This window comes from Amblyomma americanum, chromosome 1 (assembly GCF_052857255.1).
Source record: "Amblyomma americanum isolate KBUSLIRL-KWMA chromosome 1, ASM5285725v1, whole genome shotgun sequence".
Classification (NCBI taxonomy): domain Eukaryota; kingdom Metazoa; phylum Arthropoda; class Arachnida; order Ixodida; family Ixodidae; genus Amblyomma; species Amblyomma americanum.
In genome coordinates, this window is record NC_135497.1 from 523,016,173 (window position 1) to 523,129,197 (window position 113,025).

A 113,025-nucleotide genomic window follows, 5' to 3' on the forward strand; every position below is an offset into this window, starting at 1 on the left:
ATTTTGTGCAGTAGCCCTCGAAGGTCTTCTACAACCAACTGGCATAAGTTCAAGCCATAGCTTTCCAAAATTTCTTCTAGCCCTTGAACTATCACGCTGCCTACAGAATGCAGCTTTCTTCTATCGGTGCTTTTCGAACCTTCCCCGACCCTTTTTCCGCAGTTGTTGAGCAAGCGGCAGTTTTTTGCCTGTGATGACAGGCTTTTGTTTTCTTTTTGCAGCTGAAGGCATTTTGCCTCAAAATCCTGAATGGACTTACGCAGTTCAGAAAGAGACCGTTCTGATACACCCTCCATTCGCTTCACTTCTTCTTGTAAAGCTTGAATAATGATGTCCTTGATACTGTTATTTGAATTTTGAACAGAACTTTCCTTATCGAAGGGAATTTTTACATGGCGCTCTTTTTTAAGAAACCCCTCTTTTGCTCGGCCATTAATTTTTCTGTACTGAGTATCTACCGAGGAGCAGAGGCTTCTAAATCTTGTCTCTACTGCAACCTTTAAACTCTCTGGGATGGACATGCCAAGTGGAATAAAAGATGTTATTGTCTCAAAATAAGATTTCTCCAAAACCGTTTTGTTGCTAAAGATTTCCAGAACTGTCTTATTTGTCAATGTAAATGAAATTGCACATTCAGAAATCTCTAAGCGCAAAGCTCCCGAACTCATTTTTAAGAAATTCTAAACAACACAAAGTGAAATGCAAGAATCAATACTATATCGAAAAAAAACTAAGTTCAAAAACGTTTGCTGGCAACATATATGTGAAAGGCGGAAGGCTCACTATTTCTGTGGGTTAGGTTCTGCATGCAACAACCTTCGACACAAGGAACATTTGCAGACTTTCCACAGGATAGCCGTTTGGAAAGAGCTTGCAAGCTTTCTGTCGTGTCACAGCAGCCTTCACACGCACTGGGAACTCAATTGCCTCTACACTACCAAGTTTCGTTTCTCGAGTTTGCCACCCAAAGGGAAGATTCAGCTTTGAAAAGTCTGACTCATTGCAAACAATCCAACCCCTTTCGAGCGGCCTTCCTTTCCTACTGAAAACCCATCTAAATATGTCCAGGTTTATGTTCACCTTGACAAGCCCGCTGGATCGACGGCTGTTGGAAAGTTTCTTTTGCACAGCGTAAATTAATTCCTCAGCAGCAGCTTTCTGTTTATTGTGGCCATGTCGGTGGTGCCGGCCTCCCTCCCCACGAGCGGGCGACACCATGTGTACATGTCCATATATGCAGACGACATAGCTCTGTGGTGCCGGGGACCACCGGGCGAGGCGTTCCGCGTGCGGGGGTGCCTTAGGGGACCGCAATCGATGCCAGCTTGCGCGGCCTTGGTCTGTCGCTGAGCGCGGACAAATCGGTGGCCATGGCCTGCGTTTCGCGCTCGCGCGCGCACCTTGCGCCACTGTCACTGGACGGGACTCTGATTCCTTGGCGTAAATCGGTGCGGTACCTTGGCCTGGACATCGACTGGCGCCTTTCCTTCCGCCCCGCGGCGACCAAGGCCTGTCTGCAGATGAAGAGGATCACCGCCGCCGTGCACAAGCTCACCGCTCGAGGCCAGGGCATCTCCCAGCAAGCCGCGCTGCGTCTATACAATGCCGCAGCTTTGGGGGCGGTGCTCTATGCGCTGCCGCTCGTCACGGTGCGCAAGCCGTGCTGGAAGAAGCTCGAGCTTCAGCACCGCAAGTCCCTGCGCGTGTGCCTAGGCCTGCCCAAAAACTCGCAGTGCGCCGCAACGTTGGCCGAGGCAGGAGCGTGGCCCCTTGAGCTCCAAGCAGCGCGCAGGGCACTGAATCACATCGACCGGCTTCACCGCGCACCGGACGGCGGCTCGCTGCTGCAGCGTATGCGCTCGCACCCGCGCTCACGAATGGGCGCGGCGCTGCTCGAGTATGAGCAATTGACGCAAGGCCCACCCCCCTACGGCTCCTGCGCGCCCTGGCCTGCTGCCTCGGAGGTACAGCGAGAGATCGTCGGCATCGCGGGAAAGCGGAGCACACCCCTCTGCGCTGTGCAGCAGCTGGCCAGAGCCGTCATACACGAGGAGCTCCAGGACCATCTCCTCGTGTACACCGCCGGCTCAGTGGCCCGCGACAGCTGCTCCCTTGCTGCGGCGGCCACCATCCCCGCCCTGCGACTGCACAGCCAGCAACACGCAACCTTCCTGGGCTCCTCCACCACGGCGGAGTTGATGGGGATCCGGCTCGGGCTGGACCTGCTGCTCACCCTCGGCCCTCCGCCGCCCAGGAGTGCTCTGCTGTGCGACTCCCGCGCCGCGCTCAGCCGCCTGCAATCTAACGGCCGCGGTACCCCACTAGTGCGGGAAATTCGCTCGCGCATCGAGCGCCTCGCGCAGAGAGGTTGGGCCGTGCGTGCACAGTGGGTGCCCGGTCACTGCGGCATCGCCGGCAACGAAGAAGCTGACGACCTCGCGACCGCTGCACACCAACTACCTGCCAGCGATCTGCCCCTTGCGCTGGAGGACGTGCGTGCGGCCATTCACGACCATCTCCGAAAGCAGCACCCCGACCCACGCATCGCGGGAGGTGAGCGCATCGACAGTGTCACCGGCTGTCGCGCACTTACACGGTCGCAACGTGCAATGATCCTCCGCGCGCGCATTCGCTGCGTGTGGCCCGGGGAACGACGGGTGCGTCACGGAATCGCGACGAGTGATGTGTGTGACGGATGCGGTGCAGTGGAAACACTAGACCATCTGCTCCTTCGCTGCTCCGCGTTCGCCGATGCTCGTCGCGATATGCTCGCGGCCTATAGGGCGCAGGGCATACTACCAGACTCCATCAGGACGCTATTGTGGCCGCAGGGCAGTGTGCACACTCGTGAGCGAACTTTGGTGAGCCTCTGTGCATTCCTCGAACACACGGCCTTGACGTCCCGTCTGTTCTCCGTCAGGTAGTTACACGCAGTGACCGAACGCTCCGCGAGTTCTACCTTGAACGATTAATAACTGGACGCCCCACTCCAGTTGTAACCTGCACAGTGCTGTGCGCGTGTGTGATTTATTTCTTCTAAAATGAACTAATCTCGCGCACAACCTGGACACATTACTTATTGTGTAAATAGTTTGTACATATTACTTCTCCCCCTGTCCTCTATTCCTGTCCCCTCACCTCTTTCATTTCATTTCTCCATTCTACCTGCTGTCCTTTATTTCCGCTGCCCCAGCTCAGGTGCTTCAGTATCGATGGCAGATGCCGGGGCAAGCAAAAATCTTTTCCTTCCTTTTTACTATTGTTTTTAATAAAACCACTACCACCACCACCAGCAGCAGCTTCCAGTCGTTGTGGCGATGGCTTGCTTGGGTGCTTAAATTCCCGGAGACAGGTGCCGTTCAGATTTTTTCTTGGTTCAACGGAGCAATGCCACTTGGAATATCCTTTCCATTTTATAAGGTATCCCTTGCTCTGTAAAAAAAAGATGGCATGGTGAAACATTTAGCGCAAGAAAACTCACACACGCCGAGGAACGACAAAACGAAGCACAAATGAACCAAAGAAAAGACAAAGGAAAGATATGTCACTACGAAATGAAGAGCCAATGAACTTGAATGGTAATTTATGAAATGTTAACATATCCATTTGTGACGAAATGAGTGCCTTAGAGGACATAAGTTACTGGGGATTGAAGGGTTTGCTCAAAATCTTGACCGCGTTATCTACCTTACTGGACTCAGGCTGCCCGCTTAGCGCGAAAAAATATATTTATGAAAAATGCTTTGTCTCTGGCATCATCACTAAGTTTGGAAGTCGAGTGTTCAAAACTGGCGGTAGTAGTAGTAGTAGTAGTAGAAAACATTTATTTATTGAAAGGTAGGATAAAGAGGCGGGAAAAAACAGATTTTGGGTGGAGTCCTTATTTCAGGACCCCAATGTCCACCGCAGTTGCTCTTGCTTGGGATATCAGGCTACGCTGGGTCACCAAATCGGAGCTGAGCAGGGCAGACACCCACTGTTCCTCGGATTGATGTTTGTCTAGTTCGGGGGGCTTGCTACCGGAGCAGCCCCATGTTACATGGTATGTTGTTGGAATTCCGCCACACCAGGGGCAGATTCCGTCGTATCTATCGGGAAACATGATATGGTATTTGTGTAGGTTTGGGAAGGTGTTCGTCTGTAGTTGTCGCCAGCCCCTCGCCTCTGCCGCCGTTAGCTTCGAGTGTGGTGGGGGATAGACTTGCCTTTGCGTTCGGAGAAGGAGGAGGCGTTCGCCGTACATAGAGGGAAGAGGGGTGACGTCGGGGAGGTTAGTCGCTCGGTTGGTGTATCTCGAGCTAGACTGTCCGCGGCCTCGTTTCCCTCGAGCCCCTCGTGCCCAGGAGCCCAAGTGATTTGGTGCTTGCATGTGGAATTTTTAACATGTGGGGTAGTCAGAATGGGAGCGATGGAGTGTGGAAATCTGCCAGTGAGGAAGAGCCGACACGCCGACTGGGAGTCTGTAACAATTTTTAGTCCGTTTCGCGTGGTATCGCCGTGCTGGATGGCGAGACCGATGGCGGCCGTTTCTGCTACTGTGGGAGAGCAGTTGCGTAGAGAGGCGCTGGCGATTTCCTTGAAGTTGGTGTCCAAAACTACCGCCACCGCGTTCGTGGAATTGGGGTACATGGCTGCGTCGACGTATACAGCATTTCGTGCCTGTCGGTGTGTGCGGCGCAGGTAGTCCACTCGCGCCTTTCGTCGTCCCTTTTGTGAGTCCGAGTGAAAACTGGCGGTATACCAATTGCGGAGACATTTTGTTATAGGAAGTCTCCCTGACTGCCGCGCTTTGGGGCCTCCTACTGTGCAATTTTACCAATTTCTCTAACACATTTTAGTCAATGAAAACCTAAAAACCTAAAGAAAACGTGATCAAGACACCTCTTAAGTTTATATTCCTCGCAGCTTATTTATATGCAAGCTAACAACATTTTTTCAAACATCAATAAACAAATGCAAAAGAAAAAGGTTTGAATTTTTCTGGGCTCTCTTATACAGACAACAGCAGTAACACATACCAGGTGTTACAGAGAAGACTAAGTCATCATCAAAATTAAGCTTTCTCGGATTAGCTCAGCTAACAAAGCGAAAGTCGTCGGCGTTCATTGGTGTTGGCGTTGACAACTTTCTTGGTGATTTTGTGGAAAGGAAGGGCGCATATAACTGGCCACCTGTGTAAGTGGGCGCCTCAATAGCGCTTTGAGGTACGTGATGGTGGTGAGATAAAGATGTGGGCTGCATGCATTAGCGCTGACAACGTTGTGGCAGACACGCGGCACTGCAGCAATAGGCCGCAGCCTGACCAACCTCTCGCGATCAGCCATTAATTCAAATGCCACCTGCCAGGGTGGCAGGTTGGGCGCACTGCTCATCCAGTGTGCGGAACGCACTCAACGCTACAGACGCTAAGCCGCGTCTGCTTGCACGATACATCACAGCTCTCGCTCTCTAACAAGGTTCAGCAGTAGTTGAGCAACAGGTAATATTTTTTTATCCAGCTGATACTCGGCTAGATAACGTGGTCACGCAGCAGCCGCTGCACGGCTGTGGAGCCCCTGCGCAGAGACGGCGAAGACTAGGCTTGGCGGCGCGGCGAAGTCACTTGCTGGGTTGCTATGGCAGCGGCGCAGCAAGGACGTTCAAGATCAAACGTGAGGTGACGGCGAAATCGCTCCGACGAAAGCAGGAAAAGCTTTCGCTTTTAAAATATGGATTTTGCGGCATAGTATACCAGTGCGCGCAAACTGTAGCTAACCGGTAGTTACCCAGAAGTTAACAGGCAGTAAACCGGGAGGAAGCTGGTTTACTTATTCTGATATTAACTTTTAACAATTTGTTAGGCGCCTAGTTGCAGTTAGAGGTAGGTTACTAATATCCGTATCAGTTTTAAAATTTCGAAAACGCGATTACCCTCATCGCAGTGGCTCGACAAAATTTGGCTACATCATGCGATGGCTCAGTGGTTAAGGTGCTCATCTGCTGAGCCGGAGTACCCGGGTTGGCACTCAACCGCAGCGGCTGCGCTTCTATGGAGGCGAAACGCAAAAGGCACCCATGCGCTGTGCAATATCACGGCACTTTGAAGATCAATAGTCGGTCGAAATTATTCTGGAGCCCTCCACAACGGCACCTATTTGTTCCTTTCTTCTTTAACTCCCTCCTTCATCTCTTCCCTTACGGTGCAATTCGCGTGCCCGCCGAGATAGGCGGGACAGTTACTGTGTCATTTCCTCTCCTCAAAAGCCAATTTTCAAGAACCAGTTAGCGCCAAAATACATGCGCTTTCGAAAGCATGCAAGCAAAGAAATCTTTCCAGTGCGCGCAACTAGTCGAAACAGCCAAATTTTGTCGATCCATATGGCCAAAGGTAACCATGTTTTGGAAATTCCAAAAACTTATATGGCTATTACTAACTACCGGCTACAAATCTAAAATTACGACTAAGCGCCTAACTGCAATTGTTAAAAGTTAATTATTAAAATCTAGTTGACCAGCTGAATAGTTAAAACGATTCACCGGAAACAATTCACACTGGTAATACTGTGCCGTAAAAGCCATATTTTAAAGCCAAAACGCATATTTTTGAACCGTCTTCCAGGTAACACCTGGTATTCAGAATCGCTCAGCTAATGCTAAGGAAAGCTTGAAGGAACAAATGCGCGCGCTGCAAATATTCTGCACTTGCAAGGTTTAGGTTGTCATCTGTTCTATCCAAACATATTGTTGTGCGCTTATTTTTATTCCTCAAGATGGGAATGCGAACCAGCTGCAGGTATTTTTTTATGTGTCAAATCTTGCCGCTTCACTCCCCTGTCAGTAGGTATGCTATACCGTTTTACATCGCCCACGAGCGATTCCTCTTTAATTGGCTCGCCTTGCATGCTTTGCATCATGTCTACTTGTGAATGACAACTATCCGGTAACACTGGCATGCGTACATTAGTAAATAAAGTCCTCACTTGGTCTACATTTATGTTGAAAATGTTGAGCTAAAGTTATGAATAACAAGAGAGATAGCGCTACTTGTTAATTACGTACTTCAGAAATATTATGTCCAGCAGAAGGCGCCTGCTGTATTTCTGCATTATTCGGACCTTTGCATGTTATCTCTTTAAACTTCGTTAAATTATCTGCAGTGCCTTGCATATCCTTTGGAATAATAATACATTTGCTCCGGCGTCTCCCTGTACTGCTTTTTTCTGGCCAAATGTTGTAATTTTACCTAATAAAATATGAGAGCACTACGTAAACCGCAATTAGCACCATGTAAGCAAGGGCCTTAAGCTGTTTGCATGCTCTAAACATGAACGACCGGTCGTTGTGTACATTTTTTATGGTCGTTGTTTTATGAGGGTTTAACGCCCCAAACCAACTCAGGCTATGAGAGACGCCGTAGTGAAGGGCTTGGGAAATTTCGACCACCTGGGGTTCTTTAACATGCATCGACAACGCATAGTACACGGGGCTCTCGAATTTCACCTGCATCGAAATTCGACCGCCGAGGCCGGGATCGAACCCGCATCTTTCGGGCCAGCAGCCGAGCGCCATAACCACTCAGCCACCGCGGCGGCGTGTCACGTGTTGCATGTGCAATGTTGAATGCTCACTGTGATGGGTGGCAATTCTATGTAGTAGTAGTAGCGGTGATTTTATCCAAATAATAAAAAGAAAAGAAGGGAAAGATTTTTCCTGCTGCGAGCACCTGAGCTGGGGCAGCGCAAATAAAGGGATATCAGGCAGATTAGAGAAATGAAATAACTATAGCCATAAACTATAGGAGGGAGAGTGGTCAGGAACTATGTACAAGTATTATCTTTACAAATTCGCAGTTATATGTCCGAAAAAAACGAAGAAATTTTGAGGACACTGAAGACTGCTTGTGAAATCATGGAATGCGAAAGAATTAATGTTTAATCGTGGCCCTCGTGGATAGCTCCAAACGAAGACGCGTCCTTTGTTTGTTCTTGTTCCCAAATCATTAGCCGCCGCGGTGGCTCAGTGGTTAGGGCGCTCGACTACTGAGCCGGAGTTCCCGGGTTCGAACCCGACCTCGGCGGCTGCGTTTTTATGGAGGAAAAACGCTAAGGCGCCCGTGTGCTGTGCGATGTCAGCGCACGTTAAAGATCCCCAGGTGGTCGAAATTATTCCGGAGTCCTCCACTACGGCACCTCTTTCTTCCTTTCTTCTTTCACTCCTCCCTTTATCCCTTCCCTTACGGCGCGGTTCAGGTGTTCGCCGATATGCGAGACAGATACTGCGCCATTTCCTTTCCCCAAAACACCAAAGCGTGCTTGTGGCCTCGAGCGCGTTTTGTTCGCAACCTAGTGGTTGTGTCGAATTCTGCCTAAGCCTCTTATCTTCTTTAATCGAAACGATGACCCCACACTGAATTTCCGTGACAATCCTTCCACTCAAACCAAATCCACAGTGATTGCACAAGCATGTAAGCTCTATGCTTGTCATGCTGTAGGAATTAAAAAAAAATTACCAACAAGCTCTACAGACCGCCCTGAATTGTGTAATCAGGACATGCAAACAAACACAAAACGTAACATGGACCGAGGTGCTTAAAGAAATGGCTTGTGAAGGTTGTTACTTACCGTTTTGGCAATGACTCTCTCGACCAGGTGGTACGTCAAAACTTCAGCAGAAGAAAGTCAATGGACGCAGGGAACTGGCTAACCAGATGCAGCTGATGACAGACAGTAGCGAGACAGCCAGGTCCTGAGGAGCTTAAAGGATGCGGGAGACGAGGGCAAGGTGTATGGGGGGCGATGGCGGTTACATGGAACTGGCTAAGGGAAAATCTTCCTTCATTGGCACCGCCGAAGATGCAAGGGATCTAAATCTAGCTCAGAACGATCTCCCATGGCTCCGGACCCTGGTTTTAAAGACCTAGAAACCCGGCCCACCTCTTGCATCGCCCAATCAACAGCAAACTAACCCATCATTGGTTTACAAACTTCATGGCACGCCCTCCAATTTAGGGAAGGTTCAAACCCTCTCCCTGAAATACACAGCACATCTAAATTGCTATAAGAAAATGTAATTCCGGGAATGAACCCTCGAAATGCTTGGGCCAACAGGTTTACGTGCCACGCCCCATTCTTCCACAGTATTACTCAAACTCTCTCCCTTAAAAAGTAAAAAGAGAAACATATGAAAATACATCAAAACATTCCCATGCGGCTCCCAGCTTTACGCCAATTACCGATATTCAACCGATCGCTACCGCTGCGAGTAGTAGACTACTCGTCTTCGGGACGACTGTTGACAGGCGTCCCCGCAAAATCTGGAAAGAGGCGCCAGCCTGTCGTTGCTGCCTCTGAACACGCTTCAGCGTTTCGTTAAGCAGGCCCGCTTCTCGGGACCCGTTGGTATGCCCCTTCCTCTGACTTCGACGCCGTCGCGGCTTAGACGCGGCGTCTGCTTGACGCGTCCGCGCTGACCATGCGCTATGCTACGCTATCACTGCGGTGGTTTCCTTAGACGGGCGAAGGGGGGCGGGCGGTTTCGGGAAAACGTCTTGGCTCCTTTCCTCTAGCTCGGTCTTTGCCTTCGCCGGTCTACGCCCGCTTGCCTCGCCATGCACGCTTCCTGCTGACGGGGATTAACAGGGAAATCGCCGCATCTCGGCGCCGGGCTGTCGACAAACCCTCGGATGGTTCGAACCTCGGCTTTTTAAGCCCTCGTGTTGAAGACATCCGGGTCAGTGGCTGCAAACCATGGATGTAAGAAGCGGGAAGTGTCCCCAGGGAGCGATTAACATTCTTCCCTGTCTGTTGGATGTGCCACGACTCAAGTAGAAGCCTCCTGTGCGGGTTAGCTTCGGTTACCAGTACATTAGTGCCGTCAACGTCCATTCGGTGGTCGCATGCCTCGCAGTGTTCGGCCGCAGCGCTGCGGTCACGGTTCATTTGTCGGACGTTCGCTTTGTGTTGCCTCGTCGCGGCGCGGGGCTGGGCGCGCAGGCGCTCTGCCGTACGCCTAGGATGTGCCCACCGAGTTGGGGCTTAAGGAAAACATTTCCAACGCGCTGCCTTTTTCAGTGAGTGAGCAGATGAGAGCCACGGCCACTCGGTGATGCGGTTCCATCGAGTGGCCGCATTGGTACCAACCGTTGCCTCCACAAGCTGGTAGAACAGCGGGCTAACGGGGTCGCATTTTTCATTGCAGCACTGAGGCTTCAATTTTGGATTTCGACGTGGCCTCTTTGTATGTCTGAAATTTACTTGACCTGAAATAAAATAATCGAAAATGTTTTACGGCCGCGAGTGAGTTTCGAACCCGAGGCGGCGAGAACGCATACGTTTTGCTGGTTACTGCGTTAAGCGTGGCCCGCATGGAGCGTTTTTCCGGGCGATTCGCCGGCGTCAGTGGCAGCGGAGCGCTTTTTTGCCGCCGTCGACTGCCACACCGCCGCAGCCGAACATTCTGCGTCATAAAATACCAGTCTCTTGCGCTGTATTTTGGATATCGTCGTCTTCATCAGCTGCATCTATGCGCAACGGAACCGAACACTGAAACAGCACTGAAAACCGAAGTGCTAGCACTCCTAGTTGCAACTGGCGTAACCACGCTAACTCGTCCGAAATTGATTTTGGTGGCACTGTCTACCTGTGCCATGCGCTGTGCTTTTAACAAGGCTGGTGGAATTCCTTACTTTGGCGGAAGGCAGTAAAGAATATTCTGCAGAAATTTTGATGTCTTTTTTGGGAGATTTTTGTCTGCGTGTGGAGAAACCCTTTGCCAGGACTGACACATTAGCGGTTGTAAGTTTTTTTTTGTGACAGCCTGGAGGCAAGAGTGTGTCCATGACCTTTCCGGGCCGTTTTCGCAGAGGCGCCGACTATGTCGTGCAGCTCGTGCTTCGCACCATAGGGAACAGAAACATAGCGCATCCAAAAAGCAACCATGGACTGCGCTCCACGATTCGAGGAAAAGTAAAAGGAGAAAAAACAAGAAAGGCAGGCAAAGGGACAGCAGGAGACCCCTCCCCACTGTCCTTTTCTTCCTCCCTCTTACCACCCTGCTACCGGCTGCCCGTGTAGCTCTTGAAAACGAATTTCTCCGTACCTATGCACCTGCTCAAATCATCCTTGGCACTTTCCGTTACCGCCTCTCCACGTTCTTCATCCGTTTGATGCTGCGTGTTGTGCGTCTTGTTCCCGTAGCCTTTTTGGGAGGAACAGTGCTGAAAATTGTGCCCTAAGGGTAGGGTGGAATTCAATCAAGTTTTGGTTAAGACGATTCCCAATTCTTGCATATTTGTTTTAAAATCAGCGACAACAGCAATGACACACTGCTTTGAGCATGCGGCTCGAGGACGGTTTGTGATTCTTTCCGCAGTGTCGCCGTGTACCCACTGATTTCCAATGGGTAGAAAATTTCTCGAAGCCTGGCGCTTGGTTTCTTTGAGTTGAAGTGCTCGGAAAATGGTCTTCCACCTAACATTGTGTTGAAGAAAACACTTCAACCCGTTGCGCTTGGTGCGAGGTTGCCAGTGCGCCATTAAAACTCATCATAAGCAAAAGAAAGCATTTCTAGGCAATGGATACCCAAGATTCTTCACTCGATGTATCATCTAAAACTGAAAAGGTTGCAACGAAAACAACTCGATATGCTTATGCTAAGGACACGCTGGTGGCAAAAACGCGTATGCAGTTAGTACGTAAAGGGTGTCTGCGAAACCTTGGCAAGTGTTCTCAGAAAGGAAGGGATGCAAACTACACACAAGCCGGACATCATTATCGGAGGCCTCCTGTGCCACTTCAAAGACAGTCATCTCACCCGAAAAAAGGCCTAGAGGCGCCAACTCGAATGGCCCTTCCTGGGCGTACGCGCTCAGCGTCCGCGCTCTTAAGCCCCAACTCGATGCACACATCCTAGGCGTACGGCAGAGCGCCTACGCGCCCAGCGCCGCGCCGTGCCAAGCGTCGAAAAAAGTCATACACCTCCATGCTCCCTGTGCTGGGGCGTTCTCCCTCTCGAGCCGACCGAAGGAATTTCAAGCGTGAAATAAGGGGATTTGGGGGACGCTGAAAGGACAACTTAAACCGCGAAGAAACGTTCCAGGAACCTGGGATAGGTTCAAGCCATAAAGAAAAGAGTCCCCGAGAGCCCCCGCCGTCCTCCCATTGTTGTAAACCGGACCCCGCTTCCGACGCGCGCGCAAGCGCGCGCGCTCAGGCGCGGATATCTGACATGGACAGATATCTGCCCCTGCTCGCTCCTGCGCGCGCGTCGCGCTTTGCGCATGCGCAGACAGGATCCAGCGTACGCCCGTGCGCGTAGGCGCTCCGCTGGTACGCGTATGATGTGTCCATCGAGTTGGGGCTTTAGCGTAAGCCGAAACCGGTCTGTGCATGCGCACTGCAGGAGACGCCAGCAAGCCTAGGTGAGGCGTCCGTGCTAGATGGCATCAGCGCGCGGGCGCTCGTGTACGCGTTGGAAGGGGGGTCCGGTTTATAACAATGGAAGGATCGCCGGGCTCTCGGTGGCTCTTTTCTTCATGGCTTGAAGCTATTTCAGGTTCCCCGAACTTTTCTTCGCGGTTTAAGTTGTTCTTTCATCGCCCCCCAACCCCTTCTCTCCACGGCTTGAAATTATCTCCGTCCGCTCGACAGGGGAAGGGAGCCAGCACCAGGAACATGGAGATGCATGGCACATTTAAAAGTCGCTGGATCGTTCCGTGGAAACGGCTCCCTCTTCTGACTCCCGCGGCTTGTGCGCTTAAAAAGCCGCGCTAACTCCCCGGGAGTCACACATCCAAGAAGTAGTAGTTTGCCAACAGATTCAGAGGCAACAACAACTGACGAGAATACAAAAAGGAAGCTAAATATGTTGCCGGCCCAGCGATTGCTATCTAATCCCTCAAGCACTGGAACTGCAACCGGTGGAATTAAAAGGAAAGAGAGAGGATAGCGAAAAGTAGATAGGAGAGCGGCAGAAAAAAAAACGAGGGTAGGTTGGAACTTATGCAAAAAAATATGTTCGCGCCACTCGTGCGAAAGTGCTTATGGGTATTGTTGCACATATTCGCAACACGGTAAATTCACTGCATATTCAGGGCCGCGAGCATGTAGCGTCCTGTCGCTAATGAATCGCGCTAGCGGCGCATTGCACAAACGGGTTGGGTGGAGCGCCGAGTCACCGTACTGGAGAAAACCAGTAATCTTTTAAACATCGTGTTATCCGACAATAACTTCTGTTCATTTCTTAGCAGATTTAAATTATAATCAAGAACATTTAACTAGAGTTTGACTCTTGATTGCTGCTCTGGGTAACGGCGTAGTTACTGGCTTGCCGAACTGATGGCACACTCTTCAGAATAGTTCCCAGCATGCCACTCTATGAAGTCTTCGTTAGCGGTTCATCCTTCACGTACATCTTTGATAGAATTGCCGAAACTAGCATCGATTACAGCAATGGTAAACCCCTTCTCGACGGCGAACGATCGAATCGTGAGAAGCACTTTACCAACCTAGACAAAAATGTGAACTACCACACTACTAATTGTTACATTGGACAAGTAACCTACTGGCATAAAACGCAGCATCAGGTTTGCCGCCTCTTGTGTGCAACACATGCAACATTCACTTCAACGCATCCTTGCTGCACTTGCACCACATCGACAAAAGATTGGAAGAGCTTTCTGCTATTGAGGCTAATAACATGAGTGTTGAAATGTAGACATTAAGACACGATTTTACAATTTTGAATGCACAGTGCAAGAACCATATACAAGTATCGGTGAGTCAGCTCTAAGTATGAGCGTCCGGGAATTACAAATTTTACTGCTTGAACGAAAGTACCTAGAAGCTTCATTGCTTTGCACTGTTATTGCGTACGCAATTCCACTATCACCTATGCCGGTGTGGTCACTGTACGCGCTTAATGAAAAATGTACCTGTCAAGCAAAAGTCTTCTTATAATTTCCTCTATATACCTCATAGAAGGCACACGCTTTCTTGTAGCATTTTATGTAGCAGCCCATGGCCATAGCCTCCCTCCGATGGGGGCACTTTTGATAAAACTGCGCATTCGTACGGCAGGCTCAACCTCCCAAAGCAACCTACCAAAGCAGGGACACTGTAGCAGGGCACGGCCGGAATCGAGCCGCCTCCGCTACTCGAGCCCGGCCGCGAGCAGGGACGTGTGCCTTTCCAACGCACCGAGAGAGGGCGCTACACGTTTCATGAAAAAGCTGATGATGCATGATCAATAGTGAAATAGCGCAGGAAGACTTTCACGCCATTGAAATGTAAAATACCTTATACTTCCTTAAAGGTAGGACATTACCCTACGTGAACCTGCTAGAGCTTGTCGATATATTTTAAAATAGGGCTGTAGTGAGCGATAAATTGAAGTCAAGTGGGGTATTTTTCAGGACCTCGCCATAGGCTCCATGCTGTCATAGATCATTGCTCATGGCAAACGCAATATGTAAGCTACATAGATGAAACTCGACTAAATGAAACTTTAAGATGCATTTAACATCTAGGCGAGAGAGCTAATTTCTAACTGGCATGCGCGACGAAATATCAATTTTTATTTTTCGTCGCCATTGAGTTACGCGCCGCCGCGCCGCCGGCTGTCGCGAGATGGCGCGACCGGTTTTTCGAGGCGCATGGTCCAGAATCCTGGGGATGAGAAGAATGAAATGATCAGTCGAATTTGCAAACTCGCCTCTTGAATAAGCATGAGACATCTGCTAAATTTCTTGCTCTGTCTTCTGCTTTGTGCGTCGCGAAACAAAATTAACCAGAAAGCTTATTCCCTTGTACTGATCAGGTTTAAGCTGGTGTGAGACTGTTTTTGTAAAACAAAATCGGTTTTGAGATTCTGCGACAATCTAATAGATAATTTCTTTTATTTATAGTGTAATACAAATTGGTGTTTGCGATTTCAAAAGTCAATTTTTGATCCTTTTCTTCATCACAATGACGAGAAAATGAGTGCATCTTGGCTTCGTCTCTTCTTTTTGCATATTTGCAAAAATTCATTGTTCTGAACTTTTCAACAGAAACGCAAGTTTTTGTCTCATTTAGAATTTGGCCTCATTGGCCATACATTTTGCAGCCACTAGGGCTCCTCCTGTAGCTATTTTGACTAGTTTTGACAATTGAAATGATCTTGAGTCTTTATTGGCGTTTTTATCAAAACATCTTTGAGGTTAACCTTTTTCTCAGGGTCCATAATGCATAAGCAAGCAAATCTTTGGACAGATATTAATAAGTGCCATTTTCATGACAGCTAGCAAAATCAATAGCGTAAGTTAATTTACATTTTTCTGACTCAACAAAACCATTCATGGGTGGCAATTTATTGAATGAACAAAGAAAAGAAAACATAATAAACTTAGTCTTTGTTTCAAGCGCATAGTTTTGGTACCGTTTTTGTAAAGTATCGGTTGCTACTCTCATAAAGAAATTTCCACACTCTGAAAACAGAAGATTTCAAGAAAGAGCTAAATTAGCAGGTAAAGTAAAAATAATAAAAATCCTAGAAAGCACTTCAATTTGGTTTTGAGCTTAATGCAAGCTGTAGCTTTCTTTAAGGTTGCGTGCAAATTTTATAGCCACAGCTTTTACTACAACTGTTGTACAGCCAACTTTCCAAAGCTAATTTTGAAGCCTCAACCCATCTTAACTCATTTTTTTCATGCATTGTGTTCAAAATGAAAGTATCAGGTAAAATCTGGTTTTACTCAAAAATGAAGGGCTCTAAATACATGGTATGTTGACCAGTGTCGAAGGGGGACATGGAAATTAGAAACGTTTTCTGTATTTATACATGAAATGCAACTAAATTCGATACAGGTATGTAACTGTTATGAAGATTTCAGAACATCATTAAATTTTAAGCTAACTGTTATATTTTATGGCTTATCACAATTCAATAAGTCCTCCCTGGGTTATCAAATTGTGTAGGAGAAAGCACAGAAGGTTGTGGTGCAGGGGCGGATTTATGGAGTGGCGCGGTTGTGTATTCCTGCCTGGGCAAGAAATTTTTCACGTGAGAACCTTGCTGAGCTCAATTCTTTGGCGAAAAAAGTCCTAAGAATGAATGGTTCAAATCCAATCCCCTCCCCCACCAGCTGCCACCGACAAACCTCTGAATACTTCCCTATTTCAGTGCCAGCATGTTCACAAATCCCTGCTGTGCAATAAAGCAGTTAGTTTTTTTCTTTACATTCGTAGCAATTAATCAAATAGAGGTTAATAAATTAATAAAATAAACAAATCTTCAGCACATCTAACTAAATAAAAACTTTTCCTGCAGAAATAACTTTCAAAAACTTATAATCATGTAGACAGAAGAAGAGAGCTTTATTGCACTCTTCAACATCACAGGACTCATGCGCTAAAAACAGAATTTACTCTCAATGGTTACCAAGCGCGGTAGGGATGGATGATAGCAATTGAAAAAATGAACTAAAATAGAATTTACGCTCATTCGTTATCATATGCTGCAGGGATGGATGATAGCAGTTGAAAAATAACTGAAAGCTGAGGAAATTGACCTCAAAGTTTATTTTGCGACATTTGAGGCAAAAACACTCTCAAATGCCCAAACCACTCCTGGGGAATGCGCTACACTAACGATCGGCTCGATAGCGACGATGGCAGGGCTTACTCCTACGCCGCACACATGCTGCCGTGATATGTCTGCGCGGGACTGAAAGTTCAGCGCAGCGACGCGGTCCATTCGTGCGGCGACATTCGTAACTTCATGTTTGGGCGATGCAGCAAAGCTCAGACAAGTTTAGCAAAGCGCGCCTTGGAGCTCAGTCTCTGTAGCCGTGGCTCTCTCCTATCCCTGGACCTGCTCATCTAGAGAGATTTGGCGGTCGTGTATTCGCCGTCGTCGCCAATCGAAAAATGTAATTTCCATACCAGCTGGTATTTCAGGGAAGACTAAGTAATGTTCAAAAATATGCTTTTAGGGGTAAAAAAAAGAAGACCCCTTCGGCGTAGTATTGCCAGTGTTGGCGGACACCAGAAAACCGGTGAATCGTTATAAGTAGTAATCTGGCGAACTAATTTTTAATAATTAACTTTTTAACTATTAGGGGTAAGTGCCTAGTTGCAATTGGAGATATGTAGCCGGTCTTTAGTAATAGCCACATCAGTTTTTAGAATTCCGAAAACTTGATTATCCTCGGCGCTGTGGCTGGGCAAAATCTGGCTAAATCGTGCCGAAATACATTCGCGTTCGAAAAGCATGCAGGCAAAGCAACATTTCCAGTGCGCGGAACTAGTCAAAAAAAGCAAAATTTTTTCAAACCACAGCGCCAACCGTAATACCATTTTATATATTCTAAATAGTGATATGGCTATTAACGTCCGGCTACACATCTCTAATTGTAACTAGGCTCCTAAATTAAACAGGTAGAAAGGTAATAATTAAAATTATTTAACCAGCCTACTACTTAAAACGATTCACCAATTTTGTGGTGTCCGCCAACACTGGTCATACTTGCTGAAAAAGGCATATTTTTACCACGAAAAACATATTTTTGAGAATTATTTAAATTCTTCCCTGTTACACCCTGTATAGTATGTACGACACGACGGTCGCAAAGCTTAAGCATTGCCTTTGTACTACGTACCCCTTAGCAGTGTTGCGTCTTCCGACAGGTATAGCTATAATGACGTAAATATACCGCCACACCGCATCACCGCTGGTTTCCGCGGAGTTGTTTCAAACGGCTATTGTTTTGTACCAATATTCGCTCAAGTAACAAATATTCGCTTTTACATCTTCCTCTATCAGCTCGCTTTTTTTTTTCAGTCTAATCCTGGGGATAATTCTGAGCGTCGGCTGCGGAGTTATTCCAGCACTGCCTTTGATTCACTGCCAGAAGCGTGTCTCTCCCGGAAGGTGTTATCGACTTCTTAATGTTCGCGTAACCAGCGGTAATTGAAAAGAATGGAACCCTACTTAGTTGTGTCGTTTAACTTGTGGTTTATTGCCTCTTTTCTTTATTTAACTGCTTGCTGGCTTATTTTTTCCTTGTATGCATGGTGCATTTTTCTCCATATTTAGCAGACGCTTCGTGCTTCGTTTACAGGCCTTTGTTCACGCCTTTGTTATTACCACGTTGTGTGCGGCAGCGACTTATGGAGCCCTAATTCCTGTACTTCGTGGCCCAATGGTGGGCCACCTTTAAATTTTTTGGGTGCGGCGTGACCTACCAGAGTGCTAACGGCGAAGCCAACTTCTCGGTACTGTTAATGCATGGCAGTACTGACCTGGCATGTGTGCTCGAACACACTACCGTATGAATACACCACGTGACCTACCACTGACCCACGACGCTCTGAACGTGTTAAGGTTAAAGTAAGCATCCTCGAAATGACCAAAAAAACAGCGCCACCGCTTCCTACTTGGGTCTATATAGTATCCGGAGCGCAGAACAGGTGTGTGCTTGGCCGGGAAGTTTGATTTATGTAGATTCTGACTGCACAAATTTTAGGTGATGTGTAAATCGGCTAAACATTGTAGTTCATTAAAAATGCACCGACAATCCTTACGTGCAACGTATGATTGTTAGGAAAAGAAAACAGGATAACCATGTCATCTCATGTTCCGACCGCTTTTCATTTGCATAATGGGAAATGCTTTCCTTTCTTTTCACGAAGAGCACCCTTTTTTGGGAATGCGGTACATACAGCTTGCTCAAGGAGATCAAAAAAAGACTTTTTTTTGCGTCACCCACACAATAGTTGTAAGCCAAAGCTGCTGTCACTGCAAGCCATATTTTTAAGCAGCGAACACCGCCGATGATTGTTATGACTCGCAGCTTTTCAATTCAACGTGATTTTTAGGAATAATAAAATAACGCAAAGATTCAATATGAATGAATAAACGCTACGGAACGCTAAGAATTGTAGCAAGGGCAAAAGGAAAGTTTATTTGGAGCCTAAAAAGGAATGCACGCACGCACGCTGTTTCGGCCTTTTCGGGAGAGTGTCCACACTGTGGGGAAGTGTTTGAGGACACATACCACATGGTGTGGGCATGCCCTGCCAATCCTGCTTTCCCACCCCACCTTGACCCCACCCGTGAGGACTGGGAGGTTGCCTTGCTCAGCTGCTCAACTCTCCAGACCCAAAGAGCCGAGGTGACAAGAGCCCAGGCCGCCACGGACGCCACAGGGGTCCCGGCCTAGACATCCCTCCTACAGATTGTGAGGGCCGGGTCCGTTAGCCCCAGTTAAAAGCAATATCTCTCTGTAAATAGTCCTAATAAGTGTTTTACACCACCGCCTCGCACGCTGTCTGTTTCCGACCTATATGAAACACAGTTAAATATCGGGGGACACTTAAGCTCAGAGTAAAGAGTGTGACGCAAAGGAAATAAACCGTAGCAATGAAGCGCTAAGTGAACAATGGGAATCTTGACTTTTTTGTGTACTTCTGAAGTTCCATGGACTTTAAAGTGGCTTCATTGCTTTTTCTTGTCCCTAAGCAACAGGGCCCCTCAACGCTGACTGTCTGCGTCAATAATCTCCCAGTCGCAATCATAAGAGTGGTCATGGATCTTCTCTTCTATCATTTAGGCTGTTGCATTCTGGCAAAGAGATGATAAACCGGTTACTGAGGACGGCATCAAGATAGCCCTTACCGGGAAATTGGGACTCCTGGTTTTTGTGCCCCTGGCTTCCACCGCGTGGCGCATGGCTTCGAACCTTCAAAAATAGCGCGTTGACATGAACTCCGACATAAGAAGGAAAAAGGCTCACTGAGTGGCTGCAAAACAGAATGCCTGATAGGACGCTATAAGCTTAGCGGTACTGGCGCTCTTCCGAACTTCTGGTAATGGATGCCGCGCTGGCTAGCGCAGTTCCTACTGAGTGGAGGTATAAATTGTAGCGAACATTGCTTAGAAATCAGTCAGGAGACGACATGAAGTGGTATGCCGCAGACAGACGTAGGATGCCGGAGTAGCTGTTCATTAAGCGGTACACTATATTTGTCCCGGGTTAGAAATAATCTGTCCAAAATATGGGAAGGATAAGAACACAAATAAAAGAGAACAAACTAGAGGTAGCGTTGGGATTTCTTTTATGCTTGTTCTACACTGTGCTCGCAGTGCTGCGGGATCGAAACTCTTCCTCAAGAGCAAACGGGAACTTGTCACCGTTTTCCCGTCTGTAACCCGCTACACGTGTTCTATACTGTCCTCTGCGTTTTCTCTCAGTACTGCCGGCGCCGCGCGTGTTGCCTAAGGTGTGGTGACACTTATTTCGCCCTGATACGGAAAGGTTCAGATGTAGACGAGCGATAAGCGCCCCTAGAGCGTATCAATACGATTGCATCTGGCTATAGCTCTTCACACAGTTGCCCACGGGTTTGACGGCTGTACTCCTTTTCTAAGCGCATTGCTCTCCGCTAACATCAGTTTTTCTGTAGGCTGTTCGAGTGTTGCAAGGAGAAACAATAAGCATCTTTACAATGGTCCCCGCAGACGAAAGAGTATGCTGAAAAAACAATGAAAACAGATTTTCCTTCCAAGTCTTTTGTTACCCCATTCAGTATTATTCTGTGATAGCTCATGACCAGCGGGAAATGCGGGTATTTAAATAACTTGCATCGTCCGAGCCATTTACATAATCGACCATTCGTCGCATCGTGCAGTTTCTTTGCCGGAAATATGCCAGTTGAGTGTTATTCGTAGCCAGTCAGTCCTTTTGATTTTGCCGACCTTTAATGCTTGCGTACTCTCGTATCATTTGGCTTCAGCCTGTCAAATTTGTTTTTGCAAAAACTTATGCCCAATATTGTTGTGATCGCTTTCGACTGCCTGCCACTCGTGTTAGTCGTCGGGTTCCACTGCCGTGTTGCGTGACTTTGCATTGGGGCCTTGAAGTCTAAAAGCGTTGCGGCCCGCGTTCATCAGGTGTCATAATTCTCCGTCATGGCGTCGGGTTGGATGCGCCTGCTGCTACAGCTGGCAGCCGTAGTAACGCTGCCAGCAACGGCCACCGCTGTCTCTATGTGAGCATCTGCTCTCGTTGCTTACGTTCTGTCAGCCCTAAACGCCAGCTCCCATAAGCGCTAGGAAGGCGGAATAGTTTTTGCCTCTCTGTACAAACACCGTTTTCTGATGACCGCCGTTGCCATAGGAGACGCTTCTCCGCCCAATCCCGTCCCTCTTCTAGCCTGTACTAATCTGCGCCACTGCATTCACCAGGTTCACGTCATTCTCAAGCAGTAAGTACCTCGTGACTGCACCTGGCTCCTCGACTACAAATTCCGACAATAATATCACGGCTGTGGTGACAAACGCTTCGTCCGCGTGATAATACAAGGTATGTCTGTGGGGCACCTACTGGGAACCGACCAAAACAGCACAGTCCTGGAAAGTCGGACGTATGCAGTTGGCGCAGACGGTGAGCACTCCATTCCCTTCCATTTTTACTTAAACCTAAAGCCTTAAGCATTAAGACTGAAGCCTTGTATGGCCTATTGCTAACGAAATTTGGCGTCGTTATTGGAGTCCAGGAAGAGTGGTCCACAAAGCCCCCAGTGACGTCATTGGGGAAGACAATTTCTTCCGCAAGTGCGGGGCATTGAACCAAGGACCTTCAGAATGCGAGGCGAGCTCAGCATAGACCACAAAGCCGCTTTCGAAGCGTAAGCTACACTGGCCGAGGTTGACCAGTTTTGCGTGGCTCCTGGAGAGCAGTGCTGCGCATGCGCAAGGAGCGGTGACGTCACACATCGCACAGCTGGCGCGCCGCCGCGCGCTCCTCACCGGTCTCCGCGCTCTCCGGAAACCGCAACACGTGACCAACCACGTGACTGGTCGCGTGACCAACTATGGCGCCGCGCCGCCGGCAGCTGCTCCCCACCACGTGACCGATCACGTGGTGAACCCCTCCCCCCCACACCGCATACTCTGAATAAAAAAAGCTCTGTGTGTCGGGTCTAGGAATCGAAAAAGGGCGCTTGGCGTTTGGGCTGAGAAGCTACCACTCCGCCACGACAGCTTAAGGTTTTACCGTGAGTAAAGGCGCAAAATAAATAAGCTCAATCTATCCGACATAAGGAAGTTTAATGTGGAGAGAACCGAGCATTCTCTAAAGAACGAATGTAGCTTAAAAGCGGTTCGGAGGAAACTAGGCATAGGAAAAAACCAGATGTATGCGTTAAGAGACAAGACGGGCAATGTCAATAGCAATAGGAATAAGTTAGTTAAAGTAGCCGGAGAGTTCTACACAAATCTATACAGTAACCAACGTAATCAGAACGTTAATGATACAGATAGTAGCGCACAGCAATGCGTCATCCCGCAAGTAAATAAAGAGGAAATAAAGAAAGCCTTAGGGTAAATGCAAAGAAGAAAAGCAGCTGCTGAGGATAAGGCAAAAGCAGATCTGTTGAAAGACGGAGGGGAGATTCTGCTAGAAAAACTAGCCACCCTGCATACAAAAAGCCTTATGACCTTGACCCTACGAGACGCTCGAAAGAACCCAAATAACACCTAATTCATTAGAAAAGAGACACCAAGGACTTGAGAAATTACAGGCCGATCAGCTTGCAGTCCGTTGCCTACAACATATTTACGAAGGTAATCGCTAATCAGGGCAACCTTAGACTTTAGTCAGGGTAACGTTAGACTTTAATAAACAAAATTATCAGGCAGGCTTTCGCAAACGATATTCCACATTAGATAATAATCACACTATCAATCAAATGATAGATAAATGCGCAGAATATAAAGAACCCCTATGTATAACCTCCATTGATTATGATAAAGCATTTGACTCAGTGGAAACCTCAGCAATCATACAGGCATCAAGAAATCTTGGTGTCGATGAGCCTTATGTCAAAATGCTGGAAGATATATACAGGAACTGTACAGCTACCATAGTCCTCCATGAAGTCTGCAATAAAATTAGAATAAGGAACGGCGTCAGGGAAGGAGACACGATCTCGCAAATGCTATTATCGCCTGTTTAAAGCAAGTATTCCGAGGTCTGAATTGCGAACAGTTGGGGATAAGAGTTAATGGAGAATACCCAAATATTCTTCGATTCCCTGATGATACTGTCTTGCGGAGCCACTGAGGAGATGAACTGCAAATCATGATCAATGATTTAAACAGACAGAGGAGTAAGGTAGGTCTAAAAATAACGTGCAGAACACAAAAGTAATCTTTGTCAGTGTAGCAAGAGAACAGCAGTTCAGAATTGGCAACGTGGGGCTGGAAGTGCTGAAGGAATACGTCTGCTTAGGGCAGGTAGTGACAGCTGATCCGAATCATGAGAGCGAAATAACTAGAAGGATGAGAAGGGGTGGAGCGCATATGGCAAGTTCTCTCAGATCATGAGTAACAGGTTACCAATATCCCTCAAGAGAAAAGTGTACAACAGCTGTATCTTACCGGTACTCCCTACGGGGCAGAAACGTGAACGCTAACGAAAAGGTGAAAAACGTAGCGCAAAGAAACGAGGACACAGAAAGACAGACAACACACGGCGCTTACTTCCAACAATGGTTTACTTCAGAAAGAAAAAGTGGTTTTATAACGAAATCACGACCAACACGCCGTCACACCATGAGCTAGCAAACCACTTTTTCTTTCTGAAATAAACCATTGTTGGAAGTAAGCGCCGTGTGTTGTCTGTCTTTCTGTGTCCTCGTTTCTTTGCGCTACGTTTTTCACCTTGAAGTTATGAACCAACAAGCCCAAGCATATACCCTTCTAACGAAAAGGGTTCAGCTTAACTTAAGGACAGCACAGCGAGCCATGGAACGGAAAATGATAAGTGCAGCGATAAGGGACCGGGAGCGGGCGGAGTGGGTGAGGGAACAAACGCGTCTTAATTGCATCCTAATAGAAATCAAGAAGAAGACATGGGCTTGGGCAGGGCATTTACTGCGAAGGCAAGATAACCACTGGTCGTTAAGGGTAACGGAGTGGATTCCATGAGAAGGCAAACGTAGCAGAGGTCTGCAGAAGGTTACGTGTGTAGATGAGATATGTTTGCAGGCATAGGATGGGCGCAGCTGGAAAAGGACACGGTTAATTGGGGAGACATGGGAGAGGCCTTTGCCCTGAAGTGGGTGTAGTCAGGCTGATGATGATCAGTGAATCTGGGTCTGCTATATATTAACTCCTGCGAACCAGATGTCGCCAGGCTTACGCTACGTATATATTGGCCTAGCAGGGCTAGGCCATTATGATTTCTTTGTCTTTATTGCCAGTTAACCGCGTTGCTTATTGGCTGATAAGGGTTAACCTAGCGTATGCGTTGCCTTAGGACTGTATGCTAATGAATGAATTTCGTCAGAGTAGAGGGGAAGATAATTTAACAATTAATAATTTCGCCTTCAAAACACGCAATTGTCTTCACAGTCCCAAGGGAGCGTCCATTTCTTTTTGTTTTTCAGTTGCGCTCGTTTCCCAACACTCAGCTGTGCTGAGGCACAACGCATGTCGTATGGCCTTGATAGTTGGGTTGGATACAGCATGCAATGCTTCCAGATGAGTCTCTGTGCCGGCACAAGATGCGTCGCTGTGCCGGTACACTCGCTATACTTGAATTGCCCTGTTCTCAGCGTTGCTGATAAACGTTTTGCCCCATCTCTGCCTAGAGAAGTGTTTTCTTTGCGTGAACTCCTAAGTTCTCTTCACACATCCTCTCGCTACCTTTGCTCCCTTCATCCCCTCTTCCCTCTCATTTACTACAGGTATTGACGCCGAACTGCACTTCCACGTTCTCAAACTGAGCCCCAAGACTTCTAACTCGATGTGACTGGACAGTCCGGCACTGAGCAGTTCTACAACACGTCCTATGTTCAACTGTAATACAACACTTATGTGAGCATCGTTGTTCAATGGATAAGCCCATCTACCGTCAGGGCAGCACAAGTATTTTATCTCGGCCAAGCTTGCTATCACTGCAGGATCTTTAGCCTGCTGACAAACTATTGCTCATCGAAGCCGCTCCTTTTCATCGAGCTTATATTGCTCCGTTCAAAAACTGCGTACATTCCTTTCATTCTTGATTAAATTTTTTCTTGTTTTCTTGGCGTCGTATCGGATCTTAGCCTGTTCCTTCTCGGCACGTTGTCCTTTCTGAACACCGGCACATTAGAATGTTTCGACACTGCAGTTACAACGTGCAGTCATGGACAAAAGTTTGCGGAACGTGCATTCGCGGAAAATTTTTTTATTGTGGAGCGGTTAGGCACAACAGGTCAATAAAAAGCATAAAAGCATGAGAAGGCATGCGCGTTCCATCTAGTAGAAGAATACCGTCTGAATGGCTAGCAGGGGAACGCGAAAATCATTTTTACGCAAATCTGCCGCCGGCTAACTTCTGTTCATGACTGTATATCTAATGGCGCCCGACGTTAAGCATATGATATAGCTTCTTGTTCCCTTTACATTAATCTCCCATTCTACTTGCACTCACTACTCGTTTACGGGTCTTACACATTGTCCGATTTTGGCTCCGCGATGCCTGCTTGAAGTTCATTTCCCAGATGCCGCTCTTCCTGGCTGTAAGAAGCCCGAGTGGTGCGGAAAGCACGAATGGTTAATATGCCCAAGTTTGACCACTATTTCGCTTGAGTAAACGTACAGCGCTTTTCCTGGGTTACAGAGTGAATCCTCGCACTTCGTGAAGCGCAAGCCTGCTCGTCTTGTCCGTTAAGTAATGAAGCCTTTAAACAGAGGAAATTTATGAGGTTCATTTGCCACGTGCTGGATTTAGGCGTCTAATACCTCTCTACTGGTCCTTACACATTACTATATTTTTTTTTCGCTAAAGCCAGGACGCGGATTTCACTAATACTGTAACCCGTTCATTGCAGTCAACTACCGAATAGTACTGCTTGACAACAACATTTTGCCTGTGACTCATCAGCCGGTAAGTTTACTGTACACGCTTTACAAAGCGATCCTGCATTGCCACCAGCAGAATTCACGCTTCTGTTGTCCGCCAAGCATGGGCGTTATTTTGCTCGTATTTATGAAAACCCAATGTGCATCGTAAATAACCTTATCGGCCGTGCACACCGAGCTACACTAGTGCCTTACAATCGGAACCTTCCTTTCGCAATCCGAAACGTTTTCTCCTCCCATAGGCCAATATTACCATCACGAACCCGTATGGCCAGCAGCAGTTTGGCAATTTCACTGACGGTACGCAAATTTCTTGCTCTGTCTCGCCAACTCTAGAGCGCATTGTGCCCGTCATGGTAATTCCTGTCTGCATTCCGAAGACCTCATGCAAGGATCCTACGACCTGCTTGCCATTACGGACGAAGGCACGTAGGCGATCACCGTGTCGGCAGGTATGGGTCGAAAACTTTCGATGTCGTGGTTTACGGTAAGCCCCCTTGTCGGCTAGATGCGTATGGATAAAAAGACTACAATAATGTAACCTCGGGTTACTTTAACAAGTTTTGCACAGCACCGTCGTCCGCTTTCTATACGCTGCCTTTCTTAGCGGCTTATCCAATTTGAAAATCGATGCAACCTGCATAATAACAAGTGGATAAAGCTATCATTTATTTGATCCCTTATAATTCTAGGCTACTTTGGGGTATTATTAAACACTCTATCAATAGTTCCCACAATCAGTTGTAAGTCAACTCTCTCTGGCCCTCATGTTCCAGCCGTGCCGGTAAACTCAGTTGGTAGGGCCACAGCTCCGGTAAGGTGGTGGTCCCGGGTTCGAACTCCGGTCCAGAAGGATTACCTTGGAGATGACATGACTTAAATACTGTATGGCTAGGGAAAGGTCGTGCGGTTGACAACAAATTGTCTTGGAGGACAGGTGACAGCAGTGTTAAGGCAAGAAGCGAGCAAATCCGACACCAAGTGCTTTCGCTTGTCATACTCCGTTTCACGGCGTTTCTTCAACTACAGATTCTCTGCAAGCTGTAGAGCTTTCCTTTGCAGTTGTGTGGCTGCTCTTGGGTGGATGCTAATGTTTAATTATTTCCTTATTATAAAGTGCATACGTGTTCGAGCAACTCGCTCCATGTCTGATAATGTTCCCTTGCCTCCTTGTTTTTAAAGCGAAAGCTTTGTTGGCCGCAAAATCGCGATTTCGCCGCGGCGGTACTCAATCAAGACACGTGACGTGACAACGCGCGCCTCGCCGCGGAAGGTTACTGTGCTTCGCGCGCTCGCCGCGCCATCTGGCATGACGTCACACCGCGCCGCTCGCCGCCGTTTGGCAGGACGTGACACCGCATTCCTCGTCGTTGCGCTCGCTCCCGCTCGCTTCGACAGCTGCGTCGCATGCGAGATAAGATGTCACATGATTGAAAAAGAAGAGCTGGCGTGCTCCGCTACCGCAGTTCAAGCGACAGTATGAACGGCGACAATTCTGATAAGACGGAGGTGGCCTGCAATCGAAAGCGGAAAGAGATGAAGAGGGAACAAATCCGCCAGAAAAGGCCGCCTTGGAAAAGGGACGAACAGCGTGCCAAACGACTCGCTAAACGCCGCCGTGAATATGCCGCCGCGAGACAGGCACGTTTAACGTCCGGTGTCTCGACCGCTAGCAGCAGCGACAGCAGGCGGAAGAGAGACCTTAGTCCTGCTTCACTGAAGACGGCCCATGAAGAGCGATGGAATGCGACCAAGAGACTTCAGAGGCGGGCTCAAGAAATCGAAGAACAACGTGCCGTTAGCCTAGAGAATAGGCGTAAGAGTGACGAGATCCCTTCAGTCCTTGGATAACCTCGGTGCTGAAATCAAACATGGACCTACAGTTAATACCGAACGTTTATGCCTGTACTTCATGCGTTGTGGAATATGGAATATTTGAACAAGGCCAGCCGGAGAGTTATTTTTGTCTGTGTCTGCTTGTTCCTGCTCTGGGGTGATTGGGTGCGGGACGAGAACTTATTGTCTACTTCTTCTCCTGGCCAGGGGTTTTTTCCTTGGTCGGCATCTCTTCCTCAAGGCCTGCTCCCAATTGATCTTTTTTTGCGCAGTGGAGTTTCGAGCATTCCGGTCGCTTTAGTGCCTTCCGATGAAGACGCTATCCGACTGCACAACCCGGAGGCAGTACAGGTGGCTCTTCAATCCACATCCAAGCACTTCATGCGCATTACGAATGTCCGGCAGTTCAGCAGGTGTGGTATTTTGTGCAGGTCACCGGATAAAGACTGCATTGAAGACCTGCTATAGTGTGCGACCTTAGCCAACCACCCGGTGAGCGCATTCATTCCGCCTCATCTAGCATGTTCCAAGGGCTTGGTCCGAGGGGTCGACTCTCGATTGAGCCCTGTGGAAATGCTTGAGGACCTCCCGCCTGCAGGAGTGATTGCTGTCCATCGATGCAGCAGGATGGTTGATGAGTCAATATTCCTACGGAGTCCATCATTGCCACATTTGCAGGGATATTTTGCCCGTCAGAGATTAAGGTGTGGTCATTGGTTTTTCGAGTAGATGCCTTTAACTCTCGGCCCCTTCAGTGTCAAAACTGTTGGCGATTTGGCCACAGCGACAAAACCTGCAAATCGGCCTTATGCTCCTGTGCCTGTGGGGAACGTCATTGCAGAGAGGAATGTCCTGAACAGCAAGCGAAATGTCGTTTGTGTAGTGGTGCTCACCATGCTAATTCGCCTGACTGTCCTGCACGAGCACAAGATGTTCAGGTGCTTGAGCTTATAGACAAGCGCAGATGCACGCGGAGAGAGGCTTTTGCCGCAGTCAAGGAGAGAGCCTCTAGCTACTCCAGTGTGGCCGCCAAATGCCCACCGATCATGGATTCTAGTTGGTCCCAGGCTATTACAGCGGCAGTTGAGAAAGCTGTCGCAAATGTAAAGGATCGCATTATAGAAACCGTATCCACATGCATTTCGCAGGTCATAGCTGCTCAGATGACCAACCTTCTGCAGGTGTCCACGGCTCCGCACTTGCCTTCTTTGGCTTCGGAAGCTAGTCCTCCTTCTGTATTAATCGATTCCGCTCCGCAGGGGGGAAAACAATGTGAGCAACAAAAGACCTCTCAGGCCTCTCCTTCGAACAGTGTTATGGACGCATCCTCTATGGACTGTATGGATATGAAGTCTGATTTCCGCGCCCAGAAACGAAGTGGGTCTCCTCTGAATATTACAGGTCCATCTTGCCCCCAGTCAAAGACAAAAAAAAGTAACGCAAGTCAAAATGCTAAGACCAGGATTCTAGAAAAGGAAGTCGTGGCTGCGGCTCTCCCGCAAAGATAGGGTTCTTAAGTGTACTCCAGTGGAATAGTCGATCTATATTCTCAGCTTCAACAGATTTAAATTGCCTATGCAATCAGCTTCTACCAGATTTAGTTGCTTTATAGGAAACATGGCTAACTACAGATTTCAATTATCATCTCAAGGATTACCATCCGTTCCGGCTTGACCGGTCATCACGAGGGGGAGGGGTGTTAGTGCTCATCTCTACAACGTTTTGCGCAGGGCATGCATTTCTTTCCAATATGCGGACAATGAATGTGAAATCCTTGCGGCTCACCTCAGTGTCCGAGGTCAACAGCCCTTTACGGAAGCTAATGCATATTTCCCGTCTTTTGTGCGTGGCCCTCGGCCCCTTGACTCACTCATGTCTAGTAGCCGATCTCAGGTTCTATTACTTGGAGGCTTCAATTCGCACCATGTGACGTGGGGGTTTAAAACAGAGAGCTTTGGTTCCAGAATATTTGATTTGGTTTCTGACAACTTGATCTGCAACAATTCCGTATTGCCTACGTTTGTTCGGACTCAATGCCGCTCTGCCTTGAATTTAACTTTTTCCTCCCAAGCAGTCCGTTATGTCTTGGGCGCCTGTTGACTGTGCAACAAACAGTGATCATCTACCGATTTGTTTCAAGTTTGCGCGGAAATTAACTCTTCCTGAGCGACATCAGCGCACGTTAATAAATTACACTTGCTTTAAAGACACGCTAAAATCAGCCCTCCAAATTAAATCAGACTCTTGCGCTCAGACAAGTGCCGAAAGCAAGGCTGGACATAAATGTTCAGTACTGGACCATGGAAGGCAAAAGTCTGAATTTTTGATTAAGGGAACCAAGAGTGCAATCGCGAACAAATGGTGGAATGTTGAGTGCACGCGTGCATGTAGACGACGGAAAGGAGCTTGGAAGAAACTTCTCATCAATGAATGCCCGAAAAATTGGTTCGATTATCAGTATCTTGCAGCAACATTTAGGCGCACTGTAGCCCGTGCAAAGGAGGAGTATAATACAAATCATTATAATTTTCTTTCTCAATTAGCAAATAAACGAGCTTTATTTAATTTCATGAGGCGCAACAAGGTGATTCTACCGGCTGTCAACATTGAATCTCTCGTTCAGTCCCCTGCTGACATCGCAAAGGCCTTAGAGGATATTGCGTGTGGCCTAGAGCTTCGCTTTACATCTGCTCTACCTTCTCCCGCTATATTCACATGCACCTCAAGTGATTTCATTGAGGTCATTATGCCTGAGCTGTCGCAAAATCTTCTGAGCTTATCCCCAGCGGCTCCTGGTCCCGATAAGGTCACTTCATCTATGATCAAAATTTTGTTCAATGAATCTCCTGCAGACCTGTTGGCTCTAGTTAACTATTCTATTAAAGGTCCTTGGATACCTCATCAGTGGCGTCTTGCTGAAATAGTTCCATTGCTTAAAAAGCAAGGCGAGGGCTTAACTTTAGACAACATACGCCCCATTTCATTTACATGGAACCTAGTGAAATTGGTGGAAAGGGCCTTCTCAGCTGTGTCATGTCATTCATTTCGGAAAATGCCTTCTTGAATCCATGTCAAATTGGTTTCAGGCCGGGTTGTTCAATTTGGTGTACTCTTACTGACGTACAGAGTCGTATCAAATCAGCTCGCAATAGAAAACAGTTTGCTGCGCTTGTCACCTGGGATGTGTGGGGTTGGCTTGGGGAGATAAATACGTTCTCCCCACTTAGTCGCGGCTGACACGGCTCAAAGCCTCCCGGACCCCCCCCCCCCCCCCCCCCCCGTGATCGCGTATGCTACCGAGCGCTCGCCGACCACGGCGGGCCTTGCTCTGAGGGAACAAAGGAACGACACACTGGCTGACACAAACAGGCATATATTGCTACGGCAACAATAACGCCAGCTAGTAACAAGGTACACTAATGAATCGAGGTCGTCCGACTCACCAGCAAGGTATCGAGCTAATGTTCGCCCGCGCTAGTGCAAGGGATATATACTCCGAAGGACAGATGGACGATATAGGGGAGCGAGTCTCCCCGTTGCTTCCTCGCCCCGCCGGCTAGGAGCGGAGCCGCGAGCGACACGTCTGCTCGCGCAGACGATCCCAGCCGAAGAACCCCATGCCCCCTCTCCCGCGCGTGGCTTTGGCAGTGTCCCGCGCAGCGATGCTAGCGCCCTCTCTTGCCAGTTAATGTAACTGACAAGAGAATGGGTTCATCCTCGAGGTGAGACTGCCGCTGCACGGTGCCTCGCGGGAAAGCAAAAACATGGGGCTGCAGGGCAAGTCCCCACATCCCCCCAACCTTAGATAGACTCACGTGCCTGAAAGTACATGATATCGAGAAGTCTGCTGGTCTTCATGTCCTTGAGGCACGTGTTGCATCGGAGGTCACTCCGACACCGTCCACGCAGACTTCCGCGGTGTTCCCAGGGCGGCGTGAAGGTCTCTGCTCTGACGACTCGCATGGGCCGCGGACTACCGTGTCCGGAGGCCCGCGAATAGAAGGCCGGTGGGAAAACTGCAGGCCAGGATTCTGCAGTGGTCGCCAGGGCAGCAGCAGCCGAAGGTGACTGCTGACTGGTCTCGCCACACCTGCCCCGGATGGATAAGGCGAACAGGATACAGGCCGCTCCGTCGCAGCAGGTGGCAGCGAGACGATGTGCACCGGACAGCAAGCCTGGGTCGCTCCACCGGATCTGCAAAATTGCCGAAACGCTCTCGGAGTGCCTTTAACGTTGGTTACGGGAGGGGAAACGGCATCCGCAAGGGCCTCGTGGCACAATGCATAACTCGCTAGCAAACCTTGTCGGCGACTGTGCAAACGTAAAGTTTGAGCGAACAAAGCCCTTTCTTGAGTTGAACGAGACTGCTCAGTTCGTGCGAGGTTACAAAAAAAAACGGGCGGGCAGCAAAGTGCGCCCCCTCTGAACACCACGGTCCGGTGGTCGTGCCTCTTCTGACGTGGTGCCGGCAGCTCCCACATGCATTAGGCCTAACTACCACTCCGACAACGACCGTGAACGCAATAAAGAATTAAAAGACTAGCGCATATAACAGAGACACAGACAAAGAAGTAGACAGGAGAGGCGAAGAATGAGCACATGCTGTCCCACGTCTACATGGTTTAAACTTTAAAACTCCACATTTAATTCGCGGGCTCCTCAGAGTCATGGCAGTATGGGAAAATAGAGAATACAATTCTCACCGCATTTTCCCTACCACATATCTTCGTACCTTGTTTTCGTTGAAGGAGATGCTACTGGAAATGCAGAAGCCGCACTGGGACAGTGCTTCAGCTGTGCTCAAAGCGGTTCCTGCTCACATTACCTCTTTCATTTCATTTCTCCATTCTGCCTGCTATACTTTATTTCCGCGGCCCCAGCTCAGGTGCTTCAGTATCGTTGGCAGATGCCGGGGCTAGGAAAAAATCTTTTCCTTCCTTTTTACTAGAATTTTAATAAAAACCAATACCACCACCACCACCACCACCACATTTTAGATTACGGGACCGAAGCTCTTACAGCTTTTTCGATACTCGAAGCTCCTCTGTCGCTTTGAAACGCAAAAGGCGTCCGTGTGCTGTTCTATATCAGTGCACATTAAAGACCCCCAGGCGGTCGAAATTACTCAGGAGACCTCCACTACGGCATCTCTTTCTTCCTTTCTTGTTTCACTCCCTCCTTTATCTCTTTCCGTACGGCGGGTTTGGGTGTCCACCGAGATATATGAGCCAGTTACTGCGTCATTCCCTTTCCTGAAAAGCAATTTTTTCTAGTATATTTCTATTAACAGCAGTGTATAGAAAGTAGAAAGAAAATTTTATCAAATTCCTATAACAAATATTAATAGAGTACGCTCGGCTAAGAGACTGTGACTGCTAATATTTCTTTGGTGTCCAAGGTTGCTTTAGTTGCTTGTCCTGTTAAGCAGCAGTACTTAATTTAGGCATTTGTTCGCAAGATTAATACTTTCTCTCGGTTTCTAGTATATTTGTGCTGACAACAGTACATAGAAAGCAGGAAGAAAATTGTACCAACTTCCTATCAACAAATGCTAATAGAATAAGCTAAGCTAACAGAATGTGACTGCTAATCTTTATTTCGTGTTCAAGGTTGCTTTAATAGCTTTGAAGTGGTCGACTTTAGTACATGAATAGGATTTTATGCGCATGACCAAACGTGTTTATTCGGTTTGTATTATATTTTTTTCTCACAACAGTGCCTAGAAAGCAACAAGAAAAATTTATTAAAATAGAATGTCTTCAGTTTTGAAAACACGTTTCTATACCTTGACTTGATTCCGAATGAATTTGCTGCCAAAAAACCCTGGACGCTCTTCGATATAGGGAAATTGTTAACTAGCTGCAACAGATTTCACTGGCCACTCAAGTGAGATGTCACGGTTACGCGAATAAGAGTTTTAATCACCTTGAACTCCATGCAGTTTGTCCCTAATTTCTCTCGATGTGTCGAACTGCACCAGTATTTTATAGTAACTTTCTATTGACAGGTGTACATACAGGGAACTGACATTCTGCTACCTTTCTATTGACAAAGGTGCATAGAATGTAAAAATTATTTCCTATAGTCGGGTACAACTTAAGAAGGCAGCGGCATCTGCCCCTCAAAGGCGGATGCACACGAGCCTCCGCCAATAGGCGCGCACTTCAGGTGACGTCATGAGCCGGACTGCCGGTGACCCCGCCGACGGAGAACATGCCTAACATGGCTGCCCTCTCTTCGAACTGTGCCGGGCCGCGTCAGCTGTGTGCGTCTCCCTTCGTCAGAGTGAATTCGAATTGTTTGTGGGCGTCTGTCATGCCGGAAATATTATTGCAAGCTTACGATTCACAACTTGTGCCACGTGCGTTTGTTCTGAGCCGTGAGGCGAAAAAAAGCTTACAGCGAACATCGGTGATTGCGCTGCGCTGCACTTCGTCTGGAAACAGGATCCCGCAGCGGCACACCGCTGCAAACAAATATCGTGCGTGTTTGTTCTATGGTGTTTTGTTTTGCTCCTAAGTGAAGTTAAGACGAGGAGAATTTGCCAAAGTCTGGTAAATACTGTGAGCGGCGGTTGTGTTTGTGTACTGTGCCCCTGGGTTTCTCGTCGGACGTGGCGAAGTGATGGAGCAAAACCATTCTCAGGATAAATGAGAAAATCGTGCGCGGATGAAACCAACCTACGAGTTCCTCAACCGAAAATGTTTGCGGAAGCAACCTCCAACGCAAAGATTTGTTGCTCCCAGCTCAGCGCGCAAACGATCGATCGTTGGCAGCAGTATGATAAGGTAGCCGAGCGTCTAGCAGGGCGTCGTTCGAGTGTAGTGTAGCACCGTCGATTGATCACTTTCCACCAGTGCTAAGAATCAGTGACTAACACGGGCTGCTTGAGCGAGTGTCATTGGATTATTAACGGCCAGGCGTGCGGGAGCAGTGTTTGTTTCCTTAATGTCAGCCTTAGTACTAATATAAAATTATGACCGATACACTGGTGCCTTTACAAGAGAGCTTGGCATGAATTCGCGTCTCTGTATGGCTTAGAATTCTTCGCTCACTGCACGCGCCAGGTGTAGAATGCCTGCTGTGACACAATCGCACATCTGTTGTGCTGCCAGCCCTCGACTTGCTTTCCCACAACATAGCTTTGCGCTGCTTTTCGATTGTTATAATATGTTGCTACGAAAAAAATTCCAAGACGGTGAAGGCAACTGAGCTAATATGTACATCAAATAAAAGTACGACAAAGCAGGAACAGCTGCTTGTCAACTGACTCCTAATACCTCTACTCGCGTCGGCGTTAAATGTGTGTGCATGGTTTCTTGCGTGTTAGTTTATATTTGTTATTTTCACCTTTTTTGCATTTTAGATCTTTGTTTTCGCGCTCGCGTTTGTGTGCATGTGTGTAAATATGTGAGTGCTTCTGTGCGTGTATGTGTTTATTATCCCTATTTCTGCCCTTTCATTTTTGTGTTTGTTCTTGTAAGCATGCTGCATCCATCTCTTCCTTTACAATTTTATTAACTCGTCTCATTCAAAGCACCAAGTCCTGTGAATAGGAGGGCTGGCCTCTTCGGTGTCATTAAATCCTTACACTCTTGTCTACCTTGCATCCTGCGATTTTCAGTGCATACTGCTTACAGAGCCATAAAGCGTGCTCTGACTACTGTTATTTCAACATGGGGCCCGTCAAACTCGACGATGGCTGCCTGAATGAGCATTTTGGGCCTCAATAAGCTAATTATGCTTTATATTTACACTCTTATTCTCATTACTTGTGTGGCTCAGATAACCAAAATAAACAATGCGACCACATGAATGTGCTTTGGCGTGCAAGCTGCTAACAGTGGCTGTCAGTTTCGTGTTGACTACTGGTATCGTAGCTTCATTGGCTATGAGATGACCGCGATTTTCAATGCATACTGCTTACAGAGCCATAAAGCGTGCTCTGACTACGGTTATTTCAACGTGGGGCCTATCAAACTCGGTGGTGGCTGCCTGAATGAGCATTTTGAGCCGCCCAAAGATAATCAGAGTTAACAGTTGTGTTTCAATTCAGATATACCAGCATTTAAACATGTTTCTATGCCACTTCTTAAATCGAGCACAATGTGTGCAGGACGTTGTTAATCAGAATTGAGCTTCTATTTTAAGGAATACACCATAAATGGAACAGTTTATTTATTTCAGAGGTCACTGAATGGATGGTTGTCTGTTGCAAACCAACCGGAAAAATTTTGGTAGCCTTAATAAAGGCTGTTCTTTCGTTAAAAGAAGCCGTTATGCTTCGTCGAGTGGCTCAATGCCAGACAGCTAGCAGTCGGAGTCGCTTTCTTCAGTGTCATCTTCACCCAGCTGGATGAGGATGGGTTGAATGTGCTCACTCCCAGACATGTCAAGTCTGAACTTTGCCTCTAAGTCCATCACGTGCTGAATGCTCTTTGCACAGTCTTCCTCCGCTACGTGCTTGATTTTCTCCCTCCAGATGGCGTCGACCGTGGACAGCTTGAAGTCTCTGTTGTCCGCAGCGATGCCATTTTTGATCTTGGCCCACACACGCTCAATGGGATTAAATTCGCAGTGGTACGGCAGGAGCCTGAGTACAATGCAACCGGCGCTCACAGCTTCATTGTCTACGATGTAGCTCAGAAAACGTGACTTTACAGATGCCACCAGCTCAAGCAGCTGCTTCTTTATCATCCTTCCAGCGTAGGTGATGTTCTTGCTTGTGAGCCACTCCTGTATCTTCTCTTTCTTCCAGGCTGTCGTTGGCAATTTCTCTTCTCGCCGGCTATGGTAAGGTGCATTGTCTAAAACAATGACGCTACCAGCTGGCAACTTCTGCAGAACGCCATTAAACCAGCCCTCAAAGCGATTGCCGTCCATTTCCTCCTGGTAGTCGCCTGTCCTTTGGCCTCGGAATGCATCCAAGCAGCCTTCGACAAAGCCATCCTCGCTGCCGATGTGCGTGACGATCAGGCGCTGACCTTTCCCAGAAGGTTGTTTTAGACCCGTCGTTAGGCCATTTGCTCGAGCGAACAGGCGTCCGCGCTTCTGCACCACGGTGTCTATCCACACGATCCACCGAGTGTGTCCCGCCGTCAACCATGTCTCGTCCAGGTAGATATTTCGGCCTTCCGCTCGGTAGCGCTCCACGTCACGGAGGTAGCGATTCCGTCAATCGGTGATGTGCTCCCGGTCGGTAAGCAGCGAGTTGCGGCTTCTCTTTTCGTGCTTGAAGCCGATCTCGGCAAGCAGGCGACGCACAGTACACCACCTTAGTGATGGGAGTTCCATACGCTCCGAGAACACGTAGTGATCTTCTCGACCGTCGGTATCTCGTTGCGGCGAAAGAAATCGTGCACACATGACCTCAGCGCGCACAACGTGAAGCTGTCAAACTTCGCGCTGCATCTTCGCTTCTCCGCATTGCGTGGGCGCTTTCGCGACGGCATCGTCAGTTTGCCACCCGAAAAATGCGAAGCTTTAACTTCCTCCCTCAGCCTGAACACAGTCCTTTCGCTGACACCGAGCATGTCAGCGACAAGCTTGCTCGTCTCCTCTACGCTGCGTTCAGGCTCCCTGTTACGCCAAAACGTGTAGCAGTGGAAGATCATGTTGCGTGAATCGCTGTTCAGGATGCGGCCGCTCTTGCTCTTGCCGAGGCTCCTTGGTGGTGTGATCATCGATGCGAAACAAGGCTCGTTCGGCAACAAAGGCTCGCGTTCCCATGTCACCTCGCTGGGCTTCATGGCGGAAAAGAGGTACGGAATGCCGTGCGCGAACGTGCGTGAACTCACGAGATTGTAGCTTCGCAACCGCAAAAAAAGAAACAAGTAGCAATAAAAATAAGGCTCAAACATTAAAAAGTAAGGCTGTGAAAACACACAAAAAGTACATATGAATCCTATGCTATTGAGCCAGACTGTTTTGTAATTACACGCCCGGTGCCGTCGATCTCGCTCCGTAGCAGACGACGCACAGCGTTGTAGAAGGCACGGAGTTACTTTTCTCTCGCGATCCGGCATGTGCTGCAGCATTTGCATCATGATAGTTTTACTAAACCACTCATCAAGATACACAAATCCTATTTATACCGAAAAATAAGCGTTTTAGAAGCTGTCACAATTTTTTGAGCGGGACTATTTCTTTAGTCGCGGAGGCAATTGGCTGCTGCGCTTCGGTCATCTGGGCGGGGCCTTTCCTGTCTTCTAAAGTTGTACCCGACTATAGTAACTCTCTACAGACAGGAATACATAAAAAGAAGTAACTTTCTACCAACTTTCTATCAACAATTGATGACAGTATATAAAAGTGACTACAAGGTTACTAGAGTACATAGAAAGCTATTACAAATTCTAAAGAAAGTTGATAGCCATTTTTGTAAGGGGATGCGTTTGATGTCAGTAGAGGGCGATGATGTGTCTGACACTGCTGTTTGAAATTATCATGCAGGTGTATCAATCTTCTGTGGTTGATATTGGCACTTTATGCATACTTTTCATTTTATTACTCTTACTCACGGAAAAACATGAACATTCTTTATCAATGCTAGCTCATTGTAATGATGCTATGGTTAAGGCAGAAGAACACTGCTGTAAAAATTGAAGGTTGAAATATAACATTGATGTTTGCGTAAGTGAACGCTCAAGGCATGAATCCCAGGTCTGCTGACAGTGCAAAGACTGTGTGGGTACATACCAGCCAGCAGGTGTAGTAATTACCTTGTCTGAGCATCAAGGCATGAATGTTAAAACTTCTCTGCATAAGGGTGATTCATGTGGACACGCACGAAATCTAGAAGGAGCTGCTCCATGCCGGCGTGGCACCTCTTTGTGAGCGAGCAACGCCTACCTCTCAGCTCGCCCCTTTACCCAGGCAGCACAAACAGTGGTCCAGTAATGGGAAGTCACTGGCTCAGGATGGCCCTACATAGGTCCATGACTCCCCATAATCGCCCAAAAATGACGAGGCCATATAAGAAGGCTCTCTCTACATTGGCCCACGTTCTCCTCCGTTTACCCAATGTAGGCCTAGCCGATTAAACATTAGCCACACTGGTCCACGTCCTCCTCTATTTCCCCAACGTAGGATTAGCCGACTTTAAACCCTGGCTATTTTGGCCAAATTTTACCTCTGTTCTTCCAACGTAGGCCTCGCCGACCATAAAATCTGGTTACTTTGGCCCAACTGACCTGTGTTCATCCAACGTAGGTCTCGGCGACATTAAAATCTGGCTACTTTGACCCAAGTTGACCTCTTTTCATCTCAAGTAGGCCTCGCCAATTTTAAAAGCTAGCTACAATAGACCACCGAATGAATTTTGTTGACCCGATACAAATTTGGTCATGCTGTTCTAAGAAAAGAGTTATGACGCACCAATTTAGTTATCCCATATTTCATTGCCTATACCCTATGGAGAGGGATTAAATGGAGATGTGGTCGTCGCGATGCGTTTATGGCTCTCGGCTGCTGACCCAAAAAGTCCGGGTTCGATGCCGGCCACGCCAGTTGCATTTCGACAAAGGCGAAATGCTATAGAGGCCTGTACGTGTGCTGTCCGATGTCAGCGCACGTTAAAGAACCTCGCATAATCCTTATCGCAGATCACGCGATAAGTGAAGAATGCGTCAACGCACTTTCAAGACTTTGCTGAGAGCGGCGCCGCCACTTCGAGATGGTGAGCGCGCACGCATCGTTCATTCAGAACGCACTTGAATAGTGCTACAATAAGCTAGCCTGAGTGGGCAATCACGTGTTTTTTTCATGTTTTGCGGGCTTTCTTTAAATTCTGAAAAAAAGGACCACGTCGAAGATACCTTGCTACAAAAAAAAAAAACGGATCGGTTCTTTCGTGCCCCCTCTACAACTTAATGAAACGCATCTGTCCCTTAAGTGAAAATATTAAGTTTTTCATATTTATTCTGAGCTAATTATTTAAGTGGAATATAAAAAGTTCTGTGTTGAGTGCCACACGACTAAACAAATTGTGTCGTTGGTTTCACCTGGCTACGCCACTACACATTTTTATTCATCTGTTAATGTAATCTGAAACACCGTTTTGGACAGAATAGACGGTGTGATTGAGGTTTTATCGCAAATAACGAGAGCGGACGGGATTACTTGGTGTACATAAACTGCGTGAAGAGACAGGCGACGAGAAAGAAAAGAGGTATAGCTTAGATTTTAAAAAGCAAAAAAAATAGAAAGCACATTACCTTCTGAAGCCGTGAAGCTAACGTGACTAGCTTTTTATGGTTGTAAATTGTTTTGTCGTTTTACTGTGCTTTCGAGTTTTTTGCACCTAAGGCTCCTGCGTACGTTTTTGCATATAAACATCGCCTTCATTCAATAAAAGTATCGGAAGTTGTTACCAGTCGCAATTACACTTGTTTCTCTTTGCTTTTCCTTCGCTACCTCAAACACGCGTTGGCAGGCCGCATGACCATTCCTGAGGCCGGCATGTCTACCTTACTGTGGATAAAACGTACAGGATTTTTCGGTCTCTCACGAATCATTGTATTGATAAACTGTGTTGCTTGGACCTGTGTTATCCTACTTTGTTTGCCTCATGAGTCATACATGAAACACTCGAGGAACACATATTTCGCATGTATTTTCAGTCATTGTTCCACATTTTTTTATCTTTATAGGAACACTTTTATCCCATCTTGAACCAAAGAGGCTACAGAACACGAGCGTAAAGATCACGCTAGTATTTTAGAGGTTTTTTTGGTGAAATGTATGACCGAGCTCCAAGTTTTTGCTTCAAAAGTTTCCGGCTCCAAACATGAGGCTCGTTCTTGGCTCTTGATTTTCCTTTTGCACTGAGGCAGAAGTCTGACACCTTCGCGTCGTCCTTTACTTCCCTCTTATCGTCCTGTCATCTTCCTCTGACGCATCCACCAAGCATTCTGGAATCGTGGCGCTCGTTTCGCCCCTCCCTGTTCCTTCAAGTCTCACAAAGACGCCTTTTCTCCCAACCGAGCCGGTTTCTTGGAAGAGCGCTCGTCCCTCCCGCGCAATGCGCTGTTTTCCTCACGCCAGCTACGCGCGGTAGCGCGCTTTTACCCTCTATGTATTTCCCTCTCGCCACTTTCAGCTGCCGTTTCTTTTGCTACAACAGAATTCTCCCGCTCCCCCCCCCCATCCTTTCCAAGAAACAAAAAAAGAGAATGAGCCGATCCCCTCGTTGTGTGCTCGTCTCCACGGCTTAGCGCGATCCACTGCAATGCCGCAGCTTCGACGTACTTGGCCTCTGGCTGGCACGATGGAGAATAACCACACAACCAGTGCGCCGGAAAGCATATGCAGTACACTCGAGTTGACGCCGTTCGTACTCTGCGCAAGCGAAAATCCACACCTGAAGCGTTATGACAACTCCGACGTAATAAGAAGCCTCGCCTGCAAGATCATGTTTGTAGGTACCGCCTTTCTTTTCATCGTTAAATGCATTCAGAAATTAATATTTCTGGTTGTAATTGTTTATTTGTGAACGCGCCTTTTTTTCGGGCAGGAAAAGAAAAAGCCTCAAAGCCCTAGTACGACTTGTGTGCGCTAACTATCATTGCGAAATTTCCAGCTTGAAGCGTGCACCAAGGAATGCAACCCCAATGGTGAGAACTATTTTTCATCTTTTAGGGAATGCATTGACCGAACGTTGAGCACCTTTTAGCGCCGTGGGGTGTCATTGTGGCCCGACACATGCTGTGTTCGTGAAGATGTTGGTTGTCTATCGTTGGTTGTCTATCGTAATCAGACATGCTCCTTCTTTCACTGCAGCAGGCCAGTCAGAAAATGTGTAACAGTTCCACACCATATCTCATTCGCTTGCCCACTTGCAGGGGTACCAGAAAATGTGGAATTCCTGGTTCCAACTGATTTTGCCCAAGTTGCCTCTGAATTAAAAATCCATGCACTCTCAAAGGAGTGTTGTGTAGTTTTGAAGTAAGAGTTCCCTCTCCCATGTTACATGCACGAGAGTGACATAAACTGCTTGTTTTTTCGAAACAAGAACGCCCTCAGTCCCCGGCATTCAGCCCATTTCGCTAAACTATGCAAGCCGTCTTTGCATGGAATATTTTAAACCATATAGAGATAAAGCTTCGTTCAAACTTGTTTAGACGTTAATTGAGGGGAGATGCTAACACCTGTAGCATAACACTGCTCAAATAAAAAGGCAAAAAAACGGCTGGTTATTCATACATACGTAAAACGGCTCGTTATTTATACATACGTAACTGTGATAATAAAGCTAAATATACATTCATTTGTCTTCTGTACTAAATTTAACATCTTCTTTGTGAATTTTAATATGTTTATTTCGGGTTGTGAAACGGCGCATAAAGATTAGAAATCGGCCATTCACTGCATGACAAACATGATGAATTTCATCACACATATTGCAATTAATGTGGCGATAGTTCTTAAGCATCATTTACAAATCATTTTATAGAAAGGTTTGCGAGTATCTTCCCGCGCACTGTGCGCCGCAAATGCTAATAATTTTTACCTTTTCCTGCTATGGTCATACATATGCTGATAGCCCCAATGTCTATCTCTTTACAGCTTCGACGTATTGCGAGGTCATCGTGCAAAAGCTGGACGAGGAATTTGTTTCAAGGGTCTGCAAAAGTTATCTTTCAATACATGCGCCCTGAGTAGTTCCGATACGATTCGTGATTTCACTAGAGGACAGCCCCACGAATCACTTTGTGGGTGTCTTAGCTATGCAACGTCAGCTTCCCAAGCTGCGTAGCTCGAGCGGAATACTCAGAACGTTATCAAACATGATAATAAATGGTGCTTCAAAAAAATGTGTCCGGTATAAATTTTTGAATCACTTAATTATTTTCAAGTGATACACTTTATCAATACAGATTCGAGTATTATTTGAAAGTTTCATTACTTACAACAAATCGCACATTACAATACAAAAAGGTCCCACGGTATTAAAAAACACAAACGGGACCTCAAATTGCATGCGATAATTCTTCACTTGTGTTGTTGGGAAAGCCAATGGTTTGCCATGTTGAAAATGCCTATAAGCAGCCACCCGATGCCAATAACTGAAAAGCCACCATTCCTGCATACTGGGCAGTGCACAGGCCCGTTGTTGGCAGTCAGAGTGGCTGAACGTCGGCCCATTACAGGCGCGAATGATAAGCCATACTTGGAAAATGTAGTAATGTGCCCAAAGTCCAATGAAGGACCAATTTTGGAGCTAATTTTCGCTAATCTTATGCCATCATCATCATCATCATCATCATCAGCCTTACTACACCCACTGCAGGGCAAAGGCCTCTCCCATGTCTCTCCAATTAACCCTGTCCTTTGCCAGCTGCATCCACCCTTTGCCTGCAAACTTCTTAATCTCATCCGCCCACCTAACCTTCTGCCGCCCCCTTACTTTCTCTTGAAATCCACTCCGTTACCCTTAAGGACCAGCGGCTATCTTGCCTTCGCATTACATGCCCTGCCCAAGCCCATTTTTTTCTCTTGATTTCGACTAGGATGTCATTACCCGTGTTTGTTCCCTCACCCACTCTGCCCGCTTCCGATCTCTTAACGTTACACCTATCATTTTTCTTTCCATGGCTCGCTGCGTTGTCCTTAACTTAAGCTGAACTCTTTTCGTTAGCCTCCACGTTTCTGCCCCGTAGGTGAGTACCGTAGGTGAGTTTGCCATATGCGCTCCACCCCATTCTTATCCTTCTAGTTATCTCCCTCTCATGATCCGGATCAGCTGCCACTACCTGCCCTAAGTAGACGTATTCCGTCACAATTTCTAGGCTCTCGCTGCCAATTGTGAACTGTTGTTCCCTTGCTAGGCTGTTGAACATTACCTTGGTTTTCTGCATGTTAATTTTTAGACCCATCGATCTGCTCTGCCTGTCTAACTCATTGATCATGATTTGCAGTTCACCTCCTGAGTGACTCAGCAAGGCAATGTCATCAGCAAATCGCAGATTATTTAGGTATTCTCCATTTATTCTTATTCCCAACTGTTCCCAATTCAGGCCTCGAAATACCTCCTGTAAACATGCGGTGAACAGCATTGGCGAGATCGTGTCTTCTTAGTCTGACGCCCTTCCTTATTGGAATTTTATTGCTCACTTTATGGAGGACTATAGTAGCTGTGCAGTTGCTATATATATCTTCCAGTATTTTGACTGAAGGCTCTTCTACCCCCTGATTACGCAATGCCTGTATGACTGCTGAGGTTTCCACTGAGTCGAATGCTTTCTCGTAATCAATGAAAGCTATATATAGAGGTGCGTTATATTCTGCGCATTTCTCTATCACCTGATTGATAGTGTGAATATGATCTATTGTGGAATATCCTTTACGAAAGCCTGCCTGATCATTTGGTTGATTAAAGTCTAATGTTGCCCTGACTCTATTATCGATTACCTTAGAAAATAATTTGTAGGCAATGGATAGTAAGCTGATCGGCCTGTAATTTTTCAAGTCCTTGGCGTCTCCCTTCTTATGAATTAAGATAATGTTTGCATTCTTCCAAGCTTCTGGTACAGTCGAGGTCATAAGGCATTGCGTATACAGGGTGGCTAGTTTTTCTAGCACGATGTCCCCTCCATCCTTCAACTGATCAACTGTTACCTGATCCTCCCCAGCTGCTTTTCCCCTTTTCATTGCTTCTAAGGCTTTCATTACTTCATCTTTCGTTAGTGGTGGGATGACGCATTGCTGTGCACTGCTGTCTTTCTCATTAACGCTCTGATTACATTGGCTACTGTACAGGTCTGTGTAGAACTCTTCGGCTACGCTAACTATCTTATCCATATTGCTAATGACATTGCCCTGCTTGTCTCTTAATGCATAGATCTGGTTTTTACCTATGCCTAGTTTCCTCTTCACTGTTTTTAGGCTACCTCCATTCTTTATAGCATGCTCTATTCTCTCCATATTAAACTTCCTTATATCGGCTACCTTGCGCTTATTTATTAACTTTGATAGCTCCGTTAGTTCTATTCTATCGGTAGGGTTAGATGCCCTCATGTTTTGGCGCTTCTTAATCAGATCTTTCGTCACCTGAGATAGCTTCCCGGTATCCTTTCGAACTGTCCTACCGCCTACTTCTACTGCGCACTCCGTAATTATTGATGTCAGATTATCGTGCATTGAATGAAAATCAAGATCAGCTTCCTCAGTTAAAGCCGAATATCTGTTTTGCAGCGCTATCCTAAACTCCTGTGCTTTCCCTCTTACGGCTAACTCGTTAATGGTCTTCTTCTTCACTAGCTTCTTCCGTTCCTTCTTCAAGTCTAAGCTAATTCTAGACCTTACCATTCTGTGGTCGCTGCAACGCACCTTTCCGAGGACGGCCACATCCTGAATGATGCCAGGTTTAGCGCATAGTATGAAGTCTATTTCAGTTTTAATCTCACCTTTGGGGCCACTTCCTGTTTTCTCGTTTGCTGAAGAAGGTATTCATGATCCGTAAATTATTTATATCCGCGAATTCGACTAATAACTCTCCCAAGCTATTTCTAGAGCCTATCCCATAGTCACCTACCGCGTGGTCGTCAGCCTGCTTCTTGCCCACCTTCGCATTGAAGTCGCCCATCAGTACAGTGTACTGCGATTTTACTTTATTCATTGCCGATTCTACGTCCTCATAGAAACTTTCAACGGTCTGGTCATCATGGCTGATTGTGGGTGCGTAGGCCTGCACCACTTTCAGCTTGTACCTCCTATTCAGCCTAATTACTATAGCTGCTACCCTCTCGTTAATACTGTAGAACTCCTCTACGTTGCCAGCTATATCCTTAATAATGAGGAATCCCCCACCTAGTTCTCGTCTATCCTCTAACCCACGATAGCACAGTATGTGTCCGTCCTTTAGTACTGTATACGCCTCACCTGTCCTCCTAACTTCGCTAAGCCCTATCACATCCGATTTAATTACCGCTAGTTCCTCAAACAGCACTGCTAGGCTAGCCTCACTAGCTAAAGTTCTAGCGTTAAACGTTGCCAGGTTCAGATTCCAATGGCGGCCTGTCTGGACGCAGCGATGGCGTAGAGGTAGAACATCCGCCTCGCGTGCAAGAGGACCGGGGTTCAAATCCTGGTGCCGCGCAATTCTCCACCGGGTTAAAAAAAAAATCCGCGTGTCGATGGAATTGCATAACCAGGCCTGGAGTGCGGCCTGATCTCGGTAACAAGAACCGACAACGCACTCTCTCACCAGAGCAGTATTTGGCCAACCTGGTGTAGTACTTGGCCACAACCTTCTATGATCATACCAATTAATCCATAAGCCATAGCAAATATTTGACAAAAGCACTTCAGCTGACAAGAACTGAATCGACAGCAAAACAGAATGTGTACCTTGGCCAAGGTTGTGAAGCAATATTAACTGCAGACTATTAGAGAGAGCACAACGCGCCGCTTGTGCCAATTTTAGCGCAGCAGCGAAGGCGCAGTCTACTTTGCTAGCAGGCAACGACAGCTCGAATGGTACTGCCACGTGCTTTGAAACCCTTGCAGCTTCAATGCAGTGCATATGAAAGGTTTGAAAAGACATGAAAATCACAAAATATTAGAAACATTGTATGGTGTCACGTCGAAAACCGATACATCGGCAATGAAGGACGCCGTAGTGAAAGGCTTCGGATTAGTTCAGACGGGTTCTATCGCATAGCACACGGGCGCCTTTCGCGCTCAGCCGCCATCGAAACGCGGCCGCCGCGTCCCGGATTAAACCGGGTCCTCCGACTCGGTAGCTGAGTGCCGTAACGACTACGCCCCCGCAGCTGGTGTAGAAGTGCTGCAAGTCCTCCGAGGATTTGCATGAATCAAGCTCTTCGCTGTCGCAGCCAATCTGCTACAATGAGCGCAGCACTGCGTCCGTTTACGTAATACTAGGCTACGATTGCTGGTGGTCCATATATTCAGCGCCTGGTAGCGTGAAACCTCTCGAAAATCTGTACCGTAACATATGTTAGGGATAATTTTTGCACCCGAGTAACAACAGGAGAGCTTTTCAACGAGTGAATCAAGCGTCCTAAACTTCTGCGCGAACCGATGACGCACGCCGAAACGTTCACATTTGCAACACTTTTTCGCCTTTATTCAAATACGAAACGTCGAGCATGAACATAATAATGTTCGTACAGCATGCTCACCTTTTTACGGTTCTATTCGCGCGTAATAACACATGAAGGGTCGAATTCAAGCTTGTAAATTCCGAATTTCAAGCCGTTAAATCAAAGCGCTGCACACACGCATCTCGTCGAACGAGTCGGAAGTTGGAATACCCAGCATGCGTTGCGCCCGGTTAAGATTGGACACCACCTATTTTTACGCTCTTCACGCAAATATTTTTAACATAATGAAATAAAAATAATTGAACAGCTAACTTTATGTCAAAACATAAAAATAATATCATTCGTGTGGCCACTTTTTTTTTTCAGTCTATGCTCCCACTCCACCCGTTATTCCCATGGTCAGCGCCAGTAAAATATGGCAGCTTCCATAAATTTTCTCTTTTTTCAGTAGCATGCACAGGTAGTGTGTAAGTGGTTGAAGTTCTGTGTTCTTACGACTAGCTATTCGCCTGTGTGTTCGTGACCAAGATCTGCAAGGATGTCTTAGTTCGCAAAAGCAGTGAAGGCCAGCGAGAGTTCCCAAAGAGCGGAAGCAGGTAACCGAACGCGTACTATAAATTCTCTCCGCAAGCCGGGAAGCACGACTACGTCAAACATATGCGATTGTTGATGCTGTTAACGACTTGCGTGGGTTTTGTGCGTTTCAGCCTGAGGCCAGGTGCCACTTTGGTGTTACAGAAAAGAAGAAAGATGACAACCTCGGAGCCAGGTGAAGTCTTGTGATATCGTTTCCGGCCTGTTTATGTTGACGTCCTGAAGCTGTTCTTTCTTTATCTGTGTGTTTCCTTATTCTTTTCTGACAGAGAATATCAGAACAAGCAATTGAGGTTAAAGCGATTGCGCCAGCGAGCGCTTACAAGAAACCCAGATGAATTGTACATGCACATGGTCAACTCTCAGCTCGATGTAAGTCCCTAGACCTCAAAGCTTTTTGAAAACAGTGTTCACGGTGCGCTTGTCTTGATTCTCTGGTAAATCTTCAGGGAGGTGAACACCACGACAAAGTTAAGGGCGAGGAGTTCACGCCTGCCCAGCTTAAGCTCATGGTGAGCAGGATCTGAACTACGTCACCACAAAGCGTCTGTCAGAAGCCAAGGTATATCTCAAACTTGTCATATCTTGTACACTCTGGGTCATTCCACTCATCGCTGCTCATTGCAGCGTTATTTGACAAATGGTCATTGGTGTTTTGTCTTCTTTTTATTGTAAAAAATTGCGAGACTAAAAGCAAATATGCACCTTCTCGATGATGACAGCGGGCCCGTGAACACCCACACGTTCAGTGTTGACTCCAAAAATTAAGGTATTTCAAAAATTTTCTCTCCTTCTCTTCTGATTCTCAACACACGTTGACAGGGCCCTTGCCCATCGGTTAAAACTGCAGCATATTTGCAGAAAGTGATTTGCTACCTTTGATGGCATACTGCATGGCCTTCAGAAAAGGAAAACCTTGTGAATGCATGCTATTTAAGATCCACTACAATGACTCATTTCACCGATTATAATCAGTACATTGCCAGACCAGTCATTGTGTAGGTGTTATTGTGCACCAGATGAAAAAAAATATGCATTCTGAAGAACTGCGCCCTCAATCTCAAAACACTCGAACGAAGGGCACGAGCCTTTCACGTAACATGAAATGTTTCAATTCAGCTTTGATCAACATGTATACGCTACTACTTACATAAACTTCACAAGCTTCCGCGTGCTACTCATTCATTCTCTGCTTTCTAGCTCGCAACTTTGATTTTGCTGAAAAGCTTAGAAACCACTCTTCCCTGTTGGGTCGAGAGTTCAAGCGATCGAAACTGGTGACTCTCCACAAGGAATGCAAAGCCGATATTCCAGAGGATGTGATTAAGGCAAGTATTAAGTGCTGTAAATCTACAGCCATGAGTAAAGTGACAAAAAATGAGTTGGCTATTGTACATGCTCATACTGCATTCTGACAAGAAGGAGGTTTCAGTATAGTTGTGCTGCATGCAACAATATGTGGCTCTTCTATAGATTTATAGGTGGAATACAGACAGCTGGCAAAGTTCTGAGAGAGATTTTATTACTGATTCGGAGAGGACTCCAAACACTGTTTTCGCCCGTCCCGGAGTCCTTTTTTATACTTCTCGCTATCTTTTGAGGCTTTCGTATTTTACGGGCAGTTTTTGATACATCACTGAAACTGAAACGCCACTTCTGGGTGGTTTTGTTGCTCAAGAGATGAGGAATCTGCATTTGAAGCCCTTCACAGAAAGTAAAGCCCTGAATCAGAATGTTTTATTGGGCAAGCATTGACAATTTTGCATGTTCCATGACAGGCTTTCTTTTATACTTTCCAGTTTTCTGGCATTGGGAGGGGGGGGGGGGGATGAGGAAGGAAAAGTCGCAGACAAAAGGAAATGAGAGAAGCTTTGTAGAATGGATCCCTTATATATCGTAGCATGCTTGATTCGACTCATGCCTGAATATCTGTCTTGTAAATTCATATGCATTGTTGAATGAACCAAACAACTAAACAACATGAACTAAACAACACAGAAGCCGATATAACAGATCACTACCCTATTTTCATACAGTTGGATAACTTTGTTAACTATGTTAGGCATACTCAGTTCATTAAAAAAAACATTGGACTCTGCATTATTCCTTGAACGGGTTGCTATTATTGACTAGTCAGTGGTTAAGGCTCTTGATGCCGATGTTGCATTCAATCAGTTCTTTCTTATTATCTCTAATATTATCGCCGAGTGTTCTTCTATATATAATTGCAATAAGAAGTTTTCAACTCCGAATAATCCCTGGATGACTTCTGGCCTTTTAAGCAGTTTGAGAAAGAAAGATAACCTATAGAGAAAATGCAAAAAGCAACCATTCAACTTAAGGCTTTTAGCGCGTTATAAGAAATATTCTAATGTATTAAGTTTGCTCCTTAGAACAGCGAAGAGAAATTACTATGAAAGAGAAAAAAAAAACGCTGGAAATAACTTTCATAAGCAATGGAAAGGTATTAATTCCTTCCTAAACAGAAACAACTCGAAAACTCCCGTATCAACAATTACTTCCGGTAAGGTAACATGTACCAATCCCTCAGACATTGCTGAAGCCTTTAGTGATTCATTTGCTGTAGCCTCAGGAGTAATAAATACTGCCGCTAATCAAACATTACAACGATAACCCCCATAGAATTTTCCTTTTCCTTGTCTCCCCTGATGAAATCGGCAAAATAATACGCAACCTAAAAGACGCCAGTCCAGGTGTCGATAATATACAATCATCCCATATTAATTTAATTTCGCATCCTATTTGCGATGTCTTCGCCCTTATTGTCTCTCTGGTCTTGAAATCGGGCACTTTTCCTACTGCATTTAAAAAGGCAAAGCTAATTCCAGTCTTCAAAAAGGGAGATAAACAAATCATTTCTAATTACCGCCCAATCGCTATTTTCACGTTTTTCAGGTAAATTATTGAAAAAGATATTGTTATCTGAATAAACAATTACTTAACAAAATTTGACATTCTCTAACCTAACCAGTTCGGTTTCCGAATGGAATTTTCCACCGAATTAACTGTGATCGCTCTCACCGATAAAATTAAATCCTACATCGACGCAGGTAACTTTGCAGGTGCATTATTTATTAACCTTTCCAATGCTTTTGATTCCCTCTACCATGCTATTTTATACAATAAGCTTGATGCTGTCGGCATTACTGGGCTTGCACTTTCGCTAATCATAAGCTATTTATTCAATAGAAAATAAGCCCTGTTCATCTCTGGAACATACTCAAAATTCAATACTACAAATGTTGGAGTTCTGCAAGGTTCCCTTCTTGGCCCTCTTCTATTTTTATTATATATCAATGACATCCCTAGGTGTCTTTATAATTCCAACTGTTTTCTTTATGCTGACGACACAACAATCTTAACCTCAAATTCACATATAAATAAAGTGGTCGATAAACTTAACATTGATGCACAGAATGTATTCGATTGGTGCAGAAATAATATGCTGTTCATTATGCATCCAAATCCAGCTTTATAGTGCTTAGGTAACCTCAAAAAAGTCTTTGCTAAAATCCGTCTGTTAGCATAGGCTCAAACTCAATCCTTTCAGCTGATCACGTATCCTTTTTAGGCGTAGTACTGGGCAAACATCTTAAATTTCATCCCCACATCTCATCTATTTCTCGAAAAATGGCGTATGGTATTAGAGTATTAATTAAAGTTCACCTGTATTTCCATGTTCCCATTATTGTTTCCCTCTATTACTCGTTCATCCACTCCTATATTCAGTATTTCATTTCATCTTGGGGAAACACGTATCATTCGCATTTATCTTCTCTGCAAACTACTCAAAATCAAGCAATTCGAATTATCACTTATAGTTACAAGTCTGCAAATGCCCCTCGTCTGCTTCTATCATGCAATATTTTATCAGTGCCCAAAATAATCGACTACAATTTATGTACCCTTATGTACAAATCTGTTAGAAATCTACTTCCTTTTTCGTTAACTAGCAGTGATCAAAATCCGCGTCGCAACGACACGCGTTTTGCTAATAAAATTAACGTTTTACTCCCTAATCCTAACACTAATTATGGAGAGCAAACAGTTCGTTTCACTGCCACCACATTATGGAACTCATTACCAGTTTGCATTAAGCAATCACCTAATATATGTGCCTTTAAATCCGCTCTCCGTCAGTTTTTACAATCCCCCTAATAGTATTTTACTTGGTATATGTACTAGTTTTGTCATTTATATTATTCAATGAATTGTATCCTGTATTGGTCTGTATGATATTAGGTGTGTAATCATTTTTCATTCAAATAAGCGTTTGCATTATTTCTCGTATTTCACTCACTGCTCATTTATGATGCCAAACACTAATTTTTTTTTTTGCATTTGCTGTCTGTAATTCACTTTTACATTTGTTCTTACAGGAGGTGCCGTCCACAGTCTCTGACTTTGGGACCTCCTTCAGTATTCCAATGTTTTTCTCTAACTTTGTACCATGAACATGTAATAAACGAACCTTGAACCTTGAACTGCCGGCTGCTATTTTTCTCCAGATTTTTGGTGCACTTGCCAGATTCATTACATGCAGCACAAGACACATGTCCAGTGTGGATAGGTAGCATCCCGTTTCGTTATCTGTCGAGCTACATTATCATTATCTGTCGAGCTACATTTGTGTTGTCTTCGTTCTGAAGGAAGTTATTGTCACATATGCTTGTCATGTAGTTGTAGAGGGGAAATCACTGCTAAAGAACTGAGCATGCTTGACCCTGTTGTTTTTTCAGCTTCTCGTGTATATTCCTGCCACTCACGACTCGCAGGTAGTTAGCAAGTTTTAATAGAGTTTGGATGAAAACCACACATGACCTAAAGCTTTGCATGAATTTTCAGTACCCCTGAATAATTCAGGTGGAGTTTTGCGCAATCTGCGAGAGGTAATTATGCAAAATATATGCATGTATGATAACTTACACATTCTCTTCCTGAATGGTACTTACTCTGTTACAATGAGCTCTTATTTTTAATGTTGCACCCAGTTAAAGACCTTGTTCCTCTCACCACATAAATTTTGTGTGTGCTAATTTGTAGCGAAGCCCCTCCATGGCATCTCCCACCGATCAACTTAGGTAATGCCATTCCTCGCCACTCCTAAACGCTTCGTTTTCTTGAGATTCTAGTGCAGGGTAAAAGAGTTGCCATGTTCTTCCATCTCAACTTTGTTGCTTTTTCTCATAGAACAATAGGATGTAGACAGACGAAATAATTTGCATCAGAAAAGTAAACTCTGGTAAAGCAGCCATTGCAAGTGGCAAACTAGAGGGAAGGTATTGCATATCAAAGAATCTGGCTACTTAACAAAGCACATTGCAGTGTATCTAGCATAGCTGCGCGGTGTGGCACCTTGTGCTGTGTGGTGTCATAGCACATTAAAGAGTGCCAGATGGCCGAAATGAGCCCCGTTTCCTCCACTACAACAACTCTTGTAGCCAATGTGCAGCTTTTGCGCATTAAACTCTACGTATCACTGGTTTTTTATCCCATATTTACCTTAAGACAAATGTTTCTCCTTTTTTTGCCGAAAGTCTTGTGTTTATAGTTACTGGATTTCTGCACCTTAATGACCTTCTCTGTACTCTCGTTCAAAGTTGTTCACTATGGCTGGCTTACTTGCAAAAGGAATTTCAGATCAGCTGTACAAGCAATACTTCAGTGATTGGTTTCTTAGGGACCTACATCGTTTTTGACCTTTGCTTACGTGTGCTGGTACCTTTCTTTCTAGGACGCAACCCACGAGATGAAGAAAAGCTACCGAGAGCTGGCCAAGCGATTTCAGAGACAGAAGGAACTGGAAGTGCTTGAGCAAAAGATGATCATTAAAAATAATCTTCTTGTAAGTTCATCTGCATCTCATTGTCGTCATGCAGGCTTGAAAAGTCTCTCGTGACTTTTTGCAGTAATTCAATCAGTCATAGCCAACTGCCAGTGTTACTTATTTGCAGTGGTACAGCAGAAGTTTGTGTACAAATTTAAGCACGCACAGCCTACATGTTGACATGTGTTCTTTTCAGTTCGTGTTTGCGAGCTCCATCTCTTATACTTAGCAGAGAGGAGAGAAATGACCATAAAAACTGGCATATGGTACAGACTCACACACAATACGGCGTGTAATTCAGGGATAGCAAAAACCGAAAATATATTTTCATTCATAGACAATGCGAGTAAGGAAAGGCAGTCAGCTTAAAGGCCTTCTGGAAGTCACACAAACCGAACACCGTGCGATTATTTGCGTACACCGGCGTGCCGCATACGATACGTGTAGCCTGAGAAGCAGATACAAAGGCACTACGCCGCGAGCATGATAGACCGGTTCCAGCGTACACGCTGGTGCGCGCGCCTTAGGACTGTGTATCTGAGCTTTCGTGATCGTCAACGTCGGGTGGGCTGTCCTAACAGATACGCTTGTCAGAGATATCTTTCTATGGAAACACACCTTCGGTACCATGACACACTTTCGATATATCCCGCATTTCTTTAGATAACAACCGGTAAGCTCCTCAGGGATGCTGGCCCTGGCGTCCGCGATCCACCTGCACAGCTTGGCTGGCGATGCCCGTGTCCATCGGCCGTAATGCAGGCGCTACCTACCTCATCCAAGCCACGTAGCAGCTCTTGATACGGTGGCGATGCTTTCAGCAGCTGGGATTACTCTCGTTTTGAAAGCAACCGAGTGCAAATATAGCGAAAAAAATCTCGTTATATAAGCGGCTTTTTATGGTATAAATGATATAATCTAGACACATCTACATTTGACTAAGCTGTATAAAATAGTTGCCGCGGTGACTCCTTGGTTATGGCGCTCGGCTGCTGACCCGAAAGATGCGGGTTCGATCTCGGCCGCGGCTGTCGAATTTCGATGGAGGCGAAATTTTAGAGGCCCGCGTACTGTGCAATGTCAGTGCCCGTTTAAAAACCGCAGGTGGTCGCAATTTCCAGAGCCCTTGAATACGGAATTCTTCATAGCCTGAGTCGCTTTGGGGCGTTAAACCCTCATAAAGCCAAAGAAACTGTGCAAAAAAAGAAGGTCGCAGTCCTATGTTCTGTATTAAAGAAATTTGCAACTTTTTTTTGTCACCAGGACAAGAAGCCTCCTGTCAAAAATGTAAAAGAAGGAACAGAGGATGCTGCACCAGTCTACCTGTGGAAAAATGAAAGAAAGCGTTAAAGGCACGTGACAGCAGTCACGCTCTGATATATTTGTTATGTATAATCTCCCACAAAGTGCAACAGAGGCAGAAAAAAAAAGGAGAGAATATGCATGGGTGCATTCTTCTTGAACAAGCTATATGTCTACTTTTGCAGCCATTTCTACTCTCATCAGGAAACCCGCATATTGTTACCTGTCTTCTTCACTCATAACCATGAGAAGAGAAAATGAGGACTGAGCCTTTTTCTAAAGATTTCTTATTTTGTGACAGGGCATTATTTAACGGAAATTTCCGAATCCTAGTACACGTCGCCGGCATCTCATACCCTTACTTTCCATTACAGCCTGTCGTTTTCTGCTTGAAAAACGTGAATATGTTGTGCATTGCTCGCGAGGTTCGAGGTCTTGGTTCACATCATGAAATCCCGTCATTGTTACTATGAATCTTAAGTAGGTGTGCTGGTTGGACCATCTTGATCCATCTGCCACTGTTGTCATCTTTTGCCTGTAACCTTTGCTTCGCCCATTAACTGACACAAAGCTGAAAGGTGTGTTGTAGCGAACGAGTCTTCAAATATGAGTAGACTGACAACTAAATGAAAGGCTTACTTGATAGAAAGCGCCATCATATGCACCAGATTTAAATGTGCACTTCCTTGACTGCACCTGATACAGTAAATGTAGTTCGTTTGTTTTCGAGTTTTGTTTTTCCGGAATTCAAGGTAGTTTTAAAATAGGGCAATAGTTTTCCAGCTAGAATTTCGGCACAAATCGAGGTATTCAGAACGAGTTTTAACAATTCAGGTTTTATTGAGTCACACTTTACAGCCGGAACCAAATTAATAAAGTAAGCACTCTTTCTTTGTGCGGGACATAAATTTTCTTCTTGTGCATTGTTTTGCCAACCATTTATATTGAACTTATTTCGCTGCATACAGTATCATCTACCGCACACCACTAGCGCCTCCGTGCAAGCCGTGGTTATCTTTGTCTCTACACTGCGAAAACATTTGTTCAACATAACAGCAATATTTTCGAATGCAGGAGAGCTTGGGACCAGGACGTTGTTAGCGTGGGTAGTACTTTATACTGTGATGCCAATAAGAAGCCCTGTCAAGACCCTTGTTTTGGCATCTCGTTTTCAAAACTTACTTTTCAAACGTACCCTCTAATAAGCACCGTCACAAATAAAAAGAACTAAAAGAAGAATGAAATGATCAGTGGAATTTGCAAACAGTCCTCTGGAAGAAGCATAGGACATCTGCTAAATTTCTTGCTCTGTCTTCTGCTTCGTGCATCGCGAAACAAAATTAACCAGGAAATTTATTATCGTGTAGAGATTGGGTTTAAGGTGGTGTGAGACTATTTTAGTAAAAAAAATTCAGTTTTGAGATTCTGCGACAATCTGATAGATAATTTATTTTTTATAGCGAAATACACTTGGGTGTTAGAGATTTCAAGAATCAGTTTTTGATCCTTTTTTTCATCACAATGACCAGAAAAGTGAGTGCATCTTGGCTCGGTCTCTTTGTCTTGCATACTTGCAAAAATTCATTGGTCTGAACTTTTAAACAGAAACGCTTGTTTTGGTCTCGTTTAGAATTTGGCCTCATTGGCAGTACATTTTGCAGCCACTAGGGCTCCTCTTGAAGCTATTTTTACTAGTTTTGAAAATTAAAATGATTTCCTGTCTTTATTAGCGTTTTTCTCAAACATTTTTGGAGGTTTGTTTACCTTTTTCTCAGGGACTATAATTCATAAGCAAGCAAATGTTTGGACAGATGTTAATAAGTGCCATTTTCCTGACTGCTAGCAGAACCAATAGCGTAAGTTAATTTATATTTTTCTGACTCAACAGAACCATTCACGGGTGTTCAATTTATTGCACCAACAAAGAAAAGAAAACATAATAAGAAAACTCAGTCTTTGGTTCAAGCGCATACCGTTTTTGTAAATTATCGGCTGCTACTCTCATAAAAAATTCAACACTCTGCAGATAGAAGATTCAAGAAAGAGCTAAAGTAGAAGGTAAAATAAAAATTTAAAATATCCTAGAAAGCTCTTCAATCTGGTTTTGAGCTTACTTCGAGCTGCAGCTCTCTTTAAGGTTTCTTGCAATTTTTATAGCCACAGCTTTTACTACAACTGTATTACAGCCAACTTTTGAAAACTAATTTTAAAGTCTCACCTCATCTTAGCCCATTTTTTTCAGGCAATCTGTTCAATATACAAGGATCAGGTAAAATCTGGTTTTACCCAAAAATGAAGGGCTCTAATTATATGGTATGTTGAGCAGTGTCGAAGGGGGGACATGGGTATTAGAAATTTTTTTCAGTATTTATGCATGAAATGTAACTAAATTTGATACATGTATGTAACTGTTATGCAGATTTCAGAACATCCTTCAATTTTAAGCTAACTGTTTTATTTTCTAGACTATCACAATTCAGTAGGTCATCCCAGGGTTATCCAATTGTTGTGGGGAAAGCACAGAAGTTTTTGGTGCAGGGGGGATTTATGGAGGGGGGTGGTTGTGTACTCCTGCCTGGGCAAGAAATATTTTACGTGAAAACCTTGCTGAGCACAATTCTTTGGCGAAAAAAGTTCTAGAAATGAATGGATCAAATCGAATCCCCTCCCCCACAAGCTGTCACCGCCAAACCTATGAATACTTCTCTATTTTGGTGTCAGCTTATTCACAAAGCCGTGCTGTGCACTAAAGCAGTTAGCTCTTTATTTAGATTTCTTGCAATAACATAAAAGGTAAAAAAATTTATAGAATAAATAAAAATATAGAATAATAAAACACACCTATCTAAATAAAAACTTTTCCTGCAGAAATAACTTTCAAAAACTATAAAACATGTAGACAGAAAAAGTGAGAGCTTTAGTGCACTCTTCAACGTCTAAGGACTCAAGCGCTAAATACAGAATTTACTCTCATTGGTTACCAAGCGCGGTAGGGATGTATGATAGCAATTGAAAAAAATGAACTAAAACAGGATTTACTCTCATTCGTTACCATATGCTGCAGGGATGGATGATAGCAATTGCAAAAATTAACTGAAAGCTGGGGAAATTGACCTCAAAGTTTATTTTGCGAGATTTGAGGCAAAAAACACTCTCAAATGCCGAAAACCCTCCTGGGGAATGCCCGCCACTAACGATCGGCACGATAGCGGCGATGGCAGGGCTTACTCCTACGCCGCACACATGCTGCCGTGACATATCTGCGAGAGACTGTAAGGTCAGCTCAGCGTCGCGGTCCATTCGTGCGGCGACATTCGTAACTTCATGTTTGGGCGATGCAGCAAAGCTCAGACCGGTTTAGCAAAGCGTGCCTTAGACCTCAGTCTCCGTAGCCATGGCTCACACCTATCCCTGGACCTGCTCATCTAGTGAGATGTTGCGCTCGTGTATTCGCCGTCGTCACCAATAGAAAAATGTTATTTCCATACCAGCTGGTGTTTCATTGAAGACTAAGCAATTTCCAGAAATAAGCTTTTTGGGGTAAAAAAATATAGCCTCAACGGCGTAATATTGCCAGTGTTGGCGTACGCCAGAAAACCGGTGAATCGATATAAGTACTAAGCTGGTGAACAAATTTTTTATAATTACCTTTTTACCTATTAGGGGTAGGCGCCTAGTTGCAATTGGAGATTTGTAGCTGGTCGTTAGTAATAACCATATAAGATTTTAGAAATTCAAAAACTTGATTATTCTCGGCGGTGTGGCTCGACAAAATCTGACTACATTGGCCAAATACAATCGCGTTCGAAAATCATGCTGGCAAAGCAACCTTTCCAATGCACGTAACTCGTCAAAAAAACTTAGGAGAGCTTGTTGTTCCGCGCCAACTTCTTCAGCATGCATCGTCAAAAAAAGCCAAATATTTTCGACCCAGAGCGCCAACCGTAGTCCTGTTTCCTATATTCTAAATACTGACATGGCTATTATTACCGTCCGGCTGCAAATCTCTAATTGTAACTAGCCTCCTAACTTCAAAAGTTAGAAAGGTAATATTTAAATTTCTTTAACATGCTGACTACTTAAAACGATTCAACAATTTTGTGGTGTCCGCCAACACTGGTAATACTTGCTGAAAAAGGGATATTTTTACCTCGAAAAACATATTTTAGAGAATTACCTAAATTGTTCCCTGCCATATCTTGTATATTATGTGCGACACAACGGTCGCAAACCTTAAGTATTGCCTTCGTACTTGGTTCCTCTTATCAGTGTTGCGTCTTCCGACAGGTATAGCTATTATGACGTAAATTATACCGCCACACCGCATCACCGCTGGCTTGCGCTGAGCTGTTTCACACGGCTACTGTTTTGTACGAATATTGGCTCAAGTAACAATTATTCCCTTTAACATCTTCCTCTATCACTTAACTTTTTTTTTAATCCAATCTCGGGGCTAATTCTGAGCGTCAGCTGCGGACTTATTCCAACACTGCCTTTGATTCACTGCCAGGAGCGTGTCTCTCCCAGAAAGTGTAATCGACTTCTTATTGTTCGAGTAACGAGCGGTAATTGCAAAGAATAGAGCTCTACTTAGTTGTGTTGTTTAACGTGCGGGTTATCGTCTCCTCTCTTTAACTGTGCGATAAGTTATTTTTTTTCTTAATATGCAGGGTGCATTTTTCTGCATAATTACAGCAGGCGCTTTCTGCTTCCTTTACAGGCCTTTGTTCACGCCTTCCTTATTTACCACGTTGAGTGCGGCAATGACTTATGGAGCCCTAATTCCAGTACGTCGTGGCCCACTGGTGGGCCAACTTGAAATTTTTTGGGTGCCGCGTGACCTACCTGAGTGCTACCGGCGAAGCTAACTTCTCGGAACTGCCAATGCATGGCAGTACTGACCTGGCATGTGTGCTCGAATACACTACAGCATGAATACACCGCGTGACCTACCGCTGACGCGCGACGCTCTGAACGTGTTAAGGTTAAAGCAAGCATCCTCGAAATAACCAAAAAACAGCGCCACCGCTTCCCATTCGGGTCTATATAGTATCCGGAGCGCACAACAGGTGTGTGCTTGGCTGGGAGTTTGATTTTTTTAGATTCTGCCTGCACAAATTCTAGCCGATGTGTATGTCGGCTAAATATTGTAGTTCATTAAAAATGCACCACCAATCCTTATGTGCAATGTATGATTGTTAGAAAAAGGAAACAGGATTACCATATCATCGCTTGTTCCGACCGCTTTTTAATTACATAATGGAAAATGGTTTCCTTCCTTTTCATGAAGACATAGCACCCCTGTTTGTGAATGCGATTCATACAGCTTACTCAAGGGGATCAAAAAAGAGCGAGACTATTTATGCGTCACCCACACAACAATTGTAAGCCAAAGCTGTTGTCACCGCAAGCTATATTTTTAAGCAGGGAACACCGCCGTTGATTGGTGAATCGCAGATTTTCAATTCATCGTGATTTTTAGGAAAACCAAAATTAGGCAAAGATTCAATATGAAGGAATAAACTCTATGCAACGCTAAGAATTGTAGCAAGCGCGAAGCGAAAGTTTATTTGGAGCCTCTAAGAGAATGCGCGATCGAAACTGTTTCGGCGTTTTCGGGCGAGTGTCCACACTGTGGGGAAGTGTTTGAGTACGCATATCACATGGTGTGGGCTTCCCCTGCCAATCCTGCTTTTGCACCCCCCCCTCCCCCAAGAGGACTGGGAGGCTGCCCTGCTCGGCTGCTGAACTCACCAGACCCAAAGAGCCCTAGTCACAAGAGCGCAGGCCGCCACGGACACCACAGGGGTCCCGGCCTCTGGATTCCTCCTACAGATTGCGAGGCCCGGGTCCTTCAGGCCCGGTTCAAGCAATACCTCTCTGTAAATAGTTCTCGCACGCTAACTATTTTCGCACCAGCTCGCACGCTGACTATTTCCGACCTGTATGAAACACAGTTAAAAATCGGAGGACACTTAACCTCAGCCTAAAGGGTGTGACGCAAAGGCAATAAACCGTAGCAATGAAGCGGTACGTGAACAATGGGAATCTTACCTTTTTGTGTAGTTCTGTATTTCTATGGACTTTGAAGTGGCTTCATTGCTTTTTTCTTGTCGCTAAGCACCAGGGACCCTCAACGCTGACTGTCTGCGTCAATAATCTCTCAGTCGCAATCATAAGAGTGGTCACGGTTTTTCCCTTCTAAAAATCGATCTTTTGCATTCTGGCAACGAGTTGATGAAGCGGTTACCGAGGATGACATCAAGGTAGCCCTTACCAGGAAATTGGGACTCCTGGTTTTTGTGCCCCTAGCTTCCACCGCGTGGCGCATGGCTCCGAACGTTCAAAAATAGCGAGTTGACATTAACCCCGACATAAGAAGGAAAAAGGCTCACTGAGTGGCTGCAAAACAGAATGCCTGATAGGCCGCTATAAGCTTTGCGTACTGGCGCTCTTCCGAACTTCTGGTAATGGATGCCGCGGTGGCTGGTGCAGTTCCTATTGAGGGGAGGTAGAAATGGGAGCCAGTCCTGCATACGGATTAGTTAGGAGATCACATGAAGTGGTATGCCGCAGACAGGCGTAGGAAGCCGGGGTAGCTGTTCCTTAAGCGATATACTATATTTGTGCCGGGTTAGAAATAATCTGCAAAATATGGGAAGGATAAGGACAGAAACAAAAGAGAACTAACTAGAGGTAGTGTTGGGTTTTCTTTTATGCCTGTTCTACACTGTGCCCACAGTGCTGCGGGCTCGAAACACTAGCTCAGGAGGAAACGGGCACGTGCCACCGTTTTCCCGTCTGTTGCCCGCTACACGTGTTTTTTCTTCCGGCGCCGCGAGTGTTGCCTAAGGTGTGATGACACTTATTTTGCCCTGATACTGAAAGGTTCAGATGTATACGAGCGATAGGCGCCCCTAGAGCCTATCAATACGAGAGCATCTGGCTATACCCCTTCACGCTGTGGCCGGCTGGTTTGACGGCTGTACTGCGGTTCTAAGCGCATTGCTCTCCGCTAACATCAGTTTTTCTGTAGGCCGTTGGCGGTGCTATGGGGATCGACTTGTTGCAAGGGGAACGGTAAGCATCTTTACAATGGTCCCCGCAGAGGGAAGAGTATGCTGAAAAAACGGTGAAAACAGATTTCCTTTCGAAGGCTTTTGTTACCCCATGCAGTTTTTTCTGTGATCGCTCATGACCAGCGTCAAGTGCTGGTATTTAAATATCTTACATCGTCCGAGCCATTTACATATTCGACCATTCGTGGCATCGTGAAGTTTTTTTTTCGGAAATATGCCAGTTGAGAGTTATTCGTAGTGGGACAGTCCTTTTGATTTTGTCCACCTTTAATGTTTGCGTACTCTCGTAACATTTGGCTTCAGCCCGTGAATTTCGTTTCGGCAACATCTTATTCCCAGTTATTTCTGTGATCGCTTTCGACTGCCTGCCACTCGTGTTATTCATCGGGTTCCGCTGCCGTGTTGCGTGAGTTTTGCATAGGGGCCTTGAATTCGAACAGCGTTGCGTTCCGGCGTTCATCAGGTGTCATAAGTCCCCGTCATGGCGTCGGGATGGATGTGCCGGCTGCTACTTCTGGCAGCCATGGTCAAGCTAGAAGCAACGACCACCGCTGCCTCTATGTGAGCATCTGCTCTCCTTGCTTACGTTCTGCCAGCCCTAAACGCCAGCTCCCATAAGCGCTAGGAAGGCGGAATAGCTTTTCCCTCTCTGTACAAACTCCATTTTCCGATGACCGCAGTTGCCATAGGAGACGCTTCTCTGCCAAATCCCGTCGCTCTTCTAGCCTGTTCTACTCTGCGCCATTGCATTCACATGTCATTCACAAGGTTAACGTCATTCTCTCAAGCAGTGAGTGCCTCGTGGCCATCTGCTCCGTTTCATGACTACCTGGCTTCATGACTCCAAATTCCGATATTAATATCACGGCTGTGGTGACAAGCGCTTCGTCCGAGGGCACCACAAGGTAGACCTGTGGGGCAGCCACTCGGGAATCGACCAAAACAGCACAGTCCTGGCATGTCGGACGTATGCCGTTGGCGCAGACGGCGAGCGCTCTATTCTCTTCCATTTTTACTTTAGCCTAAATCCTTAAGCATGAAGACTGAAGCCTTCTATGGCTTACTGCTAACGCAACTTGGCGCCGTTATTGGCGTCCAGGAAGAGTGGTCCACAAAGCATCCAGTGAGGTCATTGGGGAAGACCATTTCTTCAGCAAGTGCGGGACATTGAACCGAGGACCTTCACTGCTCCTCGCATGCGCGAAGAGCAGTGACGTCACAAAGCGCACAGCTGACGCACCACCGCGCGCGCCTCACCGGTCTGCGGGCTCTCCGGAAACCGGACCACGTGACTGTTCACGTGACCAACCGTGTGACGAACCACGTGACCAGCCATGGCGCCACACCGGCAGCTGTTGCTCTCCACCACGTGAACAGTCACGTGGTCCGGTTTCCGGAGAGCCCGCAGACCGGTCAGGCGCGCGCGGTGGCGCGTAAGCTGTGCAAGGACTGTGCTGTTTTGGTTGATTCCCGAGTGGCTGCCCCACAGGTCTACCTTCTGTTGCCCTCGGACGAAGCGCTTGTCACCACAGCCGTGATACTAATATCGGAATTTGGAGTCATGAAGCCAGGTAGTCATGAAACGGAGCAGATGCCCACGAGGCACTCACTGCTTGAGAGAATGACGTTAACCTTGTGATTGACATGTGAATGCAATGTCGCAGAGTAGAACAGGCTAGAAGAGCGACGGGATTTGGCAGAGAAACGTCTCCTATGGCAACTGCGGTCATCGGAAAAAGGTGTTTGTACAGAGAGGGAAAAGCTATTCCGCCTTCCTAGCGCTTATGGGAGCTGGCGTTTAGGGCTGGCAGAACGTAAGACAAGAGAGCAGATGCTCACATAGAGGCAGCGGTGGTCGTTGCTTCTAGCTTGACCATGGCTGCCAGAAGTAGCAGCCGGCACATCCATCCCGACGCCATGACGGGGACTTATGACACCTGATGAACGACGGAACGCAACGCTGTTCGAATTCAAGGCCCCTATGCAAAACTCACGCAACACGGCAGCGGAACCTGATGAATAACACGAGTGGCAGGCAGTCGAAAACGATCAAAGCAATAACTGGGAATAAGATGCTGCCGAAACGAAATTCACGGGCTGAAGCCAAATGTTACGAGAGTACGCAAACATTAAAGTTGGACAAAATCAAAAGGACTGTCCCACTACGAATAACTCTCAACTGGCATATTTCCGACAAAAAACTTCACGATGCCACGAATGGTCGATTATGTAAATGGCTCGGACGATGTAAGATATTTAAATACCAGCACTTGGCGCTGGTCATGAGCGATCACAGAAAAAACTGCATGGGGTAGCAAAAGCCTTCGAAAGGAAATCTGTTTTCACCGTTTTTTCAGCATCCTCTTCCCTCTGCGGGGACCATTGTAAAGATGCTTACCGTTTCCCCTTGCAACAGTCGATCCCCATAGCACCGCCAACGGCCTACAGAAAAACTGATGTTAGCGGAGAGCAATGCGCTTAGAACCGCAGTACAGCCGTCAAACCAGCCGGCCACAGCGTGAAGGGGTATAGCCAGATGCTCTCGTATTGATAGGCTCTAGGGGCGCGTATCGCTCGTATACATCTGAACCTTTCAGTATCAGGGCAAAATAAGTGTCATCACACCTTAAGCAACACTCGCGGCGCCGGAAGAACCGAGAAAAAACGCAGAGGACAGTATAAAACTCGTGTAGCGGGTAACAGCCGGGAAAACGGTGACACGTGCCCGTTTCCTCCTGAGCTAGTGTTTCGAGCCCGCAGCACTGCGGGCACAGTGTAGAACAGGCATAAAAGAAACCCCAACACTACCTCTAGTTAGTTCTCTTTTGTTTCTGTCCTTATCCTTCCCATATTTTGCAGATTATTTCAAACCCGGCACAAATATAGTATATCGCTTAAGGAACAGCTACCCCGGCTTCCTACGCCTGTCTGCGGCATACCACTTCATGTGATCTCCTAACTATTCCGTAAGCAGGACTGGCTCCCATTTCTACCTCCCCTCAATAGGAACTGCACCAGCCACCGCGGCATCCATTACCAGAAGTTCGGAAGAGCGCCAGTACCGCAAAGCTTATAGCGGCCTATCAGGCATTCTGTTTTGCAGCCACTCAGTGAGCCTTTTTCCTTCTTATGTCGGGGTTAATGTCAACTCGCTATTTTTGAACGTTCGGAGCCATGCGCCACGAGGTGAAAGCCAGGGGCACAAAAACCAGGAGTCCCAATTTCCTGGTAAGGGCTACCTCGATGCCATCCTCGGTAACCGCTTTATCAACTCGTTGCCAGAATGCAAAAGCTCGATTTATAGAAGGGAAAAACCGTGACCACTCTTATGATTGCGACTGAGAGATTATTGACGCAGACAGTCAGCGTTGAGGGTCCCTGGTGCTTAGCGACAAGAAAAAAGCAATGAAGCCACTTCAAAGTCCATAGAAATACAGAACTACACAAAAAGGTAAGATTCCCATTGTTCACGTACCGCTTCATTGCTACGGTTTTTTGCCTTTGCGTCACACCCTTTAGGCTGAGGTTAAGTGTCCCCCGATTTTTAACTGTGTTTCATACAGGTCGGAAAAAGTCAGCGTGCGAGCTGGTGCGAAAATAGTTAGCGTGCGAGAACTATTTACAGAGAGGTATTGCTTGAACCGGGCCTGAAAGACCCGGGCGTCGCAATCTGTAGGAGGAATCCAGAGGCCGGGACCCCTGTGGTGTCCGTGGCGGCCTGCGCTCTTGTGACTAGGGCTCTTTGGGTCTGGTGAGTTCAGCAGCCGAGCAGGGCAGCCTCCCAGTCCTCTTGGGGGGGGGGGGGGGGGGTGCAAAAGCAGGATTGGCAGGGCAAGCCCACACCATGTGATATGCGTACTCAAACACTTCCCCACAGTGTGGACACTCGCCCGAAAACGCCGAAACAGTATCGTTCGCGCATTCTCTTAGAGGCTCCAAATAAACTTTCGCTTCGCGCTTGCTACAATTCTTAGCGTTGCATAGAGTTTATTCCTTCATATTGAATCTTTGCCTAATTTTGGTTTTCCTAAAAATCACGATGAATTGAAAATCTGCGATTCACCAATCAACGGCGGTGTTCCCTGCTTAAAAATATAGCTTGCGGTGACAACAGCTTTGGCTTACAATTGTTGTGTGGGTGACGCACAAATAGTCTCGCTCTTTTTTGATCCCCTTGAGTAAGCTGTATGAACCGCATTCACAAACAGGGGTGCTATGTCTTCATGAAAAGGAAGGAAACCATTTTCCATTATGTAATTAAAAAGCGGTCGGAACAAGCGATGATATGGTAATCCTGTTTTCTTTTTCTAACAATCATACATTGCACATAAAGATTGGTGGTGCATTTTTAATGAACTACAATATTTAGCCGACATACACATCGGCTAGAATTTGTGCAGGCAGAATCTAAAAAAATCAAACTCCCAGCCAAGCACACACCTGTTGTGCGCTCCGGATACTATATAGACCCGAATGGGAAGCGGTGGCGCTGTTTTTTGGTTATTTCGAGGATGCTTGCTTTAACCTTAACACGTTCAGAGCGTCGCGCGTCAGCGGTAGGTCACGCGGTGTATTCATGCTGTAGTGTATTCGAGCACACATGCCAGGTCAGTACTGCCATGCAATGGCAGTTCCGAGAAGTTAGCTTCGCCGGTAGCACTCAGGTAGGTCACGCGGCACCCAAAAAATTTCAAGTTGGCCCACCAGTGGGCCACGACGTACTGGAATTAGGGCTCCATAAGTCATTGCCGCACTCAACGTGGTAAATAAGGAAGGCGTGAACAAAGGCCTGTAAAGGAAGCAGGAAGCGCCTGCTGTAATTATGCAGAAAAATGCACCCTGCATATTAAGAAAAAAAACAACTTATCGCACAGTTAAAGAGAGGAGACGATAACCCGCACGTTAAACAACACAACTAAGTAGAGCTCTATTCTTTGCAATTACCGCTCGTTACTCGAACAATAAGAAGTCGATTACACTTTCTGGGAGAGACACGCTCCTGGCAGTGAATCAAAGGCAGTGTTGGAATAAGTCCGCAGCTGACGCTCAGAATTAGCCCCGAGATTGGATTAAAAAAAAAGTTAAGTGATAGAGGAAGATGTTAAAGGGAATAATTGTTACTTGAGCCAATATTCGTACAAAACAGTAGCCGTGTGAAACAGCTCAGCGCAAGCCAGCGGTGATGCGGTGTGGCGGTATAATTTACGTCATAATAGCTATACCTGTCGGAAGACGCAACACTGATAAGAGGAACCAAGTACGAAGGCAATACTTAAGGTTTGCGACCGTTGTGTCGCACATAATATACAAGATATGGCAGGGAACAATTTAGGCAATTCTCTAAAATATGTTTTTCGAGGTAAAAATATCCCTTTTTCAGCAAGTATTACCAGTGTTGGCGGACACCACAAAATTGTTGAATCGTTTTAAGTAGTCAGCATGTTAAAGAAATTTAAATATTACCTTTCTAACTTTTGAAGTTAGGAGGCTAGTTACAATTAGAGATTTGCAGCCGGACGGTAATAATAGCCATGTCAGTATTTAGAATATAGGAAACAGGACTACGGTTGGCGCTCTGGGTCGAAAATATTTGGCTTTTTTTGACGATGCATGCTGAAGAAGTTGGCGCGGAACAACAAGCTCTCCTAAGTTTTTTTAACGAGTTACGTGCATTGGAAAGGTTGCTTTGCCAGCATGATTTTCGAACGCGATTGTATTTGGCCAATGTAGTCAGATTTTGTCGAGCCACACCGCCGAGATTAATCAAGTTTTTGAATTTCTAAAATCTTATATGGTTATTACTAACGACCAGCTACAAATCTCCAATTGCAACTAGGCGCCTACCCCTAATAGGTAAAAAGGTAATTATAAAAAATTTGTTCACCAGCTTAGTACTTATATCGATTCACCGGTTTTCTGGCGTACGCCAACACTGGCAATATTACGCCGTTGAGGCTATATTTTTTTACCCCAAAAAGCCTATTTCTGGAAATTGCTTAGTCTTCAATGAAACACCAGCTGGTATGGAAATAACATTTTTCTATTGGTGACGACGGCGAATACACGAGCGCAACATCTCACTAGATGAGCAGGTCCAGGGATAGGTGTGAGCCATGGCTACGGAGACTGAGGTCTAAGGCACGCTTTGCTAAACCGGTCTGAGCTTTGCTGCATCGCCCAAACATGAAGTTACGAATGTCGCCGCACGAATGGACCGCGACGCTGAGTTGACCTTACAGTCTCTCGCAGATATGTCACGGCAGCATGTGTGCGGCGTAGGAGTAAGCCCTGCCATCGCCGCTATCGTGCCGATCGTTAGTGGCGGGCATTCCCCAGGAGGGTTTTCGGCATTTGAGAGTGTTTTTTGCCTCAAATCTCGCCAAATAAACTTTGAGGTCAATTTCCCCAGCTTTCAGTTAATTTTTGCAATTGCTATCATCCATCCCTGCAGCATATGGTAACGAATGAGAGTAAATTCTGTTTTAGTTCATTTTTTCAATTGCTATCATACATCCCTACCGCGCTTGGTAACCAATGAGAGTAAATTCTGTATTTAGCGCTTGAGTCCTTAGACGTTGAAGAGTGCACTAAAGCTCTCACTTTTTCTGTCTACATGTTTAATAGTTTTTGAAAGTTATTCCTGCAGGAAAAGTTTTTATTTAGATAGGTGTGTTGAAGTTTTATTTATTCTATAAATTTTTTACATTTTATATTATTGCAAGAAATCTAAATAAAGAGCTAACTGCTTTAGTGCAAAGCACGGCTTTGTGAATCAGCTGACACCAAAATAGAGAAGTATTCATAGGTTTGGCGGTGACAGCTTGTGGGGGAGGGGATTCGATTTGATCCATTCATTTCTAGAACATTTTTCGCCAAAGAATTGTGCTCAGCAAGGTTTTCACGTAAAATATTTCTTGCCCAGGCAGGAGTACACAACCACCCCCCTCCATAAATCCCCCCTGCACCAAAAACGTCTGTGCTTTCTCCACAACAATTGGATAACCCTGGGATGACCTACTGAATTGTGATAGTCTAGAAAATATAACAGTTAGCTTAAAATTGAAGGTTGTTCTGAAATCTGCATAACAGTTACATACATGTATCAAATTTAGTTACATTTCATGCATAAATACTGAAAAAAATTTCTAATACCCATGTCCCCTCTTCGACACTGCTCAACATACCATATAATTAGAGCCCTTCATTTTTGGGTAAAACCAGATTTAACTGATCCTTGTATATTGAACAGATTGCCTGAAAAAAAATGGGCTAAGATGAGGTGAGACTTTAAAATTAGTTTTCAAAAGTTGGCTGGAATACAGTTGTAGTAAAAGCTGTGGCTATAAAAATTGCAAGAAACCAAAGAGGGCTGCAGCTCGCATTAAGCTCAAAACCAGATTGAAGAGCTTTCTAGGATTTTTTAAATTTTTATTTTACCTGCTACTTTAGCTCTTTCTTGAATCTTCTATCTGCAGAGTGTTGAATTTTTTATGAGAGTAGCAGCCGATAATTTACAAAAACGGTACCAAAATTATGCGCTTGAAGCAAAGACTGAGTTTTCTTATTATGTTTTCTTTTCTTTGTTGATGCAATAAATTGAACACCCGTGTATGGTTCTGTTGAGTCAGAAAAATATAAATTACCTTACGCTATTGGTTCTGCTAGCAGTCAGGAAAATGGCACGTATTAACATCTGTCCAAACATTTGCTTGCTTATGAATTATAGTCCCAGAGAAAAAGGTAAATAAACCTCCAAAAATGTTTGAGAAAAACGCTAATAAAGACAGAAAATCATTTTAATTTTTAAAACTAGTAAAAATAGCTTCAAGAGGAGCCCTAGTGGCTGCAAAATGTACTGCCAATGAGGCCAAATTCTAAACGATACCAAAACACGCGTTTCTGTTTAAAAGTTCAGACAAATGAATTTTTGCAAGTATGCAAGACAAAGAGACCGAGCCAAGATGCACTCACTTTTCTGGTCATTGTGATGAAAAAAAGGATCAAAAACTGATTCTTGAAATCTCTAACACCCAAGTGTATTTCGCTATAAAAAATAAATTATCTATCAGATTGTCGCAGAATCTCAAAACTGAATTTTTTTTACTAAAATAGTCTCACACCGCCTTAAACCCAAACTCTACACGATAATTATTTTCCTGGTTAATTTTGTTTCGCGATGCACAAAGCAGAAGACAGAGCAAGAAATTTAGCAGATGTCTTATGCTTCTTCCAGAGGACTGTTTGCAAATTCCACTGATCATTTCATTCTTCTTTTAGTTCTTTTTATTTGTGACGGTGCTTATTGGAGGGTACGCTTGAAAAGTAAGTTCTGAAAACGAGAAGCCAAAATAAGGGACTTGACAGGGCTTCTTATTGGCATCACAGTACAAAGTACTACCCACGCTAACAACGTCCTGGTCCCAAGCTCTCCTGCATTCGAAAATATAGGTGTTATGTTGAACAAATGTTTTCGCAGTGAAGAGACAAAGATAACCACGGCTTGCACGGAGGCGCTAGTGGTGCGCGGTAGATGATACTGTATGCAGCGAAATAAGTTCAATATAAATGGTTGGCAAAACAATGCACAAGAAGAACATTTATGTCCCACACAAAGAAAGAGTGCTTACTTTATTAATTTGGTTCCGGCTGTAAAGTGTGACTCAATAAAACCTGAATTATTAAAACTTGTTCTAAATACCTCGATTTGTGCCGAAATGCTAGCTGGAAAACTATTGCCCTATTTTAAAACTACCCTGAATTCCAGAAAAATTAAACTCGAAAACAAACGAACTACTTGTACTATATCAGGTGCAGTCAAGGAAGTGCACATTTAAATCTGGTGCATATGATGGCGCTTTCTATCAAGTAAGCCTTTCATTTAGTTGTCAGTCTACTCATATTTGAAGACTCGTTCGCTACAACACACCTTTCAGCTTTGTGTCAGTTAATGGGCGAAGCAAAGGTTACAGGCAAAAGATGACAACAGTGGCAGATGGATCAAGATGGTCCAACCAGCACACCTACTTAAGATTCATAGTAACAATGACGGGATTTCATGATGTGAACCAAGACCTCGAACCTCGCGAGCAATGCACAACATATTCACGTTTTTCAAGCAGAAAACGACAGGCTGTAATGGAAAGTAAGGGTATGAGATGCCGGCGACGTGTACTAGGATTCGGAAATTTCCGTTAAATATAGCCCTGTCACAAAATAAGAAATCTTTAGAAAAAGGCTCAGTCCTCATTTTCTCTTCTCTTGGTTATGAGTGAAGAAGACAGGTAACAATATGCGGATTTCCTGATGAGAGTAGAAATGGCTGCAAAAGTAGACATATAGCTTGTTCAATAAGAATGCACCCATGCATATTCTCTCCTTTTTCTTATTTCTGCCTCTGATGCACTTTGTGGGAGATTATACATAACAAATATATCAGAGCGTGACTGCTGTCACGTGCCTTTAACGCTTTCTTTCATTTTTCCACAGGTAGACTGGTGCAGCATCCTTTGTTCCTTCTTTTACATTTTTGACAGGAGGCTTCTTGTCCTGGTGACAAAAAAAAGTTGCAAATTTCTTTAATACAGAACATAGGACTGCGACCTTCTTTTTTTGCACAGTTTCTTTGGCTTTATGAGGGTTTAACGCCCCAAAGCGACTCAGGCTATGAAGAATTCCGTATTCAAGGGCTCTGGAAATTGCGACCACCTGCGGTTTTTAAACGGGCACTGACATTGCACAGTACACGGGCCTCTAAAATTTCGCCTCCATCGAAATTCGACAGCCGCGGCCGAGATCGAACCCGCATCTTTCGGGTCAGCAGCCGAGCGCCATAACCAAGGAGTCACCGCGGCAACTATTTTATACAGCTTAGTCAAATGTAGATGTGTCTAGATTATATCATTTATACCATAAAAATCCGCTTATATAACGAGATTTTTTTCGCTATATTTGCACTCGGTTGCTTTCAAAACGAGAGTAATCCCAGCTGCTGAAAGCATCGCCACCGTATCAAGAGCTGCTACGTGGCTTGGATGAGGTAGGTAGCGCCTGCATTACGGCCGATGGACACGGGCCTCGCCAGCCAAGCTGTGCAGGCGGATCGCGGACGCCAGGGCCAGCATCCCTGAGGAGCTGTCCGGTTGTTATCTAAAGAAATGCGGGATATATCGAAAGTGTTTCATGGTACCGAAGGTGTGTTTCCATAGAAAGATATCTCTGACAAGCGTACCTGTTAGGACAGCCCACCCGACGTTGACGATCACGAAAGCTCAGATACACAGTCCTAAGGCGCGCGCACCAGCGTGTACGCTGGAACCGGTCTATCATGCTCGCGGCGTAGTGCCTTTGTATCTGCTTCTCAGGCTACACGTATCGTATGCGGCACGCCGGTGTACGCAAATAATCGCACGGTGTTCGGTTTGTGTTACTTCCAGAAGGCCTTTATGCTGACTGCCTTTCCTTACTCGCATTGTCTATGAATGAAAATATATTTTCGGTTCTTGCTATCCCTAAATTACACGCCGTATTGTGTGTGAGTCTGTACCATATGCCAGTTTTTATGGTCATTTCTCTCCTCTCTGCTAAGTATAAGAGATGGAGCTCGCAAACACGAACTGAAAAGAACACATGTCAACATGTAGGCTGTGCGTGCTTAAATTTGTACACAAAATCCTGCTGTACCACTGCAAATAAGTAACACTGGCAGTTTGCTATGACTGATTGAATTACTGCAAAAAGTCACGAGAGATTTTTCAAGCCTGCATGACGACAATGAGATGCAGATGAACTTACAAGAAGATTCTTTTTCATTATCATCTTTTGCTCAAGCACTTCCAGTTCCTTCTGTCTCTGAAATCGCTTGGTCAGCTCTCGGTAGCTTTTCTTCATCTCGTGGGTTGCGTCTTAGAAATAAAGGTACCAGCACACGTAAGCAAAGGTGAAAAACGATGTAGGTCCCTAAGAAACAAATCACTGAAGTATTGCTTGTACAGCTGATCTGAAATTCCTTTTGCAAGTAAGCCCGCCATAGTGAACAACTTTGAACGAGAGTACAGAGAAGGTCATTAAGGTGCAGAAATCCAGTAACTATAAACACAAGACTTTCGGCAAAAAAAGGAGAAAAATTAGTCTTAAGGCAAATATGGGATAAAAGACCAGTGATACGTAGAGTTTAATGCGCAAAAGCTGCACATTGGCTACAAGAGTTGTTGTAGTGGAGGAAACGGGGCTCATTTCGGCCATCTGGCACTCTTTAATGTGCTATGACACCACACAGCACAAGGTGCCACACCGCGCAGCTATGCTAGATACACTGCAATGTGCTTTGTTAAGTAGCCAGATTCTTTGATATGCAATACCTTCCCTCTGCTTTGCCACTTGCAATGGCTGCTTTACCAGAGTGTACTTTTCTGATGCAAATTATTTCGTCTGTCTACATCCTATTATGCTATGAGAAAAAGCAACAAAGTTGAGATGGAAGAACATGGCAACTCTTTTACCCTGCACTAGAATCTGCAAGAAAACGAAGCGTTTAGGAGTGGCGAGGAATGGCATTACCTAAGTTGATCGGTGGGAGATGCCATGGAGGGGCTTCGCTACAAATTAGCACACAGAAAATTTATGTGGTGAGAGGAACAAGGTCTTTAACTGGGTGCAACATCAAAAATAAGAGCTCATTGTAACAGAGTAAGTACCATTCAGGAAGAGAATGTGTAAGTTATCATACATGCATATATTTTGCATAATTACGTCTCGCAGATTGTGCAAAACTCCACCTGAATTATTCAGGGGTACTGAAAATTCATGCAAGGCTTTAGGTCATGTGTGGGTTTCATCCAAACTCTAATAAAACTTGCTAACTACCTGCGAGTCATGAGTGGCATGAATATACACGAGAAGCTGAAAAAACAACAGGGTCAAGCATGCTCAGTTCTTTAGCAGTGATTTCCCCTCTACAACTACATGACAAGCATATGTGACAATAACTTCCTTCAGAACGAAGACAACACAAATGTAGCTCGACAGATAATGATAATGTAGCTCGACAGATAACGAAACGGGATGCTACCTATCCACACTGGACATGTGTCTTGTGCTGCATGTAATGAATCTGGCAAGTGCACCAAAAATCTGGAGAAAAATAGCAGCCGGCAGTTCAAGGTTCAAGGTTCGTTGATTACATGTTCATGGTACAAAGTTAGAGAAAAACATTGGAATACTGAAGGAGGTCCCAAAGTCAGAGACTGTGGACGGCACCTCCTGTAAGAACAAATGTAAAAGTGAATTACAGACAGCAAATGCAAAAAAATTTAGTGTTTGGCATCATAAATGAGCAGTGAGTGAAATACGAGAAATAATGCAAACGCTTACTTGAATGAAAAATGATTACACACCTAATATCATACAGACCAATACAGAATACAATTCATTGAATAATATATATGACAAAACTAGTACATATACCAAGTAAAATACTATTAGGGGGATTGTAAAAACTGACGGAGAGCGGATTTAAAGGCACATATATTAGGTGATTGCTTAATGCAAACTGGTAATGAGTTCCATAAAGTGGTGGCAGTGAAACGAACTGTTTGCTCTCCATAATTAGTGTTAGGATTAGGGAGTAAAACGTTAATTTTATTAGCAAAACGCGTGTCGTTGCGACGCGGATTTTGATCACTGCTAGTTAACGAAAAAGGAAGTAGATTTCTAACAGATTTGTACATAAGGGTACATAAATTGTAGTCGATTATTTTGGGCACTGATAAAATATTGTATGATAGAAGCAGACGAGGGGCATTTGCAGACTTGTAACTATAAGTGATAATTCGAATTGCTTGATTTTGAGTAGTTTGCAGAGAAGATAAATGCGAATGATACGTGTTTCCCCAAGATGAAATGAAATACTGAATATAGGAGTGGATGAACGAGTAATAGAGGGAAACAAGAATGGGAACATGGAAATACAGGTGAACTTTATTAATACTCTAATACCATACGCCATTTTTCGAGAAATAGATGAGATGTGGGGATGAAATTTAAGATGTTTGTCCAGTACTACGCCTAAAAAGGATACGTGATCAGCTGAAAGGATTGAGTTTGAGCCTATGCTAACAGACGGATTTTAGCAAAGACTTTTTTGAGGTTACCTAAGCACTATAAAGCTGGATTTGGATGCATAATGAACAGCATATTATTTCTGCACCAATCGATTACATTCTGTGCATCAATGTTAAGTTTATCGACCACTTTATTTATATGTGAATTTGAGGTTAAGATTATTGTGTCGTCAGCATAAAGAAAACAGTTCGAATTATAAAGACACCTAGGGATGTCATTGATATATAATAAAAATAGAAGAGGGCCAAGAAGGGAACCTTGCGGAACTCCAACATTAGTAGTATTGAATTTTGAGTATGTTCCAGAGATGAACAGTGCTTGTTTTCTATTGAATAAATAGCTTATGATTAGCGAAAGTGCAAGCCCAGTAATGCCGACAGCGTCAAGCTTATTGTATAAAATAGCATGGTAGAGGGAATCAAAAGCATTGGAAAGGTTAATAAATAATGCAATTGCAAAGTTACCTGCGTCGATGTAGGATTTAATTTTATCGGTTAGAGCGATCACAGTTAATTCGGTGGAAAATCCCATTCTTAAACCGAACTGGTTAGGTTAGAAAATGTCAAATTTTGTTAAGTAATTGTTTATTCGGATAACAATGGCTTTTTTAATAATTTAACTGAAAAATGATAAAATAGCGTTTGGGCGGTAATCAGAAATGATTTGTTTATCTGCCTTTTTGAAGACTGGAATTAGCTTTGCCTTTTTCAATGCAGTAGGAAAAGTGCCCGATTTCAAGACCAGACAGACAATAAGGGCGAAGACATCGCAAATAAGATGCGCATATAAATTAATATGGGATGATTGTATATTATCGAGACCTGAACTGGCGTCTTTTAGGTTGCGTATTATTTTGCCGATTTCATCAGGGGTGACAAGGAAAAGGAAAATGCTATGGGGATATCGTTGTAATGTTTGATTAGCGGCAGTATTTAGTACTCCTGAGGCTACAGCAAATGAATCAATAAAGGCTTCAGCAATGTCTGAGGGATTGGTACATGTTACCTTACCGGAAGTAATTGTTGATATGGGAGCTTTCGAGTTGTTTCTGTTTAGGAAGGAATTAATACCTTTCCATTGTTTATGAAAGTTATTTCCAGCGTGATTTATTTCTCTTTCATAGTAATTTCTCTTCGCTGTTCTAAGGAGCAAACTTAATACATTAGAATATTTCTTATAACACGCTAAAAGCCTTAAGTTGAATGGTTGCTTTTTGCATTTTCTATATAGGTTATCTTTCTTTCTCAAACTGCTTAAAAGGCCAGAAGTCATCCAGGGATTATTCGGAGTTGAAAACTTCTTATTGCAATTATATATAGAAGAACACTCGGCGATAATATTAGAGATAATAAGAAAGAACTGGTTGAATGCAACATCGGCATCAAGAGCCTTAACCACTGACTAGTCAATAATAGCAACCCGTTCAAGGAATAATGCAGAGTCCAATGTTTTTTTAATGAACTGAGTATGCCTAACATAGTTAACAAAGTTATCCAACTGTATGAAAATAGGGTAGTGATCTGTTATATCGGCTTCTGTGTTGTTTAGTTCATGTTGTTTAGTTGTTTGGTTCATTCAACAATGCATATGAATTTACAAGACAGATATTCAGGCATGAGTCGAATCAAGCATGCTACGATATATAAGGGATCCATTCTACAAAGCTGCTCTCATTTCCTTTTGTCTGCGACTTTTCCTTCCTCATCCCCCGCCTCCCAATACCAGAAAACTGGAAAGTATAAAAGAAAGCCTGTCATAGAACATGCAAAATTGTCAATGCTTGCCCAATAAAACATTCTGATTCAGTGCTTTACTTTCTGTGAAGGGCTTCAAATGCAGATTCCTCATCTCTTGAGCAACAAAACCACCCAGAAGTGGCGTTTCAGTTTCATTGATGTATCAAAAACTGCCGCTAAAATACGAAAGCCTCAAAAGATAGCGAGAAGTATAAAAAAGGACTCCGGGACGGGCGAAAACAGTGTTTGGAGTCCTCTCTGAATCAGTAATAAAATCTCTCTCAGAACTTTACCAGCTGTCTGTATTCCACGTATAAATCTATAGAAGAGCCACATATTGTTGCATGCAGCACAACTATACTGAAACCTCCTTCTTGTCATAAGGCAGTATGAGCATGTACAATAGCCAACTCATTTTTTGTGACATTACTCATGGCTGTAGATTTACAGCACCTAATACTTGCCTTAATCACATCCTCTGGAATATCGGCTATGCATTCCTTGTGGAGAGTCACCAGTTTCGATAGCTTGAACTCTCGACCCAACAGGGAAGAGTGGTTTCTAAGCTTTTCAGCAAAATCATAGTTGCGAGCTAGAAAGCAGAGAATGAATGAGTAGCACGCGGAAGCTTGTGAAGTTTATGTAAGTAGTAGCGTATACATGTTGATCAAAGCTGAATTGAAACATTTCATGTTACGTGAAAGGCTCGTGCCCTTCGTTCGAGTGTTTTGAGATTGAGGGCGCAGTTCTTCAGAATGCATATTTTTTTCATCTGGTGCACAATAACACCTACACAATGACTGGTCTGGCAATGTACTGATTATAATCGGTGAAATGAGTCATTGTAGTGGATCTTAAACAGCATGCATTCACAAGGTTTTCCTTTTCTGAAGGCCATGCAGTATGCCGTCAAAGGTAGCAAATCACTTTCTGCAAATATACTGCAGTTTTAACCGATGGGCAAGGGCCCTTTCAACGTCTGTTGAGAATCAGCAGAGAAGGAGAGAAAATTTTTGAAATACCTTCATTTTTGGAGTCAACACTGAACGTGTGGGTGTTTACGTGCCCGCTGTCATCATCGAGAAGGTGTAGATTTGCTTTTAGTCTCGCAATTTTTTACAATAAAAAGAAGACAAAACACCAATGACCATTTGTCAAATAACGCTGCAATGAGCAGCGATGAGTGGAATGACCCAGAGTGTACAAGATATGACAAGTTTGAGATATACCTTGGCTTCTGACAGACGCTTTGTGGTGACGTACTTCAGATCCTGTGTCATCAAGAGCTTAAGCTGAGCTGGCGTGAACTCCTCGTCCTTAACTTTGTCGTGGTGTTCACCTCCCTGCAGATTTACCAGAGAATCAAGACAAGCGCACCGTGAACACTGTTTTCAAAAAGCTTTGAGGTCTAGGGACTTACATCGAGCTGAGAGTTGACCATGTGCATGTACAATTCATCTGGGTTTCTTGTAAGCGCTCGCTGGCGCAATCGCTTTAACCTCAATTGATTGTTCTGATATTCTCTGTCACAAAAGAATATGGAAACGCACAGGTAAAGAAAGAACAGCTTCAGGACGTCAACATCAACAGGCCGGAAACGATATCAAAAGACTTCACCTGGCTCCGAGGTTGTCATCTTTCTTCTTTTCTATAACACCAAAGTGGCACCTGGCCTCAGGCTGAAACGCACAAAAACCACGCAAGTCGTTAACAGCATCAACAATCGCATATGTTTGACGTCGTCGTGCTTCCCGGCTTGCGGAGAGAATTTATAGTACACGTTCGGTTACCTGCTTCCGCTCTTTAGGAACTCTCTCGCTGGCCTTCACTGCTTTTGCGAACTAAGACATCCTTGCAGATCTTGGTCACGAGCACACAGGCGAATAGCTAGTTGTAAGAACACAGAACTTCAACCACTTACACACTACCTGTGCATGCTACTGAAAAAAGAGAAAATTTATGGAAGCTGCCATATTTTACTGGCGCTGACCATGGGAATAACGGGTGGAATGGGAGCATAGACTGAAAAAAAAAGTGGCCACACGAATGATATTATTTTTATGTTTTGATATAAAGTTAGCTGTTCAATTATTTTTATTTCTTTATGTTAAAAACATTTGCGTAAAGAGCGTAAAAATAGGTGGTGTCCAATCTTAACCGGGCGCAACGCATGCTGGGTACTCCAACTTCCGACTCGTTCGACGAGATGCGTGTGTGCAGCGCTTTGATTTAACGGCTTGAAATTTGGAATTTACAAGCTTGAATTCGACCCTTCATCTGTTATTACGCGCGAATAGAACCGTGAAAAGTTGAGCATGCTGTACGAACATTATTATGTTCATGCTCGACGTTTCGTATTTGAATAAAGGCGAAAAAGTGTTGCAAATGTGAAAGTTTCGGCGTGCGTCATCGGTTCGCGCAGAAGTTTAGGACGCTTGATTCACTCGTTGAAAAGCTCTCCTGTTGTTACTCGGGTGCAAAAATTATCCCTAACATATGTTACGGTACAGATTTTCGAGAGGTTTCACGCTACCAGGCGCTGAATATATGGACCACCAGCAATCGTAGCCTAGTATTACGTAAACGGACGCAGTGCTGCGCTCATTTTAGCAGATTGGCTGCGATAGCGAAGAGCTTCATTTATGCTAATCCTCGGAGGACTTGCAGCACTTCTACACCAGCTGCGGGGGCGTAGTCGTTACGGCACTCAGCTACCGAGTCGGAGGACCCGGTTTAATCCGGGACGCGGCGGCCGCGTTTCGATGGCGGCTGAGCGCGAAAGGCGCCCGTGTGCTATGCGATAGAGCCCGTCTGAACTAATCCGAAGCCTTTCACTACGGCGTCCTTCATTGCCGATGTATCAGTTTTCGACGTGACACCATACAATGTTTCTAATATTTTGTGATTTTCATGTCTTTTCAAACCTTTCATATGCACTGCATCGAAGCTGCAAGGGTTTCAAAGAACGCGGCAGTACCATTCGAGCTGTCGTTGCCTGCTAGCAAAGTAGACTGCGCCTTCGCTGCTGTGCTAAAATTGGCACAGGCGGCGCGTTGTGCTCTCTCCAATAGTCTGCAGTTAACATTGCTTCACAACCTTAGCCAAGGTACACATTCTGTTTTGCTGTCGATTCAGTTCTTGTCAGCTGAACTGCTTTTGTCAAATATTTGCTACGGCTTATGGATTAATTAGTATGATCATAGAAGGTTGTGGCCAAGTACTACACCAGGTTGGCCAAATCCTGCTCTGGTGAGAGAGTGCGTTGTCGGTTCTTGTTACCGAGATCAGGCCGCACTCCAGGCCTGGTTATGCAATTCCATCGACTCGCGGATTTTTTTTTTAACCCGGTGGAGAATTGCGCGGCACCAGGATTTGAACCCCGGTCCTCTTGCACGCGAGGCGGATGTTCTACCTCTACGCCATCGCTGCGTCCGGAGAGGCCGCCATTGGAATCTGAACCTGGCAACGTTTAACGCTAGAACTTTAGCTAGTGAGGCTAGCCTAGCAGTGCTGTTTGAGGAACTATCGGGAATTAAATGGGATGTGATAGGGCTTAGCGAAGTTAGGAGGACAGGTGAGGCGTATACAGTACAAAAGGACGGACACATACTGTGCTATCGTGGGTTAGAGGATAGACGAGAACTAGGTGTGGGATTCCTCATTAATAAGGATATAGCTGGCAACGTAGAGGAGTTCTACAGTATTAACGAGAGGGTAGCAGCTATTGTAATTAGGCTGAATAGGTGGTACAAGCTGAAAGTGGTGCAGGCCTACGCCCCCACATCCAGCCATGATGACCAGACCGTTGAAAGTTTCTATGAGGACGTAGAATCGGCAATGAATAAAGTAAAATTGCAGTACACTGTACTGATGGGCGACTTCAATGCGAAGGTGGGCAAGAAGCAGGCTGACGACCACGCGGTAGGTGACTATGGGATAGGCTCTAGAAATAGCAGGGGAGAGTTATTAGTCGAATTCGCGGATAGAAATAATTTACGGATCATGAATACCTTCTTTCGCAAACGAGAAAACAGGAAGTGGACCTGGAAGAGCCCCAATGGTGAGATTAAAAATGAAATCGACTTCATACTATGCGCTAAACCTGGCATCATTCAGGATGTGGCCGTCCTCGGAAAATTGCGTTGCAGCGACCACAGAATGGTAAGGTCTAGAATTAGCTTAGGCTTGAAGAAGGAACAGAAGAAGCTAGTGAAGAAGAAGACCATTAACGAGTTAGCCGTAAGAGGGAAAGCACAGGAGTTTAGGATAGCGCTGCAAAACAGATATTCGGCTTTAACTGAGGAAGATGATCTTGATGTTCATTCAATGCACGATAATCTGACATCAATAATTACGGAGTGCGCAGTAGAACTAGGCGGTAGGACAGTTCGAAAGGATACCGGGAAGCTATCTCAGGTGACGAAAGATCTGATTAAGAAGCACCAAACATGCGGGCATCTAACCCTACCGATAGAATAGAACTAACGGAGCTATCAAAGTTAATAAATAAGCGCAAGGTAGCCGACATAAGGAAGTTTAATATGGAGAGAATCGAGCATGCTATAAAGAATGGAGGTAGCCTAGAAACAGTGAAGAGGAAACTAGGCATAGGTAAAAACCAGATCTATGCATTAAGAGACAAGCAGGGCAATGCCATTAGCAATATAGATAAGATAGTTAACGTAGCCGAGGAGTTCTACACAGACCTGTACAGTAGCCAATGTAATCAGAGCGTTAATGAGAAAGACAGCAGTGCACAGCAATGCGTCATCCCACCAGTAACGAAAGATGAAGTAATGAAAGCGTTAGAAGCAATGAAAAGGGGAAAAGCAGCTGGGGAGGATCAGGTAACAGTATATCTGTTGAAGGATGGAGGAGACATCGTGCTAGAAAAACTAGCCACCCTGTATACGCAATGCCTTATGACCTCGACTGTACCAGAAGCTTGGAAGAATGTAAACATTGTCTTAATTCATAAGAAGGGAGACGCCAAGGACTTGAAAAATTACAGGCCGATCAGCTTACTATCCGTTGCCTACAAAGTATTTACTAAGATAATCGCTAATAGAGTCAGGGCAACATTAGACTTTAATCAACCAAATGATCAGGCAGGCTTTCGTAAAGGATATTCCACAATAGATCATATTCACACTATAAATCAGGTGATAGAGAAATGCGCAGAATATAACGAACCTCTATATATAGCTTTCATTGATTACGAGAAAGCATTCGACTCAGTGGAAACCTCAGCAGTCATACAGGCATTGCGTAATCAGGGGGTAGAAGAGCCTTCAGTCAAAATACTGGAAGATATGTATAGCAACTGCACAGCTGCTATAGTCCTCCATAAAGTCAGCAATAAAATTCCAATAAGGAAGGGCGTCAAGCAAGGAGACACGATCTCGCCAATGCTGTTCACCGCATGTTTACAGGAGGTATTTCGAGTCCTGAATTGGGAACAGTTGGGAATAAGAATAAATGGAGAATACCTAAATAATCTGCGATTTGCTGATGACATTGCCTTGCTGAGTCACTCAGGAGGTGAACTGCAAATCATGATCAATGAGTTAGACAGGCAGAGCAGATCGATGGGTCTAAAAATTAACATGCAGAAAACCAAAGTAATGTTCAACAGCCTAGCAAGGGAACAACAGTTCACAATTGGCAGCGAGAGCCTAGAAATTGTGACGGAATACGTCTACTTAGGGCAGGTATTGACAGCTGATCCGGATCATGAGAGGGAGATAACTAGAAGGATAAGAATGGGGTGGAGCGCATATTTCAAACTCTCGCAGATCATGAGTGGCAGTTTACCAATTTCCCTCAAGAGGAAAGTGTACAACAGCATAATCTTACCGGTACTCACCTACGGGGCAGAAATGTGGAGGCTAACGAAAAGAGTTCAGCTTAAGTTAAGGACAACGCAGCGAGCCATGGAAAGAAAAATGATAGGTGTAACGTTAATCGGAAGCGGGCAGAGTGGGTGAGGGAACAAACACGGGTTAATGACATCCTAGTCGAAATCAAGACAAAAAAATGGGCTTGGGCAGGGCATGTAATGCGAAGGCAAGATAACCGCTGGTCCTTAAGGGTAACGGAGTGGATTCCAAGAAAAAGTAAGGGGGCGGCAGAAGGTTAGGTGGGCGGATGAGATTAAGAAGTTTGCAGGCAAAGGGTGGATGCAGCTGGCAAAGGATTGGGTTAATTGGAGAGACATGGGAGAGGCCTTTGCCCTGCAGTGGGTGTAGTAAGGCTGATGATGATGATAATGGCGTAATATTAGCGAAAATTAGCTCCAAAATTGGTCCTTCAGTGGACTTTGGGCACATTACTACATTTTCCAAGTATGGCTTATCATTCGCGCCTGTAATGGGCCGACGTTCAGACACTCTGACTGCCAACAACGGGCCTGTGCACTTCCCAGTATGCAGGAATGGTGGCTTTTCAGTTATTGGCATCGGGTGGCTGCTTATAGGCATTTTCAACATGGCAAACCATTGGCTTTCCCAACAACACAAGTGAAGAGTTATCGCATGCAATTTGAGGTCCCGTTTGTGTTTTTTAATACCGTGGGACCTTTTTGTATTGTAATATGCGATTTGTTGTAAGTAATGAAACTTTCAAATAATACTGGAATCTGTATTGATAAAGTGTATCACTTGAAAATAATTAAGTGATTCAAAAATTTCTACCGGACACATTTCTTTGAAGCACCATTTATTATCATGTTTGCTAACGTTCTGAGTATTCCGCTCGGGCTACGAAGCTTGGGAAGCTGACGTTGCATAGCTAAGACACCCACAAAGTGATTCGTGGGGCTGTCCTCTGGTGAAATCACGAATCGTATCGGAACTACTCAGGGCGCTTGTAATGAAAGAGAACTTTTGCAGACCCTTAAAACAAGTTCCTCGTCCAGCTTTTGCACGATGACCTCGCAATACGTCGAAGCTGTAAAGGGATAGACATTGTGGCTATCAGCATAAGTATGACCATAGCAGGAAAAGGCAAAAATTATTAGCTTTTGCGGCGCACAGTGCGCGGGAAGATACTCGCAAACCTTTCTATAAAATGATTTGTAAATGATGCTTAAGAACTATCGCCAAATTAATTGCAAAATGTGTGATGAAATTCATCATGTTTATCATGCAGTGAATGGCCGATTTCTAATCTTTATGCACCGTCTCAAAACCCGAAATAAACATATTAAAATTCACAAAGAAGATGTTAAATTTAGTACTGAAGACAAATGAATGTATATTTAGCTTTATTATCACAGTTACGTATGTATGAATAACGAGCCGTTTTACGTATGTATGAATAACCAGCCGTTTTTTTGCCTTTTTATTTGAGCAGTGTTATGCTACAGGTGTTAGCATCTCCCCTCGATTAACGTCTAAACAAGTTTGAACGAAGCTTTATCTCTATATGGACTAAAATATTCCATGCAAAGACGGCTTGCATAGTTTAGCGAAATGGGCTGAATGCCGGGGACTGAGGGCGTTCTTGTTTCGAAAAAAACAAGCAGTTTATGTCACTCTCGTGCATGTAACATGGGAGAGGGAACTCTTACTTCAAAACTACACAACACTCCTTTGAGAGTGCATGGATTTTTAATTCAGAGGCAACTTGGGCAAAATCAGTTGGAACCAGGAATTCCACATTTTCTGGTACCTCTGCAAGTGGGCAAGCGAATGAAAAATGGTGTGGAACTGTTACACATTTTCTGACTGGCCTGCTGCAGTGAAAGAAGGAGCATGTCTGATTACGATAGACAACCAACGTCTTCCGATAGACAACCAACGATAGACAACCAACATCTTCACGAACACAGCATGTGTCGGGCCACAATGACACCCCACGGCGCTAAAAGGTGCTCAACGTTCGGTCAATGCATTCTCTAAAAGATGAAAAATAGTTCCCACCATTGGGGTTGCATTCCTTGGTGCACGCTTCAAGCTGGAAATTTCGCAATGATAGTTAGCGCACACAAGTCGTACTAGCCCTTTGAGGCTTTTTCTTTTTCTGCACGAAAAAAAGGCGCGTTCACAAAGAAACAATTACAACCAGAAATATTAATTTTTGAATGCATTTAACGATGAAAAGAAAGGCGGTACCTACAAACAGGATCTTGCAGGCGAGGCTTCTTATTACGTCGGAGTTGTCATAATGCTTCAGGTGTGGATTTTCGCTTGTGCAGAGTACGAACGGCGTCAACTCGAGTGTACTGCATATGCTTTCCGGCGCACTGGTTGTGTGGCTATTCTCCATCGTGCCAGCCAGAGGCCAAGTACGTCGAAGCTGCGGCATTGCAGTGGATCGCGCTAAGCCGTGGAGACGAGCACACAACGAGGGGATCGGCTCATTCTCTTTTTTTGTTTCTTGGAAAGGAGGGGGGGGGGGGGGGGAGCGGGTGAATTCTGTTGTAGCAAAAGAAACGCAGCTGAAAGTGGCGAGAGGGAAATACATAGAGGGTAAAAGCGCGCTGCCGCGCGTAGCTGGCGTGAGGAAAACAGCGCATTGCGCGGGAGGGACGAGCGCTCTTCCAAGAAACCGGCTCGGTTGGGAGAAAAGGCGTCTTTGTGAGACTTGAAGGAACAGCGAGGGGCGAAACGAGCGCCACGATTCCAGAATGCTTGGTGGATGCGTCAGAGGAAGATGACAGGACGATAAGAGGGAAGTAAAGGACGACGCGAAGGTGTCAGACTTCTGCCTCAGTGCAAAAGGAAAATCAAGAGCCAAGAACGAGCCTCATGTTTGGAGCCGGAAACTTTTGAAGCAAAAACTTGGAGCTCGGTCATACATTTTACCAAAAAAGGCTCTAAAATACTAGCGTGATCTTTGCGCTCGTGTGCTGTAGCCTCTTTGGTTCAAGATGGGATAAAAGTGTTGCTATAAAGATAAAAAAAATGTGGAACAATGAGTGAAAATACATGCGAAATATGTGTTCCTCGAGTGTTTTATGTATGACTCATGAGGCAAACAAAGTAGGATAACACAGGTCCAAGCAACACAGTTTATCAATACAATGATTCGTGAGAGACCGAAAAATCCTGTACGTTTTATCCACAGTAAGGTAGACATGCCGGCCTCAAGAATGGTCATGCGGCCTGCCAACGCGTGTTTGAGGTAGCGAAGGAAAAGCAAAGAGAAACAAGTGTAATTGCGACTGGTAACAACTTCCGATACTTTTATTGAATGAAGGCAATGTTTATATGCAAAAACGTACGCAGGAGCCTTAGGTGCAAAAAACTCGAAAGCACAGTAAAACGACAAAACAATTTACAACCATAAAAAGCTAGTCACGCTAGCTTCACGGCTTCAGAAGGTAATGTGTTTTTACTTTTTTTTTTGCTTTTTTAAATCTAAGCTATACCTCTTTTCTTTCTCGTCGCCTGTCTCTTCACGCAGTTTATGTACACCAAGTAATCACGTCCGCTCTCGTTATTTGCGATAAAACCTCAATCACACCGTCTATTCTGTCCAAAAGGGTGTTTCAGATTACATTAACAGATGATTAAAAATGTGTAGTGGCGTAGCCAGGTGAAACCAACGACACAATTTGTTTTGTCGTGTGGCACTCAACACAGAACTTTTTATATTCCACTTAAATAATTACTCACAATAAATATGAAAAACTTAATCATTTCACTTAAGGGACAGATGCGTTTCATTAAGTTGTAGAGGGGGCACGAAAGAACCGATCCGTTTTTTTTTTTTGTAGCAAGGTATCTTCGACGTGGTCCTTTTTTTCAGAATTGAAAGAAAGCCCGCAAAACATGAAAAAAAAAACACGTGATTGCCCACTCAGGCTAGCTTATTGTAGCACTATTCAAGTGCGTTCTGAATGAACGATGCGTGCGCGCTCACCATCTCGAAGTGGCGGCGCCGCTCTCAGCAAAGTCTTGAAAGTGCGTTGACGCATTCTTCACTTATCGCGTGATCTGCGATAAGGAATATGCGAGGTTCTTTAACGTGCGCTGACATCGGACAGCACACGTACAGGCCTCTATAGCATTTCGCCTCCGTCGAAATGCAACTGGTGCGGCCGGCATCGAACCCGGACTTTTTGTGTCAGCAGCCGAGCGCCATAAACGCATCGCGACGACCACATCTCCATTTAATCCCTCTCCATAGGGTATAGGCAATGAAATATGGGATAACTAAATTGGTGCGTCATAACTCTTTTCTTAGAACAGCATGACCAAATTTGTATCGGGTCAACAAAATTCATTGGGTGGTCTATTGTAGCTAGCTTTTAAAATTGGCGAGGCCTACGTGGGATGAAAAGAGGTCAACTTGGGTCAAAGTAGCCAGATTTTAATGTCGCCGAGACCTACGTTGGATGAACACAGGTCAGTTGGGCCAAAGTAACCAGATTTTATAGTCGGCGAGGCCTACGTTGGAAGAACAGAGGTAAACTTTGGCCAAAATAGCCAGGGTTTAAAGTCGGCTAGGCCTACGTTGGGGAAATAGAGGAGGACGTGGACCAGTGTGGCTAATGTTTAATCGGCTAGGCCTACATTGGGTAAACGGAGGAGAACGTGGGCCAATGTAGAGAGAGCCTTCTTATATGGCCTCGTCATTGTTGGGCGATTATGGGGAATCATGGACCTATGTAGGGCCATCCTGAGCCAGTGACTTCCCATTACTGGACCACTGTTCTGTGCTGCCTGGGTAAAGGGGCGAGCTGAGAGGTATGCGTTGCTCGCTCACAAAGAGGTGCCACGCCGGCATGGAGCAGCTCCTTCTAGATTTCGTGTGTGTCCACATGAATCACCCTTATGCAGAGTTTTAACATTCATGCCTTGATGCTCAGACAAGGTAATTACTACACCTGCTGGCTGCTATGTACCCACACAGTCTTTGCACTGTCAGCAGACCTGGGATTCATGCCTTGTGCGTTCACTTACGCAAACATCAATGTTATATTTCAACCTTCAATTTTTACAGCAGTGTTCTTCTGCCTTAACCATAGCATCATTACAATGAGCTTGCATTGAGAAATAATGTTCATGTTTTTCCGTCAGTAAGAGTAATAAAATGAAAACTATGCATAAAGTGCCAATATCAACCACAGAAAAATGATACGCCTGCATGATAATTTCAAACAGCAGTGTCAGACACATCATCGCCCTCTACTGACATCAAACGCATCCCCTTACAAAAATGGCTATCAACTTTCTTTAGAATTTGTAATAGCTTTCTATGTACTCTAGTAACCTTGTAGTCAATTTTATATACTGTCATCAATTGTTGATAGAAAGTTGGTAGAAAGTTACTTCTTTTTATGTATTCCTGTCTGTAGAGAGTTACTATAGTCGGGTACAACTTTAGAAGACAGGAAAGGCCCCGCCCAGATGACTGAAGCGCAGCAGCCAATTGCCTCCGCGACTAAAGAAATAGTCCCGCTCAAAAAATTGTGACAGCTTCTAAAACGCTTATTTTTCGGTATAAATAGGGTTTGTGTATCTTGATGAGTGGTTTAGTAAAACTATCATGATGCAAATGCTGCAGCACATGCCGGATCGCGAGAGAAAAGTAACTCCGTGTCTTCTACAACGCTGTGCGTCGTCTGCTACGGAGCGAGATCGACGGCACCGGGCGTGTAATTACAAAACAGTCTGGCTCAATAGCATAGGATTCATATGTACTTTTTGTGTGTTTTCACAGCCTTATTTTTTAATGTTTGAGCCTTATTTTTTAATTGCTACTTGTTTCTTTCTTTGCGGTTGCGAACCTACAATCTCGTGAGTTCACGCACGTTCGCGCACGGCATTCCGTACCTCTTTTCCGCCATGAAGCCCAGCGAGGTGACATGGGAACGCGAGCCTTTGTTGCCGAACGAGCCTTGTTTCGCATCGATGATCACACCACCAAGGGGCCTCGGCAAGAGCAAGAGCGGCCGCATCCTGAACAGCGATTCACGCAACATGATCTTGCACTGCTACACGTTTTGGCGTAACAGGGAGCCTGAACACAGCGTAGACTAGACGAGTAAGCTTGTCGCTGACATGCTCGGTATCAGCGAAAGGACTGTGTTCAGGGTGAGGGAGGAAGTTAAAGCTTCGCATTTTTCGGGTGGCAAACTGACGACGCCGTCGCGAAAGCGCCCACGCAATTCGGAGAAGCGAAGACGCAGCGCGAAGTTTGACAGCTTCACGTTGTGCGCGCTGAGGTCATGTGTGCACGATTTCTTTCGCCTCAACGAGATACCGACGGTCGAGAAGATCACTACGTGTTCTCGGAGCGTATGGAGCTCCCATCACTAAGGCGGTGTACTGTGCGTCGCCTGCTTGCCGAGATCGGCTTCAAGCACGAAAAGAGAAGCCGCAACTCGCTGCTTACCGACCGGGAGGACATTACCGATTGACGGAATCGCTACCTCCGTGACGTGGAGCGCTACCGAGCGGAAGGCCGAAAGATCATCTTCTACCTGGACGAGACATGGGTGACGGCGGGACACACTCGGTCGATCGTGTGGACAGACACTGTGGTGCAGAAGCGCGGACGCCTGTTCGCTCGAGCAAATGGCCTAACGACGGGTCTAAAACAACCTTCTGGGAAAGGTCAGCGCCTGATCGTCACGCACATCGGCAGCGAGGATGGCTTTGTCGACGGCTGCTTGGATGCATTCCGAGGCCAAAGGACAGGCGACTACCACGAGGAAATGGACGGCAATAGCTTTGAGGGCTGGTTTAATGACGTTCTGCAGAAGTTGCCAGCTGGTAGCGTCATTGTTTTAGACAATGCACCTTACTATAGCCGGCGAGAAGAGAAATTGCCAACGACGGCCTGGAAGAAAGAGAAGATACAGGAGTGGCTCACAAGCAAGAACATCACCTACGCTGGAAGGATAATAAAGAAGCAGCTGCTTGAGCTGGTGGCATCTGTAAAGTCACGCTTTCTGAGCTACATCGTAGACAATGCAGCTGTAAGCGCCGGTCGCATTGTACTCAGGCTCCCGCCGTACCACTGCGAATTTAATCCCATTGAGCTTGTGTGGGCCAAGATCAAAAATGGCATCGCTGCGGACAACAGATACTTCTAGCTGTCCACGGTCGACGCCATCTGGAGGGAGAAAATCAAGCACGTAGCGGAGGAAGACTGGGCAAAGAGCATTCAGCACGTGATGGACTTGGAGGCAAAGTTCAGACTTGACATGTCTGGGAGTGAGCACATTCAACCCATCCTCATCCAGCTGGGTGAAGATGACACTGAAGAAAACGACTCCGACTGCTAGCTGTCTGGCATTGAGCCACTCGACGAAGCATAACGGCTTCTTTTAACGAAAGAACAGCATTTATTAAGGCTACAAAAATTTTTCCGGTTGGTTCGCAACAGACAACCATCCATTCAGTGACCTCTGAAATAAATAAACAGTTCCATTTATGGTGTAATCCTTAAAATAGAAGCTCAATTCTGATTAACGACGTCCTGCACACATTGTGCTCGATTTAAGAAGTGGCATAGAAACATGTTTAAATGCTGGTATATCTGAATTGAAACACAACTGTTAACTCTGATTGTCTTTGGCCGGCTCAAAATGCTCATTCAGGCAGCCACCACCGAGTTTGATAGGCCCCACGTTGAAATAACAGTAGTCAGAGCACGCTTTATGGCTCTGTAAGCAGTATGCATTGAAAATCGCGGTCATCTCATAGCCAATGAAGCTACGATACCAGTAGTCAACACGAAACTGACAGCCACTGTTAGCAGCTTGCACGCCAAAGCACATTCATGTGGTCGCATTGTTTATTTTGGTTATCTGAGTCACACAAGTAATGAGAATAAGAGAATAAAATATAAAGCATCATTAGCTTATTGAGGCCCAAAATGCTCATTCAGGCAGCCATTGTCGAGTTTGACGGGCCCCATGTTGAAACAACAGTAGTCAGAGCACGCTTTATGGCTCTGTAAGCAGTATGCACTGAAAATCGCAGGAGGCAAGGTAGACAAGAGTGTAAGGATTTAATGACACCGAAGAGGCCAGCCCTCCTATTCACAGGACTTGGTGCTTTGAATGAGACGAGTTAATAAAATTGTAAAGGAAGAGATGGATGCAGCATGCTTACAAGAACAAACACAAAAATGAAAGGACAGAAATAGGGATAATAAACACATACACGCACAGAAGCACTCACATATTCACACACATGCACACAAACGCGAGCGCGAAAACAAATATCTAAAATGCAAAAAAGGTGAAAATAACAAATATAAACTAACACGCAAGAAACCATGCACACACATTTAACGCCGACGCGAGTAGAGGTATTAGGAGACAGTTGACAAGCAGCTGTTCCTACTTTGTCGTACTTTTATTTGATGTACATTATGGCTCAGTTGCCTTCACCGTCTTGGAATTTTTTAGTAGCAACATATCATAACAATCGAAAACCAGCGCAAAGCTATGTTGTGGGAAAGCAAGTCGAGCGCTGGCAGCACAACTGATGTGCGATTGTGTCACAGCAGGCATTCTACACCTGGCGCGTGCAGTGAGCGAAGAATTCTAAGCTATACAAAGACGCGAATTCATGCCAAGCTCCCTTGTAAAGGCACCAGTGTTTCGGTCATAATTTTATATTAGTACTAAGGCTGACATTAAGGAAACAAACACTGCTCCCGCACGCCTGGCCGTTAATAATCCAATGACACTCGCTCAAGCAGCCCGTGCTAGTCACTGATTGTTAGCACTGGTGGAAAGTGATCAATCGACGGTGCTACACTACACTAGAACGACGCCCTGCTAGACGCTCGGCTACCTTATCATACTGCTGCCAACGATCGATCGTTTGCGCGCTGAGCTGGCAGCAACAAATCTTTGCGTTGGAGGTTGCTTCCGCAAACCTTTACGGTTGAGGAACTCGTAGGTTGGTTTCATCCGCGCACGATTTTCTCATTTATCCTGAGAATGGTTTTGCTCCATCACTTCGCCACGTCCGACGAGAAACCCAGGGGCACAATACACAAACACACCCGCCGCTCACAGTATTTACCAGACTTTGGCAAATTCTCCTCGTCGTAACTTCACTTAGGAGCAAAACAAAACACAAATAGAACAAACACGCACGATATTTGTTTGCAGCGGTGTGCCGCTGCGGGATCATGTTTCCAGACGAAGTGCAGCGCAGCGCAATCACCGATGTTCGCTGTAAGCTTTTTTTCGCCTCACGGCTCAGAACAAACGCACGCGGCACAAGTTGTGCATCGTAAGCTTGCAATAATATTTCCGGCATGACAGACGCCCACAAACAATTCGATGTCGCTCTGACGAAGGGAGACGCACACAGCTGACGCGGCCCGGCACAGTTCGAAGCGAGGGCAGCCATGTTAGGCATGTTCTCCGTCGGCGGGGTCACCGGCAGTCCGGCTCATGACGTCACCTGAAGTGCGCGCCTATTGGCGGAGGCTCGTGTGCATCCGCCTTTGAGGGGCAGATGCCGCTGCCTTCTTAAGTTGTACCCGACTATAGGAAATAATTTTTACATTCTATGCACCTTTGTTAATAGAAAGGTAGCAGAATGTCACTTCCCTGTATGTACACCTGTCAATAGAAAGTTACTATAAAATACTGGTGCAGTTCGACACATCGAGAGAAATTAGGGACAAACTGCATGGAGTTCAAGGTGATTAAAACTCTTATTCGCGTAACCGTGACATCTCACTTGAGTGGCCAGTGAAATCTGTTGCAGCTAGTTAAAAATTTCCCTATATCGAAGAGCGTCCAGGGTTTTTTGGCAGCAAATTCATTCGGAATCAAGTCAAGGTATAGAAACGTGTTTTCAAAACTGAAGACATTCTATTTTAATAAATTTTTCTTGTTGCTTTCTAGGCACTGTTGTGAGAAAAAATATAATAGAAACCGAAAAAACACGTTTGGTCATGCGCATAAAATCCTATTCATGTACTAAAGCCGACCACTTCAAAGCTATTAAAGCAACCTTGAACACGAAATAAAGATTAGCAGTCACATTCTGTTAGCTTAGCTTATTCTAATAGTATTTGTTGATAGGAAGGTGGTACAATTTTCTTCCTGCTTTCTATGTACTGTTGTCAGCACAAATATACTAGAAACCGAGAAAAAGTATTAATCTTGCCTAAATTAAGTACTGCTGCTTAACAGGACAAAGCAACTAAAGCAACCTTGGACACCAAAGAAATATTAGCAGTCACAGTCTCTTAGCCGAGCGTACTCTATTAATATTTGTTATCGGAATTTGATAAAATTTTCTTTCTGCTTTCTATACACTGCTGTTAATAGAAATATACTAGAAAAAATTGCTTTTCAGGAAAGGGAATGACGCAGTAACTGGCTCATATATCTTGGTGGACACCCAAACCCGCCGTACGGAAAGAGATAAAGGAGGGAGTGAAAGAAGAAAGGAAGAAAGAGATGCCGTTGTGGAGGTCTCCGGAGTAATTTCGACCGCCTGGGGGTCTTTAATGTGCACTGATATAGAACAGCACACGGACGCCTTTTGCGTTTCAAAGCGACAGAGGAGCTTCGAGTATCGAAAAAGCTGTAAGAGCTTCGGTCCCATAATCTAAAATGTGGTGGTGGTGGTGGTGGTAGTGGTTTTTATTAAAATTCTAGTAAAAAGGAAGGAAAAGATTTTTTCCTAGCCCCGGCATCTGCCAACGATACTGAAGCACCTGAGCTGGGGCAGCGGAAATAAAGTATAGCAGGCAGAATGGAGAAATGAAATGAAAGAGGTAATGTGAGCAGGAACCGCTTTGAGCACAGCTGAAGCACTGTCCCAGTGCGGCTTCTGCATTTCCAGTAGCATCTCCTTCAACGAAAACAAGGTACGAAGATATGTGGTAGGGAAAATGCGGTGAGAATTGTATTCTCTATTTTCCCATACTGCAATGACTCTGAGGAGCCCGCGAAATAAATGTGGAGTTTTAAATTTTAAACCATGTAGACGTGGGACAGCATGTGCTCATTCTTCACCTCTCCTTACTGGCATCTGCATATGCACACAAACGCGGTTCTCGATCGCTCTTCATCTTCACACCCTCTCTGCTCGACAGCAGCGGGCGTGACGTCCTCTTCCCATTGGCTATACCTGGCTCGACGCTCCTAGAACTAACCTGTTCGAGCTTACCCGAGTCACCCCAAGGCTTCACACAGTGTGTGTGTGTGTGTGTGTGCGTGCGTGTGTGCGTGCGTGTGTGTGTGTGTGTGTGTGTGTGTGTGTGTGTGTGTGTGTGTGTGTGTGTGTGTGTGTGTGTGTGTGTGTGTGTGTGTGTGTGTGGTGTGTGCGCGTGCGTAAGCTCGTGCTTGCGGGCGTTTTGGTTTACTTTGTTTCCATGCCCGCACTTCTAACGTGGTAAGTAGCGTTACTTAAATAATGCCTTCCTTTCCCTTGATTCATAATTATTCGCACTCCTTCGAATAGCAAGAAATGCTGCATATTGTTGGGCGGACGTGATGCAGAGCCGACGACCACTAAAGGCAGAGGTATTAATTAAGGTAGCGCACAAAAGACTACGGTAGCGAGACTGCCAGTGGGCCTCGCTCGAGCTAAAAGCGTGCAAGGCGCTCAATGACATGATTCACGTGCGCAAGAGAGGCGATCGGCAGTGTGGCCTTGCACTGTTTCGCATGTCGCTCTAGGGCGGCGCGCGGACGCTCGCGTTCTCGGGGTGCACACACGTACAGTAAATGCCATGAGGCACGACCGTGGCGGTCGCGTTTCGATGGAGGCGAAACGCAAAAGGCGCCCGTGTGCTATACTAAAGCCCTCCGCTACGGCACTTCTTTCTTCCTTTCTTTTTTCACTCCCTTCTTTATCCCTTCCTTATGGCGCGGTGCGGGTGACCAGCGATATAAGCGAGACTGTCACTGAGCCATTTGCTTTCCTCAAAACGAATTTTCATTTTCTAGCTGTTCAGAGTACAGCAAGCCACACAATATGCGAAAATTAAAAACCGAAACCAGTGGAGCTGGCTAACATCATCATTCCCGATTCTGCGACGCAGTTACGGTGAACTAGCTAAAGCCTTAGAATCAAACAGATAGTGCCGCCGTGCAGCGACCGCGGCTCTCCGCCTGAGCCCAGCTGCGTCGCTTGCAGCTACCTCGCGCCCCGCTTTCGAAAGCTTTCGTTTGCAGCGCCGCCAGGAACAGCTGGTTGCGAGTAGACACGAGTAACACATCACTAACCGTCAACTGCCTTCGTAATTCAAACAAAATTTTGCGTTGTTGATTGCACCACCCATGTGGCGAAAATAACGTCACCAGTTTTCTTTTAAAGCGTTAAACGTTAGGCGACTTTAGCGCCGTCTTTTCGTTCGCCGGTTGCGGGTTTGAGCGCCCCAAGCGTACTCTTGACCGTGTGCTACACTACCTCTTTTAGTACGCTGTAACGCAGTCTTTCTGTCGAGATTTGGCGATTGTAGCTGTGGTGGCTTTCTTCAGCTTGTTTTGTTGAATGTGCGGCCCCGCTAATGTTGTGGTAGTGTGACGGAACTCGGAAGCTGACAGATGGACCCTGCGCTGCAGAAGACGTTCTTACGCGCATGGAGTTCTCAAAAACTGCTCTGACGTACCGCACCCAACACCACGCCGTAGCGGACAGCCCCCGACGCCCGATAAAAGAAACGGCTTACCATGATTGCTGACTAATGTAAGTACAGAACTGTAAAATGACTTCTGTGATGTGTCGTGGGGATGCATGAGGGCTGCGAATGCATTTAGGCTTGGTCTTTAAGCCTTCTTCGCCGTGAGGTGCGAAATGCGAGCACGACACGATCGCTTGCAGAGAGGATGGTGTTTTCAAAAGTTTGCGCACCAGCTATGCGTCTTTTAGATTCGCCCCCTTGCGCTCTTTGCGTCAGCACTGTTGCGAATAAGTAATGCGATAGAATTTGGTTTACGCTGAGAACTGTGAGGTGCCGCTTGATTCGTTATTCAGACTGAACAGGAGCAACGCGTAAAAAGTAGACCATTAGAACGAAAAGTGCTCGTAGCGGCATGCGTCTTTTGATTCTGCGGCCTGCGTGTTTACTCGATATGGAAAATTGCCCTTTCTATGTCGCATTCGTATGAAGTGCTACGCTTCCTAATACCTTTGCTCAATTAAATTACGTTTAAAAATAGAATCATTCCATTGCAGTGCGCCTGTGGTAATGGCACACTGGAAGGTACGTTGTCCTTTCATTTGAATACATTGAATGTCATTCCCAATTTTCTGTCTGAAGCGAGAACAGTATAACGTGATTCGCGAATAATTGCTCTAAGGAAAATTATACTGTTTTTTAAACCATTTTTATGCAAGCTAATGGATGATAGGTAATTACTCACTAGCCTCCACTCCTGAACACATTGGACTGAACCGCTAGAGGCTGTAATGGGATGTTGCTTCTTTGATTATGTTTACGAAAGCATATCTCTAATTCAACCTTTCTTCAAATGCGTTCGCAGTGAAGGAGTGTACAGCTACCCCACCGGTGTCATCACGCTGCTATTGCACCTCCTTTCATCCTTCATTGAGCCAATGCTACCTCAACCTGAGGTTAATGGCATCATCGACCTGCTGGTGCAGCCTATCAGCCATTGATACCGGATATCAAGCATGTCACCTGTAAAAGAATAGGTATGTGGGGTTTCACAGACAGTTGTTTTATTCCTGTCTTTGCTTATTGCCTGAAAAAAGTATTCTGGTCCGGGATATCTTTATTTTTTTCATTTCTTTTATCTTTTGAAAGAGCATCAAGATGAAAGAAAAAGTTATTGCGAGCATCATGAGTGCATTGCTTTAATCAGATGCATTGTGTTATAATGTGTAATGCTTTTTTAGTTTTTATGCTCATGCTTCTCCTGCTTGGAAATCTTGACCACTGTGTAGACCAGATAAAAAAATATATGTGCTGCATGACCTTTGTACAGTAGCCTAAAAGCAGCAATTCAATTTCATCATAGCTATACTTCACCAGTACCTACCTGTTGCAAGGGACAGCAAGTTTGAAGTGAATCATTGGTGTGATAACTGGCAGACATCGCAAAAAGGGCAACACATTATTGATTATTAGCGTTCAAGTGGAAGACTGTGCCTTATAAGCACAGATGTGGCCAGCATGAATAATTCGTACCATATGAGATTATCCTTGCATTATGTGAAACCATGTGGAGTTTATATTGAAGCAGTAGAGAATAAATGCATTTGTTCAATATTTCCTGCGTGTTGCGGAGGTTATTGTTCTTTCACAATCCCTTTGTCACAACTGACTGCACTGTACAGTTCAAATGCATTTGGAATCTTTTGATTATTTGTTGATTCTTGTTTTTACTCATACCGACATTCAATTACTGCTTGCACTACACTAGCAGAGCTTACATCAACAATTATTTCTATGAGCTTAACCATGCCCCTTGTTTTACTTGAACCAATGCATTTGTCGTTGCCCACCTCCTGAGACATCAAGGTTTGCTATAAGCTGTCCAAATTATTTCATTCACTTTGCTGCAAAGTGATTCCCTTTCCTGCATTCACTGGCTGCAAAGCATTCATGCATTTGTCGTTGCCCCCTCCTGAGCAATCAAGTTTTGCTATAAGCAGTGCAAATTATTTCATTCACTTTGCAGCAAAGCATTCACTTTGCAGAAGCATTGCTGAAATTACTGGCATGTAATTGCCTAATTACTTGGGTATTTATTTTTATCTTCTTCAGAACACACTTTTTTGTTTACGTGTTTTCCTTGTACTGAGCATTCCCCAGAACTGTAGTGATGTGCTGCGGGACAAGTAAAGAAGTGTCAGTCCAGCTGCTCCCTTAGGGGCGTGTTGCTGAGGCTTTTTGCGCTCCTAGCTCTGTGTGGTTTTACGTACAAGCATTGTATCTGACACAGTGCGTGCCCTAATGTTCTGATTTATTTGCTTTAGAAAGGGCCACTCTGGCACTCCGACAACCTTCCTCACCTGCGTACTTCTTGTTCATCCATTTTACCCTCCACACCTGCTATAGCTCCAAATGGTGATTAATTATCTATAGACAGGTAAATAAACTGAACAGCAAGTAAAGTTGAGTTACTTTCTGCTAGCTACTCAAATAGACACAAACATGCGCATGTTATATTGCAGTGTGTTTTCAGTTTGTAGTGCTGTCAAGTGTCGAAAAAAGCATGCAGCTTTGTTGCTTGTCAAAGGTAAAAGGCTACATCTAGTTACATGGAGCTAATCACATTTCTGCAGTTCTAAGTTGCTGCACTTCAAGCTCGCTATAGGGTGCTTTACGTCTTTCATTTTCTCACAAGTTTATTTGGCTGCCTCGACTCTCCTGGATTGACTGGCATGTCAGGAAGGTAAAATGGAACCAGCCTTGATTTATTGCTGTTTAAGCAACAGTGCTTCACAGTTTGTGTATGTGTGTGCATGCACAGAGTTTTTCCAAAGGCTTGTTATGTGGCCAATAGAACCTTCATGTTACAGAAGAAATTATTTCACTTTTCTGTTGTACAGGAAAGTGAGCAGTAATTGTATACATACCAGGTGTTTCAGAGAGAACAAAGCAATTTTCAAAACTATGCTTTTTGGGTTCAAAATATGGCTTTTGCAGCATAGCATTACAAGTGTTGGCAGACTCTGGAAAGAAGCCAGTGAATTGTATTTAATAAGCTAGTTAACTAATTTCTGACAATGAACTTTTAATTTTCACAGATAAGTAACTGGATGCAATTAGAATTTGTAGCCTGTCGTTGGTGGTAGCCATATCAGTGTTTAGAATTTACAAAACGCGATTACCCTCGCCACTGTGGCTCATCAAAATTTGACTGCATCATACAAAAATACATGTGCTTTTGAAAGCATGCAGGCAAAGCAACTGCTCCAGTGCATCATACAAGACGAAAAAGCCAAAATTTGTCGAGTCACAGCACAAAGGGTAATCGCGTTTTCAAAATTCTAAAAAATGATATGGCTATTACTAAGATTGGTGGAAAATTTCTTAATTTAAACTATAAACCTAACTTTAATAGTTAAAAAGTTTGTTATTGGTTGATTCCACGAGAGACCAAACTGTCTAAATATTCCAAATTTTTAATTTTTTTGAGTATTTATTATATTGTGCACACATTGTTCAACAGCCCAACAGTGAATTAAGTTTTGCGAAAATTTTAATACTTCAGGAGAAAAAGTATAAAATAAAATAAAAGCCATGGCGAAGGCAGCGTTTTCAAGCACAGCTCAATTTCGCAAAGTTGAAATGACGTAAGCATCCAGATAAGAAAGCCTTGATGTATTTTTCGTGCTAAATGCACAGGCGAGAAGGAATATGTTGGGCTTATTTCCGTCGTTTTGAGGAAGTTGTCGCTTACTGGAAAAAAATTTGAAAACAACAAGTCTCAAGCGAGGCATCTTCAAGAATTTTTTCTATGCAGATATAAAGCGCATCTTCAGATGTGCAGATTGTATAAGCATCGAGGGGCTAAAAAAGTGCCAACTTTTATTTTTATATAATACAGGGAAGTGCACAAGGTATTGCCTTAAATCTGACATTTTTGACTATAGTAGTGTTACTACAAACCAAAGAAAAAAAACAATGTTCAATTTTTTTGAAAACTCCTGAAACAAGTCTCAAGAAGGAGGCGAAAAAGAATACGAAAGAACGTATTGCATTATTCTGTTTCTAACAATGCTATCCAAGCTCAAACTTGTAGTGTGTTTGGCTCCGCAGGAGTACCTAATTGAGTGTGCGGAAGCAGCAAACAGGGGCCCCCGCTGCTCTAAATTCCCCCAAATCCCAAGGCTGAAATAGTTTCCATCAAAACAGAGCATACCTAATTACTTTTTGTGGACAAACACCGATCTGTGACGTAACAGGTTTCGGTAGCACCGCTATCGTCGAGTGCAGGTAACAACTTGGAGTTAGGTGCTCCTGCCGCTGCTCAAAAAGCTACAAGTTTTAGCTCAGATGTCATTGTTAGAAACAAAATAATGGAACATGTTCTTTAATATTCTTTTTCACCTCCTTCGAGAGACTGGTTTCAGCAGTTATAAGAAAAATTGGAGATGTTTTTTAAAGCAATATTTTATTCAAAAATGCCGGATTTAGGGCAATACTTCTTGCACTTCTCTGTTTTATACAAAAACAAAATTCAGTACACTTTTTTAGCTCCTGATGTATATCCATTGCGCAAATTTGAAGGAGATCTGCCTTTATTTGCAGAGGAAAAAAAAATCTTGAAAATTCGCTCATTTGAGACTGGTCTTTTCAAAACTGTTTCGTAAGCGACAACTTCTTCACAATGGTGGAAATAAGCCTGACATACTCTTCCTTACCTGTACTTTTAGCACTCAAAATGTATCCATCATGGCTTTCAGAATTTTTTATTCCTACATCAAGCAAATTCGCGAAATTGACCTCTACGTAAAAATGCTGCCTCTGCCATGACGTCATTTACAGTTTTTTCTTCTCTAATATTTGCATTTTTATGAAACTAAATGCACACTTGGCCTGCTGAATAATGTGTGCACAGTGCATAACATAATCAAGAATATTTAAAAGTTCGAATAGTTTGATCTCTCGTGAAATGCTCTACTAAAAATTACTTCACCAGCTAACTACTCAAGACGAAGTGCCAGTTTTCTTGTTCAGGCCAACATTGGTAATACTGTTTTGAAAAAGCCATATTTTTACCTCAAAAACCAATTGTTTCGAGAATTGCTTAGTTTTCCCTAAAACAACTCGAACGTAAGAAAAACATGACAGGATTTATTCCATGACATCTATACTGGAGGAGCAGCCTTTTTCAAGTGTACTACAGCATTCGCTGCTCGCAGGTTTTGTTTCCAGCAACCTTTTGTTCCAGCAACCTTGGTTGTGGTGCAGATAGGTTTGCTTCTCAGTATTTGAGCCAGGAGTTAATAAATGGTAGATGTGAATTTTGCACTAAGAGCAATTGCACGGACTACAGATGTATCTGTACTTGCACTCAAGGAGCCCTTTTTGATATCTGAGCCACTCTAGAGAATGTTGCGTGTCAGTCTCGATTTCTCTCTTGGCACGCTCTGTGCGTTATATAATTCTACACACATGGCTGAGGATGTCTTCCAGCTTCCTGCACGAGATCATTAGCTTGGTGGCTAGACACCTCCAGCGAGGTAGATGGCCATAGATGACAGGCCTGTCAACTCAGTTCTTGAACAAAAAAAACACGATCAGAACAAAGAAAATTCTCAGGTGTGAATGAAGGGGCACTAGGGTTTGTATAAATTGCATAAAAAATAAAATTATAGGTGAAGAAACCTTCGGCAGATAATCAAGGTGCGTACGCTCTTTGCTATCAGGTTCATTAAAATTAAAATAGCATACAAATCTAATGGCTGCACCACAGGATATACAAGTGAAATCAATAAAAAAAATAATTTATTTCATCACCAAACATATGTGAAGTTTCAGAAAACTCAAACAACACACTATGCCTTCGCAGGCACACGGTAAAGACAATCGACTTCTGCTTCTGTAAGCTTCTGTCGGCAAGTGTTTCGACGTATGTCGTTGGAGTCCCAAGTGAACACCTTTTTAGTTGTGGTCTTTCCAGCCGAATGCCTGCGCTGACCAGAGCTCCTGTGGGCCTCGCAGAGGATCTAGTTTATGGTGTCTGAAAGCTGTGATGGATACACAAAAAAATGGGTACGCACGATACGGCCTTTTGGCGAGTATGACCAAACACGTTCGCATTATCACGCTACGCGCCCATAAAGTAGGCGATCTAGACCGAACCCCGCCACCTCCACTTTCTCAACTTTCTCGGAAGGGTCACCATTTCGGCATCAGTGTTAGCACATGCAAATTCACGACAGCGAGAGAGGCAACTGACACGATCGATCGTACAAAAATTTTGTCGGACTGCTTCGGAGAAAATGCACTGTGATTGCTCTACCCATGCAAAAGGGCGAATTTTTTCGAAAGCATATTTGGCTTTGCGCGATCGCATTGCTCAGATCCACATCCGGCATATTTTGCTGCCACTTCTCGCCAGAGATACCTGCATATTCTCAATGGAGAACACAACATGCCGTCGACTCGACGTGTTCTATACTGATTGATACCAAGGAGTGCCACAAACGCGGCACATAAAAAGCGAGCAGACTGGTGTCATCTCCGGCGACCACTGCCTTGCTTTCCCGCTAAAAAATGGCAAATTCACTAAGGTCCCTACCTGTAGTAGTAATGTAGGACAAGGGTGCCAATACTTTTCCTTTTTTCACTGATATCGGCACCACAAGAACACATCTCTTTCTACACAGTACATTCGTCACTTAGTGTGATTTTGCGAGGATCGACAGCCACGCCGTCGCCACAAATTCCGTGTGATAGTCTCGACGCGATTAGACCCACAAAACAGTGCTAATTTCGCCACAAGCAAGGAGCACCCATTCATTCATTAGCGGCGAGCTCTGCGTGGACGATCGTGATGTGGTTGTAGCCGGTCGCCGCTGGGTAAATCGCGCGGAGGAGCAAAAAAAAAATCTCTTCAAAACATTCGATCGAAGAATAGACGCTCCCCCACGCTGTCTGTACGATCGTTTTTGAGCCGCATGCGGACGCGTCCTTGAGGCCATTCGCACGGCTGCGTGAGGGCGTGAGGCGGATGAGAGGTGTTTTACGGTCAAGTTTGCTGCATGCGACCGAATTTACGACTCAGGCGTTCTGATTGGTGCGCTCGCCAGTGCCGCCCCTGTGGCAGCACGGGCATGTGCCGTAGCAAAACACGTATATTGCCGTACGAATACGCACATATTGATACTGTGGCTCACCCGAGTCATGTTCAGCTGTGATATTTTTCGTAGCGGGTAACACCGCGATGGGCTGTGATAGTCATGTATCTCGGCGCGGCCGACCCTGACATCCGCAACCGAAGCCGCAACAAACGTTGCAGCACCCCAGGCGAGGTTCTGAAACAGAGTCAGGGGGAAACGATTAACGTTCGCGCTATTTCTGCTTCAGAAAGTGAAAAAAAGGCATGACACCGCGATCGTGACACAACTCGTTGGACCGCTAGTCGACTAGACCCCACTGAGGACCCCTATAAATGCAGCCGTTCTGTCTACGATCTAAGTTTTTCGACCCCCAATATTTGAAAGTGCCCCCATTAAAGTTACGCTATACCAAAAGTTGCAAGAGCAATTTCAGAACGACGCCGCGATTCGTGTCGCGAATTCCCGGAACCAAGGGCACGGGACGAGCACAGGATAGGTTAACTGTACGTATTCGATCGTTTGTAGTTACAACAGGGAAATTACTATCTGAGCTCAGATCAGGCACATGTTAAATCATTTATTAAAACTAGCACACTGCAGTCTTTTTACATGCAATATAAGTGCCGTTATTTCGTGGCTTTTTTATTAGTTCATGGGCCCTATAGTTGTGATCTATAACCATTAGTTGTCACTGTGACGAAAACAGGTCTCCTTGCAGGCTCCGCACTAATTTTTTATTGTAAAAGACACTTCTTGATTTATTGATATAAGAAGTGTGTGTCTGAATTCTGTATTCGTTAAAAATTTGGCATTTTAGCACACTGCTGTCGGACACGAACGCAAATGCACGAGAAAATTATCCCCAGTAATTTGAAAAATGTGATCAGTTGTTACAGTAGTCGGCATTTCAGAGAAGAGTGACCGTTCAACAGTGCAGATTTCTTTCTGCAATGTTACCGGTCCGTTAGAATAGCCAAAATTGATATAGTACAGTGTGGTGACAAAGGAAGGGGCCAAGCCATCTATCGCCGTGCTGAAATGGAAGGCTTTCTTTTTTGTACAGTGACAGGGGGCAAACGGTTTTATTTTAGCAGTCATTCCTGCGCTCATATTGCGAAGAAAATTGAGCAAGCTGGAATGCAGCAGTGCAAACATGCCTGAAGAGTTGTGCTAAGAGCCAATCAATGCTGAAACATGCAGAAAAAAGCTGACATGTTGTTTGTACAACTCCAAACAATTCTAAAAGTACCCACGTGATGAAAACAAGCTGGTTGCTTAGTACTTAGTAAAACCCCATGCATGCCTTTTACCTTCACTGTGAACATAACATTATATGGGAGTTGGTAAACTGGCTTACATCTGGACGGCGCCTGGTTGAGGCTGGGAAAGAATACTTCATATGTTCTGGGAAACAGGATACACTGACATTGCACAGTGGTTATGTCAAGCAGAAATTGTAAAAACATATTTACAGGGTGAAAGCTGTGTTGGCGCAAAATACAATGAAATAAAAAATAAGTATTTCAGTGTGTCTAGGGCACACATGCATATATCCCCTCACATATCTTTACAGTAATGTTTAAGAGTATTTTCAGACCAGAAAAAAAGAGGGATCGCAACAGTGATTCTGGTTCCCAAAACAGCAGAAAAAAGTTAGCACTGTCTGTACTACGTGTCTTGTATAAAATTTTGGAACATCCTAGCTGTTGCTTATTAGCAACATCTTCGGGAAAGTTAAGCTCATTTCATTGCCAGTTTGGTTTTCAAACTGCCTAAGCTCCCTTTAGGCATACCTTACGTTCAAATGACATTGTTGTTAACCTAACTTGCTTGAAGATATTTGCCTAGGCTATGGCTACATTTCAGCTTCATACAGGGAGTGTATCTGAATTTAAACCGTCCTAGAAGAACTGCATGTATTAGGCAAACAAGTGTCTTGTTTATGGCTTGCTTTTCAAAATAATGCACCAAAATAATAATCCTCCTTGGGACCTTAAATGAAAACTGGTGTTACTAATGTAAGGAAAAGAGCAACTACTGTCAGTGTACGAACATCACTGCAGCTGTAATCTGTCTCCGTTGATTACGACAGAACTTTGTCAAATTGAGCTTTATTACAGAGAAGGATGCAGCATTTTATAAATTCTGTAAATGCTGGCCCAATAACTTACCTGACAAGGTGATGGTTCGGGCTAGTGGGTATGCATTATGATCCATAGCGCAGCGACAAAACAGGAGACAAACACAAGTGCAAAGCGCTTGTGTTTGTCCTCTGTTTTGTTGCTGCGCTATGGATTATACCGTGAAAGGAGTTTGGTAGCCGTGGGCTCTGGAGGGTGTAGTACGCGGCGCCTTGAATGACTGGTTGAGGGGTAGGCGCAGAGGGAGAGTCGAATGGCCTGAGCTCACGAGGCAGTCAGAGATTTCGGCTGCTGACCAGGTGCACTGGTGTGTCTGGGGTTTTCGGTGTTAGGAGGGTTGTGCGACATATTCCAGGCAGTTTAAACATCGCATTCCACCACAAAATATCACAAATAGGTCGCGGAACCTAAAGAGCTAGGCACAGACCGCAAGCACTGAAGCAGTGTCCCAGCTGCAAGATCGCGCGCGTCTCTCCCTTCTTGGTCCTCAAGGCGCCCCCCGGGGACACCTAGCGGCAATAAGAAAAAAGTTTCATGAACGGACCATAAATAACTTATTAACCATAAATGCAGAGAAGGCAAAATCAATCTTGTTTAGGACTAAACCTAAGGCTCTACAGTCTGTACCAGAATTGTTTCTATGTAACACAAATGTACCCTACGTAAAAAACATCAAATCTGTAATAGCCTTAAATGAATGGCTTTCCCGGGACACACTGATATAGATCAACTAAAAGTCAAGCTCTCAAAAGCATGCGGGGTTCTAAACAGATTTAGACACGTTCTACCTCAGAATAAAAAACTACTAAAATATAACTCAAATTTCACTAGTCATGTCACATACGCTCATTAGCATGGGGTACCACAACAGATGCGAATAATAATAAGATACAATGCTGCACAAGAAAGCCCTTCAGATTATCTAACCTTCCATATGATTCGCATGCTACAAATCTATTCGCTGAACTCAAAATTGTGCAAGGGAAACGGATGTACGAATACATGCTCATTATTCATTATGTAAAAGAACAACACACACCCTAATTCTACAAGACATTGCAGAACTAAGACCTAATGTAACAACAACACCACTTCGCAACATCCCACCCTTGTACATTCCACCCAGCCGTACGAATTATGGACAGCAAATGATCGAACATCAGCTACCGTATATTCCGAACGCTCTCCTTAAACATCTATCCCCATTCTCTTAAAGCTAAAAAATGGAGACTGCAATGCCTTGCATAAATTTAACTTTTTAATGTCAAATTTCTTTCATGCATTTGCTTGTGTTTTTTCTTGACTCTTGTATTTTTTGTGACCACAATTTTTTTTGCAGTTTTGCAGTTTGTGTTTCTGCATGTCACTTCACATTTAATTTTTTTCGCGTTAGAAAACGAGGGTTCAGTAGTAATTGCCTACACGCTTTGTATAGCTACATGATAAAATTCGTTATTCGTTCCGTTTGTCTTCAACTCTGTTTTTTCTCTCGAAGTGGTGAGTTTCTATTCAGTGTAACAAAATGCGGCCCCGCTGCCACCGCCATTGTAACGGGGGCGGAAATCTCGTCAAGCCGACGATTTCTGTTGAATTTTTGGCGCGATGCTAGCGCTTTGATCTCGTGCTAAATAAATTGAATTTACTTAAAAAAATTTGCTGCGTTAGTACAAACCCAACCAACCCTGAGGCTAGTGCTCCATTTAAGCGGGCATTGTGGTTTATAGATTTCCCCTTTTCGGGAATGTGGTAGAATGCTTTGTCGACGTGTTGTTTTTCGTAAATGCGGCTCTCTTTTAGTTTAAGGTGTGCATTTGTGACACCGCTCATCTTAAAACTTTCTTTAGTTGAGATACATGGTTTGGTACTTAGTGGCCTTGGAAAGCGAGGGAATTTTCTCAGGTGTCCTGCATTGTTTGGTGCCCAGCTATGCATTACATTAATTTCGATCAGTTATTTGTGATTCAGTCATCGCTCTTGATTGTTGATTAGGAGAATAAGTATGTCAGCTGTGTTCTCTATTTATTTATTTACATCGCATACCCTCAGTCGCCGAAGCACTGCAGAGGGGAGTTGTTTACAAAAAGAAAAACCAGGACATATGCTATTTAAGAAATTCTGAGTGTGTTTCAGTTGCACCACAGCATGTGGTGCACCTCTTACATGAAGTTAGGCAGCAAAATAGGGACGCGCTGCAGTTCTGACACGGCTGGAAAGAAATACAGATCTGCTGGCTGATAGGTTGGCAGCCGTGGGGAACGCCAGCAGTAGAGTAGCTGCAGCGGCTTGCACCACACAAACCCCTGAGCTGCCGAAGCTGCCGGCTGAATCATTGGAACAGTTCAAGGCAGCCGAGGCAGCTGTGCAGGATGAAGCTGTGTCGGCAGCACTGGTATTGTAACCTTTCTTGGAGACATTCTTGATGTTTGAATATTGGTTCGACAGCATCAATAACTCTATATGCGACTGAAATTATGAAGTCTACGCTCTGCTCTCAGTTTTAGCTCCATCCGTTCATTGTATAACTAATGTGTGCTCTACTAGTGTACGGATCTGAAGGAAAAACAAATGAATTTTGAGCATAGAATTATGTTGAGGCATCTTATTCTTTCAGGCACTTGATTAGCGAACTAGGGCTCTAAACGTTCAACAGGGCTAGCTTTCACTTAAGTTTATGATTAGATTGCATTAAATCCTGTCTTTCTGCAGAAAAAAGGACAATTAAACGACAAGTTTGAAGAACCACGACGATCACACTTCACAGACAAGCAGTTGAAGTTCCCTAGGAAGGTGCACACACACTTCCCCGCATGTTTCAGAGAAGCTTCTGACTAATTTCTAAAATTATATGATTTTAAGTTCAAAAGATGGCTTCTCGGCAAAAGAATACAAATTGTGGCAGACGCCACAAAGCAGGTCTATAAATTTAGCCTTAAGTCTGCGAACTAATTTCTGATAGTTACCTTTTTATCGATTACAGGTAGTTGCCTGCTTACAATTAGAGTTATTTAGCGGAATCTGGTTTTATAATTTGGAAAGCGTAACATTTAGCACTGTGGCTTAGCAGGTTCTGGCCATTTCCGAAAGTCGCTTGCTGGTTATGTGCACACAGTGACGTTCATCACATTTCGTCATTTCGCGGCTCACGCGCCACGTGACCTCGCCCCCTCCAGACAGCAGCAATGCGCCCAGACGAATTCCGCGGTAGGGTGGGGGCAGTAAATTTCACGTGGCATGTTTGCTGTGGAGTGAGACTTGTTACCCGTGCCTGTGCTCACATAGCCAGTGCTCGATTTGCGAATTGCGCGGGAAAATATTGTGCACCTTCCAAGTACTTCAGTTGCTGGGCTGTTTGATCGCCATGCTTCTTAAAGCTTGACCTTCTTTCTTTTGGCACTGTAAGATTCCAAATGCACCACTAACTAGCTTAACAGTTTGTTTTGTGGGAGAAAACATTCTAATTTTCACCTTAATTTAATTACCATTCATAATTATTTGCTTCGGGCTTTCAGCGCCGGCAGCTAGTCCAGCTGGGGGCCGTAAGCTGGCAGAAGTTGCGGCCAATGTGGTGAATATGGTATCATTGGGTATTCCCCGTGCAACTAAATTTCAGTCTGCAAGGCAAGAAGGGCGAGGAAGCCTTTATATTAACAAGACTTTGCAGAGTGGCTAATAGTGATGTGGCTATTGGTGACGGTTTTATTTCTAATCCTTGCTGCTTTAACTAGTTCTCTTAGCTACTACTGTCCAAAATGCTTTTTGCCACATAACTTTTTTTTGCTGTTTTTATGTGCAGATGCCATCATGGAAAAAGAAAAAACCGACATGCAGTCTGCACAATCATACATCGGCAAGTGGCCGCCCGGAGCTTGTGATCGGGAGGCGGCTGTAAAAAGCATATGGCTGAGGCACTGGCTGGGACAGTCGCTGGACGTGCTCTTGATGCAACCACTCCCTCCAGTTGGGCAGCAGCTCCAGCAGCTGCAGAGTCCAACAATGTGGCACTTTAGGTTGTATCCTTCTTTGGCGTACCGATTAAATTTTCATACTTGTTTGAAGCTAAAATATTTAACATAGCCATTTGCGGTACAAAAATGGTCAACATGTCGATATTGAAATCATGAGTGGACAGCAAGTAATTGCTAGTTTCTGCAGTAATAAAACAGCGGCTGTTCACGAAAAGAAAACAACTCAAAATGATTTTCATTTGGAAGCCTGTAGCAAATAGAAAATATGTTCTGATTCGCACGAACTGCTCCGTTCGAAAATCTTTGCAATGCATCATTTACTGCAGTGATGTCTTGCAACAAAAGGTTATTCCAACCATTATAACTTATGATTACCGCGTCTTTTAAAATGTGTACGGAAAGGCATAACCTGTATGAAAGACTGAGAAGCAGCCATTTAAAATAAATGTGCGGACATGATATAAAACTTACAGCAATATACTCCGATGGCTGCTCAAAACAGCTAAAAAGAAATATTTTGAATCTGAAATAAATTAAGATTGTAGCGACTCTAAGTAACAGTGGAGTAATTAAGTCATTCTTAAATAGGACTGTTACAAAGGCTTCGATAAGGGAAATCCAGAGAGTCACTCATATTTGTCGTGACTTTCTCGGCAATGCAAATGTTCATTGATGCATTTGTTATCGATCAGCTTCATGTTGCTCAGACCGTTCATGTGTACCCTGACATACCTCATAGCCTTTTCCGGTTTCTCCGGATGAGGTGCGCACTGTCATTATGAATCTGAAGGATAAAAGCACCGGTTCTGACAATTTACATTCATGTCATATCAAGTTAATATCTTCTCTGATTTTTCATGTGTTGTCTCATATCATGAACCTAATCTTCAAGGCGGGCATCTTCCATAGCCCACTAAAAAATTTTAAGTGAAAGTTTCTTCAAAAAAGGCGACAAGCGCCTAACAACTTATCATCACACCATTTCTATTCTTTCCTTACTCAGCAACGTAAGTGAAGAATTGTTCGTCACGCGTCTAACAAATTATCTTACAAAATATCATCATATGTTCTAATCAGTTCGGCTTCCGGTCTGGTTTTTCAACTGTATTAGCCTTAAATTTTTTAGCAGATAAAAATAATGAACAACTGATTTCAGCGAATTCATTGGTGCAATAATAACTGATCTCTCAACAGTGTTCGATTCAATTAATGAATATATACTTTTTGTCAAATTAAAAGTCCTTGCAGAATTTGGCCCTGCACGAACATTTATTCGCAACTGCTTACTTTAACGGATCCAAGCAGTTTGCTTTGTTGGTACTTAACTCTACACCAAAGACTACTTCTGTTGGCATTCCTTCAGGGTTCCATCCTTGAATCACTTTCTTCCCTAAGCCATCTTGATGTGCATCTTCGGAATGTATATTATATGCCGATGATACAACCATACCAGCATCTGACAGATGCATAGATTCCTTGACACATAAAATGAAGGCTGATGCTGCAAACTTAGCAACCTGTTATTGAATCCACATCCTGAGTTAATACCTCTAAATCTAGCTGTTTTATCTTTTCATGTCCATAAGATTATTTCAGAATCCCCACATATTTAACTTAAATTTCACATACTCACTGCTACTGATCATGCAATGTTTCCTTGAGTAGAACTTGACTGCCACTTAAAAATCCACAGACACAAACTGCTAATCAACAAAAACAGCATATGGCATCAGGGTACTCATTAAGGTATGACATTCAGTTTACACGCTCTGATTTCACTGTACTACGCTTTCATCTATAGTCATACTAACCATTTTATATCTTCTCGGGGAAACGCCCACTCAAAACACATATCGCCGTTACAACACACACGGGATCAAGCCATAGGTATTATTACCTTCAATAAATATTTATGCAGTGCTGCTCCCTTACTGCAGGCTCATAGCATCCTAGGGGTGTCATCCGTGGTTCATTATTCTCTTGGAGTTCTCATCTTTAACTTCACGAAAGGATCACTTCCCATTCCAATAAATAGCAGTATTGAATTTCCTCGATGAAGTTTCACTCGCTTTTCATGCCAACGGAACTTCCTAATATTGAAGAGCCTAGAACTAGCTACGAGAAATTCACTGTACACTTCTCTGCTTCATTTCTGTGGCATTCGTTGATATTTAGCATAAATCAATCATCTAACATTCGTCCTTTCAAGTGCACCTTTTTTACTCTTCAATCCCGATAAACAACTTTTTTATATATAAAACATACCAAGCACTCACTTGGATTGTTTTCCTCTATTTATGCATTTACATACATTTACAAAAATCATATTTTGTGTATACTTGCATCATCTTCCGCTATCGTGTGTTTTACTGACTAATGTAATCAGTTTCAATTTCATAAGTTTGAAAGATGTCCCCTGTGCAGCCATTGGCTTTGCGACCTCCTTATTCGTTTATGAAGTATGTGTATGTGCTGATTGATCACTTGAAATCAACTGGTTCCAATTGTGATAAAAACACTACAAGCACAAATCTCAGGAAGCAGCTCACAACTTGCATGCTCTTGCAACAAAAGCAAGACACCACCACCGTGGCGATGTGTTCGGTTTACACAGAACGATTTATAAGACTTATACATAGACACGTCGCGATCATCTCTCAACCAGGTTTTTCTGAACATTACTGCATCAAATAAAAAATGAAACTTATTTATGAAGTCACCTATACTGTTTCTTTATGAGAGAGTGACCAGACATGAAGGTAAAGGCACTTCAAAGTACAAGCATGTTTATTTGGTACAAGATTATCTACCTCGAGTGCAAACGAGGGACTATCACTCACCATTCTAGGACAGAGAGATAAACCACAGTACGCTCACAAGAGAGCGACCTCAGGAAAGAAAGTCTCATCCATGCCGCACTACGACCACAGGGTCGCCCTCAACCTTTCGCAGCAAGATTTTTGCACTCCTCAGCCATGCGTATTTTTACCTGTTCGCTTTGGCCCAATCTTTAGCCTCTTGAAGCAGTTTCCTGTTGTGATTTGTCATATTTTCTTGACAGAACACCTTGAACTTCTTTAAGCTTCAAGCGCCGTCAAGCTACTGATCTCGAACAGAATTCCTGAAATACCTAACAATTATACCAGAAATGCTGCCAGGTTTTCATGGAAGGCGGTGAATGGCAGTGACATTTTCAGTAAATACAAGAACTTCAATCAAAGCGGCAACTGAATGTACTTTTCGAAGCAAATTTTTTATTAGGAATGCCACATGGATGTAACGTTGCCATTTGAGCTTTTAAATTACAGTACAAATTGTTTTTAATTTCCGCCGAACGTTTTTATGCATATATCGCACTCATCCGAGCCAGCTATCTGGCTTCATATAATATTTTCAGGTTTCTTACATGATATTAACAGCTTCACGCTCTTTTCACACGCAGGTAGATGCTGATCCTTTATTTCTCTAAATGTCGCGTATTGTATTGTTTTTTTTTCACCAAATAAGTTGCATTAAATGCTATCTAGTAGTGTGTTCTGTGTTCTTTATATTTCGTTTTATGGTGTACTGTTACCAGGATTATCCCCTGTGACTGTATTTCTAAGTTGTACCTGCATTATAATTCACACGGGAGACAAGGCCTTGTGTGGATTCTGGCCTCTTGCCTTGCATTCCACTTTCATTTGAAAGAAAAAAACTGAAGTGAAGTGAAATGCACAGTTCTGCAACTTTCTGACAGGAATTTTTTGCCTTTGTTGCTTGGGAGGTTGGTTAATTATTCTGGACTAATTATGCAAATGATCATATTACAAAAATACTCGACTTTGTTCAGACACTAGCCAGCGACATGCATTTGCTTGCGTCGCCTTAGAGTGCTTTAGCATGCTTTAAACCCTGGCTAAAGTTACAGGGACACGTTGTATACATGCAATGAAGCCAGGAATGCCTCCAGTTTCTCACAACTGCACTTCCATACGTGTACTCTTTTGACAGATGTGACATTTCGGTCTGAGCTTTCTGCAGTGGGGTTTGAGATTATGTATACATTCATAGTACAGTGATTAAAATCCAGATGCAGCATTGCCGCTTTCCGACAGTTTGTGCACGGAAGGAATGCGCTAATTTGGTGTAAGTGTGCTCAACAATGTATCCGCGATGCTAATTCTCCCTTACAGTAGGCTGATGTCATTTGTTCGCTTAATCTTGGTCTCTTATGCTGCCGGACAAGCTCTCTGTCGGAATGGCAAGGCCCGCAAACGTTGATTGACTGATACATGAAGAATAAAAATTTTATTTATGACTTTTACTATGAATCAAACTCGCTATTGAATGCATGACTGCAGTGGCGACAGTGTTTTAGCGAGGCTGGCAAAGCTGAAACCTAGAAGTAGTGCATTTTGGTTTATTTGAACCTCAAGCGCCCGCAGACGGCACATCACATGAGGGGTGGGCGCATTAACGATGGTTAGCAATGACTGTTGCGTGGTAATCATGAAAGTGGCATGGCTTCTTCCATTGCTGCCTTGAAATGAGCAGGATCAATGACTAGCGCTTGGCCGCTAGGAAGGTCATTTCAGTCGGGAGCTGTGTGCACAAAGAATTACTTCTTGAATGCAAAAGTGCGGGCACAATGTGGAATGACGGGCTTAGCAGGGACTGTGCAAGGTGTTCGACATACCGGCTTAATGAGCTGGCTGTCACGGGGTGAACAATGTAAAAACTGGACAAAGAGAGAGGCGTTAAATTCCGTGACGGTAAGCGCGAGA

The 113,025-nt window shown here is 44.7% G+C and overlaps 1 long non-coding RNA gene and 2 pseudogenes across 2 annotated transcripts; 2 read left to right on the forward strand and 1 right to left on the reverse strand.

The window, feature by feature from the left end:
- Window positions 1-47,307: 47,307 nt before the first annotated feature.
- LOC144107285 (putative U3 small nucleolar RNA-associated protein 11) lies at window positions 47,308-54,561 on the forward strand (annotated as a pseudogene).
- Window positions 54,562-71,051: 16,490 nt separating this feature from the next.
- Window positions 71,052-78,297, reverse strand: LOC144107292 (putative U3 small nucleolar RNA-associated protein 11; annotated as a pseudogene). Its single transcript, XR_013309254.1, has 8 exons — window positions 78,238-78,297; window positions 78,065-78,126; window positions 77,868-77,970; window positions 77,679-77,790; window positions 77,470-77,565; window positions 76,908-77,039; window positions 72,384-72,493; window positions 71,052-71,138 (listed from the first exon to the last, which is right to left on the reverse strand). The product of XR_013309254.1 is annotated as a putative U3 small nucleolar RNA-associated protein 11 (transcript).
- A 16,510-nt stretch (window positions 78,298-94,807) lies between these two features.
- LOC144107301 (uncharacterized) lies at window positions 94,808-112,570 on the forward strand. Its single transcript, XR_013309255.1, has 3 exons — window positions 94,808-95,079; window positions 95,877-96,048; window positions 108,088-112,570. It is a non-coding gene; the product is annotated as an uncharacterized LOC144107301 (long non-coding RNA).
- The last annotated feature ends 455 nt before the right edge of the window (window positions 112,571-113,025 follow it).